At 32.1% G+C, this 111,050-nt stretch overlaps 5 protein-coding genes across 6 annotated transcripts in view; 3 read left to right on the forward strand and 2 right to left on the reverse strand.

Annotated features, from left to right (window-relative positions):
• Positions 1–1,976: 1,976 nt before the first annotated feature.
• Fatp1 (Fatty acid transport protein 1) lies at positions 1,977–67,117 on the reverse strand. The gene is made up of 11 exons (XM_076414728.1): positions 67,062–67,117; positions 32,739–32,956; positions 27,167–27,468; positions 14,568–14,718; positions 11,729–11,966; positions 9,053–9,287; positions 6,385–6,586; positions 6,134–6,326; positions 4,060–4,436; positions 2,799–3,015; positions 1,977–2,647 (listed from the first exon to the last, which is right to left on the reverse strand). The coding sequence occupies exons 2-11, from the start codon at positions 32,778–32,780 to the stop codon at positions 2,493–2,495; spliced, it is 2,112 nt and encodes a 703-aa protein (XP_076270843.1). The 5' UTR covers positions 32,781–32,956; positions 67,062–67,117; the 3' UTR covers positions 1,977–2,492.
• LOC143203078 (uncharacterized protein C05D11.1) lies at positions 45,539–50,860 on the reverse strand. The gene is made up of 14 exons (XM_076415195.1): positions 50,575–50,860; positions 50,272–50,513; positions 50,013–50,222; positions 49,840–49,962; positions 49,532–49,786; positions 48,977–49,243; positions 48,496–48,921; positions 48,268–48,439; positions 47,923–48,168; positions 46,646–46,883; positions 46,404–46,590; positions 46,038–46,339; positions 45,829–45,981; positions 45,539–45,771 (listed from the first exon to the last, which is right to left on the reverse strand). The coding sequence occupies exons 1-14, from the start codon at positions 50,774–50,776 to the stop codon at positions 45,714–45,716; spliced, it is 3,081 nt and encodes a 1,026-aa protein (XP_076271310.1). The 5' UTR covers positions 50,777–50,860; the 3' UTR covers positions 45,539–45,713.
• On the forward strand, positions 51,075–54,256 carry eIF2A (eukaryotic translation initiation factor 2A). Its single transcript, XM_076414746.1, has 8 exons — positions 51,075–51,293; positions 51,348–51,492; positions 51,554–51,772; positions 52,610–52,813; positions 52,868–53,073; positions 53,125–53,727; positions 53,793–53,974; positions 54,035–54,256. Exons 1-8 carry the CDS (start codon positions 51,269–51,271, stop codon positions 54,158–54,160), a joined length of 1,710 nt encoding a protein of 569 aa, XP_076270861.1. The 5' UTR covers positions 51,075–51,268; the 3' UTR covers positions 54,161–54,256.
• Positions 55,307–80,064, forward strand: LOC143202855 (sodium/hydrogen exchanger 9B2). 2 transcript variants are annotated; one of them, XM_076414726.1, is made up of 10 exons: positions 55,317–55,472; positions 56,071–56,271; positions 57,809–57,902; positions 57,956–58,140; positions 58,205–58,400; positions 66,392–66,625; positions 72,314–72,554; positions 76,219–76,422; positions 79,211–79,408; positions 79,465–80,064. In XM_076414726.1, exons 1-10 carry the CDS (start codon positions 55,424–55,426, stop codon positions 80,002–80,004), a joined length of 2,142 nt encoding a protein of 713 aa, XP_076270841.1. In that variant the 5' UTR covers positions 55,317–55,423; the 3' UTR covers positions 80,005–80,064. The 2 variants fall into 2 exon arrangements, with proteins under 2 accessions (XP_076270842.1, XP_076270841.1); XM_076414727.1 differs by lacking the exon at positions 56,071–56,271 and having other exon boundaries at positions 55,307–55,472.
• Positions 80,065–97,444: 17,380 nt separating this feature from the next.
• The window catches only part of LOC143202857 (sodium/hydrogen exchanger 9B1), an 18,310-nt gene continuing 4,704 nt past the window's right edge, over positions 97,445–111,050 (forward strand). Inside the window, exons 1-6 of the mRNA XM_076414729.1 lie at positions 97,445–97,586; positions 98,611–98,691; positions 100,721–100,889; positions 108,145–108,268; positions 109,825–109,970; positions 110,028–110,259. Coding sequence (XP_076270844.1) covers positions 98,611–98,691; positions 100,721–100,889; positions 108,145–108,268; positions 109,825–109,970; positions 110,028–110,259 — 752 coding nt within the window. The 5' untranslated portion in view covers positions 97,445–97,586. The remainder of the gene's footprint in view (positions 97,587–98,610; positions 98,692–100,720; positions 100,890–108,144; positions 108,269–109,824; positions 109,971–110,027; positions 110,260–111,050) is intronic.

The following is a 111,050-nucleotide window of genomic DNA, read 5'->3' on the forward strand; positions in this document are numbered from 1 at the left end:
CATGATATAAAACAATTAATTTATAATCAATTTTTAAGTACAGCCAATGGTTATATATAATTTCCAATACAGCTGTTCTTATTTGAATAATTTAATATGCAATTTAAGGAAAGGGGTTAGTTTGACTCACTCGGTAATCGCTTTGATTATACAGTGATTAAATTAGCATCAAGCAGTTGAAATTGTATCGTTATCGGTTTTTGTTTTCGTAATATGAGTAGGACTTCATATTTCTTTTTTCATTATACAGATATTTCTTCAAACTATAAACTTGCTTATCGAATGCATTCATTAAAAACCAATGGTTTTAAGTTCGGTTAATACTGCGTATGTTTTTTAATACCTGAAAACTATAAATAACTTTAAATAATTGATTACATGGTTAATTAAATTTCACACCTGATAAAATGCAGATGATATATTTTTACCCGCATCAGATTGTTTTAGAAGGAAATCGAATTTATAACTAAAAAAAAACTCCTTATTCCAATTCACTCCTTTAACATCATTATAGTTTTTCATCAAAGAATATTTCGTTGTTGTTGTTGTTGTGTTGATAGACATTTATTTGTTAATCAATTTGGAAATACTCCACAAATACCTATTTATAACCTATTTCTAAACACAAGCTCATTTCCTCTTCCAAAACTCAAAAAAACACACAAAATCCTTTTAATCATCTTAAATTGGAATTCGAATATATTATTCTTCCATTGAAATACAAATTAAACTTGAACGAATATAAATTAAATATATATGACTTGGAATTTCAACATTCTTCTGTTGAGCAGTTTAATATGGCTATAATTCTCGAACTTAATGAACAAGCAAGAATTCGTGATATGAATCAATGCAGTATAAAAAACAATGCAATGAAAATATAATATTACAAAATTCTTGCTTACTAAATACTTATTTGTTTCTTTTTCAGTATATGCTTTAAAATAATATAGGAAACTTTCTTTATTAACTTACCGAAAGCTGAAAAAAATACTGTAATAAATTAAAACTAATTTCCCCTATAACATTTAATCATCAAACATTATGGTTGTTGACTCAATCAATTGTATATGTACAAACGGCTTAGTCAACCGTGTAAATATTTTTGTATCATTTATCAACTTTAATAATACCTTTATATTTCGTGAACGTCAATATGTTCAGCAATTATATTACGTCATAAATTCCAAAAACTACTAAAAACAGGAAAATATAAATTTATTCACCCCAATAAACAGACCCCCTTTTTATCGAACGCACATATATTTACCAATAATCAAGCAGGCCTAGGAAATTTGTGTCATGTTATCCAATTGCTCTAATTTAAAATATAATTTATGAACTTTTTAAAATTAAATTTTTTGATTTACGATAATAACGATTAATTATGATTTTGGTTCAGATACAAGGGAACCAGAGCTATTAATTAAAATTGATAATATTGCTAGTTATAAATACAAAATGTTCAGTTTATCATGGAGATATATTGGCTGTTAAATTGGGTAATTAATATTTTATATGTTATTATGGATACAAATTAGGATAGTCATTTTGCTAAAGGTTTTAATTATTTTGTTTCAATTTAATTAATAAATTGTTCATTGAATAGTTTTGTTGTCACTTATCTGTAATAGGAAAGGCTTCTTCTATTTCTTCTGTATGGAACTCCCCTCTGACCATACATCAAGTCAGTGAAGTCATCGAAGAGTTTTGCTTTCAGACATTAACAGCCTTTCCACTTTTATGGTTATGAACATAGTCATAACTATGTTCTTTATATCATGTTTAAATGATCGTTATATCAATACAGAAAAAATGAATAGTAAAAGTCAAAATAAAGCCGAAAGTCAAAAAAGAAACTATGTAATAAAATGTAATAATAGTAAAACAAAAACCAGACAACCAGAGACTGATAGAGTAGTTTATGTGACATAATATGCAATTAAGTTAAAGGAACTTGAAATAAAACAAACAAATGTGTACGTCTTTTTATTAACAATATCTGAGAATTAGCTCTAACTATAACCATAGTATAGTAAAAAAATAACTATAAAAATACAGTGTAAAACAGCGCCACACCGTGTCTTTAATTACTTAATCATGCAGATCAACATTAACAGCAGCAAACCAAACATACAACAGATTGGATCAATTGCCATTTTTTTTTAATGATAAAAAGAATACTCGATCTAGAAAGTATTTCATAAAAAGTAAATTATTTGAAAGGTCCAATAAACAAAATTTCTTTAAGGCACTTCCAAATATCCTAAAAGCATCTTTTATATAAAGACACTATTGCACAAAATATAAAACATGTATAGACAGTGTTGTAACATAATCATTAAATTAAGAATAATTTAAAACATCATAAAAAAGTGAAAAATACCCAGATCCATGAAAATGCACGGTAGACTATCTTGTTATATCAATCAGTCTATCTACGATCGATATTGTGGTTGAAAAAGTGAAGAAACGCGCACTATAAATGAGAGCTAAACCCTGATTTCACCTGAATTTATTTTGTCGTAAATGTCTTTCGAAATAATTTCATATTGTCCTTTCGAACTGAGATAATAAATAGAGTCGCTGGATTTCGTCGGGTCGAATCCGTCTTTCTGAAGATCGTTCTTCTTTAGTTTATATGTTCCTAAAAAAGAAAAAAGTAATTAATAAACCCAGTCGTAAACTGAAAAATTGAATGCATTAAACTTATTGTGATAGGCAACCAACTACGACATAAGTCAAGGAAAGTGACAGATATTAGTAAAAGTTATAGTTGTATATTAAACATAACTTACCAGTTAAATCTAATTTTGTTAATATCCTTATAAATATAGGTCTGGCATAGGATGGAAGTGATCTCTTCAATCCATCTAGTAACCCTTCATTAAGTTTCACGGTCCCTTCCGGATCATAGAGTGCGGCCATTCCAGCTCTTCCTTCCATACCTCGAATTTCCACACCGTAAACGATGACATCCTTATAATTTACTATGTTGCTAATCACAGCTTCAACCTATGCATTAAGTGAAGAGTTAAAATTGGAATTCTATTTGTTTTATCTACATTGATAATTTATTATTAAATTTAGATGCAGAATTGAGTACAACATTAAATTAGGTTAGTCTGTGTTTCCTTTTAAATACGCTTAATGTTATTAGATTACAAAATGTTCAATATCGTATAAATAATTCAAAGGAATGTGATTCATATTGGAAATACAGTGTCTAAGTTGAATAATTTAATTTTAATATTATGTATCGCTTCAGTGCAAACGAATTAAAAATGATTTAAGATTAAGAGACAATGTACCAATAAATTTAGACAGGCAGTTCATATGAATATAGTGTATTTTCACCAAAAAGAAGCACGTTGTGCTCAATCTGAATTAAGCTGAATTAAATGTTTTGCATTATTGTAATTATTAATCAATAAAAGTAATTATTATTGTCAATCAGGTGGACTCGATTATGTAATCAGGTGGGGGTCATCTAAGGTCCATTCGTAATGAAGAGTTAGACCTCTGTATATGGATTGATTGATTGATTATATATAATATATTTTCTGATGACAATGTTATTAACAAAACTGTGATCAGAACAATGTTGTTAATAACAAATATTTAACTCGCATAAATTTTAGTGGAATATTATTATACTATTTGCAATATATGTGGCATTAAAATACTATAATACTAAGGGTATTAGTTTGGTAAATACATTAAGAATATTGTAAATTTTGTATGCATTCTCAATAAACAAATACATACACACTTAAATAGGTTGTATACTAAGAATAAATTATAAAGTTTAATCGTAATTCTGCACTAAATTGATTTAATGATAATTTTACAATGCTCCAAATGAATATATTGAAAAACATGTAAGTTCAAAACCCTTGAGTTTTTATGTATTCCATAAAATTCAACATTCAATTCATTCAGGTGTTACTAAACTTGTACATCAACTTAAGTTGAAATTAAAAGAGAAGTAATATTATTGTGTGCGCAGTTTTGGTTTGAATGAAAGAAGTGTTCTGAATTGATCTAATGACAACTTACCTCTGATGTAGACACATTTTCCCCTTTCCATCTGAAGGTGTCTCCCGTTCTATCTTTAAAGAACAGATTTCCAAACTCGTCGGCTATGAGAATGTCACCCGATATGAACGCGCTATCCCCAATCCTGAAAACGTTATGAACGACTTTTTTCTTTGACGCTTCCTCGTCGACGTAGCCCAAAAAGGTTCTGGACGGGTTGTTGGGCAATATCTTGCCAATAAACACACCGGGCTCGTTGGGTTTGCATTCCTGACAAAGACCACGGGCGTCGCGAACCGGATCTCCGTTTTCGTCTACTCTGATGATGGTTATCGGGTAAACTTGAGGAATAATTCTTGATATGAATCCGATGGAACCTACTGTATTATCCACGTTAACTGAAAAAATGAATACTCTCGAATTAACAAAGTTTTAATATAGAATCTAATAAAGGTGCAGTCAAGACATTTTGGTAGTTTAATGATGTTTAACTATATTCAAAACTTGTAATGGGGAAAAACAATCGATAGACTAATTTCTTTAAAGTTATTTTTGGAGCCTTATAGCTTTGTTGATAGTTTTTGCCAGTAAAAATAAATATGTATCATATAAAAATTCAGACGTTGAAGCTCTAAGTGCAATAAAGGTATCTTCAAAATTATTTTGGACGGTGCTGATTTTGCTAAATACATTATTAATCAATATAAATCATATTAATGAAACTGTGCCTTATCCAAGGTGTCAAAAATGATGAAGAATTTATGCTAATTTAACATTAAATATGGAAGTAACAACCACGAGTTGTTTGAGTTACAATATGCAAATATGTCCGAAACCAATATGTCGGAAAGGATGACATTTAACTTCAAAATCTTGAGTGAAGATTTATTAATAGCAAATAAGCTTTGCGATTTCGTCATTAAAAGACAACAAATTATTTAAATAAAAATACCCTTGCCAAATCGAATGATCAACAAAAAATAAAACTTTTTAAACTGATTTACCTAAATTTTTGTTGAAACTGTATTTGATATTAGTTTTTATTATTGTCCACAATTCTCTCATGATGTAACATCGGTTGTATACCTTAAAACAGCGAAAATTTGGTATATACGTTTTTTAAGTTAAAATTGTTATTTAGAATACTATTAAATTAATAAAATGCGGACATATTTTGCTTATTTTTTGTATTTCTTTTTGTATAAGTTTTTAGCATAGTATAGCTTTTTCTCTGATTCTGATAATGCTCCATCATGATTGGAATCGATTTTCCATCTCTTTTATGATATGATTAAGTCGCACCTCCTGCTCTTCACTCATACCACCTACGTTTTCAGAAAAAATATCAAGATGGTCGTGCAAGGAGTTTTGGTTATTATTTGTTTATTATTGTAATCATGTTATCATGTTAGCTATGATGGGTTTATAGGGTCATTATGGCTATAGAAACAATGCCTTAGAATACCCTATTTCAATTTGGCTACTAATAATAAAGATATTTTTTACATAAATATTTAAAATTAATCACCATTTTTAGGCAAAACTTTTATAGTTTGTGTAGTGGTGGTAAAATAATTTTTTAGGGACGTTCAAGTTATATGCAAAATGTTTTTGATGGATGTTTATTTAAGTTCTTTTTATAGACACATTGTTTTTTTTTTGAGCTAATGTTAGTGTTTTATTCTGCTATCTCATCTCTTTTGTTGGCCAAGGAGCATGGAAAAAACTTTTAAGTTTAGATAAAGCTTCCTATTATGTACTTTTAATTTTTGCAAAAATATGTTAAGGTTTTCGTTAGAATCCTGCACAGGCAACGAAGCATAAGTATTTCAATTATGACCCATTTATTTCCTAGGTGGAGGTGGGAGGTAGTCAAAACTGCCAAAAATCGTCTAACATAATAAATGAATGGTACACATTTTGTACTTGTTTTTCATGTTTAAATATGAAGATGTGAGAAATTGGAGGTAATAAGAGGTTTTTTTTAATTATTTTCGGAATCAAGCCACCAAATAACAGAACCATTCATGATATATTTATGGAACATATAGAGCAGAGTAGAAATTCGAGGTCATTGATGTTATTATAACAATACCTATATTGGCGTTTCCTTCAGTAGCTCCATAAAATTCTCCTATTTCTTTGATGTTAAATCTATCAATGAATTCGGTCCATATTTGAGGTCTTAAGCCGTTACCGAAAATCATTCGTAAGTTATGTTCACCGTCGTCAGGTTTGGCAGGAACCGCCAAAATATACCTGCACATTTCTCCGATATATTGCGCAACCTATAAAAAACGTTATAGCATTATATAAAAGCGTGCTATTTTAATTAAATGTACATACAGTGCAATTATATTTTCGGCATTCTGGAAAATATGCGGACGCTGAGAACTTCTTACGTATTACGATTGTTGATCCGAATATCAGCATTTGTCCTATCGTCATACAGCCTCCCGCTGTGTGATATAAAGGTAGGGGCGAGTAAAATCGGTCGGATGTGCGGAAATCGCGGACCCAATGCATTGCGGCTGCTATAAAAATATATCTGAAAAATATTGAAACATAAATTGCATAAACAATTGCATAAAAACAAAAGTATTGTACAATTATTGAGGCTACAAAGATTACCTTGAACGTCAAATTTTTAAAAAAATATCTGTGATATGTGATCAAAAAATAGTAAGACTTTTGAGGGCTTTGAAAAAGTTTCGAAGCCAAATAACTTCTAATTGAGTAAAATAATGACACAATATTTTAGATTGAATGTTCGATGGACTGTTAGCTTTCAAACGGACTGTAGTATGACTTTATTGAATATGTTAAACCGAAATAACTTTTTTCCTACCTAATATTTCGAAATTAAGCTGCAAATAGTCTATATTAACATGTTGATATTAATATATTGTTACAGTTGAAATATATTAATATTAATCGTTCTTTTAAGAATAAATAAGTTCAGTATTTAATAGGCTTGTAACATTAGGTAATGATGAAGAAGAAACAAATTACAACTAATGACGGCTGAAACTAGCAATACTGATATATGCTCTCGTTAATTTTCATGAATGAATTCAAAATCAGTATATTATCCACAACATAAATAATGCCCCAAGTTATCTTTAAACACCACACTGGAACGAAAATCGACTCTATCGCCATAGATATAAATAGGTTTTCAGATCCAACTAAGCAGATGCATCGAAAATAGTTATTTAGAAATAACCCAAGCGATTTCGAAATAAAACATTCAGAAACAAGAAGAATTTTTGAAATAACAATGGGCATTGATAAAATAGGCAACCATAAAATCACTAATAAATGTTCATCATTTCATAAAAGATGCCCCTTATGATAATTCTGGCCTAAGACACCCTATTGTAATATTGGACAACAAACATAGTCTATCTAACAAAACAGAAAATACACGTCATTAAAATTTATAACGTCAGAACATCGCAACGTTGCTGCATTAACTTTGACTTCTGGTTTACAACGATTGCCAGCTTATAACTTTTAACTATTATCATAAATGTAGACATTTGCCAAGAGTGTTGATTAGTACCAACACAAATCGAACTTTACAGATTGATTTGGTTGAATGTTGACCGACGGTGATATGACATAGTATAATTGATGTCATCTATGACGTGCATCGGTTGTTTTATTGGAAGGACTATATAACAACATATCTTGAAATATTAGGGCTTTATTCTTTTGGCGTTTTTGGGCGGAATTCGTGGGATTTTTATTTAATTTAAAGAAATATGCAGTTGGAGACTAGTGAAGATTCGAATTTGTCACCATTTATGTGGTATAGTATTGATAACCAACAAAATAAACAGCTTGACAACCGGCTAAGTTAATTAAAATGAAGCACTAAACAATAACGTTTAACAACATATTGCAGAATATATATGAAAATATATAGGGGATCGTTTACATGCAGCAATGTTCGCCAAACATCAAACTTTTGATTACTAATTATTTCGAGCAAAAGAACAAGTCCTGTCATTTCAAATCATGTGAAAATATCAAAAATTGGTTCCATTCGTGTAAAATTTTAAATGGTAAACCATTCTTCCCACAGATTTTCAGTATATTTTTTGAAATCACCGCTCAACAATCGACCAGTACATAGAGTAACAGCAATTATTGAAAAAATATTAAGAAATAGTGCCCTGCAATATTCCTGGACGTCTCGCGGGCATTTTCCTTACACGGTGTATGCCATTTTGGGTCTGAACCACAAGACGAGCAAATTATCGGTGCTGAACTATTGTCAATTTCTGAAATCGTATCTTTTTAAAAGAAAATATAGATTGTCGCGTGAAGGCGCATTCTGAACATATAAACCAGACGCAGGGCAAGCTTAAGGTCGACGAAAAGAAACAGTACTAGTACTAGTACTAGCAAATACTACGAGTATTTGCCGACAATATAATCAGTATGGCTGTGTATCTCTAACTAGAGCTTGTAAGACTAGTAATCCAGCGACACCAAAACAAAATTCTTCCATTAATAATCAATGCTTATCGATGATCTCGAAATCAAATGGATCCATGGAGTTATCCAAGATTTCGCCGTAAATCACAACAACGTGGAAGCAGTCTACAGCTACTGGATAACGCGCAGGAAATCAGAAGATTGAAGTTAACCAAATCACATGAACTTGTATAATGTATGTGTTATTCACAACTTGAACTTTAAGTAGTTTAATTTAATTTTAATTTGGGAAATACATACTGATGTATTTATCTCACATTCGTCTTGCTTGTGAATTGATCTAAGAACAAATGAAAAGTAACAGTAAGTTCATTTATAATTAGGATTGTACTTAACGTATCTTATAAAATATATTTAAAAAAAACTTAATCATGCTCCCATAGATAAGATTAAGAATTATCTTGTAGTAAATTGTAAAATATTTTGTACCATGCAAAAATTGGGATGAATGTCAATGAAAAATATTATTCATTGACAATAGGAAATACCAGATAAAATAATGACTAACCTGGAAGTACTAATAACAGCCGCCTTGGGCAAACCCGTCGTTCCTGACGTGTAAATATAGACCAGGTGGTCGTGCTGGCGTAAGTTGTCCTTCACGTCGGGAGCTGTCGAAGCCGCGTCTTTGATTAAAGCATCCAGATTTTCGAATCGCTCGTCTTGTGTGCTGGCGTTGTTGTTACAGTTGATCTGATAGAGAGCCACTTTGGATTCGATCTTGTCTAGTATCTCGGTAACAGCTGGAAAAAATAAACCATGTTAAATATTTCCGTATGGTATATATAGTCTATCCAAAAAAGCAGTGAACATACGTCATCAAAATGTTTGCGTTTTAGAATCAGACTATTTTCCTTCTCATTTTATTCAGGTTAAAAAGCTTGATGTTAGCTCTATCAGAGATCAAATATATGAAATGTATAAAAACAGTGAGTCCCCGGCCTACCATAGTAAAACACATTTTTTTGGCAAAATTAGTTTTTTTATTCAACATAATTCCCTTCAAGGGCTTCACTGATTATAGCGACTATCCAACTTTCAATACCATTTTTGTAGATTTGACCTTTGCTTCAAAATAGGCCTCAGTTTCGTCGATTACCTCTTCATTCGACGAAAATTTCTTCCCAGCGAGCATTCTTTTGATATCTGAGAACAGGAAATAGTCGCTGGGGGCTAGATCTGGAGAATCCGGTGGATCAGAAAGCAATTCGAAGCACAATTCATGGATTTTTGAAATCGTTTTCTTCACTGACTTGGGTACATTGTCTTGGTGAAGCAGCACTTTCTTTTTCTTTAAATTCGGCCGTTTTTCGGCGTCCTTCAAACGGTCCTATAACGCTATGTAATAGTCGCTGTTGATGGTACCTCCTTTTTCAAGGTTATTGAAAATTATTCCCTGCGCATCCCAAAATACAGATGCCATAACCTTGCCAGCCGACTGTTGCGTTTTTCCACGCTTTGGAGCGGGTTCATCGTGTGCAGTCCACTGGGATGATTGTCGATTGGACTTCGGAGTGAAATGATGGAGCCATGTTTCATCTATTGTCACATATCGACGCAAAAACTCGGATTTATTACGCTTGATCATCTTCAAACACTGCTCCGAATCATCAACTCGTTGTTGTTTTTGGTCAAAAGTGAGTTCGCGCGGCACCCACTTTGCACATAGCTTTCCCATACCCAAATATTCGTGAATGATATGACGTTCAGTTGTTACCTTTAGAGTGTCTGTTATTTCATTTAATTTCAATTTACGGTCATTCAAAATCATTTTGTGGATTTTTTAAATGTTTTCGTCGGTAACAACCTCTTTTGGGCGTTCACTGCGTCACCGTCTTCGGTGATCATTTCACCACGTCTAAACTTAGCATACCAATCCTTGATGGTTGATTTGCCTGAGGCAGCGCGCGGAAACTCGGCATCAAGCCAAGTTTTTGCTTCAACTGTATTTTTCCCTTCAAAAAGCAATATTTTATCAACACGTGAAATTCCTTTTTATCAATTTTTTTCACAATAAAAAAGTTGCTTCACTCAAAATACTATAATTCGCAAGCTAATGATCCGACAGCTGTCAAATTTATACAGGCACCTTTTGAGGGTTAGGGCTAACTAGAAATCATATGGATTTAATTCTAGTAGCGCCATCTATGTACCAGGCCGGAGACTTTTCAATTGACCTGTTAATTTGAAAAGACTATTTGCCAGATTTAACTGCTTTGAATTCATTTCTTAAAAGGTATATGCATTAAATAAAGAGGTAACAGCAGACAAAGAAGTTCATCATCTGTGCAACATAACATCTGTTAAATAAGAAATTATGTATATTACCGCCAATTTTTCGGTAAATTTATAAACATGATATGTTCAATTGAATGTCAAAGATCAGGGATCACAACCAAGTATTATATTATAATGAGCTATCGATATATAATATATTTAAAAACATAACATCAATGACACTAGTATCGAGTTTATTCATTTTAAAGGTCATGGACGATCAAGGTCAATATCCTGGAACAGTAGATGATTGTTAAATGGAAATATAATGATCTTGTTTGTTTATAAGTTTTTGATGCGATTTGTGCGGGTTTGAAATCGAAATTATTGAACAAAAGTTTTCAGAAAACAGTACAACAGTTACATAAGCTCTCTAAGGGATAGAGTTTACAATATTAACTGATAAATAACACTGCATTTCAATAGAAAAAAACGTTTCTAAAACTGGGGCAACAATTATTAGTGATCTGTCGCTTCTTGGACAGTGTCTAAAGTTAGAAGATGAGGCATTTCAAGAGTTCCGTTGGATATAGACTCCATGTGAATGCAGATCTATAGTCCTTCTAATAAAACAGTCAATGCACGTTATAGATGACATCGAATATACAGTATATTTGTTACAACTGCAGTTTATAAAAATGTAAAATTAATTTTAAACATGGAGCTCATTTTTCCTTCTTATTTTACGCTAGTTAAAAAAAAGCAGAATTCTGTCTGATGCGTCGAAAAAATACTTCGATTTGTATTGGTACTGGTCGACCCTGTTGTCAAATGTCTACAAAATTCTTCAAAACTTTGGTGATAATAATTAGAGATTATACGAACCAAACTCGTTTTTCATGTAAAATATTAATCCTAATTATTCTAAATCAATGCCTAATAATTGATAAGTCGGTAAGTAACATACCTTCAGATAATTCCGCTCCAAAAATGATGGCTTGACTCTTAACGATCGTTAATGAGTGTACCAACGAGCTCAGTCTTAAATTTGTGTTTATTAGAGCGGTGATGACTCCGATTTTGGAGAGACCCAGCCATGTGCAAACGAACTCCGGTTTGTTTTCTAAAAATAAGGCAACGCAATCTCCTTTCTTGTAACCGTGACTCTTGAAGACGTTCGCGATTTTGTTGCTGTACTCGTCCACCTGTAATTACAAAAATAATTAATGTTGAGACATAACAAAGTTTCATGGTTACATAATGTTATGTTTGAATTATTTCATGGCATATATATTATAATGGCTATTATTTTATTTTGAATTAACATTTTGGCAATATATGATTCTAAGTTTGTTGTATTAACCTTACGTCGTTCAGGGTGTGGAGTAAAAATACAGATGATAAACAAAAATATATGAACAAATGGCAAGTTCATCGATCGAAATGTCACATATATCACTTATTAGTGTATGAAATGTCTCTTCATTAAAACAGCCAATGCACGTCATCAACAGCGCGCACGTATTGCCAAATATAAATTGCCAATTTATATAGTTATTTTTGTGTCATTATTTTATTTATATTAGTATTTTGTTGTCAGAGTCAAAATAAACGAAAACTTAAATTTGGTTCGGCAACATTGTATTTTAAATTTTGATGACGTGCATTGGCTGTTTTATTGGAAGCGTTACGTTTCCCACCAATAATAAATCATAAAATCAATACATATACCATTTAATCAACTGACTTTCAATAATTACTAGAAATCTATCACTATTAACCAAAAGTGATTTTCGTAACACCTAAACAATCAATCAATTACGTTCAAATCACTGACCGATTAGTAAACTTTCAAGTACTGTCTAGAAAAATAATCTTTTATTTGAACCATGCTCTTGATTGGAGTAAAAAATAAACAAAACAAATATTCGTATAAATAATACTGATAAAGTAATAAAAAATATTCTGCCACATTAAAGATCTAGTTAGGGATGGATACCAAAATAGACACAAGGTGAATCCATATAAAACTTCGACAACAGAAAAATAGAGAACTTACAAGTGCTTAAATAAAGAAAATTGAATTTTATTGGATTTCGGCTAAATATTGCTGAAATCTCGAGAAATGAAACTTATATGATATTAATATGTTATCAGAAACAACTATTGCTCTGTTTAACAACTTGTTTTTACCTTCAAAATATAGATTTAGAAAATTTAGGATCTACATGATTAAACACAGTTCTTTGAAAAATAAAAAATATTTTCAACAATCTCATTGTTTGGATCCAAGGAATTTAACTGTAACACACTACCCAGCAAGTTTCCTGTCTGGCCATAAATGGCGCCACCAGGTGATCTAACATGTATACAATTTCTTGATAGTACTAACTTTCAAATAATCGAAGTTCTTGTAGTTATAGTAGTAGTAGTAGTAGTATGTTTACTTTATTTAAAAAAAATCATGAAAATTTTGTTTATTTGTAGCGTATCTAATAAAACACCCAATATACGTTATAAAAATGTATGACGTCAGCACGCTAATTTGACTTATGATTGATTATGATTTACGTGTGCCGAGTTATAACTTCCAATTATTATTACTAATATTTTGAAGAATTTTGCAGACATTTGGCAACATCGCTCACGAGAAGCAACCCAAACGAAATTTTATAGACTGATTGGGTTAAAACTAGGTTAAAACGAAGAGGAAAAAATCCACTCCGAGTTTAAAATAAATTTAATACTTTTACAAATTGCAATTGGCAACATATTTGACGTCAACCATGACGTATATTGGTTGATTTATTGAATTTTTATATATTATATATACATATTAATATACAAAAAAAAAGATAGATATATAAAAATTGAGCATCGCTGATTTGTGCCACTGAGAGAAGCTGTGGTGGACATTTAAACGATGAAAAAGAATATCAATGATACTTAACACACAATTTGTGTTATTATTTTTCACCATCGAGTTGTTGTTGAAAGATCCTAAATATTAAATATTCTGATTTAATTTTTAAATCATCATAATTAAAAAATACCAATTGAAACAAAAATAGTGAATAACAAATAAACCTAATGACCCTATTAGAACTTTTAATGCGTTAAAAATTACATTGACGACATTGTTACTTTGATCTTTAGTTATAATATTTTCATTCAACATAATAACATTAATTTGTTAGACTAAATATGTTGTAATATTAACAATAATCTTTTTTGGTATGATGTTTGGTGTTAATTTAGAACATTTTTAATACGAAAATATATGTATTATATGAGTGAGTATAGGCTAAAAGTAACGCACAAACGCTTGCAGATTATTAAAAATGTTCTCGGATCTGATCTGTTAACTTCGGGAATGTTCGACTTAAGCGTGTTTTAATTCCGTCTGTCATTCAGTGACAACACTGACGTTTATAACATTGATATTTTTGTTTCTTTTTACTGATTTAAACAAATGCAAGGTAATCATTAATAAAATATTGTATATATAAATAATAACACAAGACCGTCCATTTATGTAAAAAAGTCATTTACTATATTTAGATATTTTTAATATACCTTTCGTCACATGAATATAAGACCAATTGTAAGATGATACTTCTTTTGTTCAAAGGTTGGTTTGTAAACATATTATTATAGGAAACATTCAAATTTGTAAGTATATTCTTTGGGTGTAAATATTCTTTTATTAAGAAATTAATTCCTGAAATATCACGGGGCCATGAATTATTTATAAAACGGCAGTAACATTTAAGCTCCAAGTACTGACTGAGTAAATAGTTGTTTACCTGGGCAAAAGTCCATTCTTGGCCTTCAAATATAATGGCCGGTTTATTCGGGTATTTCTTGACCAATTTGTGGAATATTTCTGCGAGACTGGCGTCACTCCTGTGATAACTCTTCACTTGTATTAGCAGTCTTATATATTTGATTAAAGCTCTAAAAGAAATAGAAAAGCACATTATAAGCCATTTGGTTTTTGATTCATATAAAAAAATATATTAAAATCTAGAAAAAGACGCAAAGAAAGTTGCATTTAAATTTTATTAGAGACATAGTACTTTGATGGCACTACTGTTTTCGAGTAAAGACATTTTGATCATTTCTAGAGCCATTTTTGGTGAAATAAATTGTTTTTTATATTTACTAAAAGTTTAAAAGTTTTTTGTATTGACCAATTTAATTTATTAAGATTAAGATTATTTTCTGTACATTAGTATATTAGTTTAATATAAAGAAGTGTTATTTCTGTTTCATCTGCTTTGGCCTAAGAACACTAGCTAGCTAGCTGACTAATAGATGACTGATTTTTTTTTAATTTCAAGGCATTTTAACAATTTCAGTTACTTGATATAATTGTTCGTAAGCAATTGGAAGATTATAGACCCAAATCTGGATGGGATGACCAACTTAATTAAAATACTTAATTTGTGTTTATTCGAAACGAAAAATATGTCTCTAATTTTATACAATATTGGAATCAAAAAAGTCTTTTAAGACTGTTATAATGAGCAACTGTTCTAGCTCGTTTAAGTAAAATTTTTAATCATATTTTGTCAAAAAATGCCAGTATATTTCGAAATAAGTTAACAGTTAACAGCAAATAAGTTTTTAATTAGAATTTTTGTGGGTATTTTCATATGAAGAGTGACGCATAAATAGAAGAATGTTCATTGATGTTCAATCAGGGATCTTTTTTTTCTTTATATCTATTGTTATAAAAACCAAAAATCATTATATTCTCATTTAACATTTTTGGTGATGTAAAATTTTTAATTTTTATTTTTATTATATGTAGAATTAATGACATTTTGGTATTTTTAATGTAATTGTAATATTTTTAAAAAATATTGAAATACTTTTCTTAATTTCCTCAAATTATTTGAGGCATTTTCTTAAAATTTCTCGCCAAAATTTTTTGATACAATTTTTTTTAAATTAATTAATTTTTCTCCAACAACAAGAAAAAATGTGATCAATCTTCGTTCATGCATTCTTTTCTCATTTAACTAGACTGAGTCACAGTCTAGATCTAGTGTTTAGTTAAAATTTTAATTAAAGAGTAAACTGTTTATAATCATCTACTAGTTACTAATTAATATGCCAATAATGTCTAAATTAAATATACGCTTTCCTTTCTTCGCTGAAATTATTTTGTAGAAACTTCTTTAAGTAATACTTTCAGTTATTTTCTAAATAATAACCACAGCCATGTGAAATATATGCAATAAAACTAATTAAAATACTATTATAGATATAATGATATAGTTCTCTATTACCAGGGTCGCCTTTTATATTTCGGGATTATGCTCAAAGTGTATTTGTATATGCGTCATGGAAATTTGTGACGTCTAAACGTCGCAATGTTGCCGCATCAACTCTGAGTTTTAGTTCAGTTTGGCTTTGACATACAACAAAATTATAATCTAAATAAAATAATTGAACAAAAATGTTATCATTTTCATCATACTATAGTTAATTATATAGCCACAATAGTTTATAGGTTAGTATTATAACCTCTTATCAACATTGCTTTTAAGAATTTTGCATACGTCTGGTAACTGGTCGACTTTAACAGGCCCATTCGTTTACGTTTTCGAACTAATCAGATAGCATTGTGTCTAGATAACTAGAATAAAATTAGAAGGAAAATATTGTCTGATTCTAAAACGTATTTACAAATTGCGGCAGGCAATACATCTTGATGACGTATGTACAAATAAACTTTGAATAGGCTATATATTGAAAGGTAGTTATGAGTTAAGAGAGTTAAGAAAGGTACTGTTAAAGAGAGATGAAAGTAAGAAACAAACAGCAGAACTGAAATACCTCAGAAGAATCAAGATGGGTCACAAAGATGGACAGGATGAGAAGTAAATAAATAAGAAAAGATCTTAATATTCAGTCAGTGGAACAGTACGTAGAAATGATACTTATGAGGCACACAAGACAGGTAAGGAGGATATGGGAAGTATAACCGAACCTAGGATGAATGTATCAAATAAATACTTAGGAGAGAGCAAAAACCGAGACCAAAGCAAGAAGACTGAAATAATTTATACATGAAGCTAGAAAGACACAAAACACAAGGCATCCACAACACTATGTAGTACAAAAGGGTTTGTTTTGATATAATATATTAATATTATAATAATAATTTTATCGATATATATATATATATATATATATATATATATATATATATATATATATATATAATTATTTAATGTTTGTATTATAAAAAATCCCGTAATGGGAATTTTTAAAATACTTTTTACCGTCTTTATATGTAAATTAAGCTAATTTCGCATTCCGATCAAATATTTCATTGACGACATCATTCGAGAAGATAAATTTTAAAGTATTCTATAGTTGAAATTGACTTTATAATGCCGTAAAGTGGTAGGAAATTGTGCGTTTACTTGTATCAACATTCGTTTTCGTGTGTATAAGTTGGTTGCAAAATAGCATAAATTGTTTTATTACCTAATCGATTTTATTAGTACGTTTATTGCCAATTGAAATATGTAAATGTACAATAATTTTATTTAATTAAATACATGTTTACTACCGGTATATATACTGAACTCGAAAAACCCCAACTATTCAGCAACAGTAGAACAACAAATTCACAAAATTTTAATACTTACTCTTGCATTATATCAAGAATTTAATGATTAAATGAAATTATTTTGCAAATTTGACACAGCAACGTACAACTAACAACTCTTCACAACTTTAATCTGACTTAACCTATTAACAAACAAATACAACTAAAATGTTTTCCACTGAATCACTTAGTGTTCAAATATTTGCTGCAAGATTAGGCTTTTTTTCGGTTGAGTCTTCTAATAACATTATCTACATTTAGAAGTCTAGATGCTTCCGTGTTGACGCTGTTCTGGAGTGTTTTTTGACAGGAATCGGCAAATCTTTTGTGTCCGTAACCATATCAATTTCTAGATAGCGATGGAGGTCACAAACGCGTACATGCTAGTTGGACATTATGACATTTGGACAAGAAAGAATTAGGGATGCGAAAACTAGGTCCAAATATGTCGCAAAAGATTTTCGCAACTTTTGACTAATGCAAAAAGGAATTTAAGAAGAAAGAATAAAAAATCATCTATCCCCAGGATAACGTACCTGTATACAAGACTGCGTTGTAAATGGGAAAAATATGATATTTGGGACTTAGACATCCATCTATTTCCAATCTTGAAGAAATTGATGAAGTGAAGTCTGAGAGGTTCTAACAGGTCAATTGAAAAGTCCCCGGTCTACCATAGTAAAACAAATTTTTTGGCAAAATAGGTTTTTTTTATTCAACCTAATTCCCTTTAAGGGTAATACACTGATTATAGCGATCCTCCAACTTTTCGATACCATCTTTGTAGTACGATTTGTCCTTAATTTGATATGAAGCCAAGTTTTTGCTTCAACTGTATTTTTCCCTTCAAAAAGCAATATTTTCTCAACACGAGAAATTCCTTTTATCCATTTTTTCACAATAACAAACGTTGCTTCACTCAAAATGCTATAATTCACAAACTAATGATCCGATAGCGGTCAAATTTATACACGCATCTTTGAGGTTTAGGGTAAAAATGATGTGGCTCGGTGAACGGAGGTAAAACGAAATAAAACAGTGGTGTTTACATGATGTGACCGTTATTTATTGACAATATAAAAAATGAGAAAAATACAAAGATAAAAAGGATGGCAGCGGAGTTACCTGAAGACGAGGCTTGGGCAGTCGATGGTGGCACGTCTTAACCAAACGAGGGTTGAGCACTGAATGACCGAAATACCTTTCAATAATATCCCAGATAAACGTCTCGGGGTTGCCGCCAGCTATTCGTTGTCGGGTTCCAGTTGGCACCCCGCCCGTGTTCAACATCTGGGATTATATTTCTGGGTATTTTGTAGACCGTTATTCCACGATGTAAAATTCGACATGCCTCAATTCGCTACAGAGGGTTAGGGCTAACTAAAAAACATATGGATTTAATTCTAGTAGCGCCATCTATGTGTCAGGCCGGGAACTTTTCAATTGACATTTGCAATACTCCGGTCAGTGATATGAATTATAGATGTCTGCCCAATATTCATGTTGTTTGTCATGTTATTCATATTATGTTCATATTATTTTGTCTATCCCCTATATTTATATATACGGGGACAAAATGGATTTTCGATTTATTCTATATTTCAAACTATAAAATGTTGTAAAACAATGAAATCTTACAATGTTTATGCTAGGTATCTGCTACTACAAGAATAAGATGAAAAGTTCTCCTCCTGATACAGAGATGATCAATGATGTTCCAATGATTATCCTCTAGGGGTTAATAAAAATTTATGGGGGACACTGTTCCTTCTATGTCCAACGGTAAAAAGGTGGACAAATGAATTTGAAATCCTGAAGTTGCGGGGATATCGAAAGAAAAAATTAGGGATGCGAAAACTAGGTCCAAATATGTCGCAAAAGATTTTCGCAGCTTTTGACCAATTCAAAAGGAATTCGAGAAGAAAGAAGAAGAAAATCATCTATTCCCGGGATAACGTACCTATATACAAGACTGCGTTGTAAATGGGAAAATTAGGATATTTGCGGTACTTCAGACATCCATCTGTTCCCAATCTTGAAGAAATTTGTTTCTGGAAACCACTTTGAAGTGAAGTCTGAAAGGTTATAACAGGTCAATTGAAAAATCCCCTGCCTACCATAGTAAAACACGTTTTTTTTGCAAAATTAGTTTTTTTATTCAACCTAATTTCCTTCAAGCTTGATACACTGATTATAGCGACCCTCCAACTTTTCGACACCATTTTTGTAGTACGATTTGTCCTCAATTTGGCATCAAGCCAAGTTTTTGCTTCAACTATATTTTTTTCCTTCAAAAAGCAATATTTTATCAACACGCAAAATTCCTTTTATCCCTTTTTTTATAATAACAAACGTTGCTTCACTCAAAATGCTATAATTCACAAACTAATGATCCGACAGCGGTCAAATTTATACACGCATCTTTTGAGGGTTAGGGCTAACTAAAAAACATATGAATTTAATTCTAGTAGCGCCATCTATGTGTCAGACCGGGGTCTTGTCAATTGACCTGTTCTAATAAAATAATATAATTATTTAACTGAAAATTGGAAAAAAAATTTAATAATTTTATACCGAAAACTTTTCATCTTATCCCCGTAAGTACACTCAAAATACTAAACATAGTTTGATGTAGTACCGAGATAAGAAACACGATAAGATACCGAATATTTATTGACACTGATTATTTATATAATCAATTTTTAATAGGATACAATTAAACTTTTTATTTGCCATAGCTAAATAATCCCGCAATAAGTTTACTTGAGTTTTCTTTAGATATGTGCGATACAAATTACATAAAGTAGATAAATAATGACCGAAGACACTTGCAAACGCAATAATATTAAATATGAACTAAGGTACCTACATGTACATATATGTTAGCAATAAGTATTCTGCTACTTAGCAAAACTATCTTCGACAATATTTAACAGGAAATAATACCTTATTCCAAAGTACAGCCAGACGTTACGGTCATTCGAGCTTTATTCACAATGATTGACTGATAAAAGCCGTAAAATAAGCAGTTAAATGTCGTCGTTAAGTGTAATATAAAATTATACAAAGTGTGACGAAAAATAAATTTAATTTTATATAAGCAAACGAGAAATTCGTTTAATTTTCTGTTATATTAAGCCTATAGATTCGTTTTAAAGGATATATATTTTTTTAAATTTGAAGTTTTATTGTAAAAAATCGGTACTGTCCATCGATAGCTGCTATTATTTTCCATCTTTCAGGCAATTTACGGATTCCACCTGGAGAGAACGACTAACCTATAATTTGTCTTTACGATAACTTAAATCCAGGTATATAACTAGGAGGACCCATCGGCCTTATCTCAGTCTCTGGTAAAATAATGTTTATACATTTCACTGCTGTATTTTTTATTATACTACGCAAGATCAGATGGTTTGATCCTTTTGAGTCTGTGTCCTGTTCTGGTGGTATCCAAAAGCTGCAATACTTCAATATTCACATGGAGTCTTCCCTCATGCCCCCTTGCAATTCTCTTAGTTTCTTGACTGATTGTGGGTATCTGAAGATATTAGATCTAGGTAATCAGTCCTATAGTATTTGGGTGCGCCCACGATATCTCTCAGTACTTTGTTCTGAAAAATTTGTATTTTGTTTATGTTACTCTTTGCAGAACATCCCCATAATTGAACTCCGTATGTCCATATGGGTTTCAGTATTTGCTTATATAATAGCAATTTATTATGTACTGGTAATTGTGATTTTCTTCCAATTAGACAGTACATTTTCCTATATTTCAATTCCAGTCTTTTCTTCTTTATATGTTCCTTCCAGCGAAGTTTGCATGCAAGATTCATTCGGAGATATTTAGTGTTGTTGCTATATGAAACGACAGTATTATTTAATGTTATTGGTGCTTGTACGGTCTGATTGTTGGTGCATGCACAGATTTACTTTCATTAATTTTTATTTTCCAAGCTTGTGTCCAATTATTTATATGTTGAAATTTTCGTGAGGCTTCTTCACTATTGTCTCCGACAGCTATAATCGTAGTATCATCAGCAAATGCAGCCATCGTAATATTCTTCATTTGTGATATATCACAAGTGTAGAGTAGATAAAGCATTTGTCCCAGTACACTTCCTTGTGGTACACCTGCTTTAGCTTTTTTATTGTAGAGTAAGCTTCTTGTTTGACTCTAAGCATTCTGGCTGTAATGTGCGATTTTAAAAGTTCGGTGTGTTGTTTTGGTAACATTTTCTGTAGTTTATGAACAAGGCCTTACCGTTCTTGGTAGCTTTTGCAGTAATTCTCCTGTTATTAAATCGTTGCCTGGTAATTTCCTGGGTTTAATGTCAGTTTTAATAGCATCGAATTTTCAGCTTCTGTGTCCGGCAAATTATATTCAATATTAGTTTCGTTTGATATTCGATAACCATCAGCCACCTTTTCATTCAAATTGGAGTAAAAGTTAAAAAAGTATTTATTTAACCTTTCTACCAAATTCTTAACCACATATTTCAGATACAGATATGAAACTAAGAATAAAATAATTCATAGAATATATTTGCGTGCTATAAAATATGCAAATATTATTTAATTTTTACTCTATAAATTATATTTTTTGTTGCTTATTGACATAAACATACGACTAAACATATTCGACGATGAAATATTTCGTCATTAAAAAAATAATAATTTAACATTAAATATTTTAATTTTTCTGACAAACAAGTTTATGTATTACCTTGTTTTTTTAATAAAATATATAATATTACATTGTTTATTTTTCTTTAAATCATTCTATCAGTATTAAGGACTACAAGAATTATCATAATGTTACTATAATATTAATTTTTATTATTTACATCAATTTTATAGAGTACTAGCGACCCGCCCCGGCTTCGCACGGGTGCAATGCTGATACTAAATTAAATACACTACAGAAAAAATATGAACGTTGTATATAAAAACATAGCGGCCCGCTCCGACTTTGCACGGGCATAAAATATATATGCCTATGTCACTCAATGAAAACATGATTAAAATCGATCCAGTATTTTTGGTTCATTCATTACTGCCCTTGGCCTGCACGCATTAAATTTGGAGTAAAACAATTCCTCTTCCCCTATACTTACTATGAAGATTTCCTGCTATCTTTGGAATATCTAAATTCATACAATTTTTATTACATTACACATTTTTAAACGCAAATTTTAAATTTGTAATATCTCCGAAAATATTTGTTTAATTTACATGCTGTAAGGAACCATATTGATCTATATTAATTGCACACTGTATTTAAGGTACTTAATTCGATAAGGATTAATGCCGTATTGCTTAAAATAGCTTCGTAAATAAGCCATTTTCTCACGTAAAAAGTAAACAATAAAAATGGTTAATGTGGGTTATCCCTAAAAGATAAACATATACCATCGCGGACTTTTTTGTAGACCTTTTTATGGTGTACAATACTGTAGTACATTAATTTGATCTAACTCGTAGGGTTAGGCAGCGTTTTTGCTAATTGCTAAATAAGCCTAAAAAAATAGGTTAATTTACGACATCACGTTAGAAACCTCTAAAATTAGCAATGTTGCCTTAGTATATTATGCATGTATTATACATATAAACCTTCCTCTTGAATCACTCTATCTATTGAAAAAAACCGCATCAAAATCCGTTGCGTAGTTTTAAAGATTTAAGCGCACATAGGGATATAGGGACAGAAAAGGCGACTTTGTTTTATACTATGTAGTGATAAAGTCTATTATATCTAGTATCTAGTTTAGTTTACGAACTAATGTGGCTATTTAATCAACTGTAGTTTAATTCCTTCGATAATATATGCATTAGATATGCTATAATGTTAAAATACATGATATTTTGTAACATTTTTGTTTCAATATTTTATTTATATGACAATGTTGTTATATATCGAAGCTAAAATAAGCTAAAATCGGTAAAATATCAACGTTAAATGTGCCAAAATTGCACCGTTTTGATGTCATAAATTCAGACGACGTGAGTTCACTGCTACTTTGAATAGACTATACATAGCAGTTTGACATAATTTTAATGAAGATCGCAATATGTGATTTCTTGTTGTAATGGTAGTATCATGCCAATTGACTTCCAGTTAAAAAAACATAAATTACAGTATATTAACAGAATTTAGAATTGTTTTATTATATTCAGAAATATTCAATTTAAACAATCATGTAACGGAACTCCATTAAAGGTTTTTTTTTAAAGAAAATAATGTCAATTAATTTTGAATAATGATTTGCCTATAATTAATTTTATTCCAAAGGTATGTATATTATGAATTTTTTATCCAAATATGCGTTTTGCAATATGCAACATTGGAATAATTATCAATTTTTTCCTGATGCTAAGCTCTCTTGTCCAAATTTGTGCTGGCTGAACTTGAAATCGTCGAAATCAGATTTCTCTACCAATTTTGATAATTGCTGTTGTCATTTGAACCAATCCAGATATCTTCCATATTTTGGTGATTTTTTTCCTGTTTTTAACTGATCCATTGTTGATCCTGTACATTGTAATTAATAGCGATTTCCTTTAGTGGCGTCTTTCGACTTCAGTGTGAAGTTCCTTTTCTTCGAGCTTTTTCTATGATTCAAACTGTTTCCTTCTCTAACCCTTAACTGTCGAAATAATCATTTCTATATATACGGATAAGTCTGATTTCCTTCTTATTACCTAATACATTTTTTATATTTGAACTAGGGTTTTCTTTGTTCCAGTAATGGTGATGTTTTCCATTTCTGATACCGCATAAGTAAAGTAGATAAAGAAGTCATCGCAGTAAATTGTCTTGTAGTGTACCTGCTTCATTCCTTTTATTATTAAATAGGCTTCCTATTGTTGAGTTCATTGCATCATGTTCATCACGGTAACGTTAAAAAATAAATACCCAGACATTTCTTATTAATAATATATGTTTATAACAATACTTGGTGATTATATACGACACTGCTCTTTTAATCAAACAAAAATGGTAAAATTTGCGCTTGAACTTTTGGACATGGACAATACTTGAAAAAATACATTGTAACGATTTTTAAGAATGAAGCTTCAAATTCAAGAAAAATCCTAAAAATAATCCTTAAAACACTATGGATCTCCTTTTTGTCAATTAGGATTTCCTTGCCATAACCGGACTCATAGTCCTTAGAAATAAGACTGACGAGTGACAAACTCAAAGATCAGACCAGAAGACATCCGGCTTTACCCAGCCTGGTTACTGGCGTGACTGTTATGGTTGGTTTTTACGCGTTTGCACACTGTTGTCTAAAGACTTTTACAAATTACAAACATAAAGTACACTAATTGTAAGAGGATCGTCCTTTCACTTGGACCACTGGTTACCAAGCCGGCTATAAGAGTTACAGCTATTCATTTTCCTTTTTATTGTGTCCCCGATTTCGAGATGCCTTTAAGTGGTACGAATCGAAGCCAGTGAAGTACCAACATCCACTTGAAGATATGTTTATGTTCAGTTTGTATATAAACCGAGAAATTTAGAAATTAGATTATCTCTCAGTCATATTATAGTAGTCGTTAATGCAAGAAATAAATATTATATATTCGAACTTAACAGTTTGTAGCCTCCGATATAACAGGAGAAAATTACATTTAACAGTTCCGGACAGAGATTCACCAATAGTGGCTGATATACAATAAACTTTTGTGGAAATAAATTATGTGAATCTTGTCGTTAGGGAATGATTATGTATGGGCGTGCTGAACTCTTCGTCTGTATAAAAACAATATATTTAACTCTAGAAACCCAGTTATTTTTCATAATAAAACTAATACAACATAAACAATAAGTAATGCAAATCATTATCTTCGAAATTTTTTGGTTCTTCATGCCTTTCTTTGTCATCAACATCACTTTTAACTAACATCCACTTTTAAGTCATTGAAACCAAAACCAAGACTAGAGATGTGACCGCGACATCACCATAAGTTTCTAAAAGTGTTTGATGAGCCTCGGTAACAGATTTCATCAAATCATACAACAAAAGTAAGTAATATATTCCGTGATTGGCGTTTGTATATGCTGAATAACTCAATAATATTAGATGGAGAACTGTTGTGAACTTAACGTAGAAAAATGTCAAAACTATCTATTTTAACAGTTAGGTTAGGTCATTTAACAGTTGCTTACATTGATACTTCGCATTTTCACCGATATGATATCGCTGCAATAAATGCAAGTACCACAAACACAATAAAATTTAAATAATTAATTAATTTAAATAAATTAATTTAAAACATATAGCAAAATATTTTAAAAACAGTGCTTTAAACAAACATAAATCTTGTTAAAAAGTTAAATTGATTTATTTTGTTTCTGTCAAAATAGTATAGAGTTAAAACATTCAAAACTTTCTACAAAAAAAAACACTATATACAATAAGAAATATGTAAATGAGATGACAGATCCAAAAAGATCTCAAAAAATCAAAATAATAATAATACAGGAGCTGTAAAAAGTGGCAGATGATGAGACAAAGGTTGGTGTTTTTGTAATTCTTTCAGAAGTATCTTGCTTTATCCTAGTATCACAATTATCCACAAGTAAAGTTTTTGAAAATCTTTTCGATGGCAGTACCAATAAGATAAGAAACCACATATTCAAAATATCAAAATAGTTTAACCAAAAATATAGAGGAAACATTGATACAACAAACATTGATAAAAAACGGTCATATATTTGCGACTACTCTATATAAAGTCAAACTATTTAGTTATCTCTTATCTAAAATATCCATGTAATCTCTATATTAATGAATGCTACTTTATACAGTCGTGTTTAATAAGACCTCATATTTTGATTGAAGATTTAAAATGCATTAAAAAATCATTACAATATAGAACGGCTTGTTCCACTTGTTCTAATTTATGAATTCTATTTCTGATGTGAGAATCCAGTAGGCTGTCGAATTAAGTTTGTTATGATGTTTATTTTTTTATTTGATCACATTTCTTACAGCCATAAGTTAAAAGGAGCTAAAATTGGTAAATAGGCTGGTTGGTCCAATTATTTTTCAATTACAATTAGCTTTGGAGCTCAAGAGGATATTTGGTGCTCGCTCAAGTGGTTGCAATAAAAATCTTAAGGTAGGTTCTCTCATATCAACGATATAACTTAATATAGATAAATCTCATATCAACGATATAACAATCAAAGATACAAAACGCTCGGATGTTTGTCGAATAAATAATAAATTATTTCAAGGCATATATCTGTGGTGAAATCGACGTTTTGAATAAATCTTTTTATAGATAATAAATCATAAATACAGAAACTAAATGTTGGCTTATGATAGCGAACACTGAAGGAAAATCTTGTCTTTGAACTGCTATGGTTTTATTTTGTAGATGCTACTCTATAGCTAATATCTGCATTTCTGCTGATGCATTGAAAATGTAACGAGAAAAAAAAACAATACCTAGTCTCATATTCGCATAATTTAACAATTATTTACTGAGGTTCAAAGTTTATAGATCGCCGTCTATAATTTTTTCATTTTAAATACTCCATAAAATTATTTTCGGAATAAATATTCTAGCGTCATAACTTTTGCGACAATGTTGTTGCTATTTTCATATAAATAACAACTTCTTAATGTCACTGCGAGTTTTTACAAGACACGAAATACACTTAACCGTTCTTACGATCATCAATTGTCATCAATGAACATCCCCTATACGCGCGAGGTCAACAAACCCGACCCACAAACCCAAATAGCGGAATCGACTTACCGTAGATCCCTAGGCACCGTCACGGCAGCCACGTAAAACCATCTCCAGTGTCCCGCCGCCAAGTAGGCCACCAAAGCCACCAGAACTAACTCGATCAGGAACAGCCACCCGAAACAGTACCATATAACTGCGGCCAGGCCTACCAGGATGCCGATTAGAATGGCCATGACAGCTACGCGACGTAGCAACACGCGGACTGATCGAGTTTTCCGTCTTCGCTGTATGTTGACGTCGGTAGCACCTTTGGCTTCTGTGACCCTAGGTCCACTCTCTACATCTACATGTGACGCCAGAACCGGTACCTGTTCAAATGAAAAATACCTTGTTTAACATGCTTGTATATAAAACGTCAGAAACATGTGACTGTATATCCGGTTGCATAAATGTAATTTTCAGAAAAATGTATTGCTGTATGTTTGGTTATAGAACCACTAGATAAAAAACTTATTTATATTTTTAAATATACCTCACATATCGAAAAATTTAACAATTATAATCTTTTTATTTTGTTGCTGTCAAAGTAGTATAGAGTTAAAACTTTCATCAAAAAAATTTTTACGAGCAGCGCAACTGTCATGAACAGTAAATTATTATTGAAAGACGTGTAAATGTGAGAATGTTTAACAAAACTAACACTTGAACAAGGTTTTTTATGTTTAACATAATATCTAATTTAATATTTGCTTTAAAATATCGTTATTTACTTATACAACAAACGTTTTCCATCCCCACATAATAAAATTTAGTTTTTTATAACCAACTATTAACATACCTAATAAATACTAAAATTCATAAAAGTAAAGGTACATCAAAAAAGCTCTTATTAAGAACAGTAGAAAATATAGTAAAATACCAAGAACTGTTGACAATTCTTTCTTGATTTTCTCTTTTCCTTTTTAAATTAGTTTTTACAATAATGACTTTTATTATCTGGTTATATCTGGGGCACCTGCAAACGAAAGCACATAAATTGTGAAATTGTTTTAATGTCATTATATACATTTGAAATTTGTGTTATTATTTGATATTTAATAATGTTAGTGTATATCTAGTAGCCTACACAAATTTTATTACCATTCATTTAATCTTATTAAATACTTGAATAATTTGATCTCATTGAAATATAAAAAATTAATGATTACTACTATAATAAAAAAATTATTATTGAATATATTTATATTTAAAATATCTCTTAGCGTTCTTCAATGTTACTTTAATGTAATATTTAATTAAAATTCCCTAAGCGTATGGCTATATTAATTCCGTTAAGCATATACTTTTAATGTTATATATTAGGCCTATTTTGGTATGTTGGCTGCAAATATGAATGATATTTATCTTTATATTTATGCTTTAATTTAATAACTATAAGATTTATTTTATATATTACAAATTTATTTTTAATAATATTAAATTGAAACATAACATTCATAAATTAGATATATAATGTTATTTAGGTATTAGAAGATACTATAATTAAAATCATTAATGTAGTTATAATAATTTCTAGAAACAGAAGGTGAATATGATGTTAAGAATTTTATACTGAGGTCGATAATTGTGTAATCACTGTGGCAACCAGTTTATTTTCACATTTACTTGTATATTTATGGGAATATTTTAAAATATTCGCAAACACAACGTCATTTAAATGAGCATAAATATAATTTATACTTTTATCATATTTTTCTAGATATTAAAAATACGTAAATCCAGCATTTTAGCATCAAAATATAATATATATTAAATAATATTGTATTAGGTGTTTTTTTAATTGAATGGTTATTCCAATAGGTTTTTTTTTTGTTTGGTATTTTAGAGATGGTAATTTTAATGTCCAAGATAAAGAATGATTCGGACAGACAACAATATTAGATTGTGAGGAACTGTAAGAACTTCTGTACGAAGGATCTTGAAGTCGTCAATTAATTGAAGGGAATTAATTTATTTACACTAGGCAAAATCTTAGAGAAATGAAAAACAAGAAAGGAATGTAAGCCCTTCAAGCTCAAAAAATCAGATGGTATTCTACCTCAAGTAAAACTTTAATTAGATATCACTACTAACTACGATCGTTATCATACCTGCCATATTCACCTATCATTGCTCCGTCTGACTATCGTTAAATTCTTATGAGGAGTTGAAGAAAGCTGGTCCATATCGAGATTATATCTTGTTCGAAAGATTGGAAAAGTAATATACTATATTTATAACAATATTTTATATATACACTGAATAAAATCAAATATTTTTCGGACAGAATTCGTTTAAATTCATGTTCCCATTAATATTGTTAAAACCGTTATTCTGTTACCAGTAATAATTAAAAAAAATCTCTAAACTTTGCCATTAAAACTGAATTACATATTTGTGTATTTAAAACATTTAATTAAGAAAAAATAAATCTGCTTTCACAAATTTTGTTAACGGTTTTTTCATTGCTTGGCCTGTTTTTCAGTTCTTATTGGTTACGTTTGCCTAAGTCAAATAAATTTATGTATACATTTCGTCGAATTTGTAGAAGCTCCAATACTTTTGTCTATCATAAATAATAAAAAAGAAAAATAAGCGAGTAATAATGTTCTATTTGCAGTTCTCCCTCTGGTCTATAATTTAATATCCAGCCAACAACCTCGTTACGTCAAATATGCCTAATTCTTAACAGTATAATGACACATGTTAGTGGCAAATACATATAGCTGGGGTTATCTGAATGTTAAAATTAAAATTTCCTATGTACCAATAATAAAATTGAAAAATATAAAACTCTATTATGACCTATGAAAATTATGTTATCTAGAATTTACTGTAAGAACTCTTTTTTGGTGTAGGTGAATAAATATGTCAGTAATATATTAAATATATTTTTATTCCTAACATCATATATTCAAAATATTAGTAACCTACGTATTTTAAAATGTCAAGGAATATTTTAGAGTAGATTTTCTTTTTGTCAAGCTGTTGCTTAATATGGGTTTCGAACCACTGCTTTAGGTCAACTTATTAAATTTACCGACTACTCAGTGAACAACTTAATAACTATTCCAAAAAACCTAGTCTGGTTACTGACGTGACTATTCCTTGTCGGACTTTACATCTATATCCTGCGAGATTTGAACACCCCCCTATATATCATCATAGCGGTATTGGCCACCGAAGAAAAGTATCGATATTTCGATATATCGATATTATAAAAACTATCGATATATCGTTTCCGATATTTTAAAAAAATATCGATATTTTTAAGAAAAAATAAAATTAGTGAAATATTACTCTAAAAAAATAGATATTTTTTTGAAATATTTTAGTATGTGATAGTTTGATGAACCTTTAAAATAAGATACCAAATCATTGACCACAAAATCTCAATCACCGAACTTTTAAAAGTTATATTTAGTTTATTTTCAAGAAATATCGAAAAATATCGATATATTGGTATATCGGCCAAAAATATCGATATTTTTTTCGGAAAATATCGATTTATCGATATTTCGATATTTTTTCTACATTCCTACTGTGCCACCAAGCCGGCATATTTTTATTTCTATTTAACTTTGAAGAAAGAACATTTTTACCAACGTTTTGATACGATAACAAGCAAAGCTACATCATCATTAATTAGTTTAGTGTAACATCATGTGTTCCATCATCAACAGCAGAATAAATTGAAATTGAAATTTTTTAATATACACATGTTTGAATGCCATTTTCTGCTCGTTACATTATTATAAATGACTAACAGTTATTCTGAACCCAATCAAGAAGAAGAAGCAGTGGTAGATTCTTGGTTGAAGCTCCAGTGTAGCTTCAAGGGGACTTGATTTTTTCAGAAATTTGCCCAAGAAAGTATTAGCATCATTTTATTGGAATGTAAGTCAGTTTTCGTGTCGTCTCATTACCATGCATAACACTTGGATCAAACACCGGATTTTTGAATACAAACAAGAGGCTAAAGAGCATTGTGAAGCGGGCTCTTTAACTCCGAAGAAATTTCCCATTCAGAAATGATCCAAGAAAGTATTATCACTATTCCATTGTTATGCAATAGGTATTTTGTTCGTGGATTGCTAGATAGGTAAAACAGTAAACTCGGATTATTATTGTTATCTTTTGAAGCAAAAAATCACCAAAATATCAATTTTACATAAAAGAATAATCATTCTCCATCAAGAAGACCCATCTATACCTGAATTAAGCTACGAATTGTTTCCACAAGCAGTTTATTCAGTTGATTTAACTTATTGTGGCACCTAGCTGTTCTTAAAACTCAAAAAATATTTTAGTAAACCAGTTGTTCGTCTCGTCTCATGACCAAGCATTAAACTTGTATCAGACATCGTGGTTCTGAATCCAAACAAGAGGCTAAGGAGTGCTGTGAAGCCGGCTCTTCAACTCAGAAAGCATTTCCTGTTCAGAAATGAACTAAGAAAGTGTTAGCACCAGTTTTTAGGAATGCAACAGGAACTTTCATCGTTAATTACCTTCAGGTTGGCAAAAAAATACATTCTGATCATTATTATTGCCTTTTCAGACAATTGGATACAAAAATTTGAGCAAAAAGTTTCGATTTACAAAAGAGAAAAATAATTATCATAAACAACCTGAATTGCTCGAATTGATTGAACAACCAGTTTGTTCTACGAGGGTCACTATTTATATTTCGCGAATTGGCAACACTGTTGTCATGTGAGTCCATCTGACGGTTCCATAGTAAAGTTTGAAAAGTTGAAAGACGTTTATAAAATAGTGACAGGTGATGAATCATGTATATATTCGTATGAGTCCGAAAGTAAGTAGCAATCGACTGTATGGGTGTTCCAAGATTAACCAAATCCAACGAACGTTGTTCGCGCACGATGCACTTCAAAGAAAATGGTGGTCTGTTTTTTCGGGAAAACTGATCATATTGCAACAGTGCCTCTAGAGGATCGTAGAACAATAAATTCTGATTGGTACACAACTATTTGTTTGTCAGAAGTCTTCGGTGAAATAAGGAAAACAACCAAGAGACGCCGGATTGTTCTTCATCGTGACAATGCGAGCTCTCACACATCGGCTCAAATAAGAGACTATTTGGGCATTCAAAACATTTGTTGATGGGTCATCCGCCGTACAGCCCTGATTTGGCACCCAATAACTTCTTTTTGTTCCCATCCGTGAAGAATAAACTGTGTGGTCAACGATTTTCGTCGCCCGAAGAAGCTATTGAAGCGTTCAAAAATCATGTTTTGAAGATACCTCATTGGGAATGGAATAAATGCTTTGAAAATTGGTTTAAGCGTATGAAAAAGTGTATCGATCATCGTGGTGAGTACTTTGAAAAACAATAAAAATATATTCGCAGCTTAACTATTTGTTTTTTTCTCCTATTCCCGAAATATGAATAGTGACCATTGTATATATTTGGTTCACTCTGTTGCCTAACCATTTTGACCACTTAAAATCTCTTTGCATAAGTAATTTGTTCCGTTTCCGCTTAATATTCGCGAATTTATTGAATATTAAAGCGTATATTAGTTCGAATTTATACGTCTACACATTATAATTTACATTTAACGAATATCATTAGTACCTTGGTAGTTCCGTTGGTCCCGATAGCTTCCAAACCACTCATTTTGTCCCCCACAATCACTTCGATTCAACTATCAACTCGCTTATTCAACGCATCATACGAGGACCGTATAGAGAAACCTTTATGTTTTGTCGTTCTCGATTCGTCGGACTTAACTAGGTGCTAATCGACTTCGCTCTAGCACACCAAACACTGACGAGAAAGTTCGCAACTGATACCTGTATGGTAGTACCACCTTCCACTACCGTCCCTCTTTATTATTTTATTTATTTTCAAGAAACCATTTCGTGCTCTTTAATTGGCCCGTGTTTGTTATAAATTGTCCAATACGTGTTTACCTGTTTTTACCCATAATAGAATTGTTTATATCTTTCAGTGTTGATAAATAAAAAAAAGAGAAAATAATTTTATTCCGTTGATCAAGCCTTTTTATTATTTTTTATTTTGGCGATACATTTTTATAACATTACGAAATAAAAGGTTAAAGAAAAAACTTAAAATCCAAAAAATTACAGCCTGATGAAGGGAACGGTCTTAAAAAAGTCTATTTTTTGTTATATCTTACAGTCTCCTTTTTATCAACGAGGGTTTATCTGGACTGGACCTACAATTTAAAGTTGGCTTCGAACCACAGACTTCGGTGTTAACTCTAGCGACTAACGAGTCACCAACTTAGTAATCATCCCAGCAGACATCCCGTCTTACCCAGCCTAGTTACTGGCGTGCCTGGGATCTTTTTCTTTGTCAAATTTTACACTCTTGCCCAGGACAATCAAAAAATATTAAACAATCACAAATATAAATTTACAACCATGCCCCAGCAGGATACGAACCCACAACTATCGCAACAGTAGGTGGACCGTCCTGTCGCCTTTACCACTGCACCAACCAAGCCGGCTCTAAAAAAATCTTAATCTTAAACCAAAAAAGAAAATTTTAATTTTAGACCAAGTGCTGCTATAGTACTCTGTTCGATAGTAAAAACTACGTTCGATTTTAAAAATTTAATATAATAAAATATAATTTTATAAATTAAAAATATTATTTAATATTATAAATTAAAAATATAATATTATAAAACTAAAATAAAAATGTATGTCTTTTTTTTGCAATATTTTAAAGTCTCTACCAACGAGGGTTTGTCTGGACTGAACCTATTTTTTACGTGGTCTCCGAACAACGGTCCTCGGCCTTAAGCCCGCCGACTGGTTAGTAACCAATTTAGAGACCATACCGGAAGGTCTTGCCCAGTCTGGTTACTGGCGTGACTCGGATGATTATTCCTTGTCAGATCCACTAATATATTTACAATTACAATCACATCATGGAGAGAAAAAGCCTAATACCAACACACCAGTTTGGGTTTATTAACAAGCATTCAACAATTGACCATGTCCACAGAATAACAGATGTTATTGAAAAAGCCTAGGAAAGTAAAAAGTATGCTCAGCTATATATATGATGTAACACAAGCCTTCGATAAGGTTTGGGATGAATGCCTTGTTCATAAACTACAGAAAATGAAACCAAAACAACATACCGAACTATTAAAATCGTACATTACAACCAGAATGTTTAGAGTCAAACAAGAAGAAGCTTACTCTACAATAAAAGAAGTTAAGCAGGTGTACCACAAGGAAGTGTACTGGGACCAATGCTTTATCTACTCTACACTTGTGATATACATAAACGGAGAATATTACGATGGCTACCTTTGCTGACAATATAAATAATTGGACATAGGCTTGGAAAATAAGAATTAATGAAAGTAAAGCTGTACATGTGCAGTTCACCTATAAACAGACCGTACAAGCACCAATAACATTAAATAATACTATAATTCTATATAGCAACAAGGCTAAATATCTCGGAATAAATCTTGATGCAAAACTTCGCTGGAAGGAACATATATAGAAGAAAAGAAAAGAACTGGAATAGAAATATAGAAAAATGTACTGGCTAATTGGAAGAAAATCACAATTATCAGTACATAATAAATTGCTATTATATAAGCAAATACTGAAACCTATATGGACATACGGAGTTCAGTTATGTGGATGTTCTGCAAAGACTAACATAAATAAAATACAAATTTTTGAGAACAAAGTCCTGAGAGGTGTTGTGGGCGCACCCAAATACTATTGGGCTGATTACCTACATCGAGACGTTCATATCCCCACAGTCAGCCAAGAAATCAAGAAAATTGCAAATACTCCATTCTCATGAGAATATTGAAGTATTGCACCTTTTGAATACCACCAGAACAGGACACAGACTCAAAAGAATCAAACCATCTGATCTTGTGTAGTGTTGTGTAGTGAGGTGCATATAATAAAAAATACAGCAGTGACATGTATAAACATTACTTCACCAGAGACTGAGATAGGGCCGATGGGTCATCCTAGTTATATACCTAGATTTAAGTTACCATAAAGACAAATTATAGGTTAGACGGAAACGACTAGTAACAATCTAATAATTAAATAATAAAAAACACAATCACAAACATAAAGTAGATAACATACTGTAGCAAGATTCGAACTCGCAACTATCGCAGCAATAGGAGGACCGTCCTGTTTCCTTAATCACTGCGTCACCAAGCCGGCTTGTATCAAATTTTATTGTAGATTTACTTTGTACGATAGAAAATCGGTTTAGTAGAACTTGAGATATCATGTCAACCATCTCGACAACAGTAATTTCGTGAAAAACGCGCTTAAAGTTTGGGTTTTAGTGTTTCTGTTTCTCTTAAAGGCATATTCTTAAGAGGTTAAACTTAAATATGAAAAAAAAGGGTTTTCCAAATGTCTAGACTAGAATATTCCCTTAATTAAATTGAGTCATAGAAAACTGAATATAAAAATCATTTTTAATACAATATCCTTTAGTAGATTTAGCTTTTTAAGAGTTTAACCCTTTAGTTTTGAAAATATGAACATTTTTTCAAATTATTAAACTAGAATATCTCACCAGTTAAAATGCATCATAGTGAACAACAATTATAGACAAAATCTAGTTTTAATAAAATATAAACTCATTCAACAAATACGGAGGACAGGGCAGATTAAATTGAATACAATTAATGCATTCTTACGATATAATGTCTAAAACTGAGAGAAAGTTGTAAATTGATCTAGTTTATGAGAAGCTGTAGGATACAGATCAACCGTGAGATTGCAAGAACATTATGCTAATACTAAATAATTATGTACATCCTGTTTACATTATCTAATATATGTGATAATAAAATATGAACAGAAATAAATAAAAGATGAACTGTTGAATATAATAATTTACGAAGTTTAAAACTATTAGAATTTGGATAGTAAACATTGGCATTTTAGCAAACACGTTAAGGCTTTGTTTGATGAATTTTTATTGCTGTTGACACATGTTTTGCGAATCTGTGGACTGCTCTAGTACCAATTAGATGTTTGTGTAAACAATACTTTGCATACACTAACTATTTTATACGTTTTAATTCTCTTTAACATTCCCAGTGGTGTAGCAACTTCGTTTTCTTTTGTTTTTATATTTTATATCATGCCAATCCATTTTAAAACAGCCAATCATAGGCATAAATGATGTTGAATATGACACCAATTGTAGTTTTAAACTCGGAGTATATATTTGCTTCTCATTTTATCGTAGTTAGAAAGAGATAAAACGCTGTCTGATGCATCTGAACATTTAACCAATCAGCCTACAAAATTCAATTTGGATTAGTAACAGTGTTGCTGTTGTCAAGTGTCTAAAACATTTTTAAAACATTAATCAGAATCAAATAATCAAGAAATAAAAATAAAAATTGATCCGGCAACATTGCAACATGCTGAAGTCATGAATTTTGATAACGAGCATTTGCTGTTTTATTGGACTGGTTACATATATAGTCTATCCAAATTTATTTTATAAATTATAATTATTAATTTACTTGTATAGTTGTACAGTTGAAGCAAAAACTTGGCTTGATCTCGAGTTTTCGGACACTACCCCAGGAAAATCAACCATCAAGGATTGGTATGCTAAGTTTAGATGTGGTGAAATGAGCACCGAGGACGGTAAACGCAGTGGACGCCCAAAAGAGGTTGTTGAGACCAACGAAAACGTTTTAAAAATCCATAAAATGATTTTGAATGACGGTAAATTGAAATTGAATGAAATAGCAGACACTCTAAAGATATCAACTGAACGTGTACATCATATCATTCACGAATATTTGAGTATGAGAAAGCTCTGGCAATGTGGGCGTCGCGCGAGCTCACTTTTGATCAAAAAAAATAACGAGTTGATGATTTAGTGCAGTGTTTGAAGATGATCAAGCGTTATAAATCCGAGTTTTTGCGTCGGTTTGTGACAATGGATGAAATATGGCTCCATCATTTCACTCCGAAGTCCAATCGATAATCATCCGAGTGAGCTGCACATGATGAACCCGCTCCAAAGCGTGGGAATGCGCAAGGAATAATTTTCATTACCTACCTTGTAAAAGAAAGGACCATCAACAGCGACTATTACTATTGAAACGTTTGATGGATAAAATCGTCGAAAAACGGCTGCATTTGAAGAAAAAGAAAGTGCTGATTCACTAAGACAATGCACCGTGTCACAAGTCAGTGAAAACGATGGCAAAAATCCATGACTTGTGCTTCGAATTGCTTCCTCATCCACCGTATTCTCCAGATCTGGCCGCCAGAGACTATTTTCTGTTCTCAGATCTCAAAAGAATGCTCGCTGGGAAGAAATTTTCGTCGAATGAAGAAGTTATCGCCGAAAGTGAGGCCTATTTTAACGCAAAGGAAGAAATCGTACTACAAAATGGTATCGAAAAGTTGGAGGGTCGCTATGTAATCAGTGTATCACCCTTGAAGGGAATTATGTTGAATAAAGAAACTAATTTTGCCAAAAAATGTGTTTTACTATGGTGGTCCTGTTATAAATAAATTCGCCATGTAAAAATATTTAAAAACCCGAAATTACGTTTTGTCTAATCGACTATATGTAAAATATAGGAGGTATTATAATTTATAATAGTGAATGCTTATTTTTAACTGACTTAATTTCAAATAAATTAGGCAAAAGCCACGTAAATATCTACGTAAATAACAGAATTACTGTATAACAAAACGTGATACTTTGAGCTAAGTATGCAATGATTCTACTAACTCTTATATTATGTTATTTTATCAATATTATGTTAGCATAAACATGAACTCTATCGGCCTTGTTGGAAAATGTTATTTTCCTTGATCCCTTTGAATATATCATAATTTTTCAACAGGCGTCACGTCACTTGATTTTATACCGGACAATCAATCATTTTTTTGCGACTAGGCATTACAAAATAATATTGTATTCGTACGGAACATAAACAATGTTCATCCATTTCATCAAATAATTAATATTAATGAATATCTCTGTTTAATTTACACTTTAATGTTAATGGCTATATAATGTCAATGTCCAGGTTATGTCAATACGCATATGCTAATATATAAAAGTGTCACAATTTAAGAGCAAAACCAAATTTGCATTTATAAAAAGTGCCCGGAGAATCTAAAGAAATAATATTTACTGTGTATGTGTTATTGCAAGGTGATCAAGTTTAGATAAGTCGGTGTCGAAACACATTTTTATTTTGTGAAAGAAGTGATCACTTGATAAATAAGCCGCTATATAAATATAAGACAGAAAGATTTTCATCACAAAATCTTTTCAGTAATAAAGTTTCAATATATTATTTAGTTCACCTTGACACATATTTTTCTTTTTTAAAATATTTTATCTTAAGAAAAAGAAGTATCGATTTGATAGATCAGCCGCAGTATAAATATAAGAAAGCTTATATTTATACTACTGGAAGTCAGAAAGTCACTTTATAACTGGAATAGACTGAATATCAGAATGGTCTTCAACAATAGGATTGCAACATATCATTTAGATCACCTTGATCCTTTAAAATTACTTTGTAGACCTGATGCATATCCAATTAAAATTAAAATATTAAGTTTTTCTACTTAATGGATGTCTAGCGTTGGTGTAGTCACCAAATCAAGTATCAAAATAACCAAACCTAACGAAACCAAATGCCTTACTTTTATGTAAATTACAATTTCAATATTGTCTAAAAATAAATATTTCGTTTTTTGTATTCCGGCTGCATTTTGACTTCCTGGCATTATCTTCGATAAAATATACGAATTGTACAAAATAATACGTAATTGAATGGCCGCAAAATAAAAGAAATATCCGAATTACCTGTAAGGTCGATACACGTGACGTATTTCACGGACTCGCAAACAAGTTATTTTGTTTCATGTTTCATAGATGCGCTCAATGTACTATAACAAATAATATAGAATGCTAGCTGATAAGCTTACTAATTATAACATTTAAGAAAGATCAGGATAATTTGATAACATCTTCAATATATGTTTTTAACTGAAAAACTGTATAATATTGTCCTTTCATATAAATATAATAATAAAATGACATTAATTAGAATAATATTTACTTCTTGATATCAAAGGAAATAAGAGTTTTTTGGTGGTATATATATTTATTTAGTAATATTTTAAGTAATCCTATCTAAATTTTAGTTTATTGGTAAATAGTTCTATAAATATTACATGCTACCATTGTTTATAAGTTGTTGTAATAACGTTTATATCTCCATACAAAATAATTCGTAAAAAACAGTATGTCCGTAACTTATATATCTTTTTTTCTATTACATTTTAATCGCATTTAAAGCTTTAAGTTAAAATCTATCCATACAAAATAATTCGTAAAATAACAATATTTCCGTAATAACTTATAATATATCTAATTTTTTTCTATTACAACATATTAATCGCGTTTAAAGCTCATCGTTTTTAGCTCAACAATTTTCATTACGAATAATAATGAAGTCATTCTAAAATCAAGAACCCAAAACTAAATATGGACTTACGGTACTAAGAATCCGATAGTACTACATTAAATTCACTATTCTTAAACTTTTGAAACTATTCATAGCAACTTAACTCATCTAAAACTAGCTCACTAAGTTTTCGTAAATTATGCTTATTTGACATAAAACTCTAAAAAAGTTGATAAAAACAAGAAAAAAGTATATAATAAAAATACAACAAAATTCTAAATTAAATAAAATAATTGAACAAAAATGTTATCAATATTGGAAAATATTGTCTAATTTTGAAACGGCGAATTTACAAATTGCGGAAAGGCAATACATTAAACATCATATATATTATTTATGTACAAAAAAACTTTGAATATACTACAGCTTACTAGTAATGCATTCTATTACCGGACACTGACAATTGGACTTGGATAATAATAAAAAACTATAACACAAAATTATATAATTGGAGTTATATAAATTACAAACGTTTTCAGGGTTATTTAACATATTATTAACTTGAACTTTTAATTCTTACCGAACCAAAACGATTCATGAATGTATACAATTTAAATATATAATAATAAAAAGAGATTTGGCATATATGAACCTTGACTACTATAAATTGCAAATAACTTACTGTATTAATATTTATCGGAATTACTTAAACTTATTAGAAAACAGTTTTTGTATTCTAAAAGTATATAAACGAGATATCATGTTGATATTAAATGATAAATTAAGTAAAATTAACGTCTAGAAACTTGTTAAATTGATTGCGGACGTAAGTTACATCATTAGTTTAAAAATATGTTTATTATGAAATTATACCACTTTATAATGATATAATAAATAGTATCATTGAACGCCTGATTTGTTTTATATTATTATCAAATTAAAAAGAAGAATTCTGTGAACTGCTGTTAATTTCATGTCGTTTATTACTATTTTCTTAAATCTACGGCATATTTTCTACAAAAAAAGTATCTAGCCGTGGAAAGTATTTTAAATAGTACATTTTTCAATTTCACTCTCAATAAATTACTTTTTTTGCAAGTGTTGAAAAAAAGATTATTACTTTCCCCAGAATACTTCTCATTTTGGCATGCCACCAATGTCAAGGCTGATCACTCAAGCTACAATGTGTGTCGCAAGAAAAAAACTACCTCGGTGAATTTTTTGACATCTACAAAGTAATATAACATCAATGATTGGTTTAATTTAATGAATTATTGTTATAAAATTCGATTTGTGTTGGTGGTAGTCGACCCTGTTGTCAAATGTCTACAAAATTCTTGAAAACATTTCTTATTGATATTGAAGTAATTAGACATTACCAACTGGCAAATATTGTAAACCAAAATTCTAAGTTAATGTGGCAACATTGGGACGTACTGACGACAGAAATTTTGATGACGTGATTTGTCAGTTTTGTTGGATATACTATATTAGCGATGTCCCGTTTTATAATATATTACAAATTAATTCTAATCAATAAAAATTTTTTCTAGTGAGATTCAAACATATAACAATACTTTCGTCTGAAAATAATAGTAATAAGAGTAGTGGCAATTTCTGGGGAATTCTAACAGGTATTCGTTAAACTTCGGTAGTTTCCGCCTGATTCCTGATCAGGAATTTTGTTATTAATAGTTTATTTATTCTTGTACTGTTCATATTTTGATTATAATTGGTAGGCATTAATGAATAAATCATCGATTTGTCAATATTGTCAAAAAAAAACACTCCAATAGCAATTTTAATCTGAACAGACATATGCATGACATGCAGATTGGATTTAATATTTTGATTGGATTATATTTTTTACATAGTTAACCCTGCAAAAGTAAAACATATACAGATAAATATAACTCAATGTCCTTTATGTGAGTATACCTCATCAAAATCTCAGCTCGATGATCATATAACCATTCCACGCCGTTAAAATTGAACAATAAATATTGAAATTTGGCTCGCATAAAGATTTTTGAGGTTGTGGGTTCCTATTTTGGTAAAAATATTATTACATTTAAATTCGAACGTAATCAATCAGGAATTCATAAGAGTGTATCAAAGGGTGAGAGATGAGAGTTATTAAAATGTCATTCATACTATTTATGACTAGATTTATTGACTCATAAAGATTTATATAATATTCAGGAAGCAAACTTATTGAATTCTACAAGTTTAGAACATGAAACTGACGCTACAAGTGTTGAAGCATGGGCAAATGCGGTCAAAAATACAGGGCGTATGTTATATAAGCCATAAACTTAGTTTATGGGTACCTACCCTACTTTAAAGAAAGAGGATTTTATGTTTAACCCATATCGATTTAAATTGTATCCCTTGCTTTTATTGAACGAATAGAGAGAGGGGCTTCCATGTTGTTTCCATGAGGAGATTCGTTGAGGAAACAATGAAGGTATTTTTTAGTGCCGTGCAAGATATATTATTGTTTTATTTTCTCTTTTTTCTTTTCAAAATTATTTTAAAATGAAAGATATTTATAAAAGGTTATTCGTATTACGTTTTTGTATTACAGGGGACGAAAAATATATCAAGACATTTTAACTTCGGTCTCATAAGAAATATTAGGTTAACTTGTGAATTCAAGATAATTTTTCTGTTTATATTCTATTCATTAACTATACGTATAAATTTCAACTACTGGCAACGTGGTAAATGCAAATTTTTGTGGGCATGCCAGGATTCTCCAGAACTAAGTTCTTGTGTTATAGGTATAATAGTTGGCTAATTAATTATTTCAATATTAATTGGTATTTTTTGATGAAAATGTTTAAGAGAAATATTAAAAATTAAATTTTGCTTCTCAATATTTTAATATTCTTACAACCTAATATTTTGACAAATTTGTATTAATATATTTTATCAATATCTTTCACCGTCAGACGAGTAAATATTGCTTAGATGCCATTGAAGAGTTATGCTTTCTACATTCGTTAAGTAGGCGAAGCTTCACTTCAGGTCACGATATAAAAACATTGCTCTGCTTCACCGACTGCTTACTTTCTACGCGTTTAACAATTACGAAGTACATCCTGTTACTCCATGCGTTCGTTATCTTCTCGATGGTACAATTATTTTACATGCGTCCATTTTATTACCATTACAAAATCGCCACAGCTAATTTAAAATTGATCACCACATAATTATTTCACGAATTATCTACTTAAAACGCTTTTATTTATGATAAATTAAATACTTAGATATGAAGAAATTATATAAGGATACTTATGAAAACTGTTTAAGGAAGTTAGTTTTTAGTGTCGAGTAATTATTCGACAAATTTAAATTATTTTGCATGTCACTGCAAGGATACATGTTGCAAGTTCATAACAAAAAATCAGAATATTATTATATAAACTATATCTTTTTATGATGGTTGTGCTATTGTTTCAGTTTTGTTTGTTTATTTCAATTTAAATTTTAATAATATCATGCCTGGTAAAGCTATCAGAGGTGGCCAGTAAGTTACAACACATATTAGCCGTGGATACTATTAAAATATTTTATAGAAACAACAATTATTTTAATTCGAATTGCTTTTTACTGTAGTTGCGTGGGCAATTTGCAATAAATTAAGCTTTTAAGTTTAACACTATGTACGATCTAAATAAAAACAAGGCTATGTAATAAAAAATACCTAAAAATATATTATTTCTAAATCAAGTTGACCTAAATCTGTATATTACAACTTATTTTTTAACCCTTCTTTATTTGTATCAAATAGTTCAAGTTTCGACAAGGCCGAGGGTTATCTAACAGGTCAATTGAAATGTCCCCGGCCTGACACATAGATGGCGCTACTAGAATTAAATCCATATGTTTTTTAGTTAGCCCTAACCCTCAAAAGATGCGTGTATAAATTTGACAGCTGTCGGATCATTAGTTTGTGAATTATAGCATTTTGAGTGAAGCAACTTTTGTTGAAGAGTTGTTCGCGTGTTGATAAAATATTGCTTTTTGAAGGTAAAAAATACAGTTGAGGAAAATACTTGGCTTGATGTCGAGTTTTCGGACACTGCCCCAGGAAAATCAACCATCAAGGATTGATATGCTAAGTTTAGACGTGGTGAAATGAGCAATGGAAACAGTGAACGCAGTGGACGCCCAAAAGAGGTTGTTACCGACGAAAACTTTAAAAAATCCACAAAATGATTTTGAATGACCGTAAATTGAGATTGAATGAAATAGCAGACACTCTAAAGATATCAACTGAACGTGTACATCACATCATTTACGAATATTTGGGTATGAGAACGTTCTGTGCAAAGTGGGTGCCGCGCGAGCTCTCTTTTGACCAAAAACAGCGACGAATTGGTGATTCGGAGCAATGTTTGAAGATGGTCAAACATAATAAACCCGAGCTTTTGCGTCGATATGTGACATGGCTCCATCATTTCATTCCGAAGTTCAATCGACAGTCATCCGAGTGGACTGCACACGATAAACCCGCTCCAAAGCGTGGGAAAACGCAAAGTCGGCTGGCAAGGTTATAGCGTCTGTGTTTTGGGATGTGCATGGAATAATTTTCATTGACTTCCTTGAAAAAGGAAGAACCATCAACAGCGACTATTACATAGCGTTATCGAATGAAATCGCTGAAAAACGGCCGCATTTGAAGAAAAAGAAAGTGCTGCTTCACCAAAACTATGCACCGTGTCACAAGCCAGTGAAAACGATGGCAAAAACCCATGAATTTTGTTTCGAATTACTTCCTCATCCACCGTATTTTCCAGATGTTATCTGTTATATGTTCTCAGATCTCAAATGAATGCTCGCTGGGAAGAAATTTTCGTCGAATGAAGAAGTAATCTCCGAAACTGAGGCCTATTTTGAAGCAAAGGACAAATCGTACTACTTTCCACATTTTTACACGCCCTTCAAGGGAATTACGGTTGAATAAAAAAAACTAATTTTGCCAAACAAATGTGCAAATTTTACTATGGTAGGCCGGGGACTTTTCAATTGACCTGTTATGTTTATCTGTTTCTATTTTCCTGAATCAATCCTCATTCGATAAAAATGTTGAAAGAACTACAATCTGTCTTTGGATCTATTTTGTAGTAGCGTCCAACTATCTTGGTTTTCCAAAAGAATTAATTGACAAAAAGCATTATAATATTTTTCCTCCTGTAGCTTGGATGGTTTGGTTTAATAATTCATATTTTCTCACTTTATTCATAACCCATATGGCTCTTCAATGCAAACTATATTCTGTAGAACACATGAGGCATTTTTAACATTCGTATCAGGAAATATAGCTTTATCGTCAGGGAACATATCAGATCGGTAAAGAAATTATTGACAGTATCACCTATGCAATCACGATCTGTCACAAGGATTAACAACACTAATAATTAATATTCTAGATACTTTATTTTCTAGTGGAATAATAAAGAACAGCAATAAAATTCCTAAAGTAACAGCAGAATAGATGCTATGACTGAGAAAGTTACCTATAAACGACAACAAAGTAAGTTAGCAAATTCCAAAAGACAACAAAACTTGAAGTAAAAACAAAATAGCCTCTATCTACTACAGTTAAGTAGGCATGTTAATCAGAAAGTGTTTCTAGGTGATCAAATTTATTAATTTAGAGGTTCAAGAGAATTTGGTGTTAATCACTATATGAAGACTAAAGTCTTCAAAAATAAGAATTCGACTTCAAAGATAACTAAGTGTAAAGATATATATATTTTCTGTTCGTTACATTTTGTTTTTTTTTATATCAACCCATCAGTCTGATTTGCATTCCATAAAATTCCATCAAGGAGTATGAAATAATAAATTGAATCCATCGAATAAAAAAAGGATGAACTCATTATATTCAATGGAGTATCAGTAAATCCTAAATATCAATAAAACATTATTTATAATTACGTTTATATTTTTAAAAACACAATTAAAAAGTACAATCGATATATTTTATATAATAGATATATTTTATATAAAATCGAAGCTCATAATATAGTCGTATGAATATTTTAAGACATTAAAAGTGCACCTTTGTTACTTATATGGTAGCTATATACTTAAGCTCAGACTTAATACTTCAAATAACTTTCCGCTAGAGTTGGGTAACCGATCAGATCTAGACCAAACCTAAAACGACATTTTAGAATTAAATAACGTTTTTGTGATACGGGGAAAGTATTTTACTTTTTGAATCCTTCGGCCATGTCGGATATTTTAGCAGGATCGGTGATCAACGCTGTTTTCACTTTAGACGGTTCGAATAACGGCGCTATATAAAGGTCGCCAACACGGTTCAAGTCTTCTATCGTTATGTAGTTAAGAGACTCGAGGAATTTCCTAGAAAAATATGATACTTTGCTTGATACTCTTGTAATACTGAAGAAAAACTGTACCTGTTATATGTATAGTCCACACCTTGGAAATAAGAACGTAAAGACAAGCCTACCGCGTTACCTATGGTCTGTTCTTCTTCTATAATATCAAAAATTAAGGAACTCTTTGCCGAATCTATCAATGTATCATCCCATTCTTTAGTGGTCAGTTGTTTGGAGACTATGTCTCTAGTCTCTTGGTAAGCTCCAAGTACATTTGTCGCACGTGCAAAAATTAAGTAAATAAGGCCTTCGTTAACCTTCACAACAATGTTGTAATTATATGAGTACCCTTTGCCACGGATTTGCTTCCACATTGGACCCTAAACAATAATATGAGGTTTTGTATAAAACATTTGTTTCAACTAGTATCGTATTATTATTTACCTCGGCTTGAGTTAAATATTTGACATAAAGCATTAAAGCTGGTAGATCCTTGTCATTAAATGATGTAATACACTTGGTCGTTTGATAAAAGTACGAGGATTCAGTACAACCCAAACCGATGATACAACCTGGTTTGGGACAATATTCTGGATCATCTAGAAGCTCATAATCGGAAATGACCGATAACCTGCAAAAATATCAATAAAATAAAAACAAGGTAGAATTCAAAATAGATGATATACTTTTCTACGTGAGCCAACTTTTCCGTTACATAAAAATCATTTAAAGCTGCAGCGGGATTCTCTAAGTTATCCAAGTTTCCTGCTAGATAAAGTTTCAGGTTCGATGAGCTGGTTATAATTGTTCTCAGACGGTCAAAATTGTCCAAAATTTCTTGAGTATCGTCTTTGTTTAATTTTTGTGACAATTCCGTAAGGAATTTGCTTTGCAGAAGGATTCCATTTTCGTAAATGTTACTACCTTAAAAATAATTATTAGGTCAAGTAAAATATGTCTACCAGGGCTGTATGATTCAAGATAGTAACACTTGAATAAGTATGAAATTTAATGTCTAATATTTCCCCAAAGTGTAATCGACAATAATTGGTTACTCTGTGTAGGCTTATATAGAAAAACTCAAAAACGAATGCTAAAAAACTCTATGGAAAGTTCTACCCAATTATCTATGATCTAACTGAGCAGCACTTTATTTGGATGATAAACGAAAATGGGCCACTGACAACTTCATTGCCACAATATAACCGAAACATCCGGTCTATTGGAATCATTATTATTGTCAAATTCGCTTGTTTTTGACTTGATCAAGTTGACTTGATTTTATCTTCAAATTTTAGGATTTTCTACTTTGTTTTGATGTAATTTTTGAGGTATTCGCGTTTTCTTTTGCAAGCAAAGACTCACTTGTCGCACTTTTTATGGAATAACAGAGATTTATATGTGAAATTAATCACTGTTTGATTATTAGTAAATGTCAAATTTAATAATGGTGCATTAAATTTGTTTGACGAAGTGCAGGGTTATTGAAAATTGTTATGTCACTGTCAAAATTGCTTTGTTCATTTTCCACTTTGTGGCCATTTTTGAAATGATGATGAAATGTGGATCATGTACGACAATAATATGGACTCTCTATTCAACGACCAATACGATTTTAACCAATAGATAATGCTAAATCAGCCATTTTTAGTAATTCGGAAAAACCTAACTTTGTTCTATTCGATTACCATTTGTTCGGGGAACTGCAAAACTATCTTAGGTGTAAAGAAGGAAAAGTTTTTCGCCCAGATATCTCAGAGGTTTCAAGTGAAACGCTTATAGTTTTACCATAAATCGATCAAAACGATTTAAAAATCTCTTTAAAAGTTCAAATAAAAAATTCTCTTAAAAAACAAGAAGAAAAGCGAAATTGCTTTTCGACTGGCAAATTATATAAGTATTAATTTAAGAAAAACAGCAATAACTTATAGATATATCAAAATTTGATTTAAGAAGATTTTACCTTGTGAGTACCACAAATTCTTCATTGCATAAGAAGCAACGTTCCTGCCGCTACGTTTGGCTTGTGCAACTGCATTGTTCATTTTTAATGAGATTAGTTTTATTCTATCTACTGAAAAATTGACTTTATAGAGCAACGTTTGAAGCCACTGCAAACCCTTTTCATATTTGCTGGATTCCACCTGAAGGGAAAGAATGGCAGTTTGAGCATAGATGCCGCATGAGAACAAGCTGCCTCGTCCTAAGCCTATAAATATAATAAATAAATCATTGAATAAAGTACCTTTGAAGACTAGTGAAATAAGAAATTATAAAAAAATCTGTGAAAATAAATTATTACAAATACCTATTGAAGTCACAGAACACACAGTGTCATCATTTAATCTAGCTACGACTTCTTCATAAGGTATCAATTTTCCATTTTCTTCAACTGGAGACTCTAAAAGACACTCTAGGAGAAGCGGTAAATATATTCTTAATTCCTGAGGTACCTTTGAGGTGTCTAGTAAAGCATATAGCTGGAAAACTTAAAATCAAATTTCTATTACCTACAAATTCTATATATTATACATACAAAAACAAACTCCGTTTTGAGATGATCAAAATATGTAAAGACAGGAGTTTTGGACAGATCCAACCTACCATCTGGATTGGACTCTGTACTGTATCTAACAATACTGTGGAATTGAATTGACTTTAAACTAGGAATAGGGACAGAAGTAAGCATTTCTTTAGGAGGTTCTCTGTCATTGAATTCAATAGCTTTCTGTAGTAGTGTTGCTTTCTCTGCTAATCCATCTTGACCTAATTCCTGTCTCTGTTTCTCTAGGCGTTCCTTCTCTTCTAATGTCATTTTCTGTTTTTCTTCCTTACTGGGAAAACATTGCACAGCTGTATATGTGTTATTTACCATATATTTATCCAAAATTCCTAACCAGAAAGATTTATCTTCTTTTATGAGTTTGGCTAGATATTCAAGAGGATTTACTCGTTGTTCTAACTATAAAGGAATATAAATGTAATTAAATTTTAGCAATGAGTAATGTGAGACTTGCATCATCCTTTGTGTTGCCATAGAGCATATGTCCGATTATCATAAAAGCAATTGAGTGATGTGGATTGTTTTCTATGTTACTTATATTTTCTAACTTATATTTGCTAATAATGCTCTCCAATATTTTCATGTCTATATCCTCCTCTTTGAGAATTCTTTGCAATTCTTCTTTGAGCTTCAGGCTTAAAGAATTTAATTTTGATACCGGTACATCTTCAAACATGATGTAAATACAAGATTCAGAATTCTCATAAAAGTTGTAGTTTACCTATAATAAAATGAGATAATTTGTTATAACAGCTGTCATACAATTCACACACAAAAAATGTGTATAGAAAACAGGTAATAACAAACTTTCATTTTTTCCCAAAATGAATTTTTTAGTTTTGAGACATTATGAATTATTAAAATATATTAATTAGTTATATCTTAATTACATTAATATTGTCCCCAATTATTAAGTTAAATAAATTAGTAAAAATAGTATTAATACAAATTTCAGTTAAATAAAACAACAGTACTGTAATTTGCATATATAAAAATAAAACTTACATACTTTGCTAGCATAAGGATCATCAATTTCTATAAAAGCTTTGGGTAGTGGAGACACTGCATTTTCAGTAAAATACTTCAAGAGAAGTGAACATGCCGTTACAGTATATAAGTCTTTTACACAACTAGGCCCTCTCCAAGCTATAGCAAAAAGACCATTATCTTCATCATCAGATGGATATTTAATAACCAAATCTTTTGAAGAGTCCAATGGTGGAACTTGAGACTGCCATGGTCTTTGAAATGGGCCTCTTTCACCCTTAAAGCAAATATTACATAAACATAATATGCCATTAATTCTAATTTACCTACTTTTGATAATATCTGATATTCTAAAGGCTCTAAAGCTTTAAACACATCATGTGGGTTAATTTTGCCAGTTATAATAATCTTTAAATTTTCTGGTCTATAAAATTCTTTATGATAAGCTTTAACCTAGAAATAACTTGAATAATGATAATACATAAACTGTTTTATATAATTACTTTTGAATTACTAGTTGATTCTCTCAAATTTTTCATAATACCTCCAGTTTCTGAAGAATATCCACAATGACCAGGATAAATATTTCTAGCAACAGTTAAATGTAATCGTGATTCTGCTGAATTTTCTCTACTCTGCATTTCACAGTAAACAACACCAGCATCTTCACCATCCCCAGTAATATGATGAACTTCAGTAATGAACCCTTCATCCTGAAGCATATATAATAGATATATTTCCTAAATAGTTTATTGAACTTACATTCAACACTGGATATAAAATATGTTCCAAAAATATAGGCATCAAGGATAAAAACCCTTCTGCACCAGCCGTTTCCATAGTATAACAAGTATGATCAATATCAGTCCAGGCATTGGTGCCAGAAGCTAAACATCGGTTTGCTAGTAAGTCAAGAACTCCTTTGTAAGGATAATTTTCACTTCCTAAGAATATTAAATGTTCCAAGGTATGGGGTAAACCATCATCATCAAATGCTTCAGTAACTGTAACAATATGATGAATTCATATAATAATATTAATTTTAACAATATTTATAGCACAAACCTAAACAGAAATATCCGTTAACAATGGGGCCATCGACTTCTGCAATACATACTGTTAAACCAGTCTTTTTAGAAACATATTCGGATACCGGTATTTTGTTAAAAGATTTAAGTGCATAGCATAATTCAAAATTTCCTGTTTCAGTGTTGGGTGTACTATCAGTAGGTGGCATTTTTATATAAATTTTAGAAAAATTTTTCATAAAATTATTCAAAGAAAATTCTTATTACTTTTTCATTCACAAATTGACAAATGTTGACATATATATATATATAGGCAACCAATTATTTACATAAATTTACAAAAATTGTCATTTTGATAGTCTTAATGGAAAACAACATATGTTCATGTGCTTTTAGTTGCCTACCTAAACATATTTATATATGTATATATATATATTATTCTTAATTAATGACTTTAATCGTTTTATTATTGTACATAATTGTAAATATAAATTGTAAATTTGTTTAGGTAGGCAACTAAAGAAGCACATGAACATCTTGTTTTCCAATTATTCCTGATTAACATTGGCGTTTGACTTTTCTTACCTTTCTTGGGTATGAACCACGTGCAGTATTCAAAATGTTAAATATCCAGTTATTTAGAAACTGTAGAAATTATAAAAAATGAAGTTTAATTTTTGTATTTGATTGTGTATAACAAACATTACTTCGATTTTTTGTTAAGCGGCAAAATGGCTATACCAATACCACTTTTTAGTGAGTGTAAATTGTAATAATTATTTTGAATTTGTAATAATAATATTATTGCAGCTAGAGGTTCAAATGGAACAACGGCTGTTTTGGGCCCTCCCAGTTTTAAACAATTTGAGGCTGTATCTCCAGTGCAAAGTAAATCATGTAAGAATATTTTATTTAGCCCGGATGGTACATATTTTGCTTTTGCTAATGCCCTTACGTAAGTAAAATACATGGTATGACATCTGTGTATTATAATAGTGTAACATTTTTGTTATTAGAATTACTATACTCAAAACTGAAAATTGGCAAACAGTTGCAGTAATTGAAAATACTAAGGCTTATCATTTAGCATTTTCTCCAAAAAGCACATTTTTGTTAACTTGGGAACCATTTACTGTAAGTAACGCAAATCCACAAGGGTGTCCAAATTTAAAGATATATAAATGTGAAAGTGGTGAACTTGTTAAAAGTTTTATTCAGAAAAAACAAGTAAATTGGTAAGTAGATTTTCTTAATTTCATTCATAACAAATAAAGTTTTCAAATGTGAGATGAATAAATATGTAAAGTGCGTTTACCATATGTTAAACACTATTATTAAATTTTAATCATTTAATTAAAAAAAAAAAACAAATTTACCTCAAATTTACATCATTCTTCACATATTTAACTATATAAGTCTTTAAGTAATTTTCTTGAAGCAAAGAGTAATTATAATCTTAAACAACTTTATTAAAGTTTAGCTTGAAGAATTAATTATTTGCATTATTGACTTATTTTTGAATATGTGAGGTATAATGAGGTATATCAATATAAATTTAAAATTATACTTTATCTTAGTTTAGTCGATTTTATAATTTCAATAAATTAAGCCTGTTTGAGTTTTAGTATATGTTTATTGCTGTCAATGTTTATATCAGTGTAATTAAAAATATATTGATAATTGATATCCCTTCAGGTCTTGGGAGTATACAAAAATTTATATTTTTTTTAATTTGTTTTTTAAATACAATTATGAATTGCTATTTTTTTTAACCAAAATTTTTTCAAGTATCTTTTTTTTGTTATCATAATATTAATTATCATTTTAGTTAGTTGTACTACCCACTAAATGCACATAAATGGGAAAAGGTTTATAATTTCAATAAACAAAATTAAAACTGAAATTACTTTATTGTCCATCTAAGAATATGTTTATTTTAATGTTGTGCTGAATATATTTCCATTATATATATTTAATTTATGAATATATTTCCATTATATATATTTAATTTATGAATATATTTCCATTGTTATATTAAATAGATTATAGCTATTTGTGCTTATAATTTTAAGGGAGCCACAATGGAGTAGCGATGAAAAGTTATTTTCCAGATTAGTTAACACAGATGTGGTGTTTTATGAGGATTTCAATTTTGATAAAATTGTTGCCAGACTATCAGGACATAAAGTTGTGTCATACGGTTTATCTCCTAATGCTGGGACATATTTTATTTTATGTCATACATTGGGTGGCCCAGGACAGCCGTCATTTGGAAGGTTGTAGTCCGCTCATAAGTTAATTAGCTAAAATTAATTTCCTGTAATTTGTAGATTATTTAAATATCCGAATTTTGAGCAATCAATCGCCAATAAAAGTTTTATGCAAGCGGATAAAGTAGATTATTTGTGGAACTCTAAAGGGAATAATGCACTTTTATTAACATCTACTGAAGTAGATAAAACTGGCGGATCTTATTATGGAAAACAAGGGCTTCATTTCATCGGGGTCAATGGAAATACATCATTAGTGACCATGAGTAATGTTTCTTTAACTAATTAAAGGACAGTTTTTATTCTGAAACTTTCAGATAAGGAGGGCCCCATCTACGGTGTACAGTGGTCTCCGAAGAATCAGGAGTTTTGCGTCGTATATGGTTACATGCCGGCCAAAGCGACAATTTTCAATCTTAAATGCGAGCCGGTGTTTGAACTAGGCACAGGTGCTCGGAATTCTATTTATTATAATCCCCAAGGAAATATTTTGCTTTTGGGAGGCTTCGGTAATTTGCGGGGACAGGTTGAGATCTGGGATGCCGTAAACAAGAAGAAAATAGGTAGTTGCGAAGCGTCAGATTCAACTTGTTTATTGTGGGCTCCGGACGGTGAGCACTTCTTAACGGCTACAACTGCACCTCGCTTGCGAATCGGTAATGGATTTAAAATCTGGCATTACTCCGGCTCTCTTTTGCACGAGGTTCAGTGGCCGCAAGGCGAAGAACTGTATGACGTCATTTGGAAGTTGTACCCGAAATTGACGTTTAAAGATCCCCAGATCACCGGCAAAAAGGTTGAGGGCATAGTTTCGAGCCAGCCTCAAGCTTCCAATCAAGTTTATAGACCACCGTCAGCTAGAAATCGCCCTACTGTTACTATAAAGCTACATAACGAAGATGAGGAAGCTCACAAAGTGGGTGAGTGTTAACATTTTTACTTTCTTGTTTGATTCTAAGGTTTTAACACTTTATCTCATCACAAGGTGGAAACAATGCACCTTCGAAAGCTGCGCTAAAAAATAAGAAAAAACGAGAAGCGAAAAAAGCGAAACAAGCCGAGGACGGTGAAGTTGTCGAAGAACAATCAAGCCCTGTAGTGAGCTCGGTAAAAATTGTACTTACCGGAGATCCAGAAGTTGATAAAAAGTTGAAGAATATCAAGAAGGTATTGATTAATTTTTTCCCACATTGCTGATATCTTACCCGCGTCTGTATTTCATTCCAGAAACTGGATGCTATTGAGAAGTTGAAGAAAGATCAGGCTGCTGGAAAACCTTTGGAAATCAATCAGCTTGCTAAGATCAAGGGAGAAACTGATTTGTTGCAGGAATTGAAGAACCTTACAGTTTAGGTGTATCGCCAATTGCCATTTTTTACAAAACATGGACGAATTATATTTTTGAAAGTTACGCATTTGTTGGAAATAAACTGATATTTTTAGTCATAATTTTTTACGTGTTTTAATTCTTTTGGTACTCTTAGTATTTATTTTATGTTAATTTTTACCGAAATATCAATCGTTTGAACTTTTTCCTATTTTTTGAGCTAGAAACTTTGAGTCATCATATCCTAGGAGACTATCAATCGGCGCAAATTGTAGTCATATTGAGCAACATCTAAAGAATATTGCCGGTTTATTAAGACTTACTGCATGTCCTTTTGAAACTGATTTTTGTTATTTGGAGTATTTCGGCTTTAGTTATTTTAATCCATGATTTAGGCCGTTCACTTTTACTCCATAGTGGTATGGTTTTATGTTGTTTTGTTACTGCCAAATACACAGAATGGTTATGCAACTGGTGTTGATGTTGGGTCAGGCATTACTCTCGGGTAATAATCCGATGCAAAAATCCTTGGTTTCTTGTCATTCTAGCAGCAAGTCACAAATTAAAAGACGGCTCTCATTATCCCTCACTTTAGTTCCTAAGGGAGCCAATTTCCGTTTTTGTTTAATAATCTCAAGGCTTTTAGACGTTTACCCACCGTTGATAAGTCAATTTCCAATCATTTAGATAATTCTTGAGGCATCTGATACGAGTGTTCATCGCACAATTCGTTACTGAACTCTGCCGGATCTCTAATTCTCACTTTTAAAACAGGTAAACCATGTCTGCTGAACTAGAGCATGCATATACCTTCCACTAAATACTATGCATCTTTTTTCGTCTGCGTTATTCCTTGAATCTACACTTCAATGGATAACTGACGTATTGCGTATTTTCGTTGGTTTTTTTCGGTGAAATTCAAATTTTATGTTAAAAACCTTCTGATAATGGGACTTTTAAGGATATAAACACCGTGTAGATCACATTTGAGTTACTGTAATGTCTCTAAAGTATCCAAAAACGAGCTTTGCATACTCCCACTGGTAGCCACGCTTAAATCGTTATCGTCATAGAAAATCTACGACATGTCCGCTACACCATCCTCCGTTGGCATTTAAATTGCATTAATATAAATTTCCGTCTGCCATAATGGCGATATGAGTGGCTATTGTAATCGGCACAAATTCGACGGTGTGGGTCGAGCGTTGATCGAAGCGGCGGCCAGTCAGTGTTGGTGATCAGTGTGAAATGTCGGACTGCCCCTGATAGCTGACCAGAGGTGGAGACAGATGGAGCCACCGCCACAAATACAGATCACCCCTGCTCAGGGAGAACTAGGTAAGAACGTATTCTATTTATGCCCATAAAATATAATAAAGGGTATTTTACAAAAATTTTTTGGAATAAAATGTAAGTGCTTGAATATATTTTTTTTACGCACGCTTTCAAATATATTTTTTTATAGTTCTTTTATAGTTATAGAAAAATCTCATTTTATAATATAGTTTATAACGAGTTTATCTTATATTTTATAATGAATGTTTACATTTTACTATTTGTTTATAATATTATATTTTGCCAAATTACTAGTAAATTAATTATAAAATTTTGAAAGTTAATTATGTTTTGTAGAAATTTACTTAACAAACTATTATTATAATGTGGTTATTTGCGGAACTAGATTGTAATAAATAGACTGTGTTAAAATAATTATAATTAATAAATGTTCAGGAATTAAATTTCTTTTATACCTGCGTATTTTACCGATTTCAGAACAATTCTTTTACCGTAATATTGTTATTAGATAGATTTGTAATGAGGAAACAATATCAGTTGTGTTTAATAACTGAAACTGCATTTTATTAAAAGTGATTTTTACCAAGTTTTCAACAATGCGCAAGAATCCAAAGTTGTTCAATGTTTCTATAATTTTCAGACAAGATATCCCAAAACGAGGGTTATAATAGCGCAGAACAAGTAATCGATGATAAAGATATGGGAAACAATGATGCAGTCAAAGAAATGGTTGTTTCCACAAACGATGTTGACTCTGTGCAAGATCAACAAGATATCGATAAGGCTAATGTTCAAAAGTTACATAGTATCTTAAAAGAAAGAACCAGTTCTACTTTAGATGGTAAACATTACAACGCATATCTTGGAATAATTGAAATGGTCTTTGGGTTTTGGAGTTTCCACAAATAAATTTGAAAATTAATACGCACACTTCATGATGATGATCGATTAACGTTTATTGTTTGATAGAACTTAGAGATAAAATTAATTTATTGGACCATTTCAATTGTTAAATGTATTCTATGTGTCAACTAACAAATTGTTGATAATGAGAATGTCCGTTTAGAATAAACACATGGAAATTGTCGTAAAACAATAACCCCCGGGCAAATTTCATTATGCCATTAAATCTAATTTAACAAATGTACCGCTGTTGTCTAACCGTGTTAACTGCTAGATCCAGACATGGCCATATTTCCAGAAATTGGCGTTTATCTTTGAGAGAGATTTCATTATTCTTCTGTATTGGGTCGGGACATTATACGTAATTTGTTTTAAAATGGATAATTTTAAAACTACGGTTAATAATGGTAATAATATATTATGGTAAGACGACAAGCATTTTAGATGTTTATTTTATTAAATCGCACGTATTAATTTTAGAAAGATTAACAATTATTAATTAACTGTAGATTGATGATTAATCTTGACGTAAGTGTACACATTTATTCAACGTATAAAACATTTAAAATTGGATGTATTGATTTGTTTTATTGTTTTAAATTTACTTTCATAGGTATTTAAATTAGAATTTTCATTTTACAGATTCTGTTATTGATTTACTTATTTGATTTATTATTTAAAAATGGTCTATATTTATAAGAGTAAATTTTATTAGGTGCTTGCATGTATTCTGATCATTTTTTCAGTTTAACAGTTATTTATTGAGAAAAATTGACAAATTATAGTTATAATAGTTATAATAGGCCACAGAAAACTATTTTCTTTTGGATGACAAACAATAAAATGTCCATTTCCAAACATTTCAAGAAATGACATTTTCAGTCAATTTCACTGTAGTAGCAGGTTTCGATCCTTTTGGAACTTTTTCAATCACATTTAAATGGAAATACTTTATTCATCAACAGCATAGTTGTCAGAAAAACTTCAAAAGTATTTCAGCAATAATCTTCTACAAATCAAACAAAATCAATGAGTATTGAAAATGAAAATAAAAAACTATTCCATAATAAACATCTGTGTACACTGATTAGCTCAATAATATGATTTTATTTTCTGTAGCGAAATGCTAAAACCATCAAATTGATTAGTTAGGTTAGGTTGTTTAATAGTATGTTTACAATGTTACTTTGTAGTTTCGCCAATAGATGTCGCTAATTAAAATGCACACAAGCATCTAATAAATCTAATTTAATGATATTTTGACACTGATTTTATAGAGTACTCTATGACTGATTTATTTCTTCTTTATTTTCTAATGATGTGGACGTTTTTATTACTAAACTTTAATAATATTTTAATTATGTTTGCATTTGGGTAAATAATAATAACGTTTTTCGTTATATATATAGTGTGTTAACATTTGCTCTATTATCTATAGTTCTTTTATTAATTTGATGTTTTGTTGTTGTAATTAGGTAAAAAAGAAAATGGTAACGCTCCATCAAAGTCTTTTGACCAGGATTCTCAGATACGTGTCAGATATTCTGGTAATTTCGAAGACGAATCAAAGTAAGTACACATTTACTCTTTGTATCGATTTTTTTCAGTATCGAGTGTTGTAGATCGTGGTGGTATAAGTTTTGTGTGAAATGCAGAGGAGAAGACGAAACCGTACCGTCGTGGGAACCAAAATTCTGGTCCCAGTTTTGTCCCTATCCATTTTTCCCAACATATCGACAGTTTTCCCGAATAGTTTGTTTGATATTGATCGGTTTCCTTTCTTGGTGTGTTATATACTCTATCGTAGGTCAGTTTATCTTATTAGTTTTAAATATTAAAGAGCTTGAGTAATAGTTATAATTAATTTTTAGGTGACACAGCAGCCCCTCCTCATGGAAAACTATTCCAACTGATTTTAATAAGTATATGTGCGTATCTGGGAGGTTGGGTGGTGAGCTTAACTACACTCCCTGCTCTAATTGGTATGCTGTTTACCGGTTTGTTCCTGCAAAATGCGGGCGTAGTTAATTTGGACGAGTCTTTTTCGGAAGTTGCAAACAAAATTAGGTAAGTTTCTTAAATTACAATAACATATAGAGTGATGATATACAAAGGGTTATATACATAGGGCTTGGTGCTTAAAAATGTTATTTTTCAGTTTTTCTTGCGATTACACTTTCAAGTAGATTACATTTCAAATATATATATATATATATATATATATATATATATATATATATATATATATATATATATATATATATATATATATATATATATATATATATATATATAATATATATATATATATATATATATATATATATATATACATATATATATATATATATATATATATATATATATATACATATATATATATATATATATATATATATATATATATATATATATATATATATATATATACATATCTGTCACTCAATTTAACTTGCTTAAAGCATTCTTGCTTGAATAATAGGCTCTATCAGTCCAAGCAGGTACTTCAGCATTATAAAATTGCCTTCCTAATGATTTATTTTGTTCTTTGAACTCTTTTCTGGATGATATGTTTGAAATGACTTTGAATTGAACATCTTCATAAATAGGAAATTTATATACAGAAGTAGATGGATAAATCTGCGTCACGATACCAAAAGCATCTTTCGAAACTGATATGTTGTGATTTTATCCGCTGAAATTGTTTCATGTAGATAGACCCACCTAAATATTAGTTCTACTAGTTTTGCTCTACAAGTATTTTAAATACGATTCCTAAAATTCCGACAATATACATTAATCTTATAAGACTACGCCATTAAAAGGATTTTTCAAAATTGAATTTTTTTTCGGAGATATAAGTTTTCTTGTTATATTTTAAAGTCTGCTTTTTACCAACGAGGATTTATCTGGGCTCCGAACTATGGTCCTCGGCATTAAGCCTACCGACTGGCCAGTGGCCAACTTAGATACGATCCCAGAAGACATCCAATAACACAAGATTGTTATACTTATCGAATTTTCCTATGGAGAGCCTATGAAGACATTTACAATTTCAATCACAAACATGAAATGCATCCATGTCCCAGCCGGATTCGAACTCGCGACTATATAAGTGTTTTGGTGATTTGGCGTAAGTCTTTTCTATACATTCTTCTATCGTATCAATGTAAAAAAAAATCTCAAAATTGAGGCTGAGATTTAAAATTGTTTAAAAATATTAAATATCCAATTTTTGTTGTAATTTTACTGTGATACGATAAAAGACTGTATAGAGAAGGCTCACACCTATCATCAGATCCATACGTTGACATTAAGGCCATAAAACGAATTGAGGAAAAACCCAAACGAATATAACCCCTTAATAGTTGATTAATTTGAGGCATGAAAATTGTTTCTGTAACGTATTACAGAATTATTAATCGGTATTGTCTTTTTGACCTTTACTGTTTCATATACTATGATGAAATTAATTGCCATCTATGAGCTTCAGTTTTTCCACGTAACTATGACACGAAGGTAATAAAAAAAATGCTGCAGCAGTTTGAATTACAAATTAGGTACTTCAATGATTGTTTGGTGTTTTTACGATTGATATTGACGCATGGCTAGCCTTGTATATAATTACTACGAAAAAAGGATTCGTGCCAATGGAAAACTGTAAACAAAATATTAATTATTCTTAAATGGTCTTCGGTATGGAGAAGACAAGTGATTTTAAATGCAGATAATAGTTAAATGGAACTACAACTAATATTTTTATATTCATTTTATGAATTTCACATATTTTTTATTTAAAATAATCAGATATTTGTGTATAATGTTATCGTTGAGCTGATGTGACTGAAAATCGGAAGTCGTTCAGTGCAAAAGCCATTCGGTTTGCTTTTTAAGCCCTAACTATAGTGTTAAGCCTCAGTAGAAATATTGTAGACAATTGCTTGTATGGTGTAATTGTTGATAATAATTTTTTGTTTTTCTAGTTTAGTTAGAACATTTGTCAAATCACCTAGGCTAGGTAGCGGACCCCTCAAGCTCTCCTTATTTTCAATCATTGTTTCTTTATGCCTATTTTTCCTAATACGGGCTGCACCTTTACTTCGTCTGCCCATTGTGATATTAAATAAAATAACTGCGTAATTTATTGAGAAAATATCTAAGACTAAAAAGAGAAAAATAAAATATATTTAACCAAAAAACTTGATACGCCTTCAAAAAATAAATAAGGAACTCACTAAAAATTAAAAAATAATAAAATTAAATAAAATCTGTACATAATAATCGTTGTAATAACTAAATAAAAATAAACAAAAACCTTACTTAACCTATCTATACATGTACTTTATATTCTACTATATACACACAATTTAGCTTAATACCTACCTAAACCTATTTATCTATTTACAATATTATTTTAACTACTGCCAAGTAATAACTTTGAAGTCCACAGTGGCAAAGTTAGTTTTTTTTTATTCAACATAATTCCCTTCAAAGCTGATACACTGATTATAGCGAACCTCCAACTTTTCGAGACCATTTTTGTAGTACGATTTGTCCTCTGTTTCATAACAGGCATCAGTTTCGGCGATCACCTTTTCATTCGACGAAAATTTCTTCGCAGCCAGCATTCTTTTGAGATCTGAGAACAGGAAATTGTCGCTGGGGGCCAGATCTGGAGAATACGGTGGATGAGGAAGCAATTCGAAGCCCAATTCATGGATTTTTGCCATCGTTTTCACTGACTTGTGACACGGTGCATTGTCTTGGTGAAGCAGCACTTTCATTTCCTTCAAATGCGGCCGTTTTTCGGCGAATTCGTCCTTCAAACGGCCCAATAATGCTATGTAATAGTCGCTGTTGATGTTCCTTCATTTTTCAAGGTAGTCAATGAGAATTATTCCATGCGCATCCCAAAATACAGACGCCGTAACCTTGCCAACCGTTTTCCCACGCTTTTGAGTGGGTTTATCGTGTGCACTCCACTCGGATGACTGTCGATTGGACTTTGGAGTGATATGATGGAGCCATATTTCATCTATTATCACATATCGACTCGTCGTTGTTTTTGGTCAAAAGTGAGCTTGCGCGGCACCCACTTTGCACAGAGCTTTTTCATACCCAAATATTAATAAATAATATTATGTACACCTTCAGTTGACATCTTTAGAGTGTCCGTATATTTCATTCAATTTTAATTTACGGTCATTCAAAATCATTTTGTGGATTTTTTAAATGTTTTCGTCAGTAACAACCTTTTTTGGGCGTCCACTGCGTTCACCGTCTTCGGTGCTCATTTCACCACGTCTAAACTTAGCATACCAATCTTTGATGGTTGATTTTCCTGGGGTAGTGTCCGGAAACTCGGCATCAAGCCAAGTTTTTGCTTCAACTGTATTTTTTTCCCCAAAAAGCAATATTTTATCAACACGCAAACTTCATTTACACCTGTTTATCCATTTTTTTCACAACAAAAGTTGCTTCACTCACAGACTAATGATCCGACAGTTGTCAAATTTATACATGCAGCTTTTGAGGGTAAGGGCTAACTAAAAAAATATGGATTTAATTGTAGTGCCATCTATGTGCTAGGCCGGGGACTTTTCAATTGAACTGTTACAGCGAAAATCGAAAGGTTATATTAAGGATTTTGGGACGAAGGCATGATGAGGGATTAGCTTTGGACCCAAATTCGTGAAACAGATCACAAGCAGTATAAAAGACAAATGATAAAAAATAGTACAATAACGAATTTATTGCATATATTGAAAATTAGAAGCAATTTACTGGCAACAGGTTGCTAATTTGGATTCAGCCAACCAATAAGCCTTATTTAGCTTTTGGTTGCTCAGGTCTAAAATTCTATATACTTGTGTAATCTAGATAGAAGAATACTGTTGCTAGTTGAATTTACGCACCATAGATGGAGATACCAGTTCTAAAACTTCGAATTATCTATGTAAGTAGTCAAATATACAGCATATCATTTATGGCTGTAAATATATTCAAACGAACGTTTTATTTTTGGTCGGCGATAAACAGTTAAATCGAAATAGAAAAAATCGATCGTGGCGATTATAAAATGGAAACAATGGAATTTCTATACCGTAAAAAATCGCCAATCGAACCCGTCGTTTTGGTATTGCGAGACCGTCATTATACAGGATACAATTAAACAGTTCTGCATATCCTTTAATGGAAAACAAATTACGGTACAATAAACATTTGAATGCGGCTGATATAATGCCGCTGGTAGGTCTTTAGCGCCAATTGGGAAGGTGAACAGATCGTCAATTAAATTCATTAATCGGAATGTGTGGAACGCGTTCGAAATAAATTATCATCTAGCCAGCTACAATGACATTATGCGTCAATTACGGATAGAAAATGCAGAAGTATTGGTTTTTATTCGGTTTATGAACGTGTATTAGTTCTGTTTTTAGTCACAGATGGTTTTATTTGCAATTACAGGCACCAGATTAGTTTTTTAATGATCTGTATTGTATCATTCTTTAATTTTTGCTCTGGTTTTTTGTATATTTCGTAGTATTCACTTAACTTTCCATTCAGAGACGTAAGATGGATAAAATAATATGAACACCTGACATATATACAATATTTAATAATAAATACGCTGTTCCCTATCTGTTCTTCACCAGCTTCAATGGCATTTCCTGTCAATTAGGGAAAGAAAACGCAGAAGTATGGGGTTTTATTTGCTTTTTGAACGTGTATTAGTTCTGTTTTTAGTCACAGCTGGTTTTATTTGCAATTACAGGCACCAGATTAGTTTTCTAATGATCTGTATTGTATCATTCTTTAATTTTTGCTCTGGTTTTTTGTATATTTCATATTTTTCACTTGACTTTTCATTCAGAGACATGGGATCGACAAAATAATATGACATATATACAATAAATATTTATTAATAAGGTGTTCCCTATCGGTTCTTCACTCTCTATTTGAAAACTCCCTATAACGCATCAATAATGTTGAGATCTGTATATTCTGCTGACTAAGGAAGATGTTTCAAGTAAAGATTGGACCTTTTAGACTGTGTATATACACAGTCTAAAATATCTATCTATCTATCTCATATGAGTGCATTATCATCGCGGAATATAGTTTTGTAGCAACATACTAGTTACAGTAAGAACTTTATCACTAAGGCTTATGAAAATACGAAAAATGGGCCGATTGGTGAATAGCCTCAAAAGATACATCGTTCTTTCGAGATAGAATCCATAAATTGTCTCAAAAAATCGGAAAAAAATAGCGACTATCGATAGACAATATTTTGAATAAAATACTTTGTACCGATTTTTCACAATAAAAGTTCAAATTATCCTTTAACTAATGCGTTACTCAAGTGGAGTGCTGCTGTTGCTTTTGTCGCGTTAGTTTTTTGCTTTCTGATCACAACCCTTTTTAGTGTTCGCCAGTCTCTGTCATAAATCGTAATGTAACTGTAATATAACCTACAAATTCTTGGCATACGTGTCGCATCATTTACATGGAAGCAGCGTTACCTTGAATAAGATGTACTATATTGCATGGTGTTCATGTTGTTTTGTCCATTCCCTTTATGAGCGACTTATATATTAACTATTTTTAAAATACTAAAACGTACTGTATACTGCATTTTGATACTGAAAAATAACTGTATTGTACATTAAAATTGGCAACGCACCTTCACGGTTATATGTTAACTGTCCATATTTTCAGTTATTCATAAATGCGTTAATTTTACATTCTTATTAGAATATAATATATATATATATATATATATATATATATATATATATATATATATATATATATATATATATATTTATATTAATTTCTCGTAAAATAAAAAAAAATCATAATATTTATTTCTTATGGACAAGCTCTATGCTTTCCAGTTTGTATTTTTAGTTGAATATACATAGTTGAAATTTTAGCTGTAACACTATCATTTCATAAGAAGAATGGTTAACTTCAATAACAGAGGACGTATATTGGAATGATAACCGGTAAAAACAAGTGTTATGCTTGGACAAAAGCAAGTATAAATTGTGGTGATAATTTAAAATAAAGTGGATGAGAAATCCAACCAATAGAAGATTCAATGCTAATTTATATTAGAAACTAACTGAAAATCTGTATTATCAATTACAATGCCCTTTAAATAAAATAGAGCTAATAGATTTGCAAGTAAACATGGCTTATCTCATTTCTTGAAAAGCAAGATGATTTTCTTTTAATTGTTTACTATAACAATCTAGCAAATTAACACTAATGAACTATTTGCTTTTATCCTAATGCTAAGTAGATATTCTACTATAGACACTTTGGGCTTAACATGTATGTCAATGTTTTTAATGTACGCTGAGTTTTACTTATGGCTTCACTGAATTAGATCAAATGGCTTTACTATTTTTAATCTTCTGATTAGGCCACGTTTATCTAGGAGCTTGAGAGCTTCTTCTTGATGTGCTGATGGAGCCTCTGTTCTTGTTTTTGATATTAGTCCTTGAGAATGTTATCGATAGATTCTACTTTCAGGCAGATTATCGTTACGAATGTACCAGGGAACATTGATTCTTTTTTTTTTCAAGTCAATATGCATTGGTTTATTTTGATTCCTTTTGATGGGCCATTTTTGTGCCTAGTGTTATATTTCGGCAATAGCTATTTGTAACTTTTCGGTTAATTGAGTGTTGTTATCTCCAAGAGCTAGGATGACACTGCAACAGTTTCGTTGAAACTAATCAAGTTTCAAGTGTAGAGAAAATAACGGACTGGCCCCAATGCACTTCCCTGTGGCACACTTACTTGTATTTTCCGCACGGTAGAATATACATTTTTTTGTTTGATTCTGAAATATTGGTCAGTCGTATATAGCTCTAAGATGTTTGAATATTGACCACGGATTGAACTCTCATGCCAATTTATCGAAATCTAGAGCAATGTCTAAAAATATTGCAGAACAATCTTTATTTTCTTATGGTGATTTTTCTATGACATTTGTGATTTTGTGAATCTGTTCAATGTTTTTTTCTGAAACCAAATTGATGATTCGGAATAAGATGCTTTTCCTAAATGGTTGGTTTTATCCTCTTCAATAAACGTTTCAAAAACAATTTGAATATTATCGGCAGTAGTGATATTAGTTTAGGAATCATAATTAGTTCAGCTACCTTCCACAGTTCTTGCACATATTGTAGTCTGAATGAAGCCTTTATTAGGTGAATAATATTAATTAGTACTTTTCTTACAAGATAAATAGGCAAATTAATTTTTCAGCCCTTTCTCAGAATTTCCCCTTTCATAATTTTATAATTACAATATATTTTTTTGATAACATCTTTATTAGATATGGTTAGTACAATTTTGATTATAAATTAATTTATTACTACATTTCATTTGTACTTGGATTAATTCACAAGCAAGATGAGTGCGAGATAAATACATCAATATAGATTCCTCAAGTTCCTATGGTTTGGTTCGCTTCAATCTTCTGATATCCTTCACGTTGTCCAGTAGTTATATTGCTTCCACGTTAGTATGATTTAGTAATCTTCTTTCGTGTTTCAAGGTGAAATCTTGGATAACTTCGCAAATTCATTTAATTTCCAGGTCATCGTGCAGTTCTTCGTTGGTTACGTAGCGATAGGCATTGGTAATTAATCGGAGAATTTTGTTTTGACAGCGTTGGATGACTAGTTCATTCGAATTTTTAGTGCAACTCAATATTTGCACTACTTGGGTCCAAATTGGTTTTATGATTGTCCGATAAATCAATCTCTTTGATTTTAGACCAAATTGAGAGTATCTTCCGACTAACCAGTATAATTGTTTGATTTGGTCTAACGTGATGTTTCCAATTTAATCTACCGTCAAGATGGATTCCGAGGTATTTAGCTGATTCTGCTTGAGGAATTGGGTATCCTTTATAATTACAATAATGACAATTGAAAATATTCATAATTTGAGATATTGAATTGATATGATTTATAATTACTCATAAAATAAAGTAGATAAAAATTAGAATATTAAACATTATATTTTATCTTCAGACATGGAGCTTTGGTGATCATATTAATCAGAGCTGGCCTGGATTTGGATCCAAAGGCGCTGTGGAAATGGAAACTGGTAGTTGTAAGATTGAGCCTTATACCGTGGCTGATTGAAGGAGGCGCCTGTGCTATATCATCCAAGTATTTGTTCAATATGGGATGGGATTATTCCATACTGCTTGGAAGTATAATAGCTGCCGTCGCTCCTGCTGTTGTAGTTCCCTGCCTCTTCAGGTAAAATTTAAGGTTTTTATTTGCAAACGTTGTGCTTTATGATGAGATTGGACTAAAACTCATATAAAGTTATATATATGTGTCCTAAAATGAATACATCATTTTAATTCGTTTCTTTTATTTGTGCGATAGGATATTAGCAAATAGTTAGATAGTTACAAGTAATCTCCATGATGATCAATTCACTTTTGCATGCGTTTGAATCAATCTTCTTAACATTTTCTACTCTGATTGAGTCATCTCCAACTAAAACATGGTTTTTGAAAGCATCAATAGCTGTTACTCACGCAATTTATTCTTGATATGCGAGTTCGGTGCTTTTAGCCATGTGAGAGCTTGCATTGTCATGATGAAGCATGGATCTTCGTTTCCACTTCTCTTTTCGTATTTCACCAAGCATTTCTGCAAAAATTATGCAAGAACAAATTTTTTTCACAGCTAGATATTTATGCAATAATGTTAATGCTTTTTTTTTTTTTTTTTTTTTTTTTTGTTCTGGCCTAAAAACCAGGCGGTGGAATGCATGACGCATACCTGGTCGCGGAGACTTGCCCTGGAGTGACAAGTTGGACCGGGTTATGTGGGACTGCCTCTGGGCTTACCAATACACTAAACCGAAACCGCCTCACAGTTGACCCCTGTGGATCACTACTGCTACTGCATTAAATTTGGGGATATGGCACCCGCTGATCGGGCAGCCGTTATTGGGCACGAGAGCCCGGCGATTCTATTGATTCGCGAACCTGAGCTAACACACAACTGGGTACTGTTGTATGGGGGCAAAAGTTATGACTGTAGCGACGGATGAGGTCGTTTCAGCCTGGAAAAGGGGGAGAGCTTAGCGGTGACGCGGTGCTAAGCTCCCAGCATGTCGACCAGCTCGCGAACAAGCGCGTTTTCAGAAGAACTTGAGCTGAGTTGTTGTTTGTGGAATGATTGAGATATGAAGTGCTTGATTTCTGGAGTGTCAGTTTCCCTATGGATTTGATTATTTCTGACAAACCATGGAGCGTTTAATATTCTCCTGAGGAGCTTATTTTGGAAAACTTGAAGCCGTTTGACCTGGTTGGGTGTAACAAACTTGAAGTAGACATTAGATCCGTAGAGGAGTACGGACCGAATTAACATCTTGTAAAATAAGCATTTGATGGAGATGGGAAGCCTGCTAGAAGGGCAGATCAGAGGAGATAGCAGGTTTGCTATCCCCGAACCTTTTTGGATTGCTTTCTGGATTTGGGAATGCCAACCGAACCGCCGGTCGAAGTGAAGACCTAGGTACGTGACGTTATCCAGCCATGGAATTATTGCGGTGTCGATCTTAAGTTGCGAGACGCGCAGTGCGTAACGCTTCTTGTGGAAAATGATGGCCTGGGTTTTCAGGGGGTTGATTTGCAACCTCCAGAATTTGAACCACTTGACCGCATGATCGAGCTGCTTCTGTAAACGCTCATGAATTGTAACTTCGAACCTGGCGGCCGTGAAGAAAGCAGTGTCGTCAGCGTAAAAGGCGACGTCAATATGCTCTTTTCTCGGCATATCTGAGATAAAGAGATTAAATAAGGCTGGGGCCAGCGGGGAACCTTGAGGTACGCCAGCATCGATTTGTTTACGACTGGAAAGTGACGCCCTGATCTTGACCTGGAAAGATCTGTCCGAGAGATAGGACTTGATGAGAGCGGTTAGGTCTTCTGGGAGGCCTAACCGCACGCACTTTGCGAACAATCCGTCGTGCCAGACCTTGTCGAAGGCTTTGGTTAGGTCCAGAAGAACTGCTCCAAGCTTTTTACGTTGGTCAAGAGCATGATGGATGTGTGCAGCCAGACGGGAAGCTTGATGGACGGATGAGTGGTGAGCGCGAAAGCCGAATTGTTCATCTGGAATGATGTTGTTTTCCTTTGTGAAAGAGTTGAGAGCGTAGAGTATTGCCCTCTCGGCAAGCTTCGAAATGGCGCTGAGAAGGCTGATAGGCCTGTAATCAGATGGAGATGATTTTGCTCCTTTCTTGGGTATAACCGCTATATGTGCGTGTTTCCAAGACGCCGGGAAGTGTTGCAGTCTCATGATGGAGTTAATAATGTTTGCCAGTTCTGCGAGTTGCTTATGCGGGAGCTTTTTTAACTGGGTAATCGATATTCCATCGAAACCTGGAGATTTTTTGGTTTGAAGTTTGCCGATCATAGTCTGTAGAGACTTTGGAGATACAAAATGGTTGAGAAGAAAGGCGGGGGTTACTGGTCTTTTGACGGAGTTGGATTCGTTGATGACAGTGTCAATGTCTTTAGTTTTAGTGTTCTGTGCGGGTGGGAGGCATTTCATTTGAGCTTCGTAGGTCTCTGCAAGGAGCTCGACTTTTTCTTGGTCAGTGACTGCAAAATTTCCTGTAACCGCTGACTTCAGGGGAGGGATGACATTGTGCGTCTTCCCCACGAGGCATTTGGAGACACGCCAGAAGGAAGGGGGGCCATCCAGCCTTTGGTCCGCGAGAAATGAGTTCCATTTCATTGCTCGCCAAGTCGAGACGGCCGCCCTTACCCTCTTGCATGCTCTGTTCGCCTCCCTTTTGTCTGCAGCATCAAGGGTGAATCGGGCTAATCTGCATAAACCGTTTTTGATGCGAATTTCACGTTTAAGAGAAGCGGGAAGATTGTTTTTCCACGGCTGGGGTTGTGATGAAATTTTGACTGTGGAAGATTCGTGAGCAGACTGAATATCACGAGTTAGCTTGAGTACGGCTTCCTCGAGGTGTTCTGGTGTGTTAATTTTCGGAATTGGATCGGATTTCAGGAGAAGAGATTGGTAGTTTTTCCAGTCGGTTTTTTTCCTGAATCTTGTTAGTGGGACTTGAGTGGTGGCGCAGTTTCCGAGTTTGAGAAGGATCGGACGATGATCAGAGTCTAGTTCGTCAAGGACTCGAACTTCGGAATCGCGATTTACGTCTTGAAGAATAAAGAAATCTAGGATTCTTGCTGCGCCTTGAGAGACTGTACTAGGGTGATGGGTGGGTTCATCTGGCAAGGCAAGACCGTAGCCCAGATCTGCACTTAGAGCTACGATGGCGTTACCTGCGGGATTCGCTCTGGAACACCCCCAGGTGGGGTGGTGGGCGTTGAAGTCGCCACCTATTATTTTCGGAAATTTTCCTTCGACGAGTGATCGGTATTCGGCATAGTTGAATGCAGAAGATTTCCTGTACAGGGATGTAATCACGAAGGGACGTTCTTGGATATCGATTTTAATGGAGGTTGTTTCGAAGTTGTTTACTGATAACGATGGAAGGAGCTCGTGTTTGACTCCTTTTCTGACGAGAATGGCGGTTCCACCGCCTCGACCCGGAGTTCTATCGTTTCTGTAGACAAAAAAGTGTTCGAAAGAGAGACGATGCGAAGGTTTCAGGAAAGTTTCCTGGATGAGCACGATGTCGACGTCATAGAATGTTATGACGTCCTCCAATTCCGCTTGCTTTCCGCGTAAGCTATTTGCATTCCATGTCATCAGTATAAGAGATTTCGGAACAGCCATTTCGAAGAGTTAAAGGCTGCTGAAAGTTATAGAGACAGGTAAGTGTTGCCGCTTAGGCGGCGACATTTGGAAAAAGACGAGCAAGTTGGTGAGCCAGGGCGATCACTTGTAGGAAAGCCTGCGGGTCAGTAAACGCCTGCATTGTGGAGTTAAGGTCCGGTGTATTGGTTGGAGCAGGAGTTTGAGTTGGAGCAGGCTGGGTAGCGCTGGCTAATTTTTGGGCTAGCTTTCTGCCACCTTGGTTACTCCATGCAGAACCTTGTGGAGGTCTGGTTTCGGTCGGAATTTTTGGTTTTCTTGGAGCAGGACGGCAGGTGCAACCGCTGAAGTTTGCGGTATGAGTTTCACCGCAGTTGCTGCACTTTGGAGGTGCTTCTGGGATTTTGGTACAGGATCTAGTGTCGTGATGCCCGGCACATTTGACGCACCGTGGAGGGGCTCGGCAATATGAGCTGGAGTGCCCGAAAAGCTGGCAGTTGAAGCACTGCACTGGCTGGCCGTTTCCTCTCTGAATCTCGACCTTCACTGTGACGACGCAGAGTTTGGTCATATAGATGATCTGTCGCTCTTCGCGAGGGACAACTACCTAAACAATTGGTAGTTCTATCCAGGATTTTAATTTCCATCTTTACATAAATTTGGGATGGAAGCCTTGATCAAAGAGAAGTTCACGTACTTCGTCAATGCAGAGTGATTCTGGGATGTTTTTTATTATTACCCGGAATGCTCTCTCCTCCGGATGACAGAAGGAATGGTAAGGGTAATTCCTTTCCTCGAGCAGGGTAGTAAGTTTACGGTAATTGTCGCTTGTGGCGACGAATAAGAAAATGCCGTCCTTTTTATTTCGGGTTATAATGTCTATTGATTGTGCCTTAGTAATTCTAATGAGCTCCATGAACCTCTTCTTATCACGGAGCACTATAGGCGGAATTTTTTCCTTTGGGGGACTTTGAGAAACAGTCGCCGAAACGATTGGCACTGTTTTTGCTGTGGAGGTTAAGACTTGTTTAGTGACCTGGCTACTTACCTGCGTAGGCTGGTCTTGGGTTGGTCTTGTGGTAACTTGTTTCGGTACTGGCTGTGGGGCCGTCTTGGTGGTCGGCTTGTTTTGCACTGGTCTGGTGGCAAATTTTGTAATCGAAGGCTGTACGTTAGCCTTGGCTTTCGATTGGGTAGATTTAGTGGCTGGCTTGGCTACCGGATTGGGTTGTGATTTGGGAGCCTGTTTTCCCTTGTTGCCGGCCTTCGGCAGCTGGCTTTCCTGAGGTGGAGTGACGGGCCCTCTTTTCCTTTTTCCCACCAAGGTGAAACCGTCTTCTGAGTCTTCAGTTTGGTCTAAGTGTTGTGTCGGTTTAGCTGGTGTCTGGGACTGAATTTCTATGACAGCGGGAATCTTTACTTCCATGGCATCTCTTTGATGCTTCATGAATTGTGTTATCGTAGCTGTGAGAGTTTTTATTTCTTCCTTGAGCTCTTCGGAAGCCTTTTCGCTCTTTTCCAGCTTTTCCGTCTGTTTGTTCAGGGCGTCTGTTTGGGCTTTTGCGAACGTTTTAAGGTCAGCTATCTGCTTTCGCAGGTCTTCGTTCTGTTTTCTCAATTCCGTTATAAGCACTTCTCGGCTGTCTTCTGAAGATGGTCCATTTGAATTTGAAACACTGGGATTATGTTCAGGAGGCGACGTCGGCTCTGACGTACATGACGCCATTGCCTTGTCTGTAAAAACGCCTTTTCGGCGCTTACAGACGCTTTTTTTTTTACGTAGGCACTGGTGAAACGTGATAACGGGTCGACCGTCTTAGGGAAAGTTTCGGGTAATTCTCGGAAGCGCAGGTAGGTTCGGCGGACCGGACACGACCGTTCTCTTCGAGAGCTAGATATTCACGGAACTGATGTTAATGCTCGTCATACTAATGTACAAGGATGACTCAAGCTCGCAGTAGGTCACATGACGATCTTGCAATATTATTTCGCGCACATCATCAATGTCTTCTGCACGAGTATTGATCTCACTCCAAATTCAATAATTGTACTTTTTTGCAAAGTGCACTATATATTTGATGAGTAGGACATTGATTTTTGATACAAAATTCTAGAATGAGCCTTATTTATTTTTATTATTAAATATTGTACTATTTCTGATACAGTATATTGTCTTTTGTTTTGGTTTAGGTTACGTACCAAAGGTTATGGTGTAGCTAAAGGAATACCAACGCTGATTATAGCTGTGGCCAGTATCGATGACGCCACATCAATAGCCGTTTTTGGAATAATAAAAAGCATCATGTTCATACACAGTTCTCTAACGTCTTTGGTGCTGCAAGGACCTGTTTCCTTATTTGGTGGATTTGGATTCGGTATTTTGTTTGGACTTTTGCTGAAGTATGCACCAGAACGGCAGGATAAATTTGTGGTAAGCTTAAATAATAATAATTAAGATTGACTTGAATATGGATGGCAATTTTAATAAAAAACAACAAAACCTAGGCAACATATATTTTTAGTGACTCATTCTTTAGTAGTAAAATTGAGAGAGATTGTTTGAGAAATCTTGGTTCAGTCACCATATAGCCCGAGTTTTGCCCCGTCAGACTATCAAATGTTTCAGTCTCTGCAAAACTCCCTCAATGGTGTAAGGCTTTTTTGAAAAGAAGTTCTTCAGTGACAGAATTATTGTTCCACCAGAAAAGTGGTAAAAGCTTTCTGACCAAAACGGTTTGATATAACAGCCAATGCACGTCATCAAAATTTATGACGTCAGCACGTCGCAATCTGACTTGTTCTACAAAGTTTACTGGTTTATAACTCCTAATTATTATCACTAATGTTTTGCAGATTTTTGCAGACATTTGGCAACAGAGCTCATAGGTACTAACTCAAATCGAATTTTACGTTGATTGGGCTACATGTTCAGATCAGACAACATTCTATCTCTTTTTAATTGGGATAAAATGAGAAGGAAAAATTAGCTCAGAGATTAAAATTAATTTTACATTTCTACAAAGTGCATTTGGATGTATATTCGACGACATCTATGACGGGCATTGGTTGTTTTATTGGACGGGCTTATATATCATTAATTATTCTGTATTAATAAATTCGCTGTGAAAAATACGAAAGAAGCAGAAATAATTTTTTCCCCAACCTATCATTAAAGTGGTGCCAAATTTTTAGTTCTACGTTAATGAATATAATCTGATGTCGGTTGATAGTGTTTTTCATCTAAAATTATTATAGGAAGAATTTATTGATTTTAATTAATCTGTTTATTATTATCTATAATTTGAGTAATATGCTAAAAATGTATTGTTTAATATTACCTCATTTCATTAAGTGTGACTTAAAACTTAATGATATTAACATACAGGTGATGGCGGCGATAAAAGCCCTTTAATCTGTAAAAAGCAGTACCGGCGGATATTTTAATACTTACCAAATATTAATTATAGTGCGTTCTTAACATCAATAGTATAGCACGCGGTTTATATTTGAACAGAATTTAAGCTTATTTGAATAAAATATTGACAGAGCAATAAAGATTCTCAAGAATTTCTTTCCTTTCCGACCGTGCTTTGTTATATTTAATCCTTAGATAATTTATTGCATCTAGTTTTATGTGTTATTATCGGTTATTCAATAGTATACTATATATATATGCGTATTTATTAACTTATTTTATTTATATTTACGTTATTAGATTAAAAGTATTTTCTAGTTGATTATATAATCAATTAGAGTATGCTAATAATGAATTAAAAGGTTAATGTTTTAAAAATAAAGCCGTTTCATTGATGGAGAATAATTTTGAATTGATTGATTAATTCTGAACATATTTTTTCTGGAATTTTTGAATCAATTATGTCTCAATTATTATCTAGTATTTATTCTGACTATTGTGTAGATTTTTCCTAAATTATTGGTAACATTATCAATTAGTTTTGTCTCTACACAATGAAGTAAATTTAAGTAACTATAAACTGAACTATTACCTTCCAGATTGGAGCCTCGTTTTTTGATTAAATCGTTTCGACGTTTCGCAATCGTTACTGATTGTATCTTCAGGGATGTGTTGTTAATTAAACATGACTCTGATTTTTTATGGGGTGTAGAATAATTTTAAAAAATCAGATTTAGGGAGGGTATCTTAAATTCATTATGGTTTCTGTTAAAACAATCTTGTGGATTGGTTGTAACAGTATAAAGCAAGTTTTAAACGAAAACTGATTGGACCATATGTCCAATCTATCTTATGTCGTATCTTTATATTATTATCTTTAGAGAGTTCTTTTTAGGTTTTTGTCTTACAGACGTATTTCTCTTTGAGAGTACTTTGATCTCTTCAGTATCTGTTACGTCAAGTCTGTTGTTCCTGAAAAAAAAAAAAAAACTGGGGGACTGCTAGGAAACGTCTTCAGTTTTATCCTTTTCTGTTTTTCTTTTTGTTGCTTGTTGTTTCTTTGGTAAATTTTCTTATTTATATCCCTGAAGCTGTATACATTTTGAGGAGGTTACGAAATTTTGAAATTGATTAAGATGAAGGTTCTATAAATTAAGAAGTTAAAAACGAGTGCTTTTTGGAATGGATAATGGTGTGACGTAGCCAGAAAGTAGCCTGTCATATATTGGTTTTGTTTAAACCTGATATTCTGGCTGGTTACTATTATGGTATATTATGGATTATATTTATGGTATAATTTCGAAATTATTCTCGGTTTTCAGTTTGTCCATTCTATGATTCGGAATGACAAAAGTGTCGTCCACATATTTCAACCACGTTTTTAATGGAGTACTGGCTAGTGTCATGTTCTCATAATATTTCATGAAGGTTGATGTTTGTTCATAGAGTTTTACTTTAAATTGGAAATATGTGGAGGGAAGACAGTGTTTTAAATGATTTTTTCATCATATTTAAATTTTCAATGCTGTTGTGTTTAGTAAAGAGAGAGACTACATCGAAACTAGCAATAATATCTCCTGTATTCGTATAGAATTGTCACTATATTGATATAAAGACCCTTTAATTTGGTACAGATTGGCACTTGTTGATTATTAGAGAGGTTTAGTTAGTTATTTAGCCGAATTTATGGATTTTTGGAAGCGTGGGATTGTCATGAAGCTCTAGAAGTTAGAATTTTAATTTTTTTGTTCAAGACTAGATGATTTTTTTAAATTATTCAACAGACCATGAGAAAATAGGGTCTTCATGGGTTGATCACTCAGTCGTGATAGCCATTTGTGTAAATATGATAATCTAACAAGGAGATAAGATGCAATCTGTTGCGATTACGAGATGTTCGCTAGTGTTAATCAATAAATGGCACTCCAATCTTGACGACAATACTTCAAACGTGAGAGACCTCCCATAGCTCATAGTTGAAGTTTCAAGTCTAAACAGATTAGTCAGTGACCCATTTCATAAAAGTGCATCGATCATTTAACAAAATTATAAACAACAACAAAATAGCTTTACATTAACGCCTTTCGATTCTAAATACGTTCGTCGCACTAAACGTTAAAAGCAAATAACCGCTATAAGATCACTCAAGATTTAATTTTACGTGTTTCTTCGTTCCAATTTACACCTTGCTTTGATAGCGGTCAACAAGACGAAAGGCAATTGACGCAACCGATGTTTGGTTAGGATCAATGGTAGGAAACGTTTCAAAATACCACTAAAATATAAAAAGTTTCTAAAATAACTTTGAAATGGAATTTTTGCAATTAAATGCAATAAATCTTCATTATTGTAGCTATATTATTAGTCACTGTGAGTATTTAGAGAGTAGGGATGTCGATAGATCGATATATCAATATTTTTTTAACCGATACTTTTCGATATGTTTTCAAAAACATTATATAAATAGTAAAATATATAAAAATATATTATATAATAAACTCAAATTCAGTTTTGGCACTTTTTGAATTAAATTTTAAAGGTTTACGTAGTTTTCCGGTACGTAATTTTAACGGTTTATTAAACAAATTATTTGTATTGATTCCTGCCCATACTTTACAACCTAATGGAAGTTATTACGTAGTTCGCAACTATATATAAAACAAATTGTATTTGTTTACAGGTTCCATTCAGGATATTGATGTTGTTGGCAGCGGGAATGGCGGCGATTTATTTCAGCGAACACTTGGGCTATGCTGGTGCTGGACCTTTAGGAGCGGTGGTGGCGGCTTTCGTTTCCTTGATATTTTGGACGAAACAAGGATGGAGTATTGAGGATAATCCGGTGTCTACAGCTTTTCAAATTTTCTGGATGATCGTTGAACCGGTAAGTCAGAAACTTTGTTTTCCACTGTTCCAGGGACGCTCATATTTCAAATTTGGAAACCGCGAATTTCGTTGAGTAATAGCGCGTTTACCATTACTTTTGTTTACAACTCTTTGAAATTAAAATTTCCCCACTGGACAAGTTGATGTTATCATATTTAATATTAGGTGGTTGTATGTATAACGATCATTTTAAAAGTTTAAAAAGGCATTTATTGAGAAAAACTGGAATAATATTCATTATAATATTTTCTATATACATAGCGATACCGTATCGAAAGAACGGTATTGCTGTGGCAACGATTCAGTGGCAGTCAAGTCATGCTGTGTCGATATGAACGATATGGCAATCAGAAGGCGCTATGTCTGGTGGGTACTGTGTCTGAGTTAGGTACAATTTCTCATTCGATCTGCAGCAGTGTATAGTTCACAACTCTTGCAATGTCTTTTTTGCAAGCATCTTTTTTTGCAACAATTCGTCTAATTTGTTCAATTGTCGCCTCTAGACATCTGCACTAATAGTTTTGTTCGAGTTTGCAGCTTGTAATACACTACATCTTGTTGATATTGCTATAGTGTGGATGTGGATAGATCTTGTGGACACATCTATGATTTTTTGCCCTTAGTATTGTTGCACACAATATACTACAGACAACTCTTCTCAGTTTGCTGACAGATAATGATACCTCGATGTTTAAAGCATTCTAAATGCTATTTTCAGCCAATTTGTGATTCCCGAAGTTGGCTGAAAAAAAAGCCAGGGCTCAAGTTTTTCAGATTAGTTCAAGCTAGAATTTTCAATCAATAATTTTTTTTATTATTTAATTAATACATTGTTACTAGTCGTTTCCGTCTAACTTACAATTTGTCTTTATACTAACTTAAATCTAGGTATATAACTAGGAGGACCCATCAGCCCTAGCTCAGTCTCTGGTGAAATAATGCTTATACATCTCACTGTTGAATTTTTTAATATATGCATCTCACTACACAACACTACACAAGATCAGATGGTTTGATTCTTTTAAGTCTGTGTCCTGTTCTGGTGGTATCCAAAAGTTGCAATATGTCAATATTCGTCTGATAATGGAGTGCCTCATGCCCCCTTGCAATTGTCTTGATTTCTTGACTGGCTGTGGGTATTTGAAGGTCTCGATGTAGGTAGTCAGTCCTATAGTATTTGGATGCACCCACAATACCTCTCAGGACTTTGTTCTGAAAATTTTGTATTTTATTAATGTTACTCTTTGCAGAACATCCCCATAATTGTACTCCGTATGTCCATATAGGTTTCAATATTTGCTTATATAATAGCAATTTATTATGTACTGATAATTGTGATTTTCTTCCAATTAGCCAGTTCCAGTTCTATTCTTTTCTTCTTTATATGTTCCCTCCAACGAAGTTTTGCATCGAAAATCATTCCGAAATATTTAGCGGTGTTGCTATATGGAATGATAGTGTTAGTTAATGTTATTGGTGCTTGTACGGTCTGTTTATAGGTGAACTGCACATGTACAGATTTACTTTCATTAATTGTTATCTTCTAAGCTTGTGTCCAATTATTTATATTGTCACTTGCCTGTTGTAATTTTTGTGGGGCTTCTTGACTATTGTCTCCGACAGTTATAATCGCAGTATCATCAGCAAATGTAGCCATCGTGATATTTCCCATTCGTGGTATATCACAAGTATACAGTAGATAAAGCATTGGTCCCAGTACACTTCCTTGTGGTACACCTGCTTTAGCTTCTTTTATTGTAGAGTAAGCTTCTTCTTGCTTAACTATAAACATTCTGGTTGTAATGTATGATTTTTATAGTTCGGTGTGTTGTTTTGGTAGCATATTCTGTAGTTTATGAACAAGGCCTTCATGTCAAACCTTATCGAAGGCTTGTGCTACATCTAAGAATATAGCTGAGCATACCTTTTGACTTTCGTAGGCTTTTTCAATAACATCTGTTATTCTGTGGAGTTGATCAATTGTTGAGTGTTTGTTAATAAACCCAAACTGGTGTGTTGGTATTATGTTTTTTCTCTCTATGAATAGTTTTATTCTTTTCAACAGAAGTTTTTCAAAAACCTTAGATATTACTGGCAGCAGTGATCTAGGTCTATAGGATTTTATTTCGTTTGGTGACTTCCCAGGTTCTGGGATCATTATAATTTCCGCCATATTCCAAATGTCTGGGACATATTTTAATCTAAATGCTGTATTGATCAAGTAGGTGAGTTTTATAATTCCCTTTCTTGGTAATTTTTGAAGTAATTCTGCTGTTATTAAATCGTAGCCTGGTGATTTCCTGGGGTTAATGTCAGTTTTAATAACTTTGGTTAACTCTTTCGGCATGACTAATTCAATCATCCAATTTTCAGCTTCTATGTCCGGAAAATTATGTTCAATATTTGCTTCGTTTGGTTTGAAAGTTTTTTCTAGATATTCATCAAATGCTTCTGCTTTTTGGCGATTGAATCAATAAATAAGCAAATTGGATATGACGGAGCAGTATCACCATAAGTTTCTAAAAGCGTTTAATGTACTTCGGCAACCGATTTCCCCAACTCAGACAACAAAAATTACGAATGTACATTGAATAACTGAATAATACTAAATGAAAAACTGTTATTTTATGTAGATAAATATCCAAAGTCATCTAATTTAAGAGTGAGGTTAGGTTGATTAGCAATTAAAACTTCGCATTTTCACCAATAGATATCGCTGATCAAAATATATTTAACCACCTACTAATTTAAAACGAATTATGAGGAATATTTTATGTGAACTTTAGGTACTATTTGGAATTACCGGTGCACAAGTCCGATTCGAGGATCTACATGGTACCGTGGTGGGCATTGGTATCGGAATCTTGATAATTGGTATTATCATAAGAATTCTGGCGACCATGGTGACAGGTATCGGCTGCAATCTAAACATGAAGGAGAAAATATTCTGCGCCATAGCTTGGATGCCCAAGGCAACCGTTCAGGTATACTTAGCTTGAAATTATATTATCACTCAACTTTAACTGATACTATTTTTAAGGCTGCTCTGGCTCCGATCGTACTTTCACAAGTCACCGACCCAAACTCCAAAGAACACTCTTACGCCAAAAAGATCCTGACCGTCTGCATCTTATCCATAATGATCACGACCACCATAGGAGCGACACTGGTGACTCTACTGGGCAGCAAACTGTTACGAAAAACTAAATTCGCCGTTGAACCGGAACAGTGGAGGAGGTCCCACCGACCTTCCGTAAGAGATATTAGTATCGTGGACGACGACGAGGACGAAGAAGAAGATTCTACGTCCAACAGCGAACAGGAACTGGAAAGCAAGATGGAGGATGGACACGACGACAGAAACGACTTAAAAATGGAGCCGACTGGTGATCATGAAAAATCCGAGGAGATTAAGAAGTCAATGGAGAACAATGAAGCGAAATATTATGTCAAGGATGAAGTGAAGAATATCGAAGCGAGCGAAAAGCCTAAAATCAAGGACGAGAACTTACTGACGGTGACTCGCAACGATGGCGATTTGGATGAGGCGAGTAATGTTAAGGCTAGTGAGAAAGATTAATGGCGGTTGTATTGTTGTTGTTGAGTTTATATTTTGTATAATAAAATTATTTTTAAGTGAGTGTTTATTTCATTTGAAACTGACCTAAAATACTTTCCTTTTTTATTCCTTTTTGATCTAGTTCTTGGCCAATATTTAAGCAATAACTGGTGATAGTGATCATTTAATGTCTCTATTTCTAGTAGATGGTATTGGTAAAGTTTTTTAGTGCATCCTCAGATTGACACATTGTCTTATCTTACTAAACCAGTATTTTTGTCGAATAAAGGCCTTTTATATAAACTAATAAAGCTTTTATTTATAATTCCTAACATGATCACGTCATTCAATAAAATATAGTCTGTCCAAAAGCCAATGCATGTCTACAAAATTTATCACGTCACCACGTTCCAATGTTCCAGCATCCAATTGTAATTTTGACTTACAATCCTATCTTTTTAATAGAAACTGCAATTGGCAGTATACGGCAGTGAACTCACGACATCAAGATGTATAATGTATTGCCTATTGCAGTTTGTACATTCGTTTTAATACCAGACAATATTTTTTTATCATTTTATTATAGTTGAATGAACATGTAACGGAATTAGCCTGCGAAAGTCGTCCGGTTGTCAAATGTCTGCAAAATATATATGTATAACGTCTTCCTTCCTTCCATCACTGAATATGCAGTTAAATCGATTTGTTATGGTATGTGGCAAAAAATTACTACAATAGACATGCAGATCGAAAAGATATACAAGCAAGAACCATTTGGATATGTGGAAAGGATTATCTACAATAACACCTTTTGGATGAAGATGAACTTGAGGCATACGGAACAAGGAATTGTTAAATGGTAGAATTGTGAACTAGTGCTAGATAGGAAACAGCTTAGATACTGGCTTCACTATTCAACTGGAGTCACTATTCGACTCAGAATTGGTTATGATCCAATGCTAACAATATCAAGGTGATGAGAAAAAAACAACAAAACGTCAGTATATGATTAATATAGGATAGCTGTAGAAACTTGTATTATAGGGTGTAAAAGTTGTGTGTCCATAGATATGTGATTATTTGTTGAGAATATATATGAGCATTAGGTTAGATTTATGAGGAGGGAAGGAAGGAACTAATTGTTTTGCATATGTGTCAATCGTATTAGGAGAGAATCAAAGTAGAAGGAGACTTGATTGAGATTCATAACAGAATGACTTACGAAAAAACACAGCAAGGGATTTTACAGATTGACATACACACATTTACAGTTACATATTTCGACGCATCGACAGTATTTTGTCACTTTTTAACTTGGGTGATATGAGAAGAAAAAATCCACTTGAAGTTTAAAAGGATTAGAAATTATAATATGTTTTGCAAACGGCATTTGATAATATATTCGATGTCATATATGAGGTGTATTAGTTGTTTCACCGGAAGGACTATATATTCCGCAATATTATATATAATATTTGCTATCAGCATTTTGACAGTAACTGTTTCCACCAGATATATCATCAGCACAGCTATTACGTTCTGTTAACTTCGACCAGAACTGTTCATAGTCAGGCTGATTGATTAGTTTGGTCGGTTACATCTTTCTATAGTAAAACCTTGGTTGTAATTAATATATCAGGAATGTTAGCATCAGAAAAATACATTTTTTATATATGGTATACCTTGGTTGTTATTTCTGGTTGGTAAATCATGTTTCTATACGTTGTGTTGATAACATTGTTGACGTTGAACAATTCTCAGATTGATTCACGTGCCACATGTAGAATTTCAGGAGTAGAAGTTGTTTTAAGAGAAGAAATACAGGTACAGGAAATACAGGTCGTATCGCCTTAACAAGCTAGTTTTAGATTAATTGTAGTTTTCATAGTTTTTCATGAGTATTCAAAAAGCAATATATCGGAGAATATTTTGGTACAATAGCAGCCAAAAAACTTGTTAGTTTATATCCCGAACCCAGGTACAACGTATCATTACATACATTATTTTTCTTTTTCTAACTCTCTATTCATTTGTATAGCGAAACCATAATTGCGTCACTCTAAAGCTTCTGAGAAAAAAAAAACTGGACCGCATGACTTCTCAAGTCAGCTTTACATAATTAAGGAAGATTTGTAGAGACTGGAAGAAATGGCGCTCTGGTAGAGCAAAGTCCAAGTTATACAGTGGATACATCAAAAATGCTTAGCCAACCTCTTTCAATTTTTACCCTGCTGCCAAAGATGTGCGTTGTCTAGCATTGTCGATGGCTTCACTGATAACCTCTGATTGCTTCTCCTCTATATCAATCGAATTGTGTGCTGACAGTAGAGTCCAAATAAGGCCAGGTTTGAGCAGTTTATGATTTTATTATTATTTAATTATTACATTGTTACTAGTCATTTCTGTCTAACCTACAATTTGTCTTTATGATAACTTAAATCTAGGTATATAACTAGGAGGACCCATCGGCCCTATCTCAGTTTTTGGTGAAGTAATGTTCACTACATAACACTACACAAGATCAGAACGTTTGATTCTTTTGAGTCTGTGTTCTATTCTGGTGGTATTCAAAAGCTGCAAAACTTCAATATTCTCATGAGAATGGAATCTTTCCTCATGCCCCTTTGCAATTCTCTTGATTTCTTAACTGACTGTGGGTATCTGAAGGTCTCGACGTAGGTAATCAGTCCTATAGTATTTGCTGAACATCCCCATAATTGAACTCCGTATGTCCATATAGGTTTCAGTATTTGCTTATATAATAGCAATTTATTATGTACTGATAATTGGGATTTTTTTCCAATTAGCCAGTACATGTTCGATTTAGCTTTGTTGCTATATGGAATGATAGTATTATTTAATGTTATTGGTGCTTGTACGGTCGGTTTATAGGTGAACTGCACATGTACAGATTTATTTTCATTAATTCTTATTTTCTAAGCTTGTGTCCAATTATTTATATTGTCACTTGCCTGTTGTAATTTCCATGAGGCTCCTTCACTATTGCCTCCGACAGCTATAATCGCAGCAATCAGCAAATGTAGCCATCGTAATATTGAGCAGCTTACGATGAACGCTTCTTGTTTAATACCATCAAATTCTTAGCCCAACCTGGTTTCATAGCTGCTTCATCAATGCACGCTTTGGAATTGCTTGAGAAGATTTGACCTCTTCTCCCTTTGTGAGCATCTTGAATACTCATTTGTATTATTTTCTTAAAGAACTTCCTAACTATTGATAGGAGGTTTATAATTCGATAGTTTATATAATGTTTACTATCTCTAACAACAAAATATCGTAATTTTTCGTTGATCATTTATTAGTGAAGCTCTTCCCTTGAGATTTTGATTGAAAGTGTAATGTTGATCAAATAAATATTATCTGTTACTTACTTCAAAGGGCATGCTGCATCCATTTAGTTACTAGAGAATTGTATGTGCTAGTAGTTTCGGATATCTTAAGACATATACTTGATATAGATGTTTAAAAGGAGACGTTTCGATATTGTGAATCATCTTAAATACAGGATTAAACAAAGGAAAATTATGAACTTCACATAAAAAAAAACAAACAAACACGTGAACCTATTTAGCACCAATTAGTATTACATTCGGACGTAAATATGATATTGTGTTAATGTATAAAGTCATGCTCGCATTTATTTACATGTATATAGTGGCCAATTGTGACGCTTTATACTGTCTAATGAAAACCAACGAAAACTAACCAAGTCCTTTTTTTATTTAAGACCCAATCAATGGTCACCATAACAAATTATTTCAATATTTGTGAATTAAAATATATGTCGAATGACTCTGCTGACTTTTTTTAATAACACATAGTTATTAAATACGTAGTCTTACATAATTATGTTATTTAAATATGGTTTAGACACAATTCAGTAGTTTTTTTACACTAGAGATAGGATCTTTTATTTGAGAATACTTAAATAACGGAATTGAATGAACACATTAATCAAAGCAATGTCCGTATCCCACAATTCAATACGAACATTATTTAAAAATAAAATATTTTTAACAAAAAAAGTGAACCGACTTCATAAAGTATATAAGGATCTCACTGAAAAGTAAAAAATAATTAAACTTAGATTTTTAACACAAAAACACGTTTTAGAACAAAAGATGTACCTAATAATCATTGTAGTAACTAAATTAAAATAAATACAAACCTCATTTAACCTACCTATTAGACGTATTTTATATTCAACTATATACACAAAATTTAGCTCAATACCTACCTAAACCTATTTATCTATTTAGAATATTATTTTAATTACTATCAACTAAACATTTTCAAATCGGTGTCTAATAAGGTGAATTTGAGATCCTAAGGGCTTTATTTTGGAAAACCTGAAGCCGTTTCACCTGGTTTGATGTAACAAACTTGAAGTAGACATTAGATCCGTAGAGGAGTATGGGCGGGAGATAAGAAGTCTGCCAAAAGGGCAGATCAGAGAAGATAGCAGGTTTGCTACCCCCGAACCTTTCTGGATTTGGGAATGCCAACCGATTTGAATGCCATTTAATGCTTGTTTAAGACTGAAGCATGTTCCGGAATGCTTTAAGGTGTCACAAATAATTATGCTCAAAAAATCTGACAAACTTGCAGAATAAGTCGAATCTTACAGGCCTATTTCGCTGCTACCTGCAATATCAAAACTATTTGAGAAACTAATATTTAAACGTGTTAAAAATTTTGTAATAATAATAAATTTCCAGTGTGGTTTTTGAAAGTGCACAGAGTAACTGCGGCTGTTGAAAAGTCGTTTCAGGAAAAGAAATACTGCCCTGAAATGGGATGGCTCTCAAACTTTTGATCGGGTTTGGCATTTGGAATTAATCTGTAAGATGAGCAAGCTGTTACCGCGTAACTATTGTCAATTGCTGGAGTCATATCTTTTCGGAAGAAAATTTAGAGTACCTCACGAAATGGCGTTCCCGACATTTAAAACTATTTCGGCTACATTTCCACAAGGTAGCGTCTTACGACCTCTCCTATATCTGCTCTACACTGCTGGCATTCCAACAACAAATGAAACACTACTTGGAACCTTTGTTGACGACACAATTATTATGGCAAATGATATATCTCTGCCTAGGGCAGTACAAAAAGTACAAGTGGCAGTCAACAAAATCTACAAATGGACGAAAGATTGGAAAATTCTAATTAATAGCTCCAAATATGGCTACGTTAATTTTACATTGCGGCGAAATAATAAAAACTTAATTATATCACTCAATAGATGCCCGATTCCTCAAATAGAATCAGCTAAATTCCTCGGGATCCATCTTGACGGTAGATTAAATTGAAAAGATCATGTTAGGCAAAAAGCAAAACACATTAGAACCAAAATAAAGAAATTATATTGGTTAGCCGGAAGATACTCTCAACTTGATCTAAAATCAAAGAGGTTGATTTATAAGACAATTATAAAGCCAATTTGTACCTATGGGATGTAAATAAGATTATTCGATTGATTATCAATGCTTATCGCTACTTAACCAATAAAGAACTGCACGACGACCTGGAAATCAAATGGATTTGCGAAGTTATCCAAGATTTCGCTTTGAACCGCGAATGGCGATTACTAAATCATACTAACGTGGAAGTAATACAACTGCTGGACAGCGCGCAGGATGGCAGGAGATTGAAGCGAACCAAACCGTACGAACTTGTATCAAGTGTATAACTTTAGTGTAAACTATAGCTATAAGTTATTACAATTTTATAATTGAGGAATACATATTGATGTATTTTGTCGCACTCGTCTTGCTTGTTAATTAATCCAAGTACATAGGAAAAGTAGTAATAAATCAATTTATAATTAAGATTGTACTAAGCGTATCTAATAAAGACGTTATAGAAAAAGTTGTTTCCAAAGTCCAGATCTAAGATTTCAGACCTAAAAGTAATTAGCATTTGATGGATATATTCCTACTGGTGCACTCCATATGGTTTTTAAGTACGGCACCGTTTTCATACATAAGTTAACTATATTAGTTTACAGAGTACTTGTCTCTTCAACCTCTGGGTAAGTCGACTATTGTCGACGTTTTTATGCTCACATAATCTGTTTTGGTGTTTTTTCCCAAACTGTTTGTGTATGTTTCTTTCTGTTAACAATGCTATATATTTATATATATATATATATATATATATATATATATATATATATATATATATATATATATACTCATACAAAATTACTAATATGTCAAGGTTATCTTATTGATATATATCCAAATTTGTGATAGGGATTATAAATATAATTGTTTACTTTTGTCCAACGGAGGAGATTTATTTGGAACCTAGCATATTAAAACATCGCTATAGTGACTAAATCTGTATATTTTTGTGCAATTTTAATGGCGCAATAGATAAAGTAGTTAAGCCGATAAGATTTCTCTGTTGAAGAGGTTCATCAGATCTCCTGGACGCGGAATTTTTGGTTTTTCTTAATAACGTCACGAGTTCTCTAATCCACCATGAAAAAAAACTTTTGAAATTCTTTGTTACTATTTGCACGGCGATTCCTTCATATCAAATATGTCTGCTTTTTATCTAAATCATATTAATATCAATTATATTTACCTGTCTGATCGATAAAGTTCGATTCCGATCTTTACTTGAGATATTTACCGGCACTATTGTGCTTTTGTTTACGTTTAAGGCGATTGAAAAATACAAATTGTTTTAGATTTTGATATTAATTGAATGGGAACATGATGTATTAATAACAGATTCGATATTTATCAATTTTGCTAGTAGGTCAATTGAAGAAGTGGAAATGAAGGTACCTAAAAAATACCATCATGGGGTCATATACCATCTATAATTAATATGTGATTTTTAGAGTAAATCTTATAATAAATATCCTGGCCAAAATCTCTTTGGAATCCTTTTTTCTAGTTCAGATTAATAATAAAACTTCAGTTAACACACGACTGGATGCTGTCGCATGTGGGCAAAAATTATGAGTGCAGCGACAGATGAGGTAGTTTCAGTTTTGAAAAGGGAAGGTTAGCTGTGACGCTGTGCTGAACTCCCAGCATGTCCACCAGCTCGCGAACAAGCGCGTTTTCAGAAGAACTTGAGCTGAGTTGTTGTTTGTAGAAGGATTGAGATATGAAGTGATTGATTTCTGAAGTGTCAGATTCCCTGTGAATTTGATTATTTCTGACAAACCATGGAGCGTTTAAAATTTTCCTGAGGAGCTTAGTTTGAAACACTTGAAGCCGTTTCACCTGGTTGGGTGTAACAAACTTGGGAGTTGGGGGAGTTAGATCCGTAGAGGAATACGGACCGAATTAACATCTTGTAAAGTAAGCTTTCGATGGAGATGAGACGTCTGCTAGAAGGGCAGATCAATGAAGACAGCAGGTTTGCCTTCCCCGAACCTTTCTGGATTTGGGAATGCAAACCGAACCGTCGATCAAAGTGGAGACCTAGGTACGTGACATTATACAGCCATGGAAGTGTTGCGGTGTCGATCTTAAGTTGTGAGACGCGCAGTTCGTAACGCTTCTTATAGAAAAAGATGGCCTAGATTTTCAGGGGGTTGTTTTGTAACCTCCAGAATTTGAACCACTTGGCCGCATAATCGAGCTGCTTCTCTAAATGTTCATGAATAGTAACATCGAGCCTGGAGGCCGTGAAGAAAGCAGTGTCGTCAGCGTAAAACGCGACGTCAATGTGATCTTTTCTCGGCAGATCTGAAATAAAGAGATTAAATAAGGCTGGGACCAGCGGGGAATCTTGAGGTACGTAAAAATTATTGAGGTAAAACAAATCGACGCTGGGATTTGTTTTCGACTGGAATGTGTTTTCCTGATCTTGACCTGGAAAGACCTTAGTTTAAGTGGCAATTCATAAATGACAACCCGGCCCATTACATTTTTCACTGTCAATTCATTTGGAATGCTTCTTAAATTGATCTTACATGACGAATAGAGCTTGTTTTGGAATCCATATTTATTTTAAAGGGTAAATATTATTGTATGAGTGATGGTTAGTTCCATAACGATGTCACAACATGAAATATGGCGGCATACTTCGATATTTTGACGAATTTCATTAAGTTTTCAAACGATTAGCTGATCGATGTCCACCATTAACTTTCAGTTAAGCATTTTTAGGTTTTTGAAAGAGAAAACGCAAAATATAATGAAAATGACTTTATTCATCTTCATAGCACGAATAACTTAATAAACTATTAATAAACTGTTAACTATTTAAAGTACTACAGTGTGGATTTATTTAAATCCATCCGTTAGGAAAAGAAAAGAAAAAAGAAATTTCTTTTTCGCCGACCTTACATATCTAGATAATTCTTACAAAAACCTATAAAATACATAATAAATATTAAATTGGCGATAAGCACGCACCAAACACTGCCACATGCTACTCCGGATTGTCAGTTTTACAACATTGTTTACCAGGTTATCACAAATTGTAGGGTGTAAAATGTTTGCACATTGTTTTGTTTTGTAAAATTCGGTCAAAGTCGACTTTGGATTCAAGCTCGTAATTTGTGCTAATTGTTGAAGCACTGTGATTAAAAGTTGTCTTCGTGGCGCCGAATTTTATTATAGTACTAATTACTATACCTGAAATGAACACTTTTCCGCCATGGTTTATCCTTGAATAAAAAATGGAACCTTATTCTGTGACTTTTCTAGAATTTCTGGAAGCGCTTTTTTAATAAGAGTAGTAAATAAACACTCTTACGATAAACAATTTAAAGTTAATGTGTTGTTTTGTATACCATGGTTACTGTCAGTACTGCTGAAACTAAAATACAAGCTAACCAAACAATTCTGAATTTGTTCTGCAAGACTAGTGGTTTTAGATTTTACTTGTTGATTTGTAGCAAAATCATTACAGCCACTCTCTCAAATCAACCAATAACTTCTTAATTTATCTGGCATTCTATCACAGATAAATGTTTGTTTACCTGCAGTAAATATTTCTATAATCAATTGAAATCATTTAGTCACAATATATGGTTTCTGGATTTATTCATTGATATCAGCGGACGTTTCGAAATCATTACAGATTGTATGTTCAAGCATATTCTGTCTGCTTTGATACTGAGATTCTCCTAATCAGCTACTCTGCTTCTTATGGCCCTTTAAATAGTTAAAAAAACTGGGATATTAGTTTGTCAGATAAGGTTGATCCTCTCAATGTTTTTCTTCAATATAGCTTTGTGAATTGGCCAAAATATCGACCTTATTAAAATTAATTTAGCTTTGGCCAGTATCCATCCAGTATTCAATCAAAGCTGGACCTTGCGCTCATATCTCACACTTCGTTGATGCTCTTTTATCCGTGGATTTGTTAATTTTTTTTGACAAATATATTCAAACCATTATGTGATACGCCACAATATAATTTATTTTTGTTCTGGCCTAAAACCAGGCGGTGGAATGCGTAACGCATACCTGGTCGCGGAGTGACAAGTTGGACTGGGTTGTTTGGGACCCTGTGGATCGCTACTGCTAAGTATTAATTTTGGGGATATGGCACCCGCTGATCGGGCAGCCGTTATTGGACACGAGGACCCGGCGATTCAATTAATTCGCGAACTTGAGTTAACACACGACTGGATATTGTCGTATGGGGGCAAAAGTTATGACTGCAGCGACGGATGAGGTCGTTTCAGCCTGGAAAAAGGCTCCCAACATGTCGACCAGCTCGCGAACAAGCGCGTTTTCAGAAGAGCTCGAGCTGAGTGTTCAGTTTCCCGATGAATTTGATTATTTCTGACAAATCATGGAGCGTTTAAGATTCTCTTGAGGAGCTTATTTTGGAAAACAAATTTGAAGTAGACATTAGATCCGTAGGGAAGTACGAACCGAATTAACATCTTGTAAAATAAGTATTTTATGGAGATTAGAAGTTTGCTAGAATGACAGATCTAGGTAGTTGAGACCTATGTACCTAACGTTATCTAGCCATGGAATTATTGCGGTGTCGATCTTAAGTTGCGAGACGCGCAGAGCGTAACGCTTCTTGTGGAAAATGATGGCCTGGGTTTTCAGGGGATTGATTTGCCTTCAGAATTTGAACCACTTGACAGCATGATCGAGCTGCTTCTGTAAACGTTCATGAATTGTAACTTCGAACCTGGCGGCCGTGGAGAAAGCAGTGTCGTCAGCGTAAAAAGCGCATTAAATAAGGCTGGGAAACACAATATACAACTCCCATGCTATCTTATAATGAACATTTTTCTGTGACTATAAAATTAGGAGTTAAAAGTGTGTTGTTTTTAAATTAGTTTTACTTTTACGCATTTAGGTTGGACCTTACTTATTCTATTTTATCTGTAACTATTTTAAAACTTCTCTCTCCAGAAACTTTGAAAGTACGTAAAAAGCACAAAAAAGAAGGTCAGAATGGTTTCGTTCTGAACAGTATATGGAAATTTTAATAATGATAAAATCTGAGATTTAAAATAAAGAGGCTATGAAGTATGTTGGCACCTACTGTAAATGTAGTTTATATAATGTAACGTTACGGCCCTGACTATTGTGGTTATGTGTAAGGGCCATCTGTTTTAATTCTACCTGTATAGTGAACGAGTGAGATAGTTTCGGTCTGTTTTCTGACAAAAACACCCTCAGTTATTGTTTTGTATTGCCGTTCAACAAGTCGCCAGTTCATTCAATAACACAGTTTTTAAAGTGAATTAGCGGTTTTTGTGTTTTAAACCCTTTCCCATTTCAATGGATCGGAATCAAATTAATTATCAAGAAAAGAAGACAGCTTGACTTTGGGATTAGCAATCGTTTCGCAGATACTTGAGACATTCTTTGATGTTGTTGAGTAGAGTTCAGGTGTAGAGTTAAGTTTAAGGGCTTAAGTACTATTTTCTAATGATAGCTAAAAGCTGAGATCTTATGATTCCTTATGATGTGTTAATATTTTTACAAATTAATATTTCTGAAATCTTCCTATTGCCTAGTAACTAACATAACAGGTCAATTGAAAATTCCCCGGCCTGACACATATATGGCGCTACTAGAATTCAATCCATATGTTTTTTAGTTATCCCTAACCCTCAAAAAGTTTCATGTATAAATTTGACAGCTGTCGGGTCATTAGTTTGTGAATTATAGCATTATGAGTGAATCAACTATACGTGTACATCATATCATTCATGAATATTTGGGTACGAGAAAGCTCTGTGTAAAGTGGGAGCCGCGCAAGCTCACGTTTGACCAAAAACAACGACGGGTTGATGATTAGGAGCAGTGTTTGAAGATGATCAAGCGTAACAAACCCGAGTTTTTGCGTCGATATGTGACAATGGATGAAACATGGTTTCATCATTTCACTGCGAAGTCCAATGGACAGTCATCCCAGTGGACTGCACACGATGAACCCGCTCCAAAGCGTGGGAAAACGCAACAGTCGGCTGGCAAGGTTATGGCGTCTGCATTTTGGGATGCGCATGGAATAATTTTCATTGACTACCTTTAAATAGGAAGAATCATCAACAGCGACTATTACATAGCGTTATTGAACCGTTTGAAGGACGAAATCGCCGAAAAACGGCCGCATTTGAAGAAAAAGAAAGTGCTGCTTCACCAAGACAATGCACCGTGTCACAAGTCAGTGAAAACGATGGCAAAAATCTATGAATTGGCCTTCGAATTCCTCCCTCATTCACCGTATTCTCCAGATTTGGCCTCCAGCGGCTATTTCCTGTTCTCAGATCTTAAAAGAATGCTGGCTGGGAAGAAATTTTCGTCGAATGAAGAGGTGATCACCGACACTGAGGCCTATTTTGAAGCAATGAAGCAAAGGACAAATCGTACTACAAAAATGGTATCGAAAAATTGAAAGGTCGCTATAATCAGCGTACCACCCTTGAAGGGAATTATGTTGATTAAAAAAAAACTAATTTTGCCGAAATTTTCAATTGACCTGTTATATATTATTTGAGAAGACCTCCTAGCCTACTTATTAGCAAGTTTGAGATAACAATTTCGCGAGCAGTTTTTACAGTCTTGTCTATAAACAATTACAAACATCCTAGCTTAAAGTGTGATCCAAATTTGCTATGTTTTTGGCAACGAGACGAGAGGTCTGACAATATTACTTATACAATCACCTAAAAAAAATGAAAAATAATCGAAATATCCTAAGTGTTGATACAGTGTGACCTCGATTACACGAACTAACTAAAACCGCAGTGATCCGGATAAGTAAATATAATAATTCGAATACTGAAGCCGGATAATTACTGTAATAAAATATGTAAACAAAAATTAAAGTATAACAAAAGCATACTTAATGAATGTTATAATGTTTTATGGCATATTATCATTCAAATTACTGGTTCATTCTAAAAATAATTTAATTTAATATTTAAAAAAGTAGTATCATGCGGTTTATGCAATAAATGCATATAGTCTGTTCAGAGTTATTTTGTACATACGTCATTTAAATTTGTGACATTAAAACGTCGCAATGTTGCCGCATCAACTCTGAGTTTTAATTCAATTTAACAAAATTGTAATGTAAACAAAATAACTGAACAAAAATGTTTATTTATTATCAAATATAATTTATTTTAACATTATAGTACATCTAAAAACTACAGTTTATTATACAGCCACAGTAGTTTATAGGTTAGAGTTATAAACTCTTATCACTATTGCTTTCAAGAATTTTGTATACGTCTGACAACTGGACGACTTTGACAGGATCATTCGTCTTCATGTTCGAACTAATCAGACAGCATTGAAAAGAAAAATATTGTCTGACTCTAAAACGAATTTACAAATTGCGGCAGGCAATACATTAAACATCTTGATGACGTATGTAAAAAAAACTTTGAATGGACTATATATGGAAACCTATAATAACTAAGTAACTAATGTTATTTAAAATTAGCTCTAATATTATTACTTTTCTACCAAGGTTATTTTTATATAGATTTTGAGCATGAAATAGACCTCTAAATATTTACTTTTGGTTCTGTAGTTCTGGAACACCCATGAGTGTTTGTGCTTGTGTGTTGTTTAATGGATGTTCACCTATACATACCGAGGGTTAAAAACATTTAAGCACCTAATATTTCAATGTAACATTACTTGCATAATTAAATACATAAATAATTTGTATGATCTTTGATATTTTTTTATCTAAATAATAAAACTAAATTGCCGAAATGATTGATCGCATAGCAGACAGTAGGAGAACAAAATCTCATATTCTTTAACTAAATCTAATATAGTTAATTATGATAATCTTCTTTGATATCAGTAGTATAGTTGAGATAGAAAACAATTACAACATACACGTTTATCAGCATTTTAACAAATGCTGGGTTAATTAATATGGATTTAAACAAATCAAAGATTTATTGAGTGCTGGATGGATTAAGAAATGGTGGATGATATGAGATAATCCTGATTTGTTTAATTTTTATAATAAAATCTATTTGATTTCTATTATTCTCCTCAGTAGCTGGTGCGACATATAACTTGTTATTGGTGAGTAGTTACGTTGTTAGCAAAGTTACAGTTACATTAATTCATGATATTTAATAAACAAATCGTCAATAGTTTTCACACTTATTTTTCTTATACATCATAATTGGTCAATATTTTACTAGTTGAGTAATATTTGGTGATTTTTTTATAGTTCGTCCATTATACATTTAATTAATGTTTTAAAATGAATCTCCCAGAACGTCGACAATCTGCCCATGGGCACTAAGTATTATCATATGATTTCAGTTATATAATACAATATAACTATCCTGGCATGCAGTAGATCACTTCAGTTAGTGATCTGCTGTTCAACTTATGATCTAAATCTTATTCTAGATACTATTATAACTTATTTTAAAGTCTATCCTAACTTACCCTAAAAACTATTCTAGCTTATTCTAGAGATTTTAAAATCTCACTCTATGTGTCTATTAATTAGTTCGTTTGGCAGTTTGCGTTTGAGCCTACGCACTTTACTGTCATCGCGCACATTTAACTGTTTAGCGAGTCATTGGGATGCATTAATAGTCTTTCAGAGTACTTCACACTAATATCCCGAATCACATTCGTTATGGGTTCTATGGGGATATGGCGCTGAAGCAGTTTGTTGGACACGTAATATGGGTCATCGACGATGATTCGCGGCACTTTATTCAGGAACCTCTGTAGGATATCTATGTTAGATTTGCTAGTAGTACCCGACAGTTCAATATCATATTCCCAAATGGCCCTAAGTATTGACTTATATAGCAAAACCTTGTTATCTAATAATAATTTAGATTTACGCCCTATCAGCCAGTACATTTACAATACAAATATTTTTATCCCAAAATTTAATTTATTTTTAAGAAAACTTAAAAAATTTAGATATATCCTAAATCCAATCAAATCACTCACTAGAGGACGGAGGACTGGAATCTCAGAAGATTTCAGCAATTTTTAGACCAAAATGTAGGTTTATTGGAAATGATGTCCAAATTGTTGTGTGTGATAGCACCCTTGCGGAAAACATTCGTCTCTTTTGGTTAAAAAATATAGTAATCTAACTATTTGACTAGTATAACTATATTGCGTTCTTCTGAATAATACGTTTTTTGATTTAACTTTTTGGATAAATTTAAGTTAATAAATAACAGAGTACTTTAAAATGTGATCTCAACTGAATTAACCACAGCTGAATTCTTTTTATAGAGCTAATAACTAAATGCGTATTATTTTGACATTGATAACTCTATTTCGTTTGACACCGACAGATAGGGATGCAAAAAAAATATCAATATGATTGGCAATTGGCCGATAGATCGATATTTTTTTATTCAATATTTTTCGATATTTTTTCAGAATAAATTAAATACATATAGGTTTACCAAATATATCACTATTCCTAAATATATTTTTTTTGTAAAATATCTATATATTTTATACTTATTGTAAAGAAAATATCGATATTTTTTTCCTTCGATATATCGATATTTAAAAAAAAAACCGACAGATAGTTCAGCTTAGTGTCAAGCACAGAAAAACTACTTTATGGTGTGAAGCTCTTCTGCTAAGGGATGCATTGGTTTATTCAATAAGAATGCTAAGAAAAACTGAAAAACAAAGCTAAATATTAATACTTATCTGACGAATGTTCATCTAAGAGGTTACGTAAACAAGGAAAACTGATTTGGGCTTGAGCAAACGGTGACATGGTGACGGAGAAGCTATTATACCTTAATAAAATTATTTGACTAGAAGTTAGTAAAGAACATTAGGTTCGGTAATTATATTATCAGTTATTTTTCAAACATTTCTGTATTATTCTTTCATTATAATTTTTTTACTGCTTGTTTAGTCTCATTTTCGAAGAAGTAAGGTCCAGTAATGTTGCATAGTATACTCCATTCAACTAACTCTCTTTGGTGTGTTTGGTCATTAGGATATAGTTGAATTAGAGGTAAATTGAATTTTATAAGCACGTCGATTTTTGGTGGGTGTATCCTGTAAGGAGCTTCTAGCCCTATTATCCCGCTCTAAGGACCATTTTAAGATGCTTTCCAAGATCTTATATATGTTTAACTATGTAAATTTTTTTAAGAAACTTGTCGCCTAATTGTAAATTGATAAGAGAGAATGCTTAACACATAGAGTTTAACCTAAGAAATTACGTTAATCACGCATTCGAATGGATTTTATCTTAAATAAAAATATTCGGAGGTTTTAAATATTACCATATTTTTCTGCCTGTTAATCACATCAATCTAATTCTTCACGCATATAAACTCAAGACTGCGTCTTCACCATTACTGTTCATTGTTTGATTTTCTGATTCTATTTTTGTTGGTAATACTGATATTTGCATAATTGTACAATCAGAACTTGTTGAATTGGCAATTGCAACATATTTTCTGAAAGTACTACTGCGAATTGTAGTACCGTGGATTTAAAAGTATTGATCTTCTATTCCATTGGCTATTACAGTTCAACAGACGAACTTACAGGTAAAAAGAAAAGACGTGTAAGATCCAATCATTCTTATAAAAAAGCGGTAGTTTGTTCCAAACATTTCATCAATTTATTTTCCATTACATTGATGAAGATTCTCCCATTGATCTTCTGTAAAGGGTACATAAATGGTTCTGCGACGAATAACATATAACGCAATGTGTTAATGGAATCGTTTAATCAGTTTTTGATAGAGGAGGAGATTTTATGTTGGGCTGTATATATTTTTTAATGTATGCCGATTTCTCCGTCAATTGTGGGCCGATTTTCAAAATTATTTTTTTATTCGAATAAGAGTGAATTTCCAAAGTGGTCTCACCAAACCAAACCAAATGAGGATCTGTTGGGGGGAGAGGGGGTAAAACGAGGGAAACGCTCAAATTTCAAGGACACGTACAATGTTTTCACATATTTTTATCTATAATAATCAGATATTTGTGTATAATGTTATTACTGAGCTGATATGACGGAAAATCGGAGCTCGTTCAGTGTAAAAGCCATTCAGTTTGATTTTTAAACACTAGCTCTACCATATAATACCTCGCACCTCGGCACCGACTTCAAAATAGTCAGTTGGTAGTAGTTAAAATAATATTGTAAATAGATAAATAGATTTAGGTAGATATTAAGCGAAATTGTGTATATAGTATATAGTAGAATATAAAATACGTGTAGTAGATAGGTTGAATAAGGTTTTTAGTTATTATTATTTAGTTATTACAACGACTATATTGTACATATTTTATTTTAAAAATTTTTTTGTGCTAAAATTTTAAGTTTTATTTTATTTTATTTTTAGATTATTTTTTACCTTTTAGGGGGTTCCTTATTTATTGTTTAAAGTCGGTTAAATTTTTTTTGTTAAAAATATTTTATAAACTGTTCTGGACAAATATATCTAAGTTAGGGGGTAGATGAAGTCCAATCCTCAATTTTTCAATAACTTCTTCACATTTATATCATTATTTCAACTATATATTAGATAACATTTGCTAATTGTGGTTATAGATATTTCATTATTTTTGAATTATAGTTCAACAATGAAAATATTTTCTTCTCTCGTATAGTACTCTATTTTTATTGAACCTAAACTGCCAGCAATCAAAAGTTTTTTTTGGGTCGCTAATAACTTTAATTTGCAAATTTTGGGACACACTTTACTATCGTTAATAGACTCCCGTACCAACGTCAATTATCCTACGTAAAATGTCACACGTTTCACTTACGAAGACCTGTCAATAACAATACAAATACATATCTCTTATGTTCGTTTGAGTGTATCAAATCATCTGACAATGCATCGGAATTTTCAGTGTTGGGTGGTCGGTGCTTGCTTGAGAGGGGGAAGGGGTTTTTTAAATAATAACAGCCCGGAGAAAAGTAGAAGCTCATTCGCCATATAAATTTCATTGGAGTGCGGTTGAATAATAAGGTGCAATTGTGTGGATAACATACGTGTCGCTCAACTAGGAAATCTCGTCGAAAATATTCAGCATTTCGGTTTGGTTTTGACATATATTACGCGATGAACCAGTTCGTTTAAGCGAATAGTGAATATTGTTTTACTTTTTTTGTTCAAAGAACTACTAGGTAGGTAGTTAGGAATTTGTAATATATAATTTAAAATCTCTGTAATATATAATCTAAAACTAATTTATTAAAACAATCTTAAAATGTATTTATTATAAGAAAATATATTAATTTTTACATTATCTCGTACTTTTTTATTTAACAGAATTGTCTTTTAGATCATTTTTCAAGTTTACCAGCTTGAAGTTACGTTTTTTTTCAGCCAATTGTTTAGGTTTCTTTTATGACTGTTCTTATATTTGATGTAACATTGTGTACATTTGCACACAATTTTTACATTCTATAATATATAAAAACTGAATATTTTAACTGAATTAAACATAAGTTATTTATGTTTATTTGTTGATTAAAAATATGTTTATTAGATTAATTTTTCAAATTTAGCAGCTTGAAGCTATATTTTTTTCAGACAGTTATTTAGATTCCTTTATTTAATCTAATTTACGGCTTACAATATTTGACGGAACATTTCGTATTTATTATATAAACTATTAAATAATTTATTAAAATTATAGTACATCCTACAGTTTTTTATATTATAAGATAATATATAAATACTTAATATTTAAGCTCAATTAAAGACAGATTATTAATTTTTATTTGTTGATTAAAAATATGTTTATTAGATTCATTTTTCAAGTTAGCAGCTTCAAGATATTTTTTTTAAACAAAAGCATGAGTTTTCATTTGAATGTCCAGAATTTATTCAAGAATTATGTCATTTATTCGGGCCCCTTTATTTTATTCCTACAGTTTTTGGTATAGATAATCTAATATATAATAAATAATATTTGACGAAATATTTTTTATTTAAAATATAAACTACAAAATCATTTACTAAAATTGTAATATATAATATACTTTTTTATATTATATAATATATAAAAACCGAATATTTGATCGTATTAAAGATAGATTTATTAAATTTTATCTGTTAATTAAAAATATGTATGCAATGAAACATAAATTTGATTGATATTTAAATAAATTAAATAATTAAACGCATAATATTTAATTTTTTCAGATGATGGCTACAGATACTGAACAAAATCAACCCTCTTATTATGCCAATCAGCATAATGAAAATGTTAACAGTTCTAGAAAGGTAAAGTAATTCTATTACTTAATTTTATGAATATTTGTCATTATTTTTTAAAATCGCTTTGTTATAGTGAATTTTTTATGAAACAATATTGTATTCAACATAATGTCAACCGCTAGTTACTACTTTTTTCCATCATCATAAAAAATGCTTCATATTTTGAGACTATACAAGAAAGTAATATCTGGAGAATATGGGGGCGAGTGGAATGGAACTTTTCATTTAAGAGTTTCAATGTTGTACAATTACTATTACATTTAGTAGAGTACTTAATCGTGACTATGCTTCTATAGCATATCTTATATTTCAATTTTATATTATTGTCAGTTTTTTAATCTTATAATATGGACGTTTATATAGGTTACCTTGATTAATTGCAATATAATTTAATGGTGACGACTTATTTGTACACCTAATATATATTTTAGTAATAATATGGATAAATAATAAATGTTGAGATAATTTAATTAAATTAATAACTTATTTATAACAATATATTGCAATAGGATTAATCGATTATCGGTAATTTGATCATTTATATTGTCTGGAAGATATAATGTAAATATACAAAGTTTACTCTTTTTATACATTGTTATTGTGGTTCGTGTCAAGCAGCAAGTCGTTGAGATTTTTGCTATTCATGTCTGTGGAACTATTAAATTAAATACACCAGACAATTTGAAGTATTATAGCTGTCAGGAAAATATTATTTATTACACTTTTTAATAGCTAGATCACTATATTTCACAAAATGTAGATTAGATCAATATTGCTCAATGAAATATATTTTTATTGTTAAAACTGTTGTACTTATTGGGAGAAATAGATTGTGTAGATTGGTTAATTGGTGTTGTTGCTGTAACATATCTTCAAGTTGTTCAATAAGTTTTGTCGCTCAATGAGGAAACCAGAATTTTTGGCTCAGAATGATTTTTGTTATTTTCTGAGCTTCTGTTCTTTTTTTTTCGAAAGGTTCTTAGTATACTAATAATCTCAGATTACTGTTTTACTAGTTTGAAGGTCTGCTCTTTTCTACTCATACTTCCCGGCTAATAGGTTCATATCAATTTAAGATCATTGTGATATGATTCGTTCATAGTAATGTACAAACGACGCAAATCTTTTTGTACAAACAAATAACAAAAATAAAAATTTTATTACCAAATGAATTTAATTTAATTACATATCTCACACATAAAATATTTCTTTAAATGTGTTAAGACATTCTACAGCCAAAGGAGAATATTTTAAAAGCATCAGATTATTAATGTCATAAGAGATGAAGCTGGAGAGTCTTTTCACGTTCCTCAACAGTTGCTGCAATAGCTGGAAAAGAGACAACTGGCGATGAAAATGGATATAACAGCACTTGTTTTATTGCTATATATCATTATAATTCTAATTATTAGAGCCAGTTGAATTAGTTTGAATATCAATTACTTTTATTATATTTTTACTTTTTAGTATATATGTCATCTAATATATAGCTTATAATATATAGTGGAACATTTTGTATCTTTCATATAAAGTATGAAATCATTTATTATAATTATAGTATATAATAGACGTTTTAATATAATATAATTTTTAAATGTTGAGTATCTAAAATGTATTAAATTGATTGATGAATAAAGACTGATAAATATTTCAATATTCTGTAATTTTAAAATATATTTCATATAAATATTCGTACACAAGTAATTTCTGGGTAATTCCAAGGGGACTATATCATTATTGAATGAAAACGAGTCAGCTTTTACAGAAACAAAGTAATTCTTGCGTATTAATTATTCAACTACATTGACTGGCCAAATGAAATAATCGTAAACAGTTTCATTGTCAATTTGCTTCGATCGAATTCGAGATATCAACCTATTATGCCATTGTTAATTTTTAATTCATTCCTCTGCTATGCCTAATGGTATAAATATGTCAAGTAGTAAATGGAGATGGACAACAATGATTTTTATTCTTTATTTTTAGTATTTATTTGGTTTTTGGGTACATTTTACTTACATATTTTATGTTCCAGGTCAGCATAAAGGACCGTGGTTATGAAAATCATGCTTTCGAATCTCCGGCCAGAAGCAGGAAGGTATCCACGGCTTCGGAACACGTGGAAGTAGGACCGGTTAGGAAAAAGAGCATCTTACACCATCAACAAATCAACAATGCCTTCGAAATAGATCCAGTACGAATAAGTAAGTTTTATTTTAATTAATTGTAATGTGGTGATTAGATAGGTACTTAAGAATTTAGAGTTTTCACCATATTTTGGTTGCCACTAAATATATGTCACTAAATATATACAGAATTTATTATCAAATACGTTTAAATAAAGCATGAAGTATTTCCTGATCACAATAGGTAATATGAAGTATGAGGGCAATTTGTTTCATCAGACTTTTTGTTTTTTATATGATGACGGTGAAGCGATGATGCAAAATCATTTCCAGATCCAGTGAATCTTCGTCTTAGTTCATTATTTATCTACACAATATTCTGTCGTCATATGAACGTGAGAAATAAGACAAGAATCAGAATACCTTAAAGTTTGCTAGATTGTTTTAGTTGAATTGATTGAAATAATATTATTCTGATTATTAATAATTAAGACAAATATCAAAATTAGTGTAACACCTTCAATTGATTTAATTACAACGTTAAATATTGTGCAGTTGTATTGTTGTTTGTAAAGGAAATTTGTTTTCGATTATTTGGCCTTCGATATTGACGTTATATGTTGTTTTCCTATGATGAATCTCTCATTTCATTGTCAACAAATCAATGTTAGTTGATGCCAGTTATAAGTTGTATTAAATTGTTTATTTTTGCGACATATAGAAAAGTATCGTTTTTAATTATCATCGATATACTATATCAAAACGCAAATATACCTTGTAAATAATATTCAAACTAATTCAAGGTATATAAGTGATAGAACAACAGTAACTAACGAGTACAAAATTTCCAAATAATATCACTAATATTTTAAATAAACATATCTATTTCTTGTCATGAATAATTTCTATTTCTTGATCGAGTGTGAACGTTAATTATACGAATAACGTGAATTAAACATGGCAAAAATAGCTTTAAGATTTTGTATGTGTGAAATGAACAATTCTTCGTATATTGCCGGATGATTTTTTCTCATATTTCTGTCAATTTATGGCGAATTTAGGTTACTATCTGTTAGTAAGAGTTAGAGCATGCAATATCACAGTTCAATTTATTTAATGTTCATATTAGTTCTTTTTATTAATCTTTTAGAATTTTAACAATAATGCCTGTGGGTAATAACTATTATTATATGATTTCCGTTATATAATATAACTATCCTAACATGTAGAAGGTCGCTCCAGTAAGTGATTTTGCTGTACAACTTATAATCTAAATCTTACTCTAGATACTATTCTAACTTATTTTAAAGTCTAAAGACTATTCTAACTTATTCTAGGGATTATTAAGTCTCACTCTATGAGTCCATTAATCAGTTCGAATGGTAGTTTGCGTTTGAGCCTACGCACTACGCTGTCTTCGCGCACATTTAACTGTTTGGCGAGTGCATTGGGATGCACTAACAGTCTTTCAGAGTACCTTGCACTAACACTTCGACTCACACTCGTTATGGGTTCTAAGGGGATGTCGCGCTGAATCAATTTGTTGGAGAATTAATATGGGATATCGACAATGACTCGCAACGCATTATTCTGGAACCTCTGGAGGATCTCTATGTTAGGTTTCCTAGTAGCACCCCATAGTTCAATACCATGGTTCAAATTGACCTAAATATTAACTTATACAGCAAAACCTTGTTATTTAATGATAATTTAGATTTACGCCCTATCAGCCAATACATTTCGTTTAGTTTAAACCCAAGCTGTTTACGTTTTGTCACAATATGTTTTCCATGTCAAACGTCCATCAAAATGCATTCCCAGATATTTAACGTTGTCTGCTTGCGGAAGTTCAAAATTATTCCATTTACTGAAGGACAAGTTCTTCTACAAAAGGTTAATATCGCATGGGTAGATTATGCCTCATTTGCCTTAATACACCACGTTGTCATCCACAATTCGACTTTATTAAGATGAAGTTGGAGGTTTCTTCTGGATGATATTGCATTCTTGTGTGATGATAAAACCGCTGTATCGTCAGCATATGTTACAGCAGTCGTGTTTCTTGAAGTCGGTAGGTCAGCTGTATGCAATAACAATGGGCCAAGAACATTGCCCTGCTGAACACGCGAACACAGTCTGTTTCATGTTCGTGATTTTTTAATTAGATCTGAGATTCACTACATTGATTTTTTTTGTTGAAGCCATTTTACGAAGATTCTACTTCTGTGTGTATGCTGATGGCTCTGTTAGACTAACACAGACTTTTTGCACCTGGTGTTGTAGTAGTAGATCCAATTTTTATAGCCTGTTACCTCGTAAAACAAAGAACTGTTTTTTTGCCTGATAATCTATGAAGAAGTGACGCTAAAACGGTTTTAAACAACATTTTCACTCAATGCATGTGATAAATATTTTCCCTCCTTTTGGATCTTTTTCATCTATGTAAATATCTGCAAATATTATCTGCAATTAATCAGGCTGTCTAAAAATTTGGACTGGATTATCAGCCAGTAAGTCCTGCAATTCATTGTCCTGTCTCGTTATATTCAGGCCATTATTTTGGGACATTTGCGATATAACGGAAATGCATCACCATAAATTTCTAACGATATTTGATGGGATTTCACATCATAATTAGTGAAATCAATCGAACAATTTTTAACAAAATTTATTACTGTCGAAAATGTAAATTTTAAGCGTCCTTGATTGGCGTCTGTATACAATGAATAACTCAGAAATAGTAAATGAAAATTGTTATATTATGTAGAAAACTATCAAAATTATCTAGATAACAGTTATTAACATTGGTACTTTTCATTTTTATTAATATATATATTGTTGATCAAAATACATGCAAGCACCTAAATCTTTTTAACATGAATCTTACAAGTTATACCCAACACCTGCAATTTTTTATTATGTTCTAAAGCGTTCCTTATTTTCAAAGCTCATTTCAAATAATTATTTTTAAAGAATTGTTTTCTTCTGGGTATTTTTAACATTATAAAATTATAATTTGTGTTTATATTATTTATTGAGTTTAGTAAAATTACTTAGTTTAAAGAAGGTGATATGAAAATTAGAATATTTTTATTAAACCCACTTTATTATATTTATTTGATGTTCTCTGAGTTCCTGAGTTTGTGTCTCCATTTTCATAAGATATATTTTAACATATTATGTGTTCTTGTTTCTGAATTGTTTTGAATGCACTAAGAGATTTTGAGATTATTATTAACTTCTGATTTTTAAATATGAGTTCCCATAAAGAAAAATATAACACTTAAATATTTAGTCATCATTTTACGATATTCTGAATTGTTCCTCTGAAATCTTGTTTTATTTGCACAATTAAAACTGATTTGTTTAGTCCTGGATATTTTTAACGTTACAAATATATAGAAATGTTTATTTATGATTAGCCATCATAAAATATAAGCTCAATATCCGTTGAAAAATAACAATAACTTATGTGTACCAATATACTTTGCTTATATATGAATGAGATATGTACTTCCCAATTTTATTTCGCATAATCCTTCAAGATAAATATTCGAATGCATGGTTGTTGTTTTATGGCATAATTGGGGTGCATACAGTTAACTGAAAAATCAGTTTCATGCTTCATCAGCTATCAGCAGTTGAAAAACAATGATGGTTTATTTGTACCAATATATTTAATTTGTCTATTAATTCCTATATGATGATGAATATTATATATGGCTGAGATTTTTCATGGCTTTATATGTAATTTGATTTGGACGCATGTTTGTTGTTTTATGACATAATTGGTGTGCATGAAATAATCTGAAAGGAAATTACAATCCTTACTATGGTATAAAAATGACATCTTCTAATAAAACAATCTAATTAAGCATCTTATACAGTCTCTTAAATATTATAATTAATAAGCTTATAAGCTGTCATTCATTTCTTGGTCTCTCAGGTCTATTGCCTAATTGTATTTCGAATGTTTTATTTTATTTTATGATGTTATTTGTTGAAAATTATTGAGAATTCATTTACACCAATATATTATATTGGTCTATTAATTACTGAGCATTAGTTATATTTGCACATGGATGAGGATTTTGATGACTTTACTTTTAATTTTATTTCATATAATCCTATGAAATACAAACACTGGAACGCATGTTTGTTGTTTTATGACTTAATTATAAGACATCAAATAAACTGAAAAACATTTTATAATCTTTGATAGCATTTAATCATTATTGCATATAAAAGGACATACTTTTGATAGCTTTTATTACAAAATACACCTTCATTAAAAAATTATTAAGTCCTTTAAGCACCACATCCATCATCGTCTAATTGTTAGTTTCATTCATTATAAACATTAATTTACTGATTTTACGTGCTTTTTCTGATTTAGTTGATGAATTATGGGATCCTGACAAATAGGTTTTTTTGGAAGATACTCTTGATATTGACTATTAATAAAATAATATATGTAGAGTTTTATATAGTACAGCTAATATTCTTTTTTATTTTTAAATAAGATTTGGTTTTTTAAATCGCCTTTTTTCCAACACTAGGCTTTTTAATTATTTTTACTACAAAATAAGAATGAGCTTTACTACACTATTTTAATCATTATTAATTTAATTTAATAGAAATATCAACTGGAGTACATATATGTGTTTTATCTATATACTCTTGGCGAGTAATGCTTCATGTGTTATTTAATTGTATTTCTAATGGGTTGAGAAAAGTAATTTCTGTTTTTTTTTCGTGTTTTTAAAGGGAAAGTCCTGATATTATCAGGTTGATGAGATAGGAGGATCTTGACATCCAACTTACTATTACAACTTTCTTAGTACTCTGAAACAGAAAAAAAAAAGAAAATTGTTAATTTAGAGAAGTGCTGCAGATCATAATCAGCTTTTTTTTCTCGCTAATTTAATTTGATATAACTAAGTAAATTAATTGTATACATACCAGGTAAAAACAATCTTGATTTACACACAACACAATTTAGACAAAAGTCGGAAACTTCTTGATAGCAAAACGATGTCACGTTGTTTGCTTTCTATACACTGGGTTACGTTTCTTAGACGAATATGCATTATAAACAACTAATTTTGATTATAATTTAATATTGAAATAGTAGAAAAACACACTGATATTTTCATATGAATGCAGAAAATGGTATCTAAAATATTTCTAACAAAGAAAACTGAACCGAGTTCAAAAAATAAATAAGGAACTCACTAAAAAGTCAAAAATAATAAAACTAGCAAAAAAAGAAACGTTTTGAAATGGAATATGTACATAATAATTGTTGTAATAAATAAATAAAAATAAACAAAAAACTTATTTAACTTATACATCTATTTACCTATTTACAATATTATTTGAATTAGTACCAACTGATAACTTTGCAATGCCGAGCAAGAAATTTTGTTTGTTAGAACAGAACAGAATTTAGATTGTTTTGTCAGTAATTTAATTTTGTGTATATGTCACAAAATTATATTATTATTTTTGTATTGTTTAACCTCGACATCGACTTCAAATTGACCAGTTGGTAGTAGTTAAAATAATATTGTAAATAGATAAATAGGTTTAGGTAGGTATTAAGCTAAACTGTGTGTATATAGTAGAATCTAAAATACGTGTAGTCGATAGGTTATATAAGATTTTAGTTTATTTTTATTTAGTAATTACAACGATTATTATGTATGTATTACAATGGATAGCCCAAGTAAAACTACGGTCCGTATGAGGAAAAATAGGAATGAAGACACAATGATTGAAAATAAGAAAAAATATTTCAGGCCCTGGGGTCCGCTACCTAGTCTAGGTGATTTGACGAATGTTCTAATCAATCTAGAACCAAAAAATTTGCTGCCCCCTTGTGAATCGAATCGGTGACCTCAGCGTGTGAGCTCAACGTCCTAACCATTACACCATAGAAGCAGTTGCATACGACGTTTCAACGGCGTCTCATATAATATAGTTAGAGCTTAGAAAGCAAATTAACTGACTTTTACGTTGAATTACTTCCGATTTTTCGTCACAATCAGTTCAGCAATAACATTATACACCTTTGATATGATATGTTCCTTTGAAAATTGAGATTTTCCCTCGATTTCCCTTCTTCCTCCCAACAGGTCCTAACTTGGTTTCAACGGGACCACCTCGGAAGTGCACTCCTTCGAATAAAACAAGAATTTTGAAAATCGGCTCACAATTGACGGAGAAATCGGCGAACCTATATTTTAAAAAAATATACAGCCGAACATAGAACCTCCTCCTTTTTCGAACTCAGCTAAAAGTAAAAACAAATGCACCATAGAAATGAAATGAACCAATCAAATGTCTTTGCGGTTCTTAGCATATCGATTTAAACAAGTAATATGTTCAAAGTAGCGTCATATAGATATTGGTATTCGCGAAACGTTTTTTCAGACTTGCCTATAATGTTAAATATCTATTTTCCCTGTTATTATACTAGCATATTGATAAGAATGTGTATGACTTAATAATACGTTTATAGGGTAAATTATATGGCTCTTTGAACGGAGGTAAAGCGAAATGAAACAGTGGTGTTTACATTATGTGACCGTTATTTATTGGCTATATAAAAAAATGTGAAAAATACAATTAGATAAAACGGATGGCAGCGGTGTTACCTGGAGACGAGGCTTGGGCAGTCGATGGTGGCACGTCTGAACCAAACGATGGTTGAGCACCGAATGAATCGAAATACCCTTCAATCACATCCCAGATAAACGTCTCGGGGTTGCCAGCTATTCGTTATCGGGTTCTAGTTGGCGCTGCTGGCACCCCGCCCGTGTTCAACATCTGGGATTATATTTCTGGGTATTTTGTAGACCGTTATTCCACGATGTAAAATTCGACATGCCTCAAGGTCGCTACACGTTTAATATTATTTCGTAGAATGTAATAAAAGTCTTGTGGGCACGTGCCTCGTTGTTTTATGACATAATTGGAGTGCATAAAACAATCTCAAATTTTTCGCAATCTTTGCAAACGCTTGGGCGTCATTAACAATTACAGAAAACGAGCTCGAATTACAAATAATACGTCGTTTATTCAATAAGAACGGAACTCCCGTGTTCGTCGTCTGTCTCACGTCAAAATACGCGACCGCTGAAACGATACGGCGATGGTTTTTGTCGCGAAATTCTATGAGATAAGGACGATTTCATTCAGACGGACGATTCTGTGAACATGTTGGCTCCTAATTGTTGTAAACATAAGGATAAAATTATAAAGAGCCCCAGCGAGGGCGACTTACATAAATGTACAGTGTATCTTGATCCGAAACAATTGTTCCATATAGATCACGAGAGACAGATCAATGGCGATCTCCACAAGGAAAAGAAGTATTCCACATCGGAGTCGGTGTTTTCAAAAGGATCGAATATTTCAAGATCGGGACCTCATATGGACGGCTCTGATGACAGGTACTGTAAATTAGTTTGTTATTTATATATTGAATACTTAATATGTTTATGAAATATAGATACAGAGAGTGAGTAAAATAATATGAACACCTTACATATACACAATATTTATTTATTAATAGAGTATTGAACAATCATTTGCTTGTAAAACCTAACTTAACGTATATCGGCCGCCTACTTTCATACCAACAATACAAAGTTTTATTAACAAGAAGTATAATATTGCCTTTCAGTGAGTAAAATGTTTCTCCCTACAAATATAACAAGAATTGTTGACTGAATTGGAACATTTTCTTTGATTCATAAAATTTTACTTTTTAAAAAGTACAAAATATTCATTAGTTGTATTTTTGGTGTTAACAGGTATGCAAATATTAAAAAACGAATTTCCCACAATTTGAAAGTGTAGAATATTGAACCTATAAATTTATAACTGTATTTTGTATTTCTAAAACTAGAGTTAAATGATACTCTCAATGGTGATTTTTTGAATTCAGAATATTAAAATACATGAGAATAAACTATTTTTAGGTCTCAGATATTTTTATAGTTGAGCAGTGTCGATTTGATAAATTTATACATATATCTTAAGACACTGATGTCACTTGTAAGTTTCTCTCTTACACTAAGAGTTTTAATATTTTTATATAAATCTATTACGTTTAAGAAATACTTTGTTATGTTTCAAATCATTTTAGATTAGGTAGATTTCTTATTATCTTAATCTTAATTATCATAATTTTAAGATTTCTTATATGTTTTACTACTTCTGCAAGAGAATATGTTTCTAAGTATATGACATTGGTTAAAAGATTCTGAGTTTGCTGTATAGAAAACTTAACCATACCTTCAGGAAATTATCTTCAGAAAACGTCGATTTGCAACACGAATTACTGTTTACTTGCTTCACAAAAAGAAAAAAGATGCTGAAAGTCATCGTTTGCTGGTAAAGCTATTAAAAATCTGAAGAAACAGTTGTTACTGACCCTCACGGATAAGAAATAATGAATTTAAATTGTTCAATGTCCGAAATACGTCCAAAATAGGTTCAAAGATATGATTCAAAGCAAAACAAGTCGAAATGTGTTGAAACCATTTGGATGAGCCGTTTTATTATATTTGTCATACTGTCCACCTTGTTCCATCAGACTACCACTTTTTCGCATCGATGGGGTGCGTTCTTGAAAAGCAGCACTTATCGCTGATATCGAAAAAGTTAAGAAATGACTCGATGATTAGTTAGCTCAAAGGAGAAGCGGAACATTTGGCATCTAATTAGTAAGAGATGGCAAAAATGTATTAAATCACATGACGAATACTTTAAATAAATACAGTTTTACTGGACATTGCAAATAATGTTTTCTTTAGCAAACATTCCAAAGAATTACGAACACGCCTGGGAATTGTCATTTTCGTAATATTTTGGGCATTGGACACTGGAGTTATATTATTCATAACATATACAATTCTCAGGAAGCAAAATACATTAATATCACCAGAAATTCACAAAATAACGAGGCTTTAGATGAAATATTTATATTTTCACACTTTTTCAGATCTTGGTGGTATACATTTTGTTTAAAATGCCGATCAGAAGAAACTGTCACTTCCTGGCAGCCATCAATGTGGCCCAAAGTTTGTCCATATCCTTTTTGCCCGACCTATCGTCAAGTATCCAGACTAATAGCTTTGAGTTTGATAGGTATTTTTACCATCTCTTTATTAATAATGACACGATAATTATCAACCCTCATTACAGGTTTGTTGGCATGGTGCATTCTTTATTCAATAGTTGGTGATACAGCTGCCCCACCCAACGGAACATTATTCCAGTTGATCCTATTAACTATAGGCGCACATATTGGTGGTTGGTTGATGACCCTGGTAACACTTCCTGCCCTTATTGGGATGCTGTTCACAGGACTGTTATTCCAGAACGTAGGAATAGTCGATATTAACGAAGATTTTTCAGAGATTACCAAAGAACTGAGGTATAGTTTTAATATTAATTTTAGTAGATTCATCTGTGTTAATATCGGATGAATTTATTTTATCAAATTAGTTACACCATACATTATAAATGCTTAGTACAATCTTAATTTACAAATTAAGTTTTTACTGCTGTTCTGTTGTATTTGTATTAATAGACAAGTAAGGCGAGTGCGGGATTAATACTTTAGTATGTATCTCTTAAATTAAAATAGAACCAAACTACTTAAGCTAAATTAAGAATATACTTATACACTAAATAAATTTGTGTGGTTTGGTTCGCTTCAATCTTCTGATTTCCTGTATCTTGTCCAGTATTGCTTCCACGTTGCTGTAATTTAGCAACCTTATTTCATGTTTTAAGGCGAAATCTTGGATCACTTCGTATATCCATTTGATTTCGAGGTCTTCGTTCGTTACGTATTGTTAAGCATTGATCTTAATTTTGTTTTGTTTGATGAATTGATCAATGTCGAAATTGATTTCGGACTCTTAAGGAATTCCCGAAAATTCCACGATTTCGGGTCTTCTTGATATGTATGGTTATAGGTGCCATAAGAAGTCCTCTACCAGGTCTAATTTCTGACACGTTTCGTCTAGCCTCGGTACGTGAACCCCCGTTATCCGAAACACTCGACAACGAGCCAATGTTATTCCACTTTGTTGAACACGTATGTTCTCTTTACTCGGTACATTTTTTGGTTGGCTAATCTCACCAGACGTTCAATACAATGCGCCGTTATGTTTTGTGTCAAGCCATAATTCTTTTCCCATGTATATACTGGGAAATATA

This window comes from Rhynchophorus ferrugineus, unplaced genomic scaffold (genome assembly GCF_030347505.1).
Source record: "Rhynchophorus ferrugineus isolate W39M unplaced genomic scaffold, kcgeb_rfMv2 rfM9, whole genome shotgun sequence".
Taxonomy (NCBI): domain Eukaryota; kingdom Metazoa; phylum Arthropoda; class Insecta; order Coleoptera; family Curculionidae; genus Rhynchophorus; species Rhynchophorus ferrugineus.

Coding starts and splice junctions, on each gene's coding strand:
- Fatp1 (XM_076414728.1), bottom strand. CDS start 32,780: ATGAGTGGTTTGGAAGCTATCGGGACCAACGGAACTACCAAG. Junction 9,288..11,728: donor TGGAGCGGAATTATCTGAAG/GTATGTTACTTA, acceptor TATTTTTTCCAG/CTGTTACCGAGATACTAGAC. Junction 3,016..4,059: donor AAAATGTGTCTACATCAGAG/GTAAGTTGTCAT, acceptor CTTAATGCATAG/GTTGAAGCTGTGATTAGCAA.
- LOC143203078 (XM_076415195.1), bottom strand. CDS start 50,776: ATGAAAAATTTTTCTAAAATTTATATAAAAATGCCACCTACTGATAGT. Junction 50,223..50,271: donor TTTTATATCCAGTGTTGAAT/GTAAGTTCAATA, acceptor TATATGCTTCAG/GATGAAGGGTTCATTACTGA. Junction 45,982..46,037: donor GTGGACTATACATATAACAG/GTACAGTTTTTC, acceptor ATATTTTTCTAG/GAAATTCCTCGAGTCTCTTA.
- eIF2A (XM_076414746.1), top strand. CDS start 51,269: ATGGCTATACCAATACCACTTTTTA. Junction 51,294..51,347: donor TATACCAATACCACTTTTTA/GTGAGTGTAAAT, acceptor ATATTATTGCAG/CTAGAGGTTCAAATGGAACA. Junction 53,728..53,792: donor TGAGGAAGCTCACAAAGTGG/GTGAGTGTTAAC, acceptor TCTCATCACAAG/GTGGAAACAATGCACCTTCG.
- LOC143202855 (XM_076414726.1), top strand. CDS start 55,424: ATGGAGCCACCGCCACAAATACAGATCACCCCTGCTCAGGGAGAACTA. Junction 56,272..57,808: donor AACCAGTTCTACTTTAGATG/GTAAACATTACA, acceptor TGTTGTAATTAG/GTAAAAAAGAAAATGGTAAC. Junction 79,409..79,464: donor TGCCCAAGGCAACCGTTCAG/GTATACTTAGCT, acceptor ACTATTTTTAAG/GCTGCTCTGGCTCCGATCGT.